Below are 140,918 nucleotides of genomic sequence, written 5' to 3' on the forward strand. Positions count from 1 at the left end.
GTTTTCTTTTAGATGCTCGTCGTCGACAAGTGGATTCTGATGGGAATTCGTCGGTGGCTCACGGGAGTCATGAAAGCGATGTAAATATGTAAGTATATCGAAACTCCTCTCTACCTGCCCCCGTCCATCAAAAAAAAAAGAGAGGAGTTTTTTTTCTTGTAAATAATAGCGGGGATACGCAGGTTTACTGTTTTACTTGACGTATCTTGAAATTTTTGCATTTTGGTACGCAATTAAAATTGGAAACAAGCAAAGTCCGTGCTCAACCCATGGAATATAAGGACCATTCATTCCCAGGAAGGACTTTAGTATTAAAGCAGCTTCCGAATGGAAGGTACCAAACTTTTTGACTACAGATTATCTATCCCATGCAATATTTGTGTAATTGGTAAAAGTAATTGTGGAAATAGCTCAATTTTGAGGACCCTTTGCGAAAAGAGAGACCAAATCTTCAAGTCCAATATAACTCGAGTAATTTTCGTTTACGAGGGACCGCTAGATTTTGCTCGTAATAATCCAGAAATTGAATTTCATAGGGAAATTCCTGAAATTCCCGAAGACTCAACGGATTCAATATTGACAATTCTTGATGACTGTATGACCAGACTCTCACAAAAGGATAACACACTCTTAAATAACCTAGTCACAAGATACACTCACCACATTTTTCGTGGGGTAAGTATTATTTCCTTACAAACAATCAGCCCAAAGAACTTTGGCCTTGCATCGACCCAAACTAATGTTCTCATAATTTTTCCAAATCAGAGATCCTGTTGATCAGTTGACTCAATCTCAATCAACAAATTTTTCCCGACCATAAACATTTTTTAAAAAGTGCACTTCAAGACGTGGCAAGGAAGAAATTTAATTTTTTACTGATTGATGTGGAAAATTTGGAATCTGGAGGCGGTGTTAGGAATTTTATTCTCCCGTCAATCGACGCCAAGGTTTATTACCCAATGAATAATCAATGAATGGATTAAATGTGAACGATAAGGTTCTTCGCAAGTTTACGCTACTTTACGCCAAGGATCGGATTTCGTTTTTAAAATCTAGCTCAGAGGATGTGCTAAAATCTTTTGCCGAGTTGTGCATCAATGCAAAATTGTTGACGACTAAAGTGGACGGTAAAACCAAAAACAATTTTATCCCATTACTTGTGTACTTTAGCAACAAGAAGAAGAGTCAATATATTTCTACCATTTCACTGCGCAAATTCTTTTGTTTAAATTACGTAGCCTTATGTAAATTAGTAACTTATGTACATGCTGCATGATTTGCTACAGCAAGGGATTGACTGTGTTCTCTTACAAAAATGAGCCATTATATGCGTGTAATTCCAAATAAAGTTTACGATGAGTTGATGAGCAGTGGAATTCTCGAGAAATTTTATCCTGAAGAAATCAAGTCTCAAAGTGAAAAACTAATTGAAAAATTAGACCAGGCATTGAGACCTAGAGCATTGGAAATATTACAAAGGCTCGATAGTGATTCGAAATTCCACTGGAATGAAGAGAGTAATGAAATAATTTACGACGGTGCAACCTGGATTTTTCCACCTAATTTGGTGGAATTGTTAAAGAACTATATTTTGGAAAGTAGGTTATTTGACAACGTGGAATTTAGTCATAATTTTGCTGCCTTAATTTCTCCAGGCGAACCAGCAGGAGGTGGAGCCAGTCTTGAACAAGTTGGTGGTGGTGGTAGTAGTAGTATTGTGGTGACACCAGAGCAAGATCCTTTGCAGCCGCCGGGGATATTATCTGAAGAGGAACGACATCTCCAAAGTAGGAGAAAGCAGAAAACGCCAACCAAAAGGGTAGCGAATAATAATATCGAAGGATTTTGTAAGTGGGTAAATTTTGACGGCACGTTTAAATTAGTATGAGTTCCACGATCCCTGATCCACGTTACATTAAACGAAACTACTTGGCTGAACGCAAACCAAGATCACTCGGTGGCGTGGAGGCGTTCATGAAAAATAACACTTACAAGAAACGGTCTACTGTAGTGAATGCACTACGGGACCTCTCCACATTTGTACTTCATCGCCCAACTAAAACCAAGTTTAAACGGAGGTTTTACAAGTGTCCTTACATTGGATATCTCTTTGCAATAGACTTAGCGGATTACCAAAAATATGCCAGAAACAATGATAATATAAGATACCTGCTTATTGCAGTTGAGTGTCTCAGCAGATTTGTAATGGTAGCTAAACTTAAAAATAAAACTAGCGCAGAGACTGCCAAAGGACTTGCACTCATTTTCAAGCAATACAAGCTGACCCCCGAACGGGTAGTCGCGGACGGAGGATTAGAATTTTGGGGCAAGGAGACAAAAGAGTTTTTAAAAAAGAACAATGTTAAGCTCGTGGCGACCTCTAACCCGCTCCACGTAGCACTAATAGAGGTTTACGTGAAAATTGTCAAGACAAAAATTAGTCACTACCAAACAAAGATGAAAAATACAAGATTTGTTGACGCCCTCGACAGTTTAGTCCACTCAATAAATAATAGCTGGAACAATGTAATTGGAGGAATTCCTGCTAAAATGCGTAATACAGTCAAGGACAATGATCAACTTTGGCATAACATTTATCATCGATTCATAATGCAGAAGCCGGAAAAGATACGTTTTTCTTTAGGGGATCTGGTCCTTGTTAGTTCAAAGACGTTGGGACACGAGAAATCCCCCTTTATCAAGGGTTACGTCACTAAATGGGACCCAGTCGTATATAGAATCTCTGAAATTCTAAATCAATTTCCAGTGCCATTTGTGCGTTTGAAGACGACGACAGGACCAGACCCTCCTCAGCAAGTGAGTGGGATGTTTTACCAAGGAGAAATTACAAAAGTCAACAAGGAGAAATTTGAAGACGAATAAGTAAGCAGTATGGACTCGTTGGACCAATTTGTAACTGTACGTTCAACCGATTGCTTGGACCATTTTCCTAATAATAATTCTTCAAATTTTCGAAATTTACTCTACAAAAGCATATCGCTTTGTCCAGCTCAAGCCTTCGAATGTGGGTTAGCTGAGATTACCCTGCAGGCACCCTCATCACTACCTAAACCTCCAGCACCTCGACCACCTACGCCAATTCCAATATCAAAATTCTTTACTACTCCAAGCGATGGAGATATTTACATGACAAGACCAATGGGAGTTTAAACGAGGCGAATCTCTCCTTCTTGAGCTATTACTTACGCGTATTAACGATGCACTTGAGCATGCCAAATTCAATGTCAAGTTTAAAATTATGGTGGTATCAGTTGGCATTGTCAATGTTGAAATTGTTTATAGTGAACCTCGGGAACTATTCTTGTCTCCAACCCTGGCTCAAGTTACTGGTTTTACTAAAACCCACTTTACCAAATCTGGGGCCTACATTGCCGAATCTAATGTCGTTGAATCCTTAAGCAGTATTCCTCCAGAGACAATCTTTCAGTTATCTCTTGGGCTGAGGGAGCCATTTACAGTCACAATGAAGGAACCAGAAACGTATACATTGGCCTCCTTTTTAGATTCCATGGCCCAGGCATTCAGGGAGATTCCCAAATTACGAATTGGAATTACAAAACAAGTTGAAGTTTTAATGGTTCGATTTACAATATTCAGTAAAGGTGTAAATTTTAAATTTTCGCCATTCATTTCAAACTTGTTTGCAATGTCTAGTGATTTCGTATTGGACCAAGTGCAAAACGATCTCTTTATTCCTGCCTACTTGTTTAACCTAGCCCCTCCCGTCCAGCCAAAACCACCCACACCAATCCCTGCAATCGGTCAATTATGGGTGCATTGTGATCTCAGTGGTGAGCATTTAATTGGAGGCCAAACTTACCCAGTAATTCGAATTTTACCCCCCACATATTCACTAGGTCAGACGGTCACAATGACATTTGATCCAGTACGATTTTCGACAGTCTCTCGAACGGAGCTCTCCTCGATGAACTTGAAAATCACGGACGAATACAACCAAATACTCACTGAACAAGTTGGTCAAACCTCGGCAACTCTCCACCTGAGGAGAAAGCTTATCTAAAAATGCTCGATGTACAATTGGCGCAAAATTGTGTACCGAGTCAAAATATGTATATATTTTTTGTGGTTCTTCAGCACTGTCGGTCAAAAGATCAAAATTGGTGTTTAGATGGTTAAAGTAATTTTGTCTGAAATTATGTCAGAATTTGATGTCTAATTTTTTCAATTATTTTGCACTATTGATGATTTGTCCATTGATTTTCTCAATTATTTTACATTAATTTTAAACTATTTTGTATTACAGTTTGGACTCTTTCACACCAACAGTGCAGAAGAACCACACAAAATAGATACATAATTTTACAACTTTGTATTATGTTTGTTGATATAGCTTATAAAATTTTGTCAGAATTTTATGTCTAGTTTTTCCACTTATTCTGCACTATTGATGATTTGTCCATTGTGAGGTCGGTCTCCGCCACGCTGCCGGTGTGTCAGGCCGACGCTGGTGGGTGATGCCACGTAGAAGGAGTAGCGGGGACGACGATCTCACGGTCGTGAAATGAAGGGGTGTGCCGGGGAGGCGATGAGAAACCTGTGCACAGTTAGTAGTGCTCTGCACTCCTCTGCAAAGGCCTATCGCAGGGCTTGGTTAGTGTGAGAAATGAAAGTCATGAAGATGAGCATTCATATATGTAGCTGAGATTTATTGAAGCTAAGTTGCTACTCTCTAGCAACTGGCAGGCAGCTTGGTTGTCGCAACCAGCATCAGAACAAGAATGAGGGAATGTACAGAGATGTTTGGGCTTTTATACTCTCAGCAGTCAATCCTGACTGCTGATTTGCTTAATTGATAATTAGACTGGCGACTGGCTACTCGCTAGCCATCTTAAGGACTATCTCAGTCCTTATACCATTGATGTTCTCAATTATTTTACATCAATTTCTTTCCAATTTTTTTAAATCTTTGAGGCTAAATCGTTGTTGAAAATCAAAACGGGGGAGATTGTTAAGCGCCAATTGGCGGAAAAAACATAAGAACAGACAGAAAGACAGACGGACAGACGGACAGACCGACAAGGCAAGTTCAATAGCTCCCATGCTTCGCAGGGCGAGCTAATAAGTAATTATTTGTCACTTAATATTATAAGCATTAATCATTCAATATGCTTTATTAAGAAAGTTATATATTTAACCAGTTCTGTCAGTCCGTCTGTTGGAACGCATCTGATTTATTTTACACAGAAGGGATAGCAGCGAGGACTGGTTTTAAAACTGAACTCCTCAAAATTCATCAATCTCTTGAATTTCTACCATGGGAGAATAAAAATCGGTTTTTCTTACTTTTTGAAAAACCCACGCATACGAATATTTTGAAACTTGCTCAGAAATAGTGCCAACTATCAGGGAATATAATACAAAAAAACTAGACTTCCGGTTTGAAAATTGAACTCATTATTTTATTCGCATTATTCGCATTATTTTATTCTGAGGATGCGAAAAAATACGGCATTAATTCTATTTTCAATTTAATTATTCCAGATTTGAAAATTCTTGAAGCTGAAGGAATCACAGTCAATGCGTCTAAGTTTTTTGGAACTATTTTACGATAATTTAGGAGGGAATTCAATTTATGGTTTTCATGAATCGTTCAATTCAAATTACTACTGTAGAATTTGTTGTACAAGTAAAGAAGACGCCCAAATTACATTTAAACATTCAGATATGATATTAAGAAGTAAGTCGAATTATATTCAACATCTGCAGTCAAAAAGTTTTGGGGTACAAAACTCGTGTTTGTTAAATGAACTAAAGTATTTTCATTTTTTTAGATTCACCTTCAGTGGATATAATGCACGATTTACTTGAAGGAGTGGTGTCGTATGAACTTAAACTTGTTCTGCAGAATTTAATATCATTGAATTGTTTTAATTTAGAGAAAATCAACCAAAGAATTATTTCGTATGGCTATGGTTATTTAGATTCAAAACATCGTCCAAGTCCAATCAGATTGGACACTATGGTACGGGAATTAAAATTATAGACAATTTTGCCCTTTTCCAAAATCCGTAAGTGGCCGACCTCGCAATGCCTAATAACATTGAAAATTCAAATTTGAAATACTTTTTCATTTTACATCCGATTTCAAAAATCTCGACTGTTTTGAAAACATATGACCTTTATGCAAAATACAAATTCTCAGATTTTGAAATTTCGACCACACCCACTTATAATCAAGGTCACAAGGTCAGAAAAACATCAATTTTTCTGAACCAATTAAAATGATGAAATCTTAATATTTGTCCGGGGATAAGCCTATAACTCTCATAACCGGAACTTAGGTCATTATTATACGCCAAAAGGTTACGAAATCCTCACTAAGGTCTATGTGGGTGTGGTCAGTGGGAGTGGCAAATATTTAATTATAAAAATTTTAACATCATACGTCATACTTTTAAACTAAACTCAACCCATACGTCAAATTGCGCTGTGTGTCGTCTGGCTACTTCGATAAATGGCCACACCCCCAATGGGTGTGGCCCACGGCGCTTTCGCCATGGTTCATCCAAAGCATGGCATGCGATATATCATTCTTCTCAGCTCCACACGGCGAACTCGACAGTGGATCTGAACTTCGAAAATTGACAAACCACACCCCCAGTGGGTGTGGTCACCGGCGCTATTGTGGTTATTTAAGATGACCGTGACATGTGACACATATTTTTATCACAAGAGAAAGGCCGTTAACCCTTTTACTCAGAATTCCGAAAAACCACACCCCCATAATTGTGGGTGTGGTTATCAGCGCTTCTGCTAACACTTAATCTAACCCTATAATGCGACACATATTTTTTATCACAAGAGAAAGGCCGTTATCCCTGTTACCTCCAATTTTCGAAAACCACACCCCCTCTCATAGTGGGTGTGGTTATCAGCGCTTTTGAGTTTATTAAATTAAACCACCACATGCGACACATATTTTTAATCACCGTAAGTAGGCCATTAATTCTGTGTCTCCACACCGCCCATCCTGGTGGGTGTGGTCATTAGATCTTTCAAAGATACTTCATTAAATCATAATATGCTAAACATATTTTTATCACAATAGAAAGTTCTTTAACCCGTTAGCTTCAAATTTCCCATAACCACACCCCCATCATAGTGGGTGTGGTCGTCAGCGCTTCTTGTATTAATAAAGCAAACCATTTCTTGTGTCATAGTTTTGATCACGGTTGAGGGCGGAGCGACCTTTATTCCCCATGGAGAAATACGTCAAAGATATTGAAATGCGTGTCAAGATTTCAATTTTGAGTTTAAATGCAGTCAAACTAAATGTACATTTCATATATGTGCCCCTGCCCAAGTTAAATAAATAGCTACTCAAAAATTTTAATATCGAGGAAAATTGTTTTCCATTGATGAAAGTAACTATGGTAATTTGAAAATCCGTCACGTCAATTTGATTACGTTTGGTTGGATCGTTGCAATAACCTTCTTTCGGTGAAAGACACACCCTCAAATATCCCAGGCTTATTATCCTTCCTCTCGTCATAAAAAATATGTGTAGCATGTTATGATTTCATCAAGCATCTGTGAAAGATCTAATAACCACACCCAGCAGGATGGGAGGTGTGGTTCTCGAAATTTGGAGGCACAGAAATAATGGCCTATATACGGTGATTGAAAATATGTGTCGCATGTGGTGGTTTAATTTAATAAACTCAAAAGCGCTGATAACCACACCCACTATGAGAGGGGGTGTAGTTTTCGAAAATAGGAGGTAACAGGGATAACGGCCTTTCTCTTGTGATAAAAAATAAGTGTCGCATTATAGGGTTAGATTAGGAGTTACTAGAAGCGCTGAAAACCACACCCACTATTATAGGGGCGAGGTTTTTCAAAACTAGAGATTAAGGGGATAACGGCCTTTCTCTTCTGATAAAAATTATGTGTCGCATGACATGGTTAGCTTAAATAACCACAAAAGCGCCGGTGACCACACCCACTGGGGGGTGTGGTTTGTCAATTTTCGAAGTTCAGATCCACTGTCGAGTTCGCCGTGTGGAGCTGAGTAGAATGATATGTCGCATGCCGTGGTTTGTATGAAACGTAACGAAAGCGTCGATGACCACACCCACTGGGGGTGTGGGCCTTCATCGACGTAGCCAGACTACACGCGTGGCAATTTGACGTATAGGTCGAGTTTAATTTAAAAGTTAATGACCTAGGATGTTAAAATTTTTATAATTAAATATTTGCCACTCCCACTGACCACCCCCACAATGACCTGAGTTATGGTTTCGTGACCTGTAATGATGACCTAAGTTCCGGTGATAAAAATTATAGTCTTATCTGCAGACAAATATTATAATTTTATCATTTTAATCGGTTTAGAAGAATGGATGTTTGTCTGACCTTGTGACCTTGATTATTAGTGGGTGTGGCCGAAATTTCAAAATCTGACAATACGTAATTTGCACAAGGCTCATATGTTTCCAAAACAGTAGAGATTTTTAAAATCGATTGTAAAATGAGAAAGTATTTCAAATTTTAATTGTCCATGTTATTAGGCATTGCGAAGTCGGCCACATAACCTTTTAGGAAGAATTGTCTATAATTAAAATGCCCATACCATAGTGGCAACCGGATCGGGCAAAAGGCTGCACAAGCATGGTATCTGATAAGACATTTACCAATCATTATTGGCGATCTCATATGTACAGACGACGCTAAACGTTATTGGGAATTGATTCTTTTGCTGTTAGAAATACTTAGTATCATTTTTTGTAGAAACTTTTCTGAGGCAATTCTTTTTAGATTAGATTAGCTTATTATTTCACACCATTCCAAAAAAGAATTGTTCCCCAATAATCGTTTAATTCCTAAACACCATTTTATGTGCCACTACTCTTATGTAATTAGACAAAGTGGTCCCTTGATTTCTCTTTGGACGATGAGATTCGAGGGAAAACACAATTATTTTGCTCAATGAGCGAATCATGCCAAAAACTTTAGAAACATTTGCTACACGCTTGCCATGCGTCACCAACAATATGCTGCCGTAATGTTAAAAAATATTTCAACAAATGATTTAAAAGCTAAGAATATTTTAAATATGAAATTATCTCAGTTTTTAAATCCATTTGACACAATTGAGCTCTTACGTCAAATAAAAGGTTTCGAAAATTGTGATCCGGAGACTTAAATTTGTACAACCAATCAAATATGGTATAATAATTAGAATTATAAGCAAAATTTTATTGTTTGTTTCGGACAAGGATGTGTATTCCCAAAATTTGGAATCATCTCTGAATTTATTATTACAGATGATAAAACCTCTCAGTACAGCTTTGCATAGCCCGAACCAAGGAAGTTGTCCGATTATATACCGTTTAATTCAGAGATTGTCCGATTAAGTAGTACAACTAGTAGGCATCAATTTTAGATTAATATAATACCACAAATTTTAAAAATCAGTGCGAGTCAACCCAATAGTCACTGCGGTTGAAAAATTTACAAACTTTACATCATATTTTTTCATGGCATGTCAATATCAATCCTCAAACCGAATTTTAACTCAATTGGAGGGTTATGAAAAATCAGTATGGGTGACCCAGCAGGGTATATCAATGTGACAAATTTTCTAATTTCTCCTTATATTCTTTCGTTGGAAGTCATTAGAAGCCTCTGTGTCAAATTTCAGCCTTCTAGGACAATATTTGAAAATCGGTGGGGGTCACCCCATAGGGTTCCTCTAGCTGATTTTTTTTCCAATTTCACTTCATATTCTATCATTTGAAGCCATCAGGGTCCTGTATGCCAAATTTCAAGCTTATAGGACAATATTTCAAAATCGGTGGGGGTCACCCTATAGGGTCCCTTCAGATGAAAATTTTCAAAATTTTAGTTCGTATTCTTTCATTAGATACCATTAATGGCCTCTGTACCGAATTTCAGCTTTCTACGACCATTTTGAAATTTTCGTGCATAATACCCCCACCACCTATATGACCCCCACCGGTCAACCACTCAACCGATTTTGCTCATCTTCGAACTCATCCAAGGCCTTGCCCCAACGGTCATTTTAAGACCATGTTGGTCAAAATCGGTTCAGGGGTTCATCCGCTAGCGTGTCATGGACAGACGGACAGACGGACAGACAGACACGACGGGTACATAAGCCCTTGGTTCGGGCTAAAACTTGTTATTTATTGCTTAATCAATTAAAAGTAGAACAGTTTGACCGACATTATTTTAGTTACAGGGTTAATGTCATTGATAATATTTATAAATTATGTAAAGGATTTAGAAATTCATGAATGTATTGAATTTAGTTACAATTGTAATTCTGATGGAGTATTTTTATCTTTAAGACATCATATTTAACCATTATTTTTATTATAATTTATAAACTAGTTAGTTCTTAACTTATTATTTATTATTCCTAATAAATAATTTAACACTGGAATTTGCTTACATTGTTGTTTCATTTCATACCAGATTGTTGCAATGTTACATAATATGTTAACAGTAATATTTTCAGGCCAGTGGTAATTTGCTACAATATATTAGCAATTGCATCACAAATCTGGATGCAATCCATTATCATGTAATATATTTTTGGAATTATAATTTGATTTTTTATAAATAAATAAGTATAATCTAAACATTATGGGTGTTGGTTACACTTAGCAATAATAACGATTGGCTTTTACCTTGTAGGAATTACTTATTTTTACAAAGTATATACATGCTATTCATTACATAATTCATCCCTCACGTTAATCCAGCGTCCTTCGCCATACTGTAAAACATCGACGTCGTATCCGCCATTAGGTTTTCTGGGGAATTAAACTCAACAATTTGACCCCTGTCCAGTACCACGATTCTAGAAAGCCAATACGTACATTAAAAAAATCTGGGGTGGGCATGACATAATAAAAAAACTGGCCATTACCTTGTAGAATCCATAATAGTATTTAACCGATGCGCAATCGTTATCACTGTCGAATCCGCAAATTCTTGCCGAATTGTTTTCTGAATGAGGTCGTCCGTTTCGACAATGAAGTCGACAGCCGCAGTGGCCTCGTCTAGCACAAGTATTTTTGTTTTCCTTAGCAATGCGCGAGCTAGACAAATAAGTTGCTTCTGACCTACGCTGAAGTTTTGCCCCTCCTCAGCCACCTCATACTGTAGGCCTTGTGGCAAGGTCATAATATAAGATTTTAAATGAGCAGATTCCAAAGAGTCCCAGATTTGTTGGTCAGTATAGGCATCAAAAGGATCTAGGTTTGTCCTTAATATACCTGAGAAAAGTACTGGATCCTGCGGAATGATTGTGATTTTTGACCTTAAATCGTGCAATCCAATCTCCGTGATGTCTTGACCATCAATTATAATCTTGCCGGAGGTAGGCTCAATTAATCTGAATAGTGCCAGTGTTAAAGATGATTTCCCCGCGCCAGTTCGCCCCACTATAAATACATCAAAAACGGTATATACAGTAACGTTAAAGGAATTACTAAAGTTGTAAATTTACTATTTAGCATACCGATTCCAATTTTTTCACCGGGATTAAAAGTACATGAAATCCCTCTCAGCACCAAATCAAGTCCTTCGCGGTATTTAGTCTCGTAATTCACGAACTCAACCCTGCCCTGCGTCGGCCATTCATTCTTAGGTCGGAAACTAGTCTGGCAAGCGGCTTCCTGTGGTGTGTCATTGACCTCACTCATTCTCTCGACAGAGACAATGTTGGACTCCAGATCGGAGGCTTGTCGCACCAAGAAGTTTAAAAGTACGGTTATCTGGAGGGCAGAAGAAATAGACAAACCCGCAATTGCAGGGTCGACATTTGAGGCCACGGCAAATACTGCTGATGCAAATATGATCAAGCTTCCAATTGTCTCCAAGCGGGTAGTAATCCATCTAACGCGGGCATATTTCAGACTCCTGTACTGTGCAGTTTAAATAAATAACAACATAACTTACAAACTAGAAGCTATAAATGGATAACATGCCTTCTGATTATCGTCAATCTTTTGATGGCTTTCAGAAATGAATTCGTCTTGAAGACCAAACGCGCGGATAGTGGTAGATTCAGTGATTACCTCGCCAAATTTTGAGTAGATCGGGGACCTTGAGACGGACTCGAGACGCTTCAATTGACGGGATGTGGCAACGTAAAATCTCTATGGAAATAATAAGCTTTTCTGCATGTGTGAAAATTTCCTATAAAATAAGAATTAAATATAAATTGCTAACTCACCTGTAGGAATAGGTAATAGACCGCCACAGGAGCAATATAGATCAAGAACAATGGCGTAGAATATGCAATGTTGAAAATCGCACTCATCGTATTCAAGAACATGTTCAATCCATTTCGAATACTTTGTGGCAAAGCTGTATCTGCTATATCGACATCCTTTGTAAACTTATTCATCAAACGGCCCAGAGGCGTTGTGTCGAAAAACCACATCGGGGCTCGGATAATCTTGTGCAACATGTTGGCATGAAATCGCTCTGATGCATTCAACGTTGCAATCGCAATACTTGCGGCACCAATCAAGATTGCCACACTTTGAATACCTCCAAGTCCACCGTAACCGCTTAAGTATTTATTGGTCGTATCCCTGTTCTGAATTCCATTCCTTTCCTGCTCATCAATCGTGGCCTGTTTGGACCATGCAGAAAGCCAGATGTTGCCATAAGTGGCCGCGGCGGTTGAGAGGAGGATAAATCCAAATGCTGATAATGACATGAGAAGCCCAGCATTCTTTATGTAGTCGACAAATATCTTGGCTTGAATATTTCCGGATTGTGTTTTCTCCTCTTCAATAAGTTTTGGTTTTTCAGCAATTTCTTGCTTGACCGGGGTAGCATTCTCTTTTCCTAAGCTTTCCTGAGTTGATCGTCTCTTTTTCAGAATGACTTTGGAAGAATTCCTTCTCAACTTCTCCACCCCGACTAGTTCTTCAAGTTCCACGGCAAGTTTTACGTCAATCTCCTCCCCGTCTCCTGTGTTCAAGTGTTGGGCTAAAAAGTCCGCAAAACTGCCTCGATTTCCTATTAGTTATTGGAAAGTCCCCGTCTCGCTGACTCTACCGTCTTTAAGGACTATAATGTTATCAAATTTTGGAAGAAATGAGACGCCGTGGGTCACAAGGACTCTAGTTTTATCGTGAAGCAATCCTTGGGGTCCGATAAGTTTATCGAATATGTGTTTCCCGACATGCGCATCCACGGCGCTTAACGGGTCATCTAGAAGGATAATGTCGCTCTCTTTGTAGGCAGCTCGGGCAAGGGAGACTCTTTGCTTCTGGCCGCCGGATATATTTATTCCTTTCTCTCCTATCTCGGTTAGGTCACCATTATCCAAGAGTTCCAGGTCAGGACCTAGAGCATATGCCTCGATCACGCTTTTATACTTGGCCTCTTTGAAGCCGTCCTTGAACAAGATGTTGTCCCTCAAGCTGGCATTCTGAATCCAGGCAGTTTGTGCGACATAAGACACAGTACCATCAATGTTTACGGAACCCTTGTGTTTCTTCATATCGCCGAGTAATGCCGATAGTAAACTACTTTTGCCCGAACCCACGGTACCAACTGTATAAACAAAATATCAAATTGTGGCCATATCAGTCATCTACTTGAAATCATACCTACAGCGGTTAGGGAACCTTTCTTTACCGCGATGTTGATATCAGTTAACGTTGTACTCTCATCTGTCCATGAGAATGAGCCATCTCTTACAACGATTGGTTCATCTGCAAGAATGTGCTATTTTAAATATGCTTATTATATATTACATAAACTTATATGGACTCACCTCTGTTTGGTTCGTTGGTGACGCAAGTCTCCTCAATCTCTTCAGAATTGAGGTATCGATTTATACGGGTTATGCTGATAAGGGCCTGCACGATAAGAGCAATTACGGTGGGGAACCTACATTAAATAAAAAAGGTTCTAGTATGTTTATGTAAATTAGTTATTTTCAATCCTTACATTGTTATCGGCAATCTTATAATGTTAAACAGCGTTAAGGAGACAAACGTTTTTTCAGCGTTCAAATTATTTGTTTCGTCAGTCAACACGTATACGGCAAAGGTTGATAGCGAAACAAGAAGAGGGGCACAAGTAAAAGAGAACATTGTACTTGTCATGTAATAGGCCGCCCTCCTTAAAAGATGCATCTCACGATCTCTGAGTTTCGTCAATTGATCTGTGTAAGATTGTTCCCATCCGTAGAGTTTGAGTACCTTCATTCCAGTTAAGACTTCATTTATTAGTTTAACTCTGCCGTCCTTCACAACCATCTGTTTCATCTGTAAGGCACGTACTCTGCCCTGAGTAAATCCTGTGGACGTTACAAATTCAAATATGTAACATATCTTAATGTACAGGAATATATAAAGCGCTGTTGTTGTATATGTTAATTTTTGGAGTACACCGCATCAATTTCAACTCGCCCCACATATAGTTTCCCCTTGTCCCACACTAATGCTCTTTAGCACTATACATTGGGTTTATTGTTTTCACACGCACCATTACAGAGCCAACTTAATGGCTTCAAATTATTAGTTTATATAGATTTACCTGTAAGCGGCACAAGGAGGACCATGACCACCAACCCAGCAAAGACTGACCATCCTAACGTATTATAGAGAAAGTACATACAGAGAGGAATCTGCAACGGTGCGGTGAAGCCCATTAGAAAGAAACTTGACAAATCCATCAATCTCTGGGTGTCGACGCTCATCAAGTTAACAATTTCCCCGGCAGTAGTATCCCTCTTTGAGGCTGACGAAACCAGCAAGCTCTTCCGGTATATAACGGAAGAAAGCACTGTTCTGGTCCTCATTCCAATTAACATCATTCGTTTCATACTCTGTACGGATAGTATAGTCTGCAGGACGGAACAAGCTAAAAGTAATGCAGCATAAAGGTAGCCTTTCCAAGATTCTTCGAGGCTGTCAGGGGCAACGTGAGCGACCAGAAGTCTAAAACAGATCAGATCAATTGTACCGAGCAACGATTACGTTAATCTATATGTCCACCTACTTTAGTAACTCGGGGGAAATAAAAGGCAATAAATCCTGGACAATCTTCAAAAATATGGCGACAAACAGAGTTTTCCAAAAACATTTAAAAAGGATGGAAATTATACTAATTTCAAGTTTTTCTTTGCCAGGTTTTAAGGATTTCCTGTAAATAATGGCGTAGTAAATAAATAAATTCGGATTGAGAAAGTACAGTTCTTCATACATTTTAGCCTCCTGGACTGCCGCATCCCAAAATTTGCTAAATCGGAGTACCTGCTCTTCTGCCGTGTCATCTTCATTCAAATTCCACAAGTCGTCAAAGCCAAGTGGTCTCCTGTACCCTTTCCAGACCATAGTATCAAACCAGGAATAAATTAGTTTGGAAAGATATGAAGATTCTTTCTCAGGACACGGGTTCTGGAATCAAGTTAAATTATGTACCGTTGACATTTTAAAAATTTGAAGTAATTCACTTACTCCAACTAGAGCATCATCACTGTTTCGTCCACAACATCTGGTGTTACCGTTATCAGCAAAGGAATGCAAGATAAGCTGAATAGCAATTAGTGGGAAGATCATAAGCCGCGTGAGGTAAACGTGACGTAATTTTGACTGCAATATTAGGGACAGGAATATTACTACAAAATCCCACACGACCAAGCAAAAATAACACAAACTTGTTCCAATGTGTCGTCATATTTTCGAACTGCGGTTCGAAAAAGGATCGCCTCACAGGTCATGGCGAACGCCCAAAATAACCATTGTGTCCCTGAAGCACTAATTCCTTTGTTTTTTGATAACGCTAAGAGAGAAAGGGCTAGAGTCTAGGAAACATTTAGAATTAATTTAATTCATGTTTATAAAACTTGTAATTTATTTTTATAAACATATTTACATAAGAAATCAGCCTCGATGCAATAGCAACATTATCCACGGCTCCAGTCTCGTCATACTTTTGGATTATTATGAGATGAACAATCCCAACAATTAGTAGACATACGGTAACGCAACTTTGTAAAATACTCAATAATTTCCAACGAATTCGTTCTCGTTTCGAATTAATGGAAAAATTGATATCAAATGGAGCAAAGAATATGAGAAAAGCGGTTGGAAGCCAGGTTAAGACGGTAGATTCGAAACATGGTGAAAAGTATGGATCTGTAGTATCCCAGGTGAGATTTCGGATCTATTAAATATTTAACAAAAATTGGGTGGTTTATAGATAAAATATTTTGAATTACATAAATTACTTATGTAAAAATGTAAATAAAACATTTTATATACAAGAATTACCCAAAATTCAGAACCACAAAAGTCTTCCATTTTTTAAGTTTTGCACCAAGTGTTAAATTACGCCTTGTCGCCTCCAAGGTTGGTACGCAATTAATTAAATAGAGTTGACATTATCTACCTTACCAAATATTGCCCAAAATTATAACGCGTGCTTAATTGAAATAGTTATGATTTCACCATGACATGAGGTGATGATGAGGTGATGTGATGAAAAATGTTAAGTAGGTTTGCCGATAAAAACACTTCTTGGTAAGAGTGAAAAATTTCATTGTGCTATGCAATGAGGTGATTAACTGGTGTTTTTATATCTAATCTGACTTTAATTAATTAGAGAGGTACGAACAGCTTATTGTTGCCCATTGTAGATAATGATTAATAATTTATCCGTATATACAGTATTTTCGAGCAAAACTGAACATTGTCTCCAAACTTTATTGTGAATGTAGCTTGAAATTTCTCACTACACTGACCAGCATTCCTTTAGAGTTATAGCAGGGAAAAGGAAGCCTTTTCAAATTTCTCACATTTTTTCCAGTACAGTCATATTAACAATTTACGTAGCAAAAGTACCTCTTAAAATTATCCTAAAGTTTATAGAAATGAATAGCAAAGTGGATATTAGAATACATGATGAATATTAAAATCTTAAATGGCAATCAAGACTTAGGAATATTTCTCTGAGATTAAAAAAATTAAGTGGCAAAATGTTGATTCTTTGTACAACTTGTATAATACAATTTACCATGGCCCCAGTCACCAAGCTATGTATTCAGCTATTTTGTTCTCAAAATAGGCCTGACCGATATATATGTAAAAAAAATTAAGTCTTTTGCCACCAAGTATGATGTGACAGACACATATACAGGATTATTCCATAAGCCACGAGTCGGGATAGTAACCGAGTTTCCCAGAAACCTCATAGAAATAGCGAAGAAATGAGGTCTTTCGACCTCCTCATGCACTTTGGAAAAAATATGATGGAGGTCAAAAGACCACCTTATGTTTAGGAAATTCATAAAATATGAATGTTTTTGCATACAAATTAATCTTACTCTTAACATGAACTGCAGGAAAGTGCAAAACCACTCAACCTCGTGCTTCGCAACGAGTGCATGCTTACATATAAAAACTTTTATCACGCAAAATATTCACAATCTAATCCTCCAAAGGCCGTCAACATTATAGTATAGGAGAGGATAGGGCGTTATTTTTTACGGAGAGATTTCGTGGCGTAAATGTCCCAGCACTTACATTGCATTCAGCAGCCACTGTTCATCCATTGTTTTCTGATACGTAACCTGCATCTCACACATTACCACTGACAAAATAATTTTACCGTATAGTGAAACGTAAATACCCGACCAAAAACCCGAATACGGGAATGTGGGATCTTTTCGCATACCCACTTTACTTTTGATCATCATACATGGTCAATACGTTACTGGATATTGCCAAATTCTACTCAACTAATACTTATGTACACGTTTCTGTACGTTTAAGAGATTCCATCTGAGAAATTACTCACCCACTTTCTCGATGTGATCATCCTTTACAAAGAGTGCAATTATTTTAATTCCTATTTTTCTAATTTATTTTTCGAACTTATTCCTAGCTAATCAAAGATGGGTTGCACAATGTCCATCGAGGAAAAGGCTGCCGTAGCACGGTCCAAGGAGATTGATAAGTATTTGGCAGAAGAAGCTTTGCGGTCAAGCAAAGACTTTACTTTGCTACTTCTCGGTAATTAATTAGATATATATTGAGAATATTGTGATGTTGTTTTGTGCAACCTGAACAAGCAGAAAATTTTCAGGTTGAAATCTGAATTAGGTCAACATATTTATGTATTGATATCAATTCACGTACTTACAATTTCTTAATTTCTCAATCTTATACAAGATTGTAGATATTTCATTTAGCGAAATTATTCTGGAATTAATTGATTACAAATTTACTACCAGGTGGTGACGAATCCGGGAAAAATACGATAATACAACAAATAAATATTTTTACAAAAAACACTCTTAGGTTCGGCAATTGATAACGCATATAAAATAAAATATAACTTGAAAAAGTAAAAAATCTAAGGTGAGGCAAGTGCACTTAAAAGTATAAAACAAGCCCCCCTCACCCCTTAACATTACCTCGCCTGGGCTGATGATCACAAAGAACTCATTATGATCATGGCTATTATTTAGCTGCGCCGTGTTAATTATACTGAATAGTTTCTAATTTATTCAACTTTTAAATAGTTAAATTAAATTGACAATATTTCATTTTAAAACAGATTTCTTGATAGTGTTTCAGAAACTGTCTATTTTTGAAGTTTAACAGAATTTGCTTACTTTCTGTTGCAAGGAATAATTCAATTTCCACACTATGTACATATATCTAATTCAAATAAATATTAATTTTGTAAATAAAGATTATTTTTCACGATGGATGAGAACAGTTCAATTAAAAGTTATCATCAGCCCAGGCGAGGTAATGTTAAGGGGTGAGGGGAGCTTGTTTTATACTTTTAAGTGCACTTGCCTCACCTTAGATTTTTTACTTTTTCAAGTTATATTTTATTTTATTCTTTTTCTCTATAAGAATTAAATCTGGTTTACGAAAACCCATAATTTATCAGGATGCGTGAATATATGGATAAAATTTTGTCTCCCTACTCATTTTAAGAATTTAATTTGTAAATCCCAAATTTTTTTTTTACTAAACGGACATTGGGGGTATTCATGACGAGTTCGCATCTTTAGCAACGATAACAACAAATTAAAGTTCGCAAGTTCGCAAGATATTTCCATCGAAAATTGGCTTGCGAACTTGTGCGCCTCAAGGCTAGTATTTAGTTCGCAAAATTTCATAAAAAATTATGTTGCGATGCGAACTCGTGATGAATACCCTCATTGTATGGCAAATAACAAAATTAGATCCACCAAAAAAACATAACGCACTGTGGGTGTAACCACATGGTTACTATATGGTAACCAATGGGTAATTTTTGTAATAAGGATAACTCGGTGGTTTTTTGACTAATTGGGTCGAAATTTTTTTTCCACTATATAAAGTGGGTGCGGTCTTTCATCAAATCAGCTACCCAGCTATGTAGGTAGTCTCCTTCATAGAGAAATCGCACTTTTGAAAATTCACCACCACTAAAACTTTTTTCTAGGAGGTCGGATCAAAAATCTGGTTCAGATAGCACTAGATCATGTCCGTAATTGATTTTAAGGTCTCTTGACATTTTTCTCTAAAACGCACCCATTTGGCTGTAGAGCGTGCTCAAGGTTTCGAGAGGGGGGGGGTGAATGCATACTAAGGTGTAACTGTAACCATGGACTTTTTACCTCACCTTAGAACTAGAAAACAAGCAATCTTAAACTTACATTTTACTAAATATCACAGTCCAGATTTAATTTCTCGCATTCACCATAACTGTAGTGCAATATTATTTTTATATTGCCTCGCCGTGGCCCTATCAGTGTACATGTTTATTTTATTATGGCAGGAGGAATAAATAAATTAAGAATTTATTATTACGATCTATCCTTGCTGCACAAAATACCATTCGCTTCCTAAATCAAAAATATTTATAAATATAAGCAGAGATTTATGTATCAAGTGTTTTTGCTGAAAAGTAGTTCGCAACAAACGTAAGATAGATTTGATAAAAAATTGGCCTAAGGTGTCACTGAAAAATTACAATGATCCTAAATGTTGAATTAAATCACTGCAATTGCAGACACAATATTTGCTTGCTTATTTTCGAGATAACCCAGGTTATAAATTAACATTTATTTTCATTTCTATCATAGGACTGTCTTTGACTGACATCTAGGAATGGAGGACATCTTTTAGCCATTAGTAAATTTTAATATAACATCGTAGTTATCTGTAACAAATTGAATTAGAGTTTTGTGTAAGATCATTTTAGGATGGAGAAGACTGATCAAAATAATAGGTCTTAAATTTATATACAGGCCCACGGCGAGGCAATATAAAAATAATATTGCACTACAGTTATGGTGAATGCAAGAAATTAAATCTGGACTGTGACATTTAGTAAAATGTAAGTTTAAGATTGCTTGTTTTCTAGTTTTATATGCGTTATCAATTGCCGAACCTAAGATTGTTTTTTGTAAAAATATTTATTTTCTAGTTTTAATATGATTTATTATTTTAATTTAAGTTAAATAAAATACGCTTTAATTTATTGCTTAATAATTTTTAAATTAATTAATTAACTAATTTAATTAATTAATTAAATTAATTAATTTAAAATTAATTAATTAACCAGCTCTAGAGCGTAATAATTAACAAATATATATAGCTGTAGTAGATTAAAGGTTGCAGTCATATAAATGTAAAAATCGCAATCATCTGGCCCCTGTAGCTTAAAAAGTCACAAATACTTCTGAATTTTATACTTTTCCCCGACTTGACCTTGACCAGAATCTGGAGGTTTGTGGTTGCATGGGAAACACCCACGAAGTAACTTAAATTTGTTATTTCAATATTTGGCACCGTTTCTTGACAGAATCTCATCTTGCCCCTAAAGGGGGTGTGACTGGGCACACCCCAAAAATAATTAATAAAAACAATATCGAATTAAATATTGACGTCCTAAGCTCATTGTATATCAATTTTGGTTAAAAATGAGCGACGTATTGAGATTACCACAACTCTCAATATATGGAACTCCTCCCCTCATGGGTGTGGTCAATGACCACTGGTACATAAAATTGATTCGTTGTAAATATGTTTACTTTCTAAACATGTGCCAAGACTCCTGCCCCCATAATTCGAAAAAAATATGTATAAAATGCATCAGGTAATTTTAACCCGTAACCACACCCCTCTCTGGGGGGTGTAACATGATTAGTTGTTACATTAAAAAAGTTTCCCATGTTAATAGAAATACATTAGAATTTGCAAAAACGAGCAAAAAAAATGGAACCTTTCGGGTATCGAACCCGGAACCTACAGGGCCAGAACCCGGAGGCACTAGCCCAGAGCCATGTAGGCTACATTTGATGATCGTGGTGTTATGGTCATGCTTATTGTCATTGATATATGGCTCAATGTATTTAGTTATGTAAGTGGTTCGGAACTCGTTTTCTATAAGAAAAACTAACAAAACTTAATTTTTTCAATCGAAAGAAATTAAGTTAGAGAATTATGTAAAGATTTTGCCTTTTGTCATTTTTTGGTTCGATTCATCGTTTTGGCTGAAACCTTGTGGGACTTTTTGAGCACCCACGCTGAATGCATATCTTATGCTTCGCAGGGCCCAACTTTAGCATATTTACATTTGCTTTTTGAGACGGGGCCCCGCTTTCCGGCTTTGCCTCACCTAAGAAATGAGGTAAGCAGTAGATTACATACGTCTCACTACAATACGAAATTAATTTTCATTTTCCCTATCCTCCGACACTATGGTAATGCATTAGAAGATAGAAAAAATGAAAGTGAATGTCGTAGTATAAATTGGGTGTTGTGCATGAATTTCGTGAAAATCGTGAAAATAGAATCATATACGGCGTAGGATTCATCCGAGAAGATTTAAACACGTATCGCCCTGTCATCTACAACAACACGATTTATTCTTTCATAAGCATTTTGAGAGCTATGCCCAGTCTTGGGATCAGTTTTCACAACAATGAGAGAGAAGTGAGTAGTCAATGTTATATTTTTTTAACATCATACTTATAGTAATGTCAGAAAATATATGCATTCCATAATTGCATATTTTCCAGTTTGATGCAAAACTGATGTTTGATACCGTACAAAGGTTCACTGACACGGAACCATTTTCAGAAGAATTGCTGCTGGCGATGAAAAGACTCCGGGACGATGCCGGTGTGCAAGAGTGCTTTGCAAAATCGAACCAGTTCCAGATTAACGATTCTGCCCAATAGTAAATTTTGTAAATGTATGAACAATAAACTGGGAATTAATTATGATTTCAGTTTTCTAGATTATTTGGATAGAATTGGGATGTCCAACTATGAGCCGACAGAACAAGATATTTTGCGCACCCATGTCAGCATTTGTGGATTTAATGAAATCACCTTTCCCATTGGAAACTTGAACTTTACAATTTATGATATTCCCAATGTGCGTTGCGGAAGTAGGAGAAAATGGAACCACATTTTTAAGACAGCGACAGCCATCATGTTCTGCGTCGCGATGTCGGAATATGATCAGGTATCTATGTATGTATATAAACGGAAGGAATTCACGCGTACTTACAGTAGCAACGTTCACAAATAGTTAAAGTTAGCTAAATTCGCAAAATATTTGGTTGAAAATCGGTTTGCAAACTTGCACAAGTTATTGATGAGCAAAAAATTTGCAAAAATTGGATAATCTCACGCTGCGAAGTACGCTTGAATACCGTCATGGCATATGTGCATTAATCTACATATGTAATCTGTCTGACTAATTGACGTTAAAATAAATGTCAGGTTCTACACGAAGATGAAACCACAAATCGAATGCAGACGACCTTGTCATTGTTTGATTCAATTTGCAACAACAGGTGGTACACAGACACGCCGATCATTCTATTTCTGAACAAGATGGATTTATTCAAAGAGAAAATTAAAAAGTCTCCTCTCACTCTATGCTTCCCAGACTATAAAGGTGAGATTAGTGCAGTTATTTTTGTCAAATTATTTCTACACCTTTATAAAAAAAATATAGATAGGTCGTGGCGACGAAAATTCAGCGGTGGATTATATCATGACCCAATTTGATGTCAAGAATAAGTCGACGACAAAATCAATATATTTCTACAAGATGTGTGCTCTGGATGGATGGACTATAAAAGCAGCGTTTGATGACATTGTTAAGAATCGTTTATACGAGGGTTTCTGCACTTATTAAATGTGAAGGTAAAATTGGGGAAAAATGGTATTCATTAATTCAAGTCAAATTTATATATATTATATTATTGAATTGTACCGCAGAATTTATATAAGGTATGGAAATTACTTAAGTTTGTATTTTTTGCTAATATAGTATTTGAGTTGATTGGGTAAATCTACATAAGTGTAATATTAAATGTGATACATATTTTATTAAATACTATCGGCTTTATAATAAAAAAAGGACCAATACATTTCTAATTTAAGAGCGTATCTTATACCGAGGTATCCAGTCGATAACTTACTGAATAGTACATATTTATAGCAATTCTTTTTTCCATGCTTTTTCAAGTTAGGCCAATCGCTGTAGGAACTACTCCCTTGGAGGACCCATAGAAAAGTCCCTACATTGTAATTGAGTCACAAAAACTTCCACGACTCATACGGAACGGACCTACGCAGCAGAAATCCAAAAACAACAAAATAACATTGAAATAATGAGAATTCAGATTTTTTCATTTTTCTAAACAAAATTTTCCGTTATTGGAACGAGAACTGATTACATATTTATTATGAAGCACTAAACTTGGATGTATGTGCATGCCAAATTTGAAATGTCTAGGGTGAAATTTAAATTTGATGTTAACTGTGGAGTTATCATCATAACGCACATTCGCTTGCACGGCCCCTGTTTACTCCTGCATATGCTGACCACCATCAGTAATAATTCATCACTTGCACTCCAATATAAGCACCTCTATGAAGGAATTATTTTATAAATGAGATAAGCGAATAAATATTAAATGGGGGGGGGGTCAGCGATTTTTGCTGCATATTGTACTCCGTTATGAACTTACTGAAGGAGAATGACTGTTGAAATTTTAAGGTACATCCATTCCATGCTGAAAAATAGTTTCAGACAGCCAGCCAAGTTAGTAATCCCCAGATGTCAATCACATATCTAATCTATAAAGGGGATTATAAATACAATGACAAAATTCCAATGTGTTGCATAAACTGTATGTAATTAAGCTTAACGCAATCAGTTGAGTGTCTAGCCCGAACAGAAGAGAAACATATTTATAGTTTAAAAAACTAGAATAAGTTCATGGAGTAAGATGATGGAATTCTTAAAATTGTTTATTATTTTACTCTTGTTTTTTGACCAAAAGCTTTACGCTGCGGAGTTTGAATATGAAAATTGCCTAGAAAACAATCCTATGGTGGATGAAGAATTTGACTTTATTGTGGGTATGTTTATATCGATATATTTACGTTCGACAATTAGGCGGACGGAGAAAGTCGAAAAATAAGGGGATTAAATTTAAAGTTTCACTTTGCAATAAATTATATTTACTATCGCAGTTGGTGCGGGCGCAACTGGGTCTGTGGTTGCTAATCGGCTTTCAGAAAGTGGTACCTATTCAGGTATGTTCAAGACGGAATGCATAACTTTATCCATCACTAACCTGGAAATATTGATGTAAAGCTGAAAATCATGACATCTTTCACGCAGTTCTTTTGCTTGAAGCTGGAGGTCCACCCCACTGGTCCACTGAAATTCCTCGTCGAGCGGAAGAAACTTGTGACCAGTCGCAATGGGATTGGAATTTCTTGTCAACACCTCAAACTAAGGCTGGATTCGGTTTTCCAAATAATGTAATGTCAGTTATATTCTTAAACATTCGGGAAAATACAAATCTAACCCGATTTTCGATGGGAAAAGCAACATATTGGTGGTCTAAATTCAGTGTAGCTGCGATAGCGCAAGCTTCATTGTTTTTGCCTACCAGGCCAGAGGTCTTCAGTTCGATTCTTGGTGAGTGCAAAAATTATTTTTTGCATTATGTGTTTCGATTTTTTTGGTGCAATTCAACTTTTATTTACTATTAATGTTTGCAAGTTAATGAAATAAGTGAAGCAACCAGGATTCTGAGCAATATAAAATTTAAATCCGACCTCTTCCAATTGACTAAATTATTGCAAAAAAAATCATTATTTATGCAATTTTACACAAAATCCTGATTACTTCACTTATTTCATTGAGGCAATTCACGACCCCCCTTCGTAACCTTCGTAACTTTGTAAACTTTGTAAATTCATTCATAAAAAATAATTTATGAATGAGTTTACAAAGTTTACATAGTTACGAAGGTTACGAAGGGGGGTCGTGAATTGCCTCATTAACTTGCAAACATTAATAGTAAATAAACGTTGAATTGCACCAAAAAAATCGAAATACATAATGCAAAAAATAATTTATGCACTCACCAAGAATCGAACTGAAGACCTCTGGCCTGGTAGACAAAAACAATGTAGCTTGCGCTATCGCAGCTACACTGAATGTAGACCCACCAATATGTTGCTTTTCCCATCGAAAATCGGGTTAGATTTGTATTTTCCCGAATGTTTAAGAATATAACTGACTCTACAGTATATCAGAATATTTTTCGCACCCCTTTAATTCTAAATAAAATTGCTTCGAGGTACGGATCCAGAAATTTACACAGTGAATTCCAAACTATGTAGGGTTTCAGCTGGACAATATTGTCTATCGGACATTGTCCAAAAGTGGTTTTATACATCAAATTCATATAAAAATATTGAAGTCTGAGGTTTTTAAAAGTATTTGAAATTTACAAAATGAGCAAAGATGGTCTTAGGATAAGGACCTACTTGTATTGTTCTTATTCCTTAGCATTCACCAGTGAGGGATACGAATTATACAAGTAGATTATTACCCCAAAACCACTATTATCCATTTGGTATATTTTTGGTTTGAACACGGGGTTGCCGGTGAGATGATTATCTCATATCATGATGAGATGAGACGGGACATAAATGATATGAGACAGCACATGACTCATATGATATGAGTGAGAAAAAATAAACGTGTGATGAGATGAATTTTGGTGAGAAGTACTTATTGCCAAACTTATTACTGCCAATCATGACCAAATTTTGTGAAGCGTTACCTTCACAAAGTATTTTTTGAATATTAAATCACAATTTCAGAAAATTGTTTTAGGTGAAAATTAATCCTGTGTGCTTGCGGACATTTTTAGATTTCAAATTTTATAGGTATCAAAGAATCAAGCGTTGAGTGAAGCCAGGAACAATTCAGGAGCGTATCTGATAAAAGGTTTAATCAAATGGAAGTCAGAAAAAAAATTAAGCAGACATTATTGTTGACAGTTTAAAAAATGTATGGCAACGAGTAGACTAGATTAGATAATATTTTTTACGTTTCTAATCAAATTGATGAATAACTTTTTGATAAATATTTTTTTAGCGCAAAATAATACTTTGCATTGTAAATTATTGCAATTTGAGTAACTTCATATTGAAGTGAGGTGAGATGTATGTAATGAGCCGAGATGACATCTTGATTATCTCATTTAAGGTCCATCTCATCTCGCTAGGTAATGAGATGAGATGAGATGAGATAGTGCTTAGCTCATTGGCAATCCTATAGTGACGGGCTTGTCCAAAAAGTGTTTTGGATGTGCAAAACGAACTGACTACAATCAAAAATGAAAGAAATTTTAGATTTAAAGCCACAAAATCTAGTTCGTCATTCGACAAGAGTCTTCACTTTTCAAAGTTCTGAATCCGTATCTAACCAGTAAGACCGAATCTTTGCGATATGACAGTTTCCTAAATGTGTGTCATCAATATTGTATTGTATATTGCAAATTGGACCTTGTTGAGTTAAGAACGTAATTTTATTAATATTTATTTATATTTTTCTCAAACAATACATAAAATCGCAGAGGATAAAACTTTACCGAGGGAAGATGCTTGGGGGCAGTAGTAGTCATAATGGAATGTATTACATCCGAGGAAACGCCAAGGATTTTAACAAGTGGGCATTACTTGTTGAAGATGACCGGTAGAATTTTACAAACGTCCTGCCGTATCTCAAGAAAATTGAGACGTATTACGGTAACTACGACACAAGTGAGTATTTCTTTTAATAGCACGAAAGTATAAAAGACTATATGTAGCACATTTCCATTTTGCCGTTATGACAATTGTGAATTGTGATTAGTTGAATTTGAAATTGGTGCGCAATTTATTCAACTAAAAAAGTAACTTATGTAATATTAGTTCACATTCTTGCCCCATATTTTGTCGCGCATCATCTTCAAAATTTTAATAGGGTTTCATTGATTATTTGGCTTCTATGTATTCATGTTTTTAAATCTTCCATGTTAAGACACCACATTCTTCACATTTTATATTTGTATCAGGCTCAGAATACCGAGGTGATAGTGGCCCACTGCAAATCACTGACCAAAACTTCCCCCCACTAAACGACGAGTGGTTAGACGCCGGGGCACAATTCGGGTATCCAATTAACCTGGATCAAAATGCGGACCAACTATCTTCATTTTTCCCAAGTCAAGTAAATATTGACCAGCGTGGTCGTCGCAGCTCAGCATACGAAGGCTATATCGTGCCGGCGCGCGATCGACCCAATTTGAAAATTTTGTGTAACGCGTATGTCACCAAGGTACAAAAATATTTAATGTGTTTTTTTTCGTAACTGCATATTTAATTAAATTGATTCGTGGTAAAAAATATTTAGTTAAACTTTGCCGACGGGAACGAGGCTGTGATTGAGGGCGTCACATTCACCCGACATTGGGCCGAGGTGACCATTAAAGCAAGAAAGGAAGTTATTCTGAGTGCCGGTGCTTATCAAACTCCGCAACTACTCATGCTATCCGGCATAGGGGACGCTGCTCATTTGGGAGACGTTGGGGTAATGTGATTCATGGCCATGCATGACCTCATCTTTACCTTAAGTTTCTACTAAATCCCAGATTACTCCCCGTATTGACATTCCTGCCGTTGGGAAAGGTCTCCAGGATCATCCGGGCGTTCTCTTCGGTCCATTTATTCTAAACACGAGTTACATTCCGCCAGTCGTATCTGGTCCTGAGGTAGAAGAGGAATACGCCCAGAATGGAACAGGTCCACTTTCATCCCCCCTATTTTCTGGGGCGGCTATCACTTCCACTCAGGGGGACCCCACCTGGCCCAATGCCCTCTTCCAACTTCTCCCCAGTTTCCGCCCCAACTGGCCAGGATACGATTTGGACGAGGATCCGGCCCTCATTCCGTACTCGGTAACTCTGGTCATCAATCACGCCCTCCCGAAAAGTGAGGGAGCCATCAGGCTGAATTCGTCCAACCCGATCCACCCACCGGAAATTGGTGTCAATTACTTTGATGTAGACGAGGATTTAACAGATATGGTGGACATGCTAAAATTTTCGATAACTTTGCTCGAAGAGAGTGAAAGCTTTGCTAGGTTTGGGACCAAGTTTTGGAGTGGGAAGATGAAGCAATGCGCCATGTTTGAGGATAGGTCGGACGAATATTTCAAGTGCTACTTGAGACACTATGCGAGTAAGTGAAATAATATGGATTTATCAATTTTTTACTGAAAGGTTAGGTGGCGGTGTATGCGTAATTTCTATTCGAGCACCATTTAACCTCTCAGAATAATCAAATAGCAATTTGATATATTAATATTGCCTCAACCATAACGAGTAGATGGTGGAAATACATATTTGTTTTCATGTAGGGACAGGCCATCATCCCTCTTGCACGGCAAGAATGGGGAAGACCGGGGATGTGCAAAATTCCGTGGTGGATTCTAACCTCAAGGTACACAGAGTACTGGGACTAAGGATTGCGGACGCTTCAGTTTTTCCGACAATCACGAATGCAAATATCCACGCGCCATGTTTCATGATTGGAGAAATGTTATCGGATTTTGTTCTTAAAGAGTGGGAAGAAGGGGTGTCACCGAGCGCACGTCCCACCTTCCCAGCCACTTCTACCGTGGCGGCGGAAGGCAGCTCAAATCAGCTCGCGGTATTTGCAAAAGTAGCGGCGGCATTGGTTTATTTTCCCATCCTGTCGCAAAGATTATAAACTTTTAAATAGAAAAGTATGTATAATTTAGTTAACGAATAATAAAGACAGCAATGCAGAAAATACGATTCACTCAATAATGATTTATTTAGCTAGATTATCTAGCTGGGTTTAAATTGTGGGACGAAATATGGGAGATACTGAAAAGCAGGGTTTCGAGTGGCCAAAACTAAATTGGACAGTACAGTGTCCAAAAGTGTCCAAAAGGCATTTTTAGCCGGCCACCAATATAGATGGCAAGTGTCCAAAATGTCCAAAAGTGGCCAAACGTGGCCAATGAGAGACTTTCTCCAACTTTTGGACATTTCTCCCACTTTTGGACATTTCTCCCACTTTTGGACAGCTTTGGACATTTAAAAACGAAACCCTGATAAAAAGACAGGATTATTGACAAGGACGGGTTGAGTTTGAATGTTGATTAGTATTATACGTACCTGCCAAAGAAATCGCGTTAACGCAGGAATGCGGCCGCTCGTTTGTCGCCCGTTTTGCGGGCAATTCTGTTCCCAATTTCATTTATGAGGCAAGACCCTCCTGCCCCAAATACCTGGCGACTCCAAAACAAATAATATGTACATTAGTAGCTATATTAGTAAGTAATATCGTGTAGGATTCCTGGTGTTCAGGATCTAACATAAAATTGTTATCAAATTATACATAGTTTAATGCATATCAGAATTTATCTTAATTGTCGTCTTCGATTCAGTTAATTACACTTTGGTCTTTTCCGACTCCTCCATTATGATTTGGCCGATAAATCATTTCCAATCATTTTTAACCTTCTAAGGAAAATTGGTCTCCAATTATTCGGTATTAAACTAGAAATTAAGAATTAGTCGATAAAACAACGGCAATACGCTTCCTATTTAGACACACTAGATTGCCTCCAGACCTGAAATTGTCAACCATTAGCTTGAAACATGCTACAATAAATTAAATACTGATTTTCATTAATTCGCAACCAGAGCGGCATATGGTACAAGTTTCATAAAACCAGATTCATTCCTGCCCTAACAATGTTCTCAGAAATATTTCGTCAACAATTGCAAAAATATTTGCACTACGTTCACAAAACCGGGTGTATCAGCTACGCATGGGACGCTTCGAGTGGAAAGTTACCTCGACATCGCAAAAAATCAACTATTTTATTAGGCTGCATAATTTCCTGCATTTTGTATCTCTATTTCTCCACTTCCTCACTTATTTCGGGTCAGCATCATACACCCTCCTAGATAAGCTGGAGGGTGGATTGATAACAATAATGGTGGCGGTCACGTTCGCACTTCGCTTCGAGTCGGACGTCGACACAAGTTGTATTCAACTGCTGAACGTTATGTGTTCAAATGAAGGAGGTAATATGTATGCATGATTTAATTTTATCACCGGCGGTGACAAAATGAATATACTGGTTTCTCGATATGTATTGTTACCGGAATACTGGGGATGAGTTGTGGTAGTCGAGACTGTCAGAAAGAGAATTTCTGCTGCAAGTTTGTTTGTTCAATTTGAACTTCCCACAGCGCACAATCTTTCTTCGCCCCAACGAGACTTTCGATGCACTGGACGGGCTTAAAAGTTACCCACTTTTCTATGTACTCACTATAGTTAGGGCCAATTCTGTTAGCTCATAAAAACTAGTACTGTTATAAAATGGCTGACAAATATCACAGTTTGGTAACAATGTTACATGTATGCGGTGCCAAATTATTACTACTCCAGTAGAGTCACCTTATGTATCACAGGGTTGTGATATACAATTTCCACTATTTGTACATACATATCTGTATAGTCAAGCTTATCGTCATATTATGACCTATCACATTATTAAATAATTTACTTATTTTTTTCAGAAATGGAAGAACCCAAAGGAAAAAAATCGAAACTAAAAGTATTAAATCTAATTTACACCGTGATTCCCTCAACGATACTGATGCCTCTGGGAATTGGAACTTTGGCGTTTTTCCGACCGTACAAAATTCCGTTTTTGGGATCTCTAATTCTACCCGTTAGGAGTCATTGCACGAATTTTATCCTCTTGGCTCGCTTTCTCATAGCGATTTACGAATTCACTCTACTCTTTTGCGTCACAATTATTGGAGTATTTTACGCATTTTACGTCATCCTTCCCACAATCTTATTCATTTTTGAGGAGGCAATCCAGCTATTCGAGAAACACGTGTTTTCCCAAGAATATAGAAAACTCCAAGTACTGGCAGCTCTAATAAATCTGTGTTTAAGGAATCGTATACTCCCCCTGGCAGCGTTTACGGCACCAGCGACACAAATTCTGGCATCTTTCCTCCTCATAACGCTCTAAGGGTCGTCGAACGTCTGGAGCATGTCGTTTGCCGCTGTCGCCTTTTCCAACACTGCGCTCATCAACTTGATCTGGTTAAGTGGTGCGGGATTAATTTACGGAAAGAGTTGCAAATGGTTGATCGATGGGCGAAAATTTCAAAATGGTGGACGACAAAGTGTTAGATTGGCGAGGAAAATGTTAAAATCAATGATGCCACTGAAATTGTGGTTTGGGTCGAAATTTGTCGACTGCATGACGCCACTTGCCATTTTGCATTTTTGCAATAGCCAGACAGCAAATTTACTCCTGTTGTCGTTCAAATGATTGGTATCGATCAGATCTGAAATGCTGATTCGGAAGGAATAATTTAATACACCTGCTATGAACAGGTACATTTATCTTTAATTGTGATTGAAGGGCAATAAGGAGCAATTTATTCAGTAATAATAATTTACTTGGGAAATAAATTTTGTGCGTTCATAATAAAATCATAGATAGGTATATAACTAACTATATATCACATTTAATATTACAATTAGTATAGATTTACTAAAATCAACCCAAATACTTATATTATCAAAAAATACAAACTTAAATGATTTCCATACCTTAAATAAATTCTGCGGTACAATTCAGTAACATAAAATATGCAAATTTGACTTGAAATAATGAATACCATTTTTCCCCAATTTTACCTTCACATTTAATAAGTGCAGAAACCCTCGTATAAACGATTCTTAACAATGTCATCAAACGCAGTTTTTATAGTCCATCCATCCAGTGCACATGTCTTGTAGAAATATATTGATTTTGTCGTCGACTTATTCTTGACATCAAATTGGGTCATGATATAATCCACCGCTGAATTTTCGTCGCCACGACCTATCTATATTTTTTTTATAAAGGTGTAGAAATAATTTGACAAAAATAACTGCACTAATCTCACCTTTATAGTCTGGGAAGCATAGAGTGAGAGGAGACTTTTTAATTTTCTCTTTGAATAAATCCATCTTCTTCAGAAATAGAATGATCGGCGTGTCTGTGAACCACTTGTTGTTGCAAATTGAATCAAACAATGACAAGCTCATCTGCATGCGATTTGTGGTTTCATCTTCGTATAAAACCTGACATTTAATTTAACGTCGATTAATCAGACAGATTAGATTAATCAGATTAAGGCACATATGCCATGACGGTATTCACGTGTACTTCGCAGCGTAAGATTATCTAATTTTTGCAAAATTTTTTGCTCACCAATAACTTGGGCAAGTTTGCAAACCTGCCCAAGTTTGCAAACCAAGATTTTCAACTAAATATTTTGCGAATTTTAAAAACTTGCTACAACGATCCAACAGTAAGTACATACGCGTGAATTCCTTCCATTTATTTACATAGATACCTGATAATATTCCGACATCGCGACGCAGAACATGATGGCTGTCGCTGTCTCAAAAATGTGGTTCCATTTTCTCCTACTTCCGCAACGCACATTGGGAATATCATAAATTGTAAAGTTCAAGTTTCCAATGGGAAAGGTGATTTCATTAAATCCACAAATGCTGACATGGGTGCGCAAAATATCTTGTTCTGTCGGCTCATAGTTGGACATCCCAATTCTATCCAAATAATCTAGAAAACTGAAATTCACAATTAATTACCAGTTTAATCTTCATATATTTATAAAATTTACTATTGGGCAGAATCGTTTATCTGAAACTGGTTCGATTTTGAAAAACATTCCTGCACCCCCGCATCGTCCCTGAGTTTTTTCATGGCGAGAAGCAATTCTTCTGAAAATGGTTCCGTGTCATGGAACCTTTGTGCGGTATCAAACACCAGCTTTGCATCAAACTGGAAAATATTGAATTAAGGAATGGACATAAATATTTTATGACATTATGTACCATAGTTTGATGTTAGAAAAAAATATAATATCCACTACCCACTTCTCTCTCATTGTTGCGAAAACTTATCCCAAGACTGGGCATAGCTCTTAAAATGCTTATGAATGAATAAATCGTGTTGTTGTAGATGAGAGGGCGATACGTGTTTAAATCTTCTTGGGTGAATCCTACCCCGTATATGATTCTATTTCAAAATGTGTAAGAATTTTATTTGTACGATAAAATTCATGAAGAACTCCCCATTTATAATACGAAATTCATTTTCATTTTTCCTATCTTCTAATGCATTTCCATCTTGTTGGAGGATATGGAAAAGGAAAATTAATGCCGTACTATAATAAGACGTATGTAATCTACTGCTTACCTCATTTGCTGTATTATCGTATTTTTCCCTGATTCTGCACCACCTGGCAATAAATTTGTAATCAAATTAATTACAGAATAATTTCGCCAAATGAAATATCGACAATCTTGTATAAGTTTGAGAAATTAAGAAATTGTACGTGAATTGATATCAATACATAAATATGTTGACCTTGAATTCAGATTTCAACCTGAAAATTTTGTATCTGTACATGCAGTTTGCACAAAACTAGATAAACATATTTTCAATATATTTGTGATTAACAAATGTATATCCAATTAATTACCGAGAAGTAGCAAAGTAAAATCTCTGCTTGACCGTAAAGCTTCTTCTGCCAAATACTTATCAATCTCGTTGGACCGTGCAACGGCAGCCTTCTCCTCGATGGACATTGTGCAGCCCATCTTTGATTAAGATAAGTAAGGAATAAGTTAGAAAATAAGTTAGAAAAATAGGAATTAAAATATTTCCACTCTATGTAAAGTATGATCACATGGAGAAAGTTGGTGCGTAATTTGTCAGACGGAATCTCTCAACGTGTACATAAGTATTAGTTAAGTAGAGTTTGGCAATATTCAGAAACGTATTGACCGTGCATGATGATGAAAAGTGAAGTGGGTATGCGAAAAGATCCCACATTCCCGGATTCGGGTTTTTGGTCGGGTATTTACGTTTCACTGTACGGTAAAATTATTTTGTCAGTGCTAATGTGTGAGATGCAGGTTACGTGTCAGAAAATAAAGGATGACCAGTGGCAGCTGAATGCAATGTGGAGGCAACGGGACAATGTCGCCACGAAATCTCCCCGTATAAAATAACACTATACCTCCTCCCATCCTACAATGTTGACGGCCTTTGGAGGATTAGATTGTGAATAGTTTGCATGATAAAAGTTGATGTATGTAAGCATGCATTCGTTGCGAAGCACGAGGTTGAGTGGTTTTACGCTTTCCTGCAGTTCTTATCAATGGTGAGAATAATTAATAAAATAATATGTTTGCAAAAAATTCATATTTTATGAATTTCCTTACAGTATTCGGCAAGATAAAGTATTAGGGTCAAATTGTGTGTATTGCAGTTAATGGTACCATTAAATTTGGAATTAAACCAATTATCCTGACGTACATTTATGTATCTGCTTGTCAAGATAAGAGTGCTGAAATCACAGGGAAAAATTGTTTTGAACTGGAAGTATGCAACACCTCTTAAATCGTGTACCAAGTGGGGAACATGCAATGGGGAGATACAAATCTATCGGACTGTAACTGTAAAATTATTCAATCATTTATTGCAGCTCTTGAGGTACTCAAATTTTACTAAGATTGTACCGAAAAAAAACGTGAGGAATTTGAAAAGACTTCTCTTCCTTTTCCCTACTATAATTCTAATGAAATGATGACCAGTGTAGTGAAAAATTTTAAGCTACTGTCACAATCGGAGACAATCGGAGTTCGGAGACAATATTCAGTTTTGCTCGAAAATACTGTATAAATGGATGAACGATGAATCATTATTTGCAATGGGAAACAGTAACGGGTTCGTACCTCTAATTAATTAAAGTCAGATTAGATAAAAAAACACGACGTTTATCACCTCAGTGCATAGCACAACGAAATTTCCTACTCCACTCACGAGGTTTTTTTATCGGCAAACCTACGTGACATATTTCCTCATCACATGGTGAAATCATCACAACTACATTTCAATTAATCACGGGTTGTAATTTCGGGCAATATTTGATAAGGTAGATGAGGTCCACCGTATTTAATTAATTGCGTAGCAGCCGTGGAATTGACAAGCCGTAATTTAGCACTCTGTGCAAAATTTAAAAAATGGAAGACTTTTGTGGTTCTGAATTTCGGGTAATTCTTTTATTTAAAATTTATTATTTACATTTTTACATATCTGCATTACTCGGCGATATGAGGAAACACAAGGGTTCCGTAAACATTGATGGTTCGGTGTCTTATGTCGCACAAATCGCATGGATTCAAAATGCCAGCTTGAGGGACAACATCTTGTTCAAGGACGGCTTCAAAGAGGACAAGTATAAAAGCGTGATCGACGCATGTGCTCTCGGTCCTGACCTGGAACTCTTGGATAATGGTGACCTAACCGAGATAGGAGAGAAAGGAATAAATATCTCTGGCGGCCAGAAGCAAAGGGTCTCCCTTGCTAGAGCTGCCTACAAAGAGAGCGACATTATCCTTCTAGATGACCCGCTAAGCGCCGTTGATGCGCACGTAGGGAAGCACATATTCGATAAACTTATCGGACCCCAAGGTCTACTTCACTATAGGACTAGAGTCCTTGTGACCCACGGCGTCTCATTTCTTCCAAAAGTTGATAACATTATAGTCCTTAAAGACGGGAGAGTTAGCGAGACGGGGACTTTCAAAGAACTAATACGAAATCGAGGCAGTTTTGCCGAATTTTTAGCTCAACATTTGAACACAGGAGAGGGGAGGAGGTCGACGAAAAATTTGTCGAGGAACTTGAAGAAATAGTCGGGGTGGAGGCCTTGAGAAGGAATTCTTCCAAAGTCATTCTGAAAAAGAGGCGGTCAACGCAGGAAAGTTTAGGAAAGCGGAGTGCTACCCAAGTCAAACAAGAAATTGCTGAAACTTATTCAAGTCGAGAAAGCACAATCTGGAAATATTCAAGCCAAGGTATTGGTCGACTACATAAAGAATGCTGGGCTTCTCATGTCATTATCAGCATTTGGATTTATCCTCCTCTCAACCGCCGCGGCCACTTATGGCAACATCTGGCTTTCTGCATGGTCCAAACAGGCCACGATTGATGAGCAGGAAAGGAATGGAATTCAGAACAGGGATACGACCAATAAATACTTAAGCGGTTACGGTGGACTTGGAGGTATTCAAAGTGTGGCAATCTTGATTGGTGCCGCAAGTATTGCGATTGCAACGTTGAATGCATCAGAGAGATTTCATTCCAACATGTTGTACAAGATTATCGGAGCCCCGATGTGGTTTTTCGACACCACGCCTCTAGGCCGTTTGATGAATAAATTTACGAAGGATGTCGACACCGCAGATATTACTTTACCACAAAATATTCGAAGTGGATTGAACATATTCTTGAATACATTAAGTGCGATTTTCAACATTGCTTATTCCACGCCATTGTTCTTGATTTTTATTGCTCCTGTGACGGTCTTTTACCTGTTCCTACAGGTGAGTTAGCAATTTATATTTAATTCTTATTTTGTAAGGAATTTTCGCACATACAGAAAAACTTATTATTATTTCCATAGAGATTTTACGTTGCCACTTCCAATTGAAAGCCATCGTTGCCAATTGAAACGTCTCGAGTCCGTCTCAAGGTCTCCGATCTACTCAAAATTTGGCGAGGTAATAACTGGATCTACCACTATCCGCGCATTTGGTCTTCAAGACGAATTCATTTCTGAAAGCCATCAAAAAATTAACGATAATCAGAAGGCATATTATCCATTTATATCTTCAAGTTTGTAAGTTATATCATTTATTTATTTAATCTGCACAGTGCAAAAGTCTAAAATACGTCCGCGTTAGATGGATCACTACCCGCTTGGAGACAATTGGAAGCTTTATCATATTTGCATCAGCAGTATTTGCGGTGGCCTCAAACGTCGACCCTGCAATTGCGGGTTTGTGTATTTCTTCTGCCCTCCAGATAACTGTACTTTTAAACTTCTTGGTGCGACAAGCCTCCGATCTAGAATCCAACATAGTCTCTGTCGAGAGAATGAGTGAGGTCAATGAAACACCACAAGAAGCCGCTTGGCAGACTACTTTGCGACCTACGAAAGAATGGCCGACACAGGGCAGGGTTGAGTTCGTGAATTACGAGACTAGATATCGCGAAGGACTTGACTTGGTGCTGAGAGGGATTTCGTGTACTTTTAATCCCGGTGAACAAATTGGAATCGGTATGATAAATAGTAAATTTACAACTTTATTAAATCCCTAAATGTGACTGAATATGCCGTTGTTCGATGTATTTATAGTGGGGCGAACTGGCGCGGGGAAATCATCTTTAACACTGGCACTATTCAGATTAATTGAGCCTACCTCCGGCAAGATAATAATTGATGGTCAAGACATCACGGAGATTGGATTGCACGACTTAAGGTCAAAAATCACAATCATTCCGCAGGATCCAGTACTTTTCTCAGGTATATTAAGAACAAACCTAGACCCTTTTGATGCCCATACTGACCAACAAATCTGGGACTCTTTGGAATCTGCCCATTTAAAATCTTATGTAATGAGCTTGCCACAAGGCCTGCAGTATGAGGTGGCTGAGGAGGGGCAAAACTTCAGCGTAGGCCAGAAGCAACTCATTTGCCTGGCTCGAGCATTGCTAAGGAAAACGAAAATACTTGTGCTAGACGAGGCCACTGCGGCTGTCGACTTCATTGTCGAAACGGACGACCTCATTCAGAAAACAATTCGGCAAGAATTTGCGGATTCGACAGTGATAACGATTGCGCATCGGTTAAATACAATTATGGATTCGACAAGGTAATTGCACAGTTTTTCTTATCCCATACCAATCCCAGATTTTTGTAATGTCGTACATACGTATTGGCTTTCTAGAATCGTGGTACTCGACAAAGGTCAAATTGTTGAGTTTGATTCACCAGAAAATCTAATGGCGCATACGACGTCGATGTTTTACAGTATGGCGAAGGACGCTGGATTAACGTGAGGGATGAATTAGTTATATGATGTACATTACGTATATAATTTGTGCAAATAAGTAATTCCTACAAGGTATACGAATAAAATGAGATTCATATGACTTTTATAGTTTTTAAAGTCATATTAAACCTAATTTTTAATTTTATGAACTTTTATGCATTTTTGTGCATTATGCGTGCATAAAAATAATTTTAGGCGCATAAAAAGAAACGCTATTAAAAAACCTAACTTTTGCGTAACTTTATCTCCGAATTACAGAGTTTATTGTTTTATGTATGTATGTATATATGTATGTTTTATTCTTCCTTTTTCACGACCTCTCCGGGCCCATAAAAGAGCGATTGTACAAAGTCAGTAAATTAGCTACTTAAAAATTAACAATAAAAGTTGACTATAAAGAAGTTGACATTCAATAAAAAATGAGTTCGGTTTAAAATTATACAATATAAATCGTGTTACATATTTTGCTCACGGAGAAATAAGTTGAAGTAATAATACTTGTGCAAGATTAAATGCATTGGAGTCACTGAAGAATCTAATTGATTGCTGAGTGGGGATTTATTATTTTATACGAATCTTATAAAAGTCAATTTATGTAAGACAATTTCTGTAAAAAGGCACTTTGGCTTTAGTTTTTGGTTACTCAGCATTACAATCGTTTCAGATTTTTTGTATCCATAACTATAGCGACAAATATAATGAGAACCGCCCTTGGCTTTACATACGTCATTCTGACCGCGTTTATTGTAGAGGTAATATTTTAGTTGCAGAAGCTACATATTATGACAAGGTTTACTGATTTGATAATAATACAGGGTTTTCATCAACATCCTTCTTGCAAATATGTAAGGACACGCGCCATTTTTTTTAAATTATTAAGGTTTTACCTTTATTTGTTATTAGCGGCGTTGTGAGCCGAAGCAGGAACAAAATGGACCAACTAGAGTTGCTACATCCCGTTCAAAACCTAAATGTGTGGACGATATTGGTGGCAAGTGCAATCCCGATGTGGGGTTAGACTGTTGTCCATTTTATAGTCAATTTTGGTTCTCCTATTGCTTGTCCGATTGGAACGATAACTGTAAAGGTTGTGGAACTTGCGTGTTGTTGGACACTAGAAAGTCAAACCCTGAACAAAATAATTTCAGAAAGCATCAACTTTGAAATTTGTGGAAATTAAAAATTATATTTGGGGAAATTGCTCAATTTAATACCACTGTCATTAATCCCTGCAATCTGTTTCCCACAAATCAATTGGCTACCTCTGCGAAATAATTAAAGTTCCAGCAAAGACAAATTTGCCTTATTAGATAATCAATAATTTCAGTATTTAAATAACATTTACATAGTTCATGCAAATTTGAATCGTGTGCGTAAATTTGGTCATGCGAGTATCCATTTTTGATATATTTTATCATCTCGGACCCACAACTTTCGTCACGTATTCATTCATCGGAATCAAGTATTAAGGATGGACCTCTACGGAAAGTACCTGAACATAAATTAAAAACCTGAAATATTGTTCAGTTAATTTACAAATGTTACCGTTTTTGTCCATTAACTTATATATTTTCCAAATTCTGTCAGTGACGCATCCCTTCTATGTATGTATTATTCTCAGCCTATCTCACAATGCATTACCGAGTTCGGGGTCACATGTGGCCTGCAACGTTGACGTCGACCATACCTCGAGCAGATTATTCGTTTATGGACGCATGTATGGTCAGGATGGTAGCGTGTATGGTTGCATGTGGACTACGACAAGCTTCTAAACTTATAGCCCATCCTACTACATATTATAAGCTACCGTGGTGCCACGGGCACCACCAAATCGCCTAGTACTTTTATAAGTACCTTGTCCCACGGGACAGCTTCTGTATTGGGTACACCATCTCCCACGGCTAAAATTTTTCTATTCAATGATACGTGGACCCCGTTATATTTTTTAACTAGATTAGACAATTTAGTCCTTACATCAGTAGATGCTTGTCTTTAAGTCAATCCGCTGGGTGGCATTCCATATTTCCCAATTTCTCAGTGGGAAAAACCACCCTTTCCCACTCTCCTGAGAAAAATTGTGTTGGACAGGTAAAAATATGAAACTCTAATCCTTTGCCGTCCCATTGCCTCCGACCAACCTAAACTTAACACTATTTTTAGGAAATTGATTATATTCCCCAACTATTCAGTGAGAAGGTATAACGTTAATAAAAATTTGAGTTCTAAATATTTAAACTGCGAAATGAATCTCAGATTTAATATACTACCCTGCTTGTAATAAAATATTTTTGTATTAAATATTTCTGCGGACCAGGAAATAAACAAATTTGGCCTTCTGTTCGGCCTGTCTTTGGGCACTATTGTTCTACTCTATTGAATAAATAAATTAGACAATAGAACAATTATTAAGTTACAATATGTACATAAATATAATTTTTACTGACACATGTAAACCAGGTGGTTCACCATCGCTAAAGTCAGTCCAACTTAAAATGCGAAATTATTTCCTAGTTGTTCTGTTCTTCCTTATTTCGGCGAAATCCACCTATTCGAGTCGTATAGAACTGTTCGATAGGAAGTATGCCGCCAATCAGACAATACATTTTAATGTTTTGAAAACGTAAGTTGAAAATAAATATTTATAGATAATGTTTGTCACAATTATTTAAATCGATTAAAAACATAGTGGAATATTACATTACACAATTCCTGATCAGGGTTAACAACAAGGTCTCATCAGATCACAGTATTCAGGGAAAGAACAACTTTTCCGCTTACATATGATATTCATTTCCTTCCAGAGATCCGTTTCCAGCCCTTCACAAAAATCGGGCCATGAATAATTTATCCAGTCAGATGTCCCAGTCAGAACTGTATTTGCCATTGACATCTGTTCATTCACGAAGTAAAGAAAAGTTTCCCAAGTGTAAAGTAGTGTACGAATTTGCACTAGTGGTCGACGCCACTATGACCTTTGTTGGTAAAATAAATATTTCAAACGAGTATTTTAGGCCAGTATTTTGAATATTCCAACGTTCATAAATAGTTCTAAAAACGCTTATCTAATTTGAATTAATTGCAGACAACTTCAACACGGGTTATAGGGGAAACGAGTCATTCCTTGATAAATTGGTACGAATTACGAAATCAATCGTCCTCCAATTGTATCTTGAAAACAAGAATTCCAAATTCTCATTAACAACATTCGGCGATTACCCCACGAAAGAAAATGATAATTTAGAGGACGGATTCTGCTACAAATATGTCATGACGACTTCGGACGTCTGGGCTTTCTTAGAGGCGGTAAGATCCATCAACAGCACGTATGGAGGGAAGGACAATAATGAATCTAGCCTCACCGCTCTACTCTATACGATGACCGAACCTGCCATTAAGTGGACATTAGGGTCAAATAATGTTATCAAAATAATTGCCCTGGCCACGGACACTTACCTTAAGTCGCACGACGAAATACCAAAAGATGCCGGCCCTGAGTATAATTACCCAGTCCCGGACGGTTATGCCGATTGTCCACCAAAAATGAGTACCGTCTTAGACTTGCAAAAGAATAGGGATTTTTTTCTCATACCGACACTATTTATGAGTTATGGGTTATGGAGTAAAGAAAGAAAACCATGGGAAGTCAATTTGATTAACAAAATATTCAGTGATCAATGTCACTGGTCATCCGATGTGTTTCGTGAAGACGAGTATGCAAAGGAGGGGTTGACTGCCATATTGCAGTTTGCGGATTACATGTGTAATCCAAAACATAACTGTAGGGAATTCGATTATTATGATGATTAATAATTTTAATAAAATAAGATTTGAACAGTAAAAAAATTGATAAATGTTAGAAGACCGTTCTTTTTTATTCAGAAAATTGGCATGAGTATTTATATGTTGGAAAATTCATCATCGGCCACAATGACTCTGCGCAGTTTTACATGGTTGTTGCTCTAAAACGAATTAAGATAATAATTTACACTTTTTCACAGTAACAGCCAAGCGCATTCGTGGTTGAGTCACAGTAATATTTGGGAAAAAAATGTTAAAGGTCAGAGGTCAGAATTTATTGACCACATAAGTACGTTGGATGTCTCCTTGACGATTAGAATGCATAGATACAACGATTTAGATATTTAACAATTATTTAAAATATATGTATAACAGGAAATTTGAAATAATTAACCATATTACAATGCATGAATTTATTAAGATTAACTTATATGAATAATTTCAGAATTTAATAAATTACATAATTTTAAATTCAGCCTATATTTCATTGCTTCAACCTTTTAATAAACAAATAATCAGCTGCTCATAGATGGAAGTTCCCAGTTTTGTTTCAATTGTCTTCAAACTTACGACAGGCCCAAATACAAGATTTTTATGCACCAAGATATATTGAAGTGTTCGCCGTTTTAAATTCTTTACGTATAAAAATCATAAATATTTGTAAAAATTGTAAATACTGAAATATATCCTTACATCGATTTCGTTAATATGTCCAATTTTGTACAAGTCGAGGGCATTATGCTGTGTAATATGCGTATCCTGCAGAATATTCTTGCAGTGCTCTTTTATTCCAAATTCGCAATAAGAATCAGCCAAGATCATCACGTCTGCAATAATTATAAATTGTTGACAATCTTTTTCAATCGTAGTAATTCTAAATGAAGATTACCAGATATGTTTTTATAGCTTGTTCTCGGGCAATTCAATTTGTCATGGTACAAAAAATAAAGGAGAGATGTAAATGTCTGAAAATTTGTTCCAGTGATCAAGATTGAGCTGGAACCATAACCATGTAGTATTGAGTGAATTATGTGAAATTATTAATACACTTTGAGGTACATATTATTATTTTATAGTTTACCTCAAACGGCAAAAAAAGTATTAAAAACTTACCCTTCATTTCCATCTTTCCAATCGCCGCTAAACATCTTTTCAAAGTATTCGCTCCGAATAGTGAGAAATGCTTTGTTCGCAACTATGACCTTTTCCTCAACGGAGAAGCTGATGTCGTTTTTCATCTGCGATAGTAATAAATAAATACTTTCTGTATATATGCATTTAAACTGGTTAAGACTGTCCAGAACTGGTTCCCTGATTGTTCAACTATAAGTACTTAATCCCTGTTCGGTATATAAATATATGTTTCGAAGCTTATAATGCGACACCATAACATTTAAAATTGTACTGGCAGATTAACATTAGGAACAGCCAAGTGTTCGTGCACTTTGAGATATCGGTTGAATGCAATATTTTTTTTTCTTACTTTTTCTCTCATTATTTTAACATAAGGGTTGTCTTCCGCAAGATTTTCCATTGATTAAAAAAAATTCAGGTAAACTTACAATGCAGGTTTTTCTCATGTAATGCTCAGATCTTGATGGGACTAATTTTAATTTGTTCACCATCAAAAATAAGCGGACCCGTATTTTTTTTTTCCAATGGTCGCATTTGAGCGCGTAGCGGGATTTTCAAATATTTTTCCAGCCAAAATCTCAAATTTTGAAATCGCTGTAACTTTTTGAATGTTGGCGCGAATTAAAAAAACCAAAAACATGTATGCTTAGAATTACTTCCTTTACAATATAAAAATTCAATTTCGAAAAATTTCGAAAATTCGTGTTTTTTCGGGATTTTGCATATTTCGAAATTCAAGAAAATGACTAAAAATACGAATTTTCGAAATTTTTCGAAATTGAATTTTTATATTATAGAGGAAAGAATTCTAAGCATACATGTTTTTGGTTTTTTGAATTGTTAGTTAAAATTTTTTTAACTAAGTTAAACAACTAAGTTTAACAATTTGTTAACCTGAGAGTGATGTATCTAGTCACCCCGACCGACCTTATTTCTCTTTATGCCACTTTATGCCAGTGTCCGGCATAAATATCCAAAGTGCGGCAAACACGTAACCACGGGAACGGCTCTGAATGTCTATTTTTATAGAGAATTGTAAACAACCGAATAAAATATAATCTAGACGACGTATAGGAAATCACATATAAAATAGAGTCTAGTAAACCTCAAACTGTAATGTATAAATTCGTTGGACAAAATAATTCGAGTAGTCCGTTCTTGCGTATTTATAAATTTAAACCACCTATCCGTAGCTGGGTATTCTATTTAGGATAGTCATCGTTACTAATTATCATGCCTACAATACTGAAACTGTATCTAATAAGTTACCGGATCCTGCCACATTGCTTCGATTGTATCCTTAACAGTAGGTGTCTCAGGAATGTCGGCATCTTGAAGTTTTCCCTTCATAGTTTTCAAAGTCGCTGGACAATAGCTTTGAAAGGCTTGTGCTGTTGATAAGTAGTTTCTATATCGAAGTAATCCCCCTCGTGCTCCCCCGAATTCACCATAAATTCCCATTTTTGAAACAAATTGAAACACGCATAACTCAAACTTTGGATCAGCAGCAATATCGATGACCACATTTATTTTTTCAAATGGAATCCATGGATCAGCGTCTACCATTTTGTACACGATTCCATCCTTGCTAAGGCAAAAAATGGAGTCACTCGAGGATACGATCTATCATTGATTGAGAGTATCAAAGTTTCACCAATAAAATTTCTGTAAAATATTCTAATAAGTAAATAAAACATCTGAATTAACCTTTTTAAAAGTTGTTGACACTAGTGCCCTTTGAGGATTACAGGAACTCGAATCCCATCGGTACAGCTAAGTAATAACAAATTATAGTTTTATGATAATTGCAAAAAAAAACTTATTTATTTATTTCAGTTATTAGCTATTATACCTCCCCCAATTCACAGATTGCAGCACATAGGCCTGTTCCTGCTGCTCCTACTTGCAAAATTTGTCTGTTTTTGAACATATCTTTTGAAATAAGTTGAGGCGCTCCGGCTCGGCGCGCAGACATTGTTGTTGAATTATTTTTCTGTCTTACAATAATAACATGTCCCCCTTCCATTAATACAAGTACGTGTGTACTACAAGGAGCTACTTGTATGATTTGTTTTCTTTGCAATTCTGACATGCCAAAAGGGAATGTCTCCTCAGAAAAAAGTGCCGGCTGTACAGATATATCTCCCACGGGGTACATGCCTGTCTTCATTCGACCCCAACTGTATATTTTGCATGTCTTTGTTATCGCAAAACATTGATGATTTGTCCCTGCTGTAAATTCTAGATCAAATTAAATATCTTAATTTAGTTCCATGATAATTTAATTAAAGGCAACAGTTTTTAAAATAAGTATGTGTGCCCAATATGTAAATACCTTCAACTTCCACACCACACAGTTCTTCGACTTTTTCCAAATTTACGGTCATATCCTTCGTGCCACCTGCTTCTCCAATGGAGTAAACCTCGTCCGTCGTTGTCACGATTAATCCCGTGTTCCCGAACACGTATGCCAACTTGACGTTAGTAAGGAGAGGTTCGTCTTGAAGAAGACGAAATACTGCAAAATTATTTAGTTCAGGTAGAGGAATTGCGGAAAATATCTCTTCCAACGGTTCCGCAGATTCTACAGGTTGAGGTTCAGAAAGACTCATTTCGATTTATTTAATTAAACCTTCACAGCGCTACGAAAACTAAGAAAAATATTTTCCGAATAATACGACACAACTACGTTTGTATATGAGTCTCTATCAAAAATACGTGGCACCACTCGCAGCAGTAACATGGGTAGGATAAGCTGGTAATGTCTCACAAAAATTGTGACACGTAATAAATATCCAGACTTGTTGCATCGATATGACCTTATCTACAAGTATCCTGTAAATTGCCAGTGGTTTATGTATACCTTGCCATTATTAAACACTCTTACACAATATTCTATCGTGGTATTACCATATACAATTACCCTGTTTTGTCTCCTTCAATACAATCCATATTTTACGCTGCAGGGATGGCGAAAGCGTATTAAGATAAGGATTTGCAATTTTGCACTGTGACAGCTAACGGCATTTGTGGTAGACTCACAGTCAAATTTGGGAAAAAAAGGGTCAAATGTCAAAATTTATAGACCAACATCCCAAAAAAAATCCCTCACTAAATTTCAAAATTGCAGTTTGAAATATTTATAACATTACGCTTATGGGAAAAAATTTTGAAAAACCTCAAATTTGCATTACTGTATACACAACTCAAAATGCTATCTGGTATATGGAAATTTATTATTAGCTCGGTAACTAAAGCAGTGTTTTTAAATGATGAATGAAGACGAGGTGTGCCATTCGAATTGGTCGGGGGACTGCTAAATTTTGCTGTCAATATTGAAGGAGCCGTAAGTGGAAAAACGAAATGCTCAGGACGAAAGGCATTATGATCAGATACGCTATTGTGGTGGTAGATATTGTTGCATATTTGTGTATGTCTTTTCAAATGATTATGCATTTCTAGACATAATTTAGCTATCATTGGACTTCATCCGAAACTCTTGTACTTTTACATACATATGTATATACATCCCTAATTACTGCCAAAGGTTAAATTTTGTGCCTTTAAATTTAATTTTGTGTGAAATAATTTTATTTAAATTAATATAATAACAGCCAAATAAATTGCAAACTGGATTTTGGAAGTCACAGTAACAAAAAAATGCATTTTATTGCCACCACATGAGTCAGTGTAGCATTTTTGTTCTACTCATTCTTCAATTAAGTATTGCTATGTACATACGCTTATGGAAAGTTCATAAATAATAATACAAATATATGACTTACGAGGATTACTACTTGTTGGTAGTATTTGGAAATGAATAATAAACGAGAGCAAAATTGAGTATTTAGCATGTTGTGGGTTTAGCATATTTAATGCGATCTGGTCTCAATGACGTTATCATGATAAGTGATGACTGATATATCTAACTAGGTAAAATAACTAGGTAAAATAATCATGGGATGAGGAAGATATGGAATAAACCTAACACTGGATTAAATTAAGTAATACAGATATAAATGATGTTTGCATTATAAGGGGAGTTATTTTGACACAATTATTTTTGCTGGGATGCGTACTGATATATAGACATTTCTAAAAAAATCTAGAGGTACAATTCACTCTCTGGCTGCCGTTCATTCCCAATGTGACCTTCATAGAGAGATTTTCAATAGGAGTATATAGTAAATAAGAAATCCTTGTTATTATAAAAATAAAAATACAAAATAACTTTCCTCCAACATGGAGGAAATTCTTCTTAGCGTGATAAACACAGGAATCGACGCACTTTTGCACGAATATTGTCAGACGACTAAGTTTATACGATCAGAAGCTAGGTGGAGGAAGTCTGGGAAAGCTGCTAATTACAGCGGAAATTCCCATAAACCGGATAGATTAGTTGAAGTAAGTATTTCAAATACGTTTGTACTGTATGGTTGAGACATATATGGTTGCACAAAAAAATGTTAAATATTTTTAGGGGAAAACCCAGGGATTTGTGGACAAGGAAAATCCAGTACTTCAAGGATCATCAAATCTTCGCATCGAGCAAGTGACCGCGGAGTATAGATTCTTTGAATTTTGGTTCCTCTGCCTGTCAAGAACTGAAAGATTCAACGAAGTTTTTGATGCGGCCTCGAGGACATTTAGAAATTTTGCAAAAACTAACAAATCAAGAATATTTTCACACGCCGAGTTGTCCCAATGCTTTGCTGGGATTGGAAATTACACCGAGGTAACAAAATTTGCGATGTGCTTGCTGACCAAGGCCGTAGTCCTAAAGGATGAGGGCAGACAAAGTGTGTCATTGGAATCGGTCGCGAAATTGCTGAATTTAGCTGTCAAGGTGGTGAACGTTAGGAAGGAGCAGTATGCACGGGCGAAGAAATTGAAGACTGAGAATGAACAGCATCAGTTTCAGATCAGGAATTGGGGCAGTATTGTCGCATATTTGGGTATGTTGTTGCAAATGATGACTCGTTTGGATGAATGATTTAGTGAGACTTCAACAGTTTAAATATGATTTACTTAAATTTGCATTCTGATGATTTCCAATTACTTGTTGCATGAAATAAATTTATATATATTCGTGTCACCAAATTAGTAAGTCTAAATTAATAACTAAATCTTGATTTATTTATATGACCTGATAATAAATAAGTTCAATTCATAATAATGATATCACATTAATTCCATAGTTTTATTTGGCAACAGTAAAAAAGTATTTTCCCAGCAGACGGTACATATGCAGTTTGTGTGTCGATAAATATAGCAAGCTGAATGGTAGTACGTAGGTACTGAGCATTTTAGATATATTTATGTATGTACGAATTTGCTGACTCAATGAGGTGTTTGATGGTTTGACCCACTTTATTTTATTTTTGTCTAATAAATATTAAAGTTACTGCAGTTCCGTGCCGGATTACCCAAACTGGAAATTGCAGACTGTAGAGTTTAATAAAGTCGTAAAGTCAAATGAGAAATATCCCAGTTTAAAAATATAAAACTGCAAAATAATGCTTCCTTCGATTTAATAAGTAGATCACTCTTCACTCAGCATTTTAAGTTAAACATTGCTCGAAATAGTGGATATTAATTTCAGTTTACAGTTGAGATCGAACCAGTACTGTTTCAGTCGCACCAATCAAAACCTTAACCGCATAATTTTGTTAAAATTTAAACCCACGTTATAACAAAACTCGAAAAAATGGACAAGTTTCCAGTACGTTAAAAAAAATTCTTTTCATTTATTTATCCAAATGTAGAATACAGTAATAAATATCTAATTGTTAAAGCGAGCCTTTCAATGGGTCCTAGCATCCGTTCTTCTCCTTGCAGTGGCAAGTAGAATGGAAAAGATAAACCCATTATCGCGTCTTGTTCCTGATGTGCTTTGTAATGGATCATTGTAAATTTAATGATTTGTATGAAATGCATGAAAAAAAGTCCGTTTTGCTAGACCTACTCCCACCACGCAAGATAATCGGTGAGTACGAGGGTGGGATACGGATAGATTTCGGACATCTCATAACGCCCCTTCAAGCTAACGACACTCCCACATCCTTCCGTTGGAGAGAAAATTTTCCAGATCGATTATACGTGTTGATGATGCTGGGTAGGTTGTGTTTATTTATTTATAATTTACTCCCAATTAAGGATAATTAATGAAGGAACGCAATTCATAGACATGGATGGGCCGTCGCGAACAGATCCCGTAAACGGCCCCGTGAATCACTGGCTGGTTGGAAATATTGACGGTGGGCAGGATAATTCCTGGCGTAATGGAACCGTTTTGGCCGAATATTCCAGACCGCGTCCACAGACTGGTGAATAATATTTAAATATTTGAGCGGAAATTTGAAAAATGAAATGAAATTAAAATTCCAGGAACTGGTCTCCATCGATACGTGTTCCTCGTGTATATGCAACCACGGGGAGGAAATATCTCATTTACGGAGACCGTGATACCAGCAGGACCGAGTGTGGCGAGGCGAAATTTTGATTATCGCCAATTTGCGATAAAATATGGTCTTGGGCAACCGTATGCTGTAAACTATTTTCAGTCCATGTTTGTCCCCGGGGAATTTGATGATTAGACAATTCGATGGGATGATTTGAATTTATTTGTTAAACAATAATATGAAGGTTTATTTTGAATAAAGGCAAATACATGAAGTTGTAATTTTTTGTATTAATTGGCGATATCATAGTTCTCGCCTCCGTCCACAGCGTCCTGCCCCATAGAGAACTCCTCCTTCCTGGCCACCTTCACGACAATGACACCGCCATCGCTTAGGGAGAAGTACGCTGCTGGCTCATCTAGTGTAATACAATTAGTTGAGAAATTTCTAAATGTTTTGGAAAGTGGTGAAGCGATCTACAATTCCAGTCAAAATTTTTATCAAATTTGTGCAGAAATAATGTTTAGCAGCGAGCAATACTCAATTATGTAATAACTGATCAAATTTACAAGCTTCTTGTGAGTAATTGCATTCCATGAATATTCATTACGAAATGGGGTTGATAGCATTTTCAGAACATTATAAAACAAAAACTGAAATACCTTGCATTTTACATATAATTTTAGTTGTACACTATGATAATTCAAAAAGCATATGTAGGAAAGCAAAGTTGTATGCGATTAAATTCATAACATGAAAAAAAGATGAGAAGAATGACACAAAATTTTGGACAATACGCTGCATATAAGAAACAACGTTGTAGATACATAAAGTTCTTTATTTCACAAACTACAATGCATAAAAGAATAAGCAGAATTATGAAAAGTTCGCATGCATTTTTAAATTGAACAGGTTATCTATAATACAAGTTTATCATTGTGATAAGGGTAAATATGATGACAAATAATACCTTATACATTTCACTAGTAAATATGAAATTCGCCTTGTTATGGAAATAAGGATATGGTACTATATAAAGACCCCGCATGGTTTTAGCCTGTAAAAAATGTATTACCGAATTAAATTTAATTCTTTTTATATATGATGTTCATCACACTCTTACCTAATTATTTTAATCCATTACGGGACCAAAAACTCCGTCTCTACCCCCTGACCGTAGCTTTTGCCGCACGCTCGCCATGAGAGCCGCGCCACTGTTTTCCGTTACCTTCTTTATTAAATTCATGATGACTATTCGAAATCTTTTCAATCCTTTGGGTGGTTTTGTCCTTTTGGAGTATTCCCTCTTGAGTAATGCCCAAAACCGTTCATGGGACGAGCTTGAGGGACATTTGTAGCGTTGTCTTTATTTTCGACAAAATCCACTTTTTTCTCTCGGAGTTGGTCAGTCACAATTCTCGCATAATGGCTTGTTGCCATATCGGGCCAGTGCAAAATCATTTTATTTTCGATAAAGGGCATCAACCTCTTCATGATACACTTCTTTAGGAAAACTTGAGAGCTCAAATTTTTCGAAATAATTAGTGGTTTCGACACATGACCATTTTCATCGATCGCCAGCCAGATTAGGTATTTCTTAGGGAATTTTTCCTTCCCTTTGTATTTATATATGGCAGGTATATTTTTTTTGTCTCTACATGAGTAATACTTAACCCCAATGACACTTTCAGGATCCAAGATACAGAACGTTTCGTCATCCATGACCATCAAGTTGGTGAAAGTTTCCTTGCAAAGTTTTTCTTAAATCTTCCGGCAGTTGGTTTTGGCTCTACGTTTCTGATCCTCATTATATTTTGGGGAAATTTTGGCTTTGTAAGTTTTGAAGCCCAGCTTCTTGGCTTTAATTTGACATACATATGATATGCTCAATTTCAATTTTGTTGCGACAGCCTTACCCGAAATGTCGGGGTTGTGTGTAAATACTTTCTCCACCATATTGACCGCTTTCTTCATCCCTACGAAAACCGGCTGGCTACTTGGTTATTTGAAATCTATGTTTTCATGTAAATTATACCTTTCCAAGATACGATGAATTGATTTCCGTAGCATCCCCCCATGAACAAAGTGGTCAAGCGTTTGTTCATTTGTTTTGTGATCTCGAAAAAACGCATTTTAGGGCGAGTGGCAAACTAGCGTCGCGACTTGCTGCGAATCTTTTGCTCTCATTTTTAAACGAAAAGAGATAATCCAATTCGGTTTTCAGAATTAGGTAGCCAATTAAATTCTCTACATAATTTCGAAAAATTTGAAGTCTAAATTCTACCCGCCTGGTATTGGCATTACTGAGAATCTCGGGGTCTTTATATAGTACCATATCCTTATATACATTTTCTGCGACTATAATTAACTATGAATAATTTAGTTGCCATTATATGTAGAATTGAACGATGATATCCCACACAATTCTGGATCTTTACATCACGGACTTATATTACTTCTAAGGTTTTCATAATTGTCAAGTATGTATGACATGATACTTCATGAAATACCTTATTTTGTTGAATGTTAAGCAAACTATCACAATAGATCAGGATATGTAAAGTATATTTGAAAAGATATTTAATTCGTGAGGAAAATATATTATTTAGCCCACGCTGTTTTCCACGCTTTCTTTATGTTGCTTCCTGTTAAGGCTGATACTTGTTAACTGCACTCTTCGTTATCAAAGGGTATTTATGATAATCACATAATTGCCAAATGATTATTACATGAATTATATATAAACTCAGAGTCTCAGACTAGATATTTAAATTTCCCAGCTCATTTTAAAATTACTTGAGGAAAAACTGGAGTTTTAAGAAGACGGTTAGACGAAGTTTTATTGCGTTAAGGAGCTCAATTGAAGTATAGGAAGTTCTTACCTACTTTATCAGCCTTCATAGATACAGTTAGTGTAGACAATTACTAGACCCGTAGTTTGATGAAAACCTAAAGCTAACAATCTTTACAGTCTTCACAATATTTTAAAATTACAGAATTACAGATTTAGACATAAACGCATATTAGTATATATTAAACACAAAGAATGGAATCAAAACATTTAATCCTTGTTCAAATTCTTCAACAAATTTTTGGCACCGTATTTAGTTTTCATGCATCCGTTGAGAAAAGAATATCGAGTGACCAGCCTACACAAGACTTAATTAGCTCCAGGCTTGCCGATTACCTTTCCCCTTTTGAAAACTGTACCACAATGATCTTTACCGGAAAAACCTTCGCTTAGAGATCTCTTAAGCACCCCGCCATCGGACCAATTGTTGTTCTTGATTACGACAGGAATATACGTTCGCACACAAAGAATTTGATTTCTGATAAAATATCCCTCCACAGAAGAAGGAATCCGGCGCGGCATTGTTGGGCAAGTTTTGTCATCCTCCCCGAAAAATGGGGCACATTTCGTCATAACAATAAGGAATTTCTTCAACACCACGGTTTCGTTGACCATAACTATCCATCACAGTATTTCCTATTTTTCACGACAATAACACACGAAGTTCAAGAATACTTTAGATTTTCGCACGTTCAGTACAATTATGTTGGTTTGAGAGAAATTTTGATAGTGGATGTGACCAGACTGGGGGAAAGTGAAATAGGTTTGAGGATGATTTATTATAACATCTATTACACCAAGGGACCACCGATTGACCCGGAATCCTTGGAAGAGTGGCATGAAGTTTAATGTTTACCATCGAATTGTTTCAGTAATTTGGTTGAATTAGGAGAAAAGGTATCCAAAATCAACAAATACTTTTGGGCACCTGGAGATTCTCATGGTAGTGACGTAGCCATGATTCGCAGCCTAATAAGTCAAAATAATGTTGAAGGTGTTCATCCGTCATACTATTGGTATCGTCGGGTAGCGAATTTTACCACGATTAGCGGTTTCTTGGCTTACTGGATTTTACAAGATGTATTGACCTATAATTTTTTTAATATCACGCCAATCCACTTCATTAGAGGCATTCGTCGCTTTACTTGGTGGCTTGATGAGAGAGGATTGCAATATTACATTTACGATGCGCAGATTTTTAGCTTTGTTTCGTGTTATAAGACAAGATCAACGACTGCCATGCTATCAGCGTTGACTAGCCCGTTCGACGATACAATTTGGACATGTTTAGGAATAGGCTTTGCTATGGTAGTTTTAATTTTAAGAATAGTGTGGAAAAAAGTTATTTCTGATAGCGTATATCTGGTAATTGGGATAACCGTAGAAAACTCTGTTCTGGCGTCCAATTCAATTAATAAAAGCAGACTTAGAGAGAAGCGACATTTATCGATCGGACCTTACACCATTGTCGCAGTTTGGATTCTTTTAGTGGGAACGATTTTGACGAATTGGTACAAGACTATCTTCACCATGGAAATGATTGTCCCCACGATTTACAAGTCCCCTTAGAAAACCGCTGTTGACGTAGAGGGTATCCGAATTCTGATGCCGTTCAATCTTCTCGATGTCGAAGATGCCCATTCTCTACCGAATTCAGACTTTTGGCGATACGGATCTTTCTATATGCAAATTGTTATGCGATGTCGTAAAATTGTAGGAGAAGTTGCAGACGCTAAATACAAGAATACGGCTTTGAATTTGCTTACCAAGATAAATCCTTATTTTGGATGGCGTCAAAATTTTACAGATCTTGGGAATGGTTCCTTTGTTTTTAATGATCCTGCTACTTTCAATGACAGTGTGCTGAAAGACTTGCCGATTCAACCTGTCGATTATGATGAGAGGGACAGTTACGGAATAGCAAAATCTTTATCGAGCTGTGGAAAAGTGGCGTTGATGGACACAAAGGAGAATATCGTGGAGATGACAAGTTTTCTGAATGACAATCGAGAAAGGAAAATATACGTCAGTGGACATGGTGATTCATTCTTCCCGACAATTAGAGGTTGGAAGTTGCGTCCGGTTAGGAATAGTTATGCTGAAAAACGTCTCAAAGTGATGATATCTTCAGGAATTTTGAAACATTTGGAATTTTTGTATAAATTGTGGAAACCACAAAAGTTACTGAATCACTATGCGAAATGGAGACATCCAAAAATAGAGGCTGTTTCGCGATTAGATTTTAATTCAAAGATCACGCCAGGGTTTTATATTTGTGGAATTTTATTGATTGTTTGTGCATCGGTATTGTTCGCTGAGATATGCAGTGGTGCATTTAGTTTGAGATTTAGCGGTTGGATTCGTAATTTGATAACGAACTTGCAGGGAAAAGGGTTAAGAGAGTTTTGCAAAGTTAGCATTTCATCGTCCAGATAAAGATGAAATTTCGATATTTTTACATATATTTGTAATTTCAACATTAGTTGCAAATATCGACATAATATGTAAATATGTTAAGTAAAGAGATTTTTTTCATATCCCCGAGGTCCTCATCATAGCATATTAATACATACTAATACATGTGCTGATAATGAAAGGAAAGATAATTTTAGGTATACCTGCACGCTGTACGTAAGCCATAATAATTGTGTAAACGTGTCATGAGAAAAGTAAAGACAAATAGATTTTCCTTTCTACAATTAAGTACTTTGTACTCTGTAATTGATATTTTGGTATAAGAGTTGGTCTTTCTGGATGTAATTTGGAAGTGCTTACCAGAAAAAATTGACTGTAAATCATTATAAAATACATGTAAATAGCGATGGATGTATATAAATCATGCAACATAATTTATTGTGTATTAACTAAAAATGTTGTTTAATCTGCTAATTCCATGTTTAGATTTGTCTATAACGATAAGCATTTTTTAGTTAAGCTGAATCTTATGGAGAATGTATGCACATTTTCCAAAATAATGTCTTTCTTACTATTCTTAGTAGTTTAAAGTGGGAAATCGACACTTGTATGTACTTATGTATTTTATTCGACTTGAATTCTTGTAGGCTTCAGCCCATACAAATATCTTTAGAGCATAAGTTACTGATTGATTGTTTAAATTACAAATGCGGTGATCCAAAGACTTGCATAATTAGTAGCATATGCGGCCGGTTCGAGCTAAATAAATTTGCAACTCGCTCGCAATTTATTTTTGTGGCTATGTTAATTCAGTGAATCATGTTCTTCATTTGTGTATGTGTGTTCCAATCTGGAAATAAACATGCCAACCGTACAATTAACATCTGGACAATTTATTGGGGAACACAAATTTCTACTTAAATTACTTTGGTGAAGGACTGAACATAACAAAACAGTATAAAATATTAAATTATGATATTTGTCATAGAAATTTGCATTATATATTTTATTTTGAATACAAATTTATTCAATAACATCGTCAATACATTATTGTATGCATGGAATTATAATCTTGGAAATTTTAAATATAAAACTAATCTTTAAGTAAATTTACATATTAAAAGACACCTTGAATAAATTACATTCATAATTTTCCTGAATATGATCAACACATAAAGTTTATAACACATAAAACATAAAGTTTACATAATTATCGTAACTTATGAAAATTCATAACTTGTAATATATACTTCCATGCTATGAATTATTACTTCATAGTATGGGAATCTAATGCTTTATTATGGCCTGAAATTTACTTATGCAAACGAATCAAATAAACATGTGAACATATGTTTGGCACGATATTGTAGTTGCAAACAAGCAGTATATTTAACTCATTGATTTCTCGGATTTACAACGTCCTCATTTCAAAAACTTAACTACTTCCATAAATTGGAAAATTTCTAAGGACATTTCTCATAGAAATATGTAGCACTATTGTGCTTGATACTATACAAACATTTGAAGAATTAAGTAAATAAACTTCGCGTTACAGTTCTTCAGAATTTGTTGGTTAACATAGCCTTGGACATTTTACAATTTTATCCTAGCTTTTGCTAAATTTGAGTCTTTCAATTCTATTGCTTAGTATACCCTAGTTAAGTGGGAATAACAGGTATTTCGGCATTGCAGAAAATGTGGACCAAGTCTTGAACCTGGGATACGCAGCCTATTACATATATCTAAATCTTACAATTAGTCTTATCGATCAGGAAATTATTTATGTACTGACCAATCGAATGAAGTATCCATATTTATATATAACTCATCATCTTATTTTTATTTCTTAGTTGCCTACAGTGTCTCCATACCAGCCTGTTGTGTGCTAGACAACGCTTTACAACTTATACAGGAAATTGGGCCGAATGAGGCTTACATCACCTACGTTTGGCTTTTACAAACAATCCCACAGGATGGAGTGCATTAAAGAACGATATTGTTAATACCAGTATCCATTACAATATCTTTACTGAAAATTCAATGCTGGTGCAAAATTGAATCCTACTGTGACACAAACTGAGGATCTTCTTATTTTGACTAGAAGCCGTAAGCTAAAAATTATATATATTAAGTATTAACCTGAGTTGAACTAGAGTTGGAAAATATTGGAAAATCAATTTCTGGACGACCTTTGATTGGATATTAAATACAGCTAAATATCCAATTCGTTTCGAGAATTACAAAATAAATAACTCGGTAAAATTAATAAAATTATTCGTTTGGAAGGTATTTTGATGCACTCTGTACCGTACGTGCATTATTGTTGAAGGGGGGCTTATTGTGCCCCGTATCACTGCTGGTGATCAATCAGCAGGGGTACGGTTACAACCCACCAATAGCCTCTAGAAATAGTTATTATGAGTAAATAAAAAGAAAACCTGAACTATACACTATAAAGAGACAGTCTGGTTGCAGCTCTTTATATCAGTTGTGATAACCCCTTATGAAACAAAGGAACAATAAGTAAATGATAGAAAACATAAATTCCAATGCTACAGAACACAATTCTCCACATGTCCTATTACATGTGTAAAGATACCATTCTTTACGAATCGCAAATAAGAGTTACCATCCATGGTCTTATCATTAATTTTGCGTTTTTGCATGCAAATATAACATTACCAATTCCTCAACAAAATAGTTAAACAGCATGACACCTTCTACCTTCTTATTCCTTCATTCGTCCTGGCGTGCGAGTTGGACGATAAAAATAATGTTTAAATATATTTCCCTTGAAGCATATTGATTAAACTGCATTAGTCGTAATAATATTCGTAGAACAAGCTATTTTAGTTAACTGATATGGTACGCTAAAAAATTTGAATGCAGACTCATTGAAACATTTGTCAGATCAGGTCTGTAGATTTCATAAATAAAAACTTGCTTACAAGAAAATAACATTTCATTGTATATTGTACCAATATTAGGAATTGGGTACCCAGTTATTGATTATGAAAATATTTCAACTAGTGGACGATGCTAATTAATTATGTGACAGCACTTGACAAACGCACTAAATTACGTGCAAGAAATTAGGTCATGCTTTAGATTTAGCTTTTGTATAGGATCTGATCACTTTGCAAACGAATACGTGAACCATAAGGTCAACATGTCTATTTAATGAATGTGAATTTAAGTTCACAATAAATTAGGAAAATTGACTCTGAAATTAAATTGTACATGTTATATTAAAAATGGTTCTTAAGGTACTCAATGCACACAAATGCAGAGTATGAATTATGAATTGAGGGCCTTCAAGTCATGCATCAAATGAAGCTATTATAACGAGAATTAAATCTTAATAAATAAATACAGTCTTGAAGAAGCCTTTAGAAAATACCTTCACTGAGATTCAAGGCGAAGCTGACACTACACAATCAATTATTTTATTCTTATATTTTTCATTAAAATTGTGATCCGAAGATAAAACCTGTTCTTCACATGAAGACACGCTGAACAAGACACTCTAATTTGTTTTTATTTAGAAAGTCTTGTTAATTGTGACGTAAAAAACATGTTGGATGCAGCGCTCATTCCGATTATTGGGAACATATCTAGCCTCCGGGACAACGGAACGAAATTTCAAACGGCAATTATTACTTCGGCAATTAGCCTTTAAGGTGCTACCGCCGCTGGTTGGGCTATCTCTATTTATGAGTAGCTCGGCCACCGCACAGAGTGCATACTTATGGCTGTGGTAATGTACGGTAAGACAAAAATCAATAACCTCTAGGGGCAATTCTAAAGCTTCGCAACCGCTAATCCGATGTCATGAATTTACAAGACTTGTGTACAAACTTTAAGAAAGTTATGCCATTTATGAAACAGAGGAGAAACAAATTAAAGATAAAATTAAAAGTTAAATTCAAAGGTTAATTAAATTGCAGAAAATTGATAGAATATTTCGCAGAACCAAATGTACCAACAATATCAAATGAACTATATCACTAATTTCATCCCACTATCGAGATAAAATGCTTAAATCATGAAGAAAATACCTAGAAAGCAATTTGAGCATGGACTTGTTCTGGTTAAAAATATTGTCCAATACGGACATATTTTCTAAGCACTGAATAATGTTCTTCATTATTTCTACACTATTGTTAGCCACAATTTTTTAAGTATATGACTTGCTGATATGGAGTAATAGGATGTGTAATTATTAATAATTAATAATATTGGTTCAAATTTGAACAACTATTAAGTGCAACATCAACCATAGTAAAATTATTTCCATTCAATGATACTTGAACACCGCTGTATTTTTTTACTAGAGGAGGCTATTCAGTTCTAACAAAAGATGAAGCTGCCGTACATTTAACAAATTCCTCTTAAACGTTAATTTCAGGAAAGGAGAGAGCCATATTGAAACAATTTAAAACGGTACATTTTCTACGCTAATCAGTATAGGTATAAATATATTAAATTAATCTTGAAATATGATATTTACTTCGAATATAATATAGGTAGCGTAACCTCACAAAATTATTTGTCGTCAATCCAACCGAAGGAAAAAGTTTGAAGTCGTATTGTTGAAAAAAATTGTAAATATATTAAATTTGCACGAGTTGTTTTTGACAATTTGATTTTCAACTGGACAAATTGTCATTGAAAATTCTTTGTAAATTACAATACATACAAGATTAAATCCGGAAGTATCTCAATACCTTAATCAACTAGGTCCAGACTTGAATTGGTAAGTTATAGTCGTCCAGTGTAGGTAGAACTTAATATCTGATTTTTCCAACAGCTCTTCTTGAATCTATGGCTAGTTGAGTCAACAAACTTCCAAGTAATTCCATCTATTGCGGATCTGAATATTCAGTTTTTAATAAAATCAAGAATCAGATAAAACGGACTATTAAATTAAACTTGATCTTTTTCTACACTAATTTATAAATATTTTCAACAAACATTTACCTTAACGAAATTTAATCCTTATAATTTTCTCAGTTAGCATTTTGCGAATTTGGACGTGAACTTTATTCCTTAGATTCATTGTTACTGTTGCTGTTGTTCTAAGAGTCAGAAAAACCTCCGTCCTTTAAACAATCCCCCATAACTTTGGATCCAGAGGTCACACCCTAATGCATGAGGGCTCGTTGGAAAGCTGAGGATATTTGGGGGCCACCCCTTTGTAATTCAGTGACCTAAGCCACACCCACCCGGGACCACACCCCCTCAAATCCAAACTTTGCGCCTGTAAGCTTTATATAGTCATGTGGGGTGTCAATCGAAAGCTCCTGAGATAAGCCAACCAACCCCACAGTAATTTAACCTGATAACCACACCCACCGACAACCACACCCTCCATGTCGAAATTTTTATTTTCTTTATACCACATCGAGTGGGGTATCGTTGGAAAGGTCTTGGTTGTGGCAGCAATTCTGCGACACCAATACCACTATTCTGAGCCACACCCATCTTGGACCACACCCCCTGGTCGAAAAGTTTTATTTTCATTTAAACATATCAAATGGGGTATCGTTGGAAAGGCGTGGGTCTCACCAACCCAACGATAACGAACGTATAACTCTGAACCACACCCACTGTGAACCACACCCCCCATATATCGAAAGTTTTATTTTCGACAAAACCTATCGAGTGGGGTATCGTTGGAAAGGCCTTTGTCGCAGCAACTCTATGATGCTATTACCACCTCTCTGAACTACACCCATCATGAACCACACCCAGTGGGAACCACACCCCCAATGTCGAAATTTTTATTTACGTCGTTACTCATCGAGTGAGCTATCGTTGGAATGGTCTGGATCGCGCATCTCTGCGAATACAAAATTACCATCCTGCACCACACCCATCCTGAACCACACCCCCAGGTCGAAAGTTTTTATCTAAATTGTAATATATTGAGTTGGGTATCGTTGGAAAGGTCTTGGTCTCAACAATTCTGCAAAACCAAAATTTTTTACTTCGAGATGCACCTACTAAAATTCGCCGATGACATGGTCATCGTAGCCCCATCACAACGAGCCCTTCAACTAAAAATCAACCAATTAGAGAAGTTTTGTCGAGAAAATTGCCTCATCGTGAATCTGACCAAGACTCAAGTCGTGGTATTTCGAAGGGGGGGAAGATTGCCAAAAGATATAATCTTTACATATAAAGGATTACCAATCAAAATCGTGAATGAATATACATACCTTGGAGTCACATTTTCATCTTCCTGTCTTTTTCGGAAAGCAGCAGAAAAGTTCAAGACGAAGGGAATGAGTGCACTTGGATCGCTCTGGCCCATCTTATTTAAAGGAAAAGTAGAAAATTGGGACTCCCACTATCAACTATTCTCAAGTATTGCAATGTCGACAGTGCTCTACGCAAGCCATATATGGGGTTACCCTTACGCAGACATCATCGAGCAAGTACAGACACGCTTCTTAAAGAGAATCTTCCATTTGGACAACAGAGTAGCCAACTACGCCATTCGTATGGAAACTAGTTGCACCAAACTACTGTCTAAAATTGCCAAACAAATGATAAACTTCTACATCAAAGTCCAATTAATGGATGAATCACGCATCGCTTATAAATGTATGAAAGCACTCCTCGTTCACTTAAAACCAGGCCAAGAACTGAACAAATATAACTGGACCTCCTACATCCGAGATATTCTGGCCTTTCCAGACCTTTCCAACGATACCCCACTCGATGTGGTATAAAGAAAATAAAAATTTCGACATGGAGGGTGTGGTTGTCGGTGGGTGTGGTTATCAGGTTAAATTACTGTGGGGTTGGTTGGCTTATCTCAGGAGCTTTCGATTGACACCCCACATGACTATATAAAGCTTACAGGCGCAAAGTTTGGATTTGAGGGGGTGTGGTCCCGGGTGGGTGTGGCTTAGGTCACTGAATTACAAAGGGGTGGCCCCCAAATATCCTCAGCTTTCCAACGAGCCCTCATGCATTAGGGTGTGACCTCTGGATCCAAAGTTATGGGGGATTGTTTAAAGGACGGAGGTTTTTCTGACTCTTAGAACAACAGCAACAGTACAGGTTACCGAAAAATATTAGTAAGAGAACCTTAATATTTTGGACTAACATCGGAAAATCAGAACAAGTAAAATGTTAGATTTTAATTCTACTTTTAAATGAGTAAGAAATTAATATATTAACCTGATAGTGATAATATTTGCTTTTTAAATGGTCTCTCGTTGTGTTGCCTGGCAACACAAAATACGTTTATTAATCTCCCCCAGCTGTAGTGGAGGAGATGGGGGCTAGCTGATGAATGAAGTTTGCGATACTTACTTGTCCATTTAATGCAGAAATGTATATCTGCAAAAGTAAGGCTGCTCAGTTAAAAGTAAGGGAAAGCTAATAATATACATTTCTGAGGAGAACAGATGCATGTATTCAACTTGTGGCTGAATTTGCAAAGCCATAATGGGCACGAGGTTTTGTGCAGAAGATTATACACAGCTCTCATTCCAGGTCAGAGGATATGAACTGTAAGTAAAGATTAAGATTATGTAACTATACACGATCAATGGTGCTAGAAATACAATCCATTCCTGCGTATTTCATGTTAAATAATTAATTCACCTATGCATAGATAATTTTTAGCCCGAGTCAGGGCTTATGTAAGCGTCATGTCTGTCCGTCCGTCCGTCCGTATATCGATAACTCTCTTTAAACTTATTAGATCGGGTTGAAATTTTCAGCATATGTATATTGGGCAAAGTTAGGAATCAAGTTCGAAGATAAGCCAAATCTGTCCAGTGGTTGACCGGTGGGGGTCAATTAGGTGGTGGGGGTATGGTGCACCGAAATTTCAAAATGGTGGTAGAAAGCTGAAATTTGGTACAGAGGTCATAAATGGCTTCTAGTGAAAGAAAGTGAAGTTAAATTTGGAAAATTTTCACCCGAAGGTACCCTATGGGGTGACCCTCACCGATTTTGAAATATTGTCCTACACGCTTGAAATTTGGCATATTGGTCCATGATGGCTACTAATGAAAGAATATGAAGTAGAATTTGAAAAAAATTAACCCGGAGATACCCTATAGGGTGATCCCCACCGATTTTCCAAAATGATCGTAGAAGCTTTAAATTTGGTACATAGGTCTCTGATGGCTTCTAATGAAATAATGTGCAGTGGATTTGGAAAAATTTTCATCGAAACGTACCTCGTCTGGTGACCCCCACCGATTTTCAAATTTTGTCATAGAAAATTGAAATTTGGCTCATAGGTCTCTGATGGCTCCTGATGAAATAATATAGAGTGACATTGAAAAAAATTTCATCCGGAGGTACCCTATGGGGTCATCCATACTGATTTTTCAGTATCCTCCAATTGAGCTGAAATTTGGTTTGGAGATTGCTAATGACTGCAGATAAATAGGGTAATGTCAAAAACAAAATCAATCCCTGTTGTTTACTGTGTAACCCAGTGTGACACCAGTTTGGAGAAGGCTAAGTTTTGCATGTTGCTAGGGACGAACTATGTAATGTATGCCAAATCCACTGGTCTCAATAACTTTGAAATTAAACAAAACAGGACAAGCTTCGATGATTTCATTTGAATTCCAACTCATCTCATCTAGTCACGAGATAATTCGGAGCAAACGTTATCTCTTCCCCTCTAGTTGGAAACTGTATTACACCTTCTAAGAATCACAGTTGAACTTTGTAATATTTTTCTGGACTATATCAGATAGTCGCTGGGTCAGCGTAGCTACGGGACTGCTAAGTAGTTTCTTGCATGTGTATTAATGGCATAATCTGGAATTTCCATCAGAGTTTCAAGTAAGTTAAGCGTAAAAAAACCTGTTTGACGATGTACCCGAACCGTCTGACAACTTAGGAATTAAACTTTGTAGTAAATTAGCATTAAAATATCGTAATCCAAATACCAAATAACAGGTATTTAACTTAGACACTTACAATGTTAGTGCAGTGATGTAAATCTTTAGGTGTTGTGGTACTCAAGAGGCTGTGTTGCATAAACAAGTCAAGGAAGATTTACAAACTTGTAAATGTATTGACTTTGACCCGTAAAAAATCAAGTTTTGTTTGATAACCTTAACAGATAATTCAACAGTAAGTTATTATCACTCTATTGACATAATAGCCATAGAATATAGAGGACAGTACCACCTTAAAAATTTTAAATCTACTGTAATATCAATATGGACAACTTTTTTCTTCTAAAGTTCGTCAATGTTTATGCGATAACTTCTTTCGCCGACAGGGGTCTAGCAGACAATGTTTATTACGAAAGAAAAAGAATAAAATAAATCTCTTCTAATTTTTTTTTGCGCAGAGGTTCACTTCGTCGTGAACTTCAACGAAACCTGCTAAACTTTCTTATCAAATTCAACATTAAATATGCGACATTGGAAATTGTTTACGGTAAGTAAGCTTAGTAATTTATGATGATTGTTATAAATGAAAGAGGTTTGTATTCAATATAAAATATTTTTATTTAATAGAATACTAATTAATTAAATTAACTTAACACACGTTCATTAATCACATTTACTCGAATATTATAGAATGTTTCATTTTCTTATATCCTCACAGTGCCTGGTTTCAATAATTCATTTAACCAATCCTGCATCTTTGAGAAAAGTCGATGTTGGAACTTTAGCTAAAGTCACTTCCGAAAAATTTCCAATCAACCCCACTAAAGTTACACTGGAGGAAATTATCCCTCCGGAGAATACACAGAAGGTCATATTTAGTCTGAAAAAGAAACGAAAATCGCGTCAAGCCTCTCCTTTTGTGATTTATGGTGGATGGTAAGTAAATAGAACAATTAGAACACTTGAGATAAAAACTTTTTTTAATTTATAATTTTTTTAGCCAACAACAAGGTGGCGGCTGGGGATCAAGTCGCCCTGCATGGTTCTCAGGTGGTTAGGGGTCAGTGAATGGCTGGTACAACACACAGGCTTGGTGGTCTTTTACCAATCGAGAATATTTGTTAAGGTCTTTTGAGGAACCATCAGGACCTGTACTTCAAGATCAGATTGCAATGCCTGGACAGATTAATTACAACGGTGGCCTTGCAGGTCAAACAGTAGCTAGTCTACCTGGAGTTAACATGGCAGAAACTCAACAAGGGTTATTTACTGATGACTCGCCTTTGCAGGCTATACTTAATGCTGTATTCGGTAGTAGACAAAATAAAAATATTGGATAAAGTTATATTGTGCATTTATTACTTTGAGACAAGTCTGCTTAAATCTAAGGACTAATCTACTTATCTATGTAAATTATTTACTTACTGATAACTATCTCAATTATGATTATGTATGAACAACTAAAAAAAGTTATTTAGGATGAACTAATAAAGGTGTACTTAAATAATTATTTGGAATGTATTTAACAAGTTGATAGAAATGCCTGTAAAAACTTTACGATATTTGAAACACATTGCATATTGCATAAATATTATGAAACAGGTACCTTTTTACTTTAATTAACAGATAAAGAATCTATGTCTCTATTAGCGACCTGTGCAATTTTTTGGAAATTTCTTGCCAATTTTTTTTATTTGTTTCCCTTCTTCCTGGTTGATTTTATTTATCCAATTTTCGATAACAATCTGGCTTTCTGGTAGCCTGGAAAAAATTATTTCGATAATGTCCAATTTTTTTATCCATCGAAGTTATGAAATCATTATGAGACACAGGATAGATATTTCATTTTTATGTAAGTAATTGAATTTTTGATTTTGAGTTAATCGGCCACTTTCTTGAATAATGAGAAGATTCAACTAAAACAAAATTTTACCGTTTTTATGAAACTTATCTATGAATGCTTCCAGCCAGTATTTCCCGTCCAAAACACTTTTTAATCTACCCGGGGCTATCTACCGTAAGAAAAATAATTTAATACCGACCAGTAATTCGTAAAACCATTCCACGATTTGTTGAATTTATGATCCGTTGTCTGCTTGAACCCAAATGTTTAAAATTGGTATGGGAAGCTCTTAATTACATAATCATGCTGATTGCCTATCAGTGATACATTAGGTCGACCCTCCACGGTAAAAGGCGGCGGCAAAAATCTAAATTGATAATTTAAATATCATCGAGGTACTGTGTTTGTATCCTCTTTACGGTCATCATACGCTCCCGCATCCGCACTAGGAGCGAAATGCAGGACCCTTATGTAAAAAAATTCACGTAAACCTGACCGAAATCCTGTCATGGATAATTTAGTATTAAAATATTGCCTGGTTATTGCCAGTGGATTATTGTATAATAAGTACAAGCAAATTTAGACTGAATTCCACACTACACGCTTGCATGTAGATACCATATAAAGAAAAGTCCTTCAATTTAATCATGAGGGATTACTCCCATATATCCATATTTGATGATTTTACAACCTTAATTGTATACGTAGAATACAATCCTTGTGATACAATAATGTAATTTTTTAACAAGGGGCTTGCGTGCATACTTAGATGATGACGTCCCAAATAAGTTGGTACAATTCGCAATAATTTCCTTAATTGGAACGCCTTTGTGCATACCGAAAGATTTATTAGAATTTACAACCACCTTCAATAAGCCATGGTTAATCGTCGGCAAATTGAGTTCTTAGAGAAGAACTAATCCATTTTCCAAGAATTGGAAATAATCGGATAGAGATTTCGTAATTAATTACTTTATCGGCAAATTCTGCATAGCTTTGTTGTAAGTTAATTGTTTTGTGGCGAGGTCTAACCGTATAAATAAAAAAGTTCCGTAGCAATGATTATCAGTCGACAAGTTGTAAATCACCAGAAAATAATGCACCCCAAGGTAGTTGCCGTGGTCTTCGTGTGTTTTGTAGCCCTAGTGGATTCTTCTCCATATGGTATTTTTTTTAAATATCGAAATTTTAAGTAAGACCTTATTAGTAATTTGAAGTTGTGCTTCATTTGTCTAGATTTGGGACAAGATGGGCACTATAATCCTAATCATCTCCCCATCCTTGTGAATGACGGTCTACGTAAGAAATCCGCTAAATACGTCAGTCGTGCTTATGCTAATGTAATTTCACTTTCTTTACACAGGAGACCATGACAACATAGAGTTTGAGAGTAGGAACAAAATAAGCTCAGCTACAAACGACGGTGTCCCCGTAATTGTGGAAATTCTTGTCGTAGTAGACAAAGAATTAGCTGACGTATTTAATCAAGACGAAAAAAAGATTTACGAGTATTTGGACGGCTACTTGCGGGATATAAATATGCGCTATATGTCTCTAAAACTTTCAACCGTATCGGTTAAAATCAGTTCGGTATTGATAATGAAGGTATTGTACCGATATAATTAAAAAGTAATCAAAAGTAATCAAAAGCTGATGCATGTTTTTCTCAATTTACCTATAAGGATTACGATTCACAACCATTCATCGAGCAAGCCAGGGCGGAAGATGGAAGAGTACATCTGAGCCGAATCTTAAATTTATTTACTCCGTGGTTGCACAAAAATCGGGATAATCTCCCACCCTTTGACATCGGAACACTAATGACAAACGCTAAACAAGAAGTCTGCTGTGGTGTGGCATACCGTCAGTCAGCATGCGGAGTTGGTCCTGCCATCTGGATTGATGATGGACGTTATAAAACAGCTGAAGTTGCGGCGCATGAAATTGCTCACACGTAAACTTATACACAGTTTATAAACATTTATGGGAATTAAGATTATAGACAATTTTTACGCCCCTGTCCCTAAGAATACTAGCGCAGGGGCCTAAAAATTGTCTATAATTTTAATTCCCATACAATAATCCTTTCCAAATTTCAAATATTGGAATAACTATTTAATATAGTAAATTATTTATCATACGTAATTACAGATTGGGTGCATCTCATGATGAAACGGATTGGTGTTCGGGATTCATTATGGGTCCAAGTGGCGGAAATAATGAGAAGCAACATTTCTTTTCAGATTGTACAGATTCTGCCATCAGAGATTTCCTTAGGTAATTAAAGGATTGTCAGCTGCTAATTAACTGTTTTGAGATATAAGGAATGTGTGAACAATTGTAATTTTCTCATTCTTGAAATCAAATTCAGATTGGATGGATCAAATTGTCTACGTACATTAGAAGGGAACTTGACATGGCCATTTGGGCCTGCCATACCTGGTTCGGGTTGGTCAGGAATGGAACCAATTGACGTATTGCCAGAATGCAAAGCGATTTTTAATAGTAATGAAGCTTATTTAGGAGAGGTACTAATTGCTACTGTTTAATAACTATTTAATTCTAAAATATGCCTGAGGTTTGTTATAAAATAGGAAGTACTTTCAAGTTGCACTACACAATGCAAAGTGCCTATCCCAGGAGGAACCCGTTTCACCTACATTCCTGGGATTGAAAATGGACCATGCGGTAATGGCGAAGGGGTGAGTTATTTTAAATAAGTTCACTTGAAGTCATAATTTTTTTAGTAAATAGGTCATGCACCATTAGCATAAGAAGGTGGATCTATGAATGTAATTATGTACAGCACCCGATGCCTAGAGAACCAAGTTCACTTCTAAATGCTCAATTTAAATTAATAAATACCTTTACAAATTCGGATAGCTTATGTAGAAGTGATCATTGTAGATATCTCCTAAAAAATAATACAAATATATCCTCGCGATGATGAAAAGTTCTACATACTTCAGAAATTTTGTTTAAATAATTTTCATTGTATTTGATTTTTATTTATTTTTAATGTACGAATTGTACCGATATAAGCAGAATATTCTTATTTAAATATTACTGTCAAGGTGATTTTATTATTAACGTTTTAGAGATGCTTCCGCGGCCGCTGCAGAAACCCAACGTCGACTATTCATCACAAGGCTTCAAATCTTTGTATGACTAGATCAAACCGATTTACGTTTCAAGATAACCCAGTTCTAATGCCATGTCCAAGGTAAATTTACCTAAATATTCCGCCAGTAAATTTATATCTGCCAAAATTTGTTACCCTAGATCAATCATGGTTAAGACCCCTTTGGATGGATACCTTCTAACGACCACCTCGGATGGAATTATTTTCTCGAGCCCGTACACATACGACAATTTTAATGAAAACAGTGAGAAATGTTTGCAATCTGGGCCACAAGGGTCGATACTGGAAACGGCTAGATGTGAATTGTCGAGTACAAGTCAGTTATGGGAAATACGGAAATCCAGCCCACCATGTAAAGTTTTCGACTTAATAGTAAATAAAGCTACGGGGTTGTGCCTGGCACCTATTTCAAATGAAATTGGCAGCCAGATCGTGCATCGGCCGTGTGACGAAGGCAGCAACGAAATCCTATGGTGGGTCGAACCAGGGGAGGATTGGGGCACTGGCTCTTTCTTTGCTAATCTGCCACCTATGTGCAGCACAGGGTAATGTAAAGTAATTTATGTATCGGTTTCCAGGTTTTGTTTACGTCTGTCGTAAATTATTAAATGTGAACTAAACGGTGCAATAATAATAAAGTAATAAAGATATCCTGAAGTCAAGACATGTATATTACGCAATTTATTAATACCTTCACACATACATACAATAGTGGATTAATATTGATTTTTAGAACACAACAGGAATTTTTGTATGTACGTATGCATGTATCAGAGGGATACTGTCTACCTGACATCTACAGTTTCAGACTTTACTCCATTTTCGTACAACTATCGATTTTAGAGATCTTTTGCATTGTAAGCCTCCTCGTGAAGAAATACGGAAATAGACCTAACCCAACCTTTCAGCGTTTTGAGAGACCATTGTGTGTTTCAACCTTCAAGTGCTGTTAAGTGATTATAACTCATGCCGTGTGGAGCGGTGCTGGTAACAGAAATGGTTTTAGTGATGGAGGTACCATCCTAAATTGACAGAGTTTTCTTTTTAGATGCCCAAATGCCTGCCTTTGTATGTTTTAAATAGCGTTGATATGTATTTTTGTGAAGCCTAGTGCAAAGCAAAGGGAGGAAGAGAGAATCGACATTGTATATGACCCGCATGTCGGCTTTTCTGAGAAGAGTAATTTCATCAAGGGTGAGTAACCCTTGGTATCAGTTTATCTTTACGTACAATTGTGTGTATTCTATCCAGTTGTTGTTATCTTGGGAGGGCGAGTAGTAGTAGATTGCAATAATGCTCAACGATTCTTCATCTGCATAGGTGACGTTTTGACAGGTTTATTTAATTAATTAATAATAGTAAATAAATAAGTTCGATACACTTTCGTAATCTCAATCAATAATAAATGTAAAGTACGCACATTTTTTGTAATATTTGGTTGTATTCCAGGAAAAGTTCTATCCTTATTATCCCATTGGGATAATCTCAATCTTACAAATCAACGTTTTCTGATGAGACGAAAATTGCCAGAAATAGTTTACTTCGGAGTGTAAAATGAAACGTCACGACCCCCAAAAAGATTTGATTTGCGTAAAATGCGTGAAAATCTTCCCCACCTTGAAGACGTTGCAAAGACATGGGATAATTAAGCATGGAACGCGGCACAAGTGCGAATATGATAAGTGCAGCATGGATTTTTATAATCTGCCTGGCCTCCTAAGACATCAGAAGACTCACGTGGCCCGATTTGAGTGCTATTTTTGCGCTAAACTCTTCAAGACCAATCAGACTAGGGATATGCATCTCCGAATTCACACTTTAGAGCGGCCTTTCTGCTGCCAGACAGCAAACTGCGGGTATACCAGCAATCAAAGCGGAACCTTGCAAAATCACGAAATTACTCATGACAGGACCCGAGCTAAATTCCGATGTGACTCGTGCCCAAATGAATTTACGGCGATGGGATCCTTAACCCGACATAACAACAGGGTACACCTTAAGTTAAAACCGTTTCGTTGCACTTTCTGCAGTAAAGAATTTTCCAACCGGAAAGTGTTGGAGGTTCACATTTCTGGCTTCCACCTACGGGAGAGACCTCACAAATGTGGCGTTTGTGGGGCGGAATTCACAAAGAAGTGCAATCTGGACAGCCATTTGGATTCCCCACATGCCGTCAATCGTAATGTGTATGAGTGCGTTTCATGCGAAAAGACGTATTTGACAAGGATCTCACTAAAAGAGCACAAAGAAGCACGGTGGTGGGGATGGGTTCAAATGTGGGTTTGCTGGGTGCGATAAGGTGGCGAAGACTTTGAAACAATTAAAACGACATGAAGAAACGCATGATGGGAGAGTTATTTCGTGTTCGTAGTGCTTGGAACGAGTGTAGCTTTGTTAGCTGAACAAGTTTAGTAAGTGCACGTGCATGTGGGTGAGACAACGTGTTTGGCAGGCAACAAAGTGTCTCCTTTAAAAAAAAGTCTGCTGAAGAACTTTTTTAACGGGGTGGAGGTTCCAGGGTAAAAAAAATTAATGTGGAAATACATTAAATAATTATTAGCTCGCCCCGCGAAGCATGGTAGCTATTGAACTTGTCGTGTCCGTCCGTCTGTTCCTATGTTTTCTCCGCTAATTGGCGCTTTAAAATCTCCCCCGTTTTGATTTTCAACAACTATTTAGCCTAAATGATTTAAAAAAATTGGAAAGAAATTGATGTAAAATAATTGAGAACATCAATGCACAAATCATCAATAGTGCAGAATAAGTGGAAAAACTAGACATAAAATTCTGACATAATTTTATAAGCTAAATCAACAAACATAATACAAAATTGTAAAATTATGTATCTATTTTGTATGGTTCTTCTGCACTGTTGGTGCGAAAGAGTCCAAACTATAATACAAAGTAATTTAAAATTGATGTAAAATAATTGAGAAAATCAATGGACAAATCATCAATAGTGCAAAATAATTGAAAAAAGTAGACATTAAATTTTGACATAATTTCAGATTTTAACCATTTAAACAGCAATTTTGATCGTTTTACACCGACAGTGCTGAAGAACCACAAAAAATATATACATAATTTTGACTCGGTACACAATTTTGCGCCAATGTGCATAACTGGACTGGACCAGCGATTTACATAATTGTAATTCATTTGCACCAACGGTGCAGCATACTAGCACCATAACACTATAGCTAAACAATATTGACCTTCTTGCACCTATAGTGCACAAAAATTGAATTTTGTTATAAGCGACTATAGGGCGAGCTATTTCTAACGCATGCTACGGTTTATTATTGTTTAAAACCGTATTTACGTTTATCAATCAATCAATCAATGGTTTTATTTACGAAATGGCCGCGGCCCTCATCGTTACATGTTTACATACTGGACAGATTAATACGGAACATCGTAAAGTATACATACATATATAGTCAAGTCATAAAATATAGTAAAGTCATAGTACATAGCAAAAGAATTATTGTATTCATTAGTGTTGTTGTATTAGGTACGGAGTATGGTGCTTCCGATTTCATTCTTCTTATTTCAATCTTCTTATTTCAATCTTCTGATTTCAATCTTCTGATTTCGTTCTTCTTATTTCAATCTTCTTATTTCAATCTTCTGATTTCAATCTTCTGATTTCGTTCTTCTTATTTCAATCTTCTTATTTCAATCTTCTGATTTCAATCTTCTGATTTCGTTCTTCTTATTTCATTCTTCTTATTTCGTTAAATACTCGTTAAATAAAGAGCATTCTAGGAAGAAGTAGAAAATATTCTTAAAGAAAAGAGGACATTGCTTATTAGAGTTATACAATTCTACATAGGTTGAAATATTACATAGTGAGTTATCATTTATGAAAGCATTTAGATATTTCACACGTGGCAGGTGTATTTGGTCACATTCAAATATGTAGTGATTCGAACTTCCGTCTCCTCGCGTGCACCATGGACAATTAAGTTTGTTTTGTAGGGGGATGACCTTATCTTTGATTTTAAGGGAGAACAGGTTCACTCTCAACTGGGAGGTTGTTTGTACTGTTGGGAGGGGAAGGTTTATTTGGAGGTAGTCCTCGGTGGTGATGTGGGTCTTAATTTTTGCATAGCTTGGAGTCCAGGTCGAAATTACCAGGCGAGCAGTGTCTCGATTTACTAAATTAATTTTGGTTGTGGCCAAGATTTCAGGGAGTTTCTTCTTGAGCGTATTTACGTTTAAGTGAGATTAAATAGATTGTCGATTTTGAGAAGTTTGCCTCAGGGTCAACTGGTTTAGCTGTAATTTATTGTACGTTTATTTGTAATATATACTTCTAATTCAATTATTTTGAAATATATTTATTTATAACTCCAAAGTGCTAATTGTTTTTGTTTCTTAGAATAATAAATTAGATTTAATTTTGTTTTCTTGTTCGTTTGTTTTATCAAATTCTATATGGTACCACGTAAATATGCTCTTAAAATTCCTTATTATTATTTTTCGTATTGTTACTTACTAAATAAAAATTTTCGTCCTAATTTTTCCTATAACCTGAAACATGCAACCATAAGCATTTGTGACAGCGCATCACAAATGCTCATGGCATGATTTGACCCTCACCTTGCTATAGATAAGTATTAATTTTATTTAGCATAGATAATAAAATTAATTAAGGATGAGACGGGGCATTGTAACGCCCACAATTCCACGAGAATCAAAGTCTTCCACGCCACGTCTCATTCCTCCATAAGTTAAGTTTAGCTTTAGCTCTCTTCCCGATCGGAATTAAATTCTCTTCTCTCCTTAGGAAATAAATTTCCTAAAGTTTCCATTTTTCAGTCTATATTAAGTCTCTCCCACAAAGCTATTTCTATATCATATATAATTGTCTCTATAAATGAGAATATATTCAAGTATCAAATCGCCAAAAGTCTAGTTTTTCATGATTTATTCTATTCGAAAGCATAAAAAGGACGAAATATTAATAGATATTTCGAAGGATTAGGGCACACCCTCTCATATTAGTGAGCAGAGTGTTACAAAATGGATACCGAAACCCAGTTTTCTAATAATTAAAATATAAACTTTGAAGTGAAAAAAAGAACTAGAGGGAGTGAAAAACGCCCCCTTTGTCGTTCATCCTCCTCAGCATGGATTACGCCCACGTCTTCCACGAATTGATCGCCGTCTTCTTCAAGCCGCCGACCGATTCAACCACAATTGGTAACCCCAAGGGAAATTTCACCTCGGAAAGTGGAAAAACGCCCCCCAAACCTTTCTCTTTTGGAATTTATTGGACCTGGGAAACTATCGCCATCGCTCTCTTATCTTCTTTGTTGGATATGAGGTTTTTCGTATTTTCCATTTAATCACCAGTCGTGTAAGTAATAAAACTCCTAAAGAAATAAAGATAAAGAATTAAAGATAATAATAATAATAAAGGTAATAAAGATTCCTAAAGAACTGGGTAAGAAAATTGATTTTTTTGAGAAAACCGTAACTAAAATTCGTACGGATTTGACAAAACTTTTTCGAATGAATCACACTCTTCACAATTCAATTGTAACGGTACGAACGGATATCGAAAGCATTGTCGACGAAACTGTTCAACTTATTAATGAAGTTGCAACTGATTTCTCTCGTAAATTAAAATTGTTCAAAGTTTCTTATTACGATTCAGTTAATGAAAAGCTTATTAAAATGGAAGAAAATGTAGCTCGTATTAATTCGGAACGAACTAATGACCACGTCAATTTTTCACAGGAATTGGACGAGATGAGGATTCGGTTGGATGAGTTAGACGACAAAGTGAACCCTGACACCGACCCTGTCCTGGAATCTATCCTCGGTCCCCAATTCCCTATTAATCGACCAGCAGCACATTCGGTGAAGGACTACGTTGACACTCACATTGGAAAAATGAAGACAACGTTATTCCATCATCAGAAGAATCTCGCCAAACAGCAAGATGTCGACGCGTTACGCAAAGAGATGTCGGAATTTATGAATTACGTATCAAGTGAGTACACCAAAACCTTTGCACAAATTTATAAAGAAACTAAGCAGCAAAACTCGCCACACATGCGTATTCCTCCCACTCTCCATAATTCTGTTATGAGAGAACCACACCTTCCCGACGATCCAAATCCATTTCATGATGTTTCTACAATTTCACCGATAACGCCCCATAAAAATGAAACTAATCCATTCATGACATCGGATGTTATCCTCCTACTCACGGCTCCTGCAGACAATCCTGCTTATCAACCAATAATCACGATTCCACCACAATTCAACTCCACATTGCCTGCCACTGCTCCAAACACCGTAATTTACCAATCAGTGGGAAACATTCCTATCCCAAAATTCCGCCCATATTTGGAGACACCAGAAAACTTTCTAAAAGAAGTTGAACTCTACATGAAGAGAAAGCGTGTCATGCCAGAGGATTGGATTTTGATGTTACCATCAGTCTTCAAACAAGATAAACATCAGAGTTTATGGTGGCAGAGCACCAAACTCGTTGTCAATTCCTGGGACGACTTCAAATCAGAATTCTTGCAAATGTACGGATCTGAGATGGATAAACACCAGTCCGTCGAACGACTTCTCAACCGACGCCAGAAGAAAAATGAGCCATTTAACAAGTTTGCATTAGAAATGAACATGATTTATAGAAAAATTTTCAAGATTGACCAATCGTCTCATGATACCCAAATCATTCAGTTCGTCGCGGAGCGAGCTCTTCCGCACATTCAAACTGCTCTTCTCTCCTGCCGTGCAAAGAATCTGGTGGAACTTATTAACTTTGGTAAGATTTTTGAAAAGTCCACACCTCCAGAACAGACCACCAAGCTAGCCTCCTCCCACACAAATCAAGCTACTGTGCGTGATGGAAATAGGAATCCTCCTCCTCCACCACCACCAAGGCAGAATTATAATAATAATAATAATCCTGCTCCTCGCCCACCACAACGACAAAATAATAATAATACGCCCCCTCGTCCTCCTCCAAGACAAAACAACAACAACAGGCCGAGGTGTGCAAATTGTCCACATCTCAACAATCACAATATCCAGAATTGTTTCAGAAATGTGCATAGAGAAGCAGCTCAAGTCAATGTTGCACAACATGATGGTCAAGGGTCGGGAAACGGGACAATAGAGTAGCCGCTCGAGGGTTCGTCGCTACCTCCTCCAAACCGAATCCTCACCGTCTAATTCCACAAATTCCAATTAAACTTTCCACTGGTACATACGATTGTCTAAACGATACAGGTAGTACAATTTCAATTTGTTCTGATTCATTAATTCTACCTAATGTGAAACTTGGTAAATGGGTACATGGCCCAATCCTCACTCTTGATGGTACAGAAGTAATACCATCAGGTGTTATAAATTTAAATTTAAAAATTTCTAATCGTAGTTTCAAGCATGAATTTGCTGTCATGCCTTGCTCACATCCTCTCCTCCTGGGGATGGATTTTCTACATAAATGTGGTTTATTATTTGACATGAAAGATTTACTATGGGGTTTTTCAGATACTTGGCCAGTTGAGTCTCATCCCCTCAAAGTTGTCATGTCAAATAACACCGTCACCCACACCTTGACTCTTCTTGAAGATTCACAGCGCGATGACATCAAGGACCTGCTCTCTAAGTTCCCGGATGTCATCGACGCCCCTCGTATTGGAAGAATCAAGGGAGTGGAACATAATAATAAATAATAGTAATAAATGTGATTAGGAGCAGCCGAAAAGGCAACGCCCATATCCTACTTCCCAATCCAAGATGGAGGAAATAAGTAAGCAGGTTGATTACATGCTAAAACATGACATCATCCGTAAGTCTAATTCTCCTTATGCTTCCCCCGTATTATTAAAAGAGAAAAGTGATGGGTCATGGCGTTTTTGTGTAGATTATCGCCACATAAACCGCCTACATCCTAACGACAGTTTCCCAATTCCACGTGTGCAAGATTTATTGCGAAAATTTGCAAATTGCAAATTAATTAGCACGATGGATGCGGAGAAAGGCTACTGGCAAATTCCAATGGAAGCCAATAGCAAAAAGTACACTGCATTCGCCACTCACCGAGGCTTATATGAATATAATTGCATGGCGTTTGGGTTAAAAAATGCAGCTGCTACTTATCAAAGAATGATTAATGAACTGTTAGAAGGCTTAGAAGATTTCTGCGCTAGTTACCAGGATGATATCTTAGTCTTTAGTAATTCTTTTGAAGAGCATCTTAGACATTTGTCAATAATTCTTGAACGCTTCCGTAAAGCGGGTCTCACTTTAAAGAGTACCAAATGTCACTTTGGTAAAACTGAGGTCAAATTTTTAGGCCATAGAGTTTCCAGCGCAGGGATAGGGATGGACCCGGATAAGAACGCGTTTATCCAGCAATTTGCAGAACCACCCACCCGCAAAAAGCTCAGAGAATTTCTTGGCATGATTGGTTGGTATCGTAATTTTATTCAGCGCTTTGCACACATTGCAGCGCCATTATTTGCACTAACCTCTGCCAAAAGAAAATATATATTTACGCCAGCTGCCAGGACTGCATTTCAGGAAATAAAACAAGCTTTCCTTGAAAATGTAGTTTTAGCTCATCCAATGCATGATAAGCCATTTATAGTAAGAACTGACGCCAGCATTGTCGGATGTGGAGCATCACTTTCACAACTTGACGACGCTGGTGATGAAAGAGTAATAACTTTTGCTAGCCATGCATTTACTGGTGCACAACTTAACTATAGCACGCCCGATCAGGAGTGTTATGGTATAATTTTTGCATTAGAAAAGTTTAAAGAATACTTAGATGGGCATGAGTTTATCCTTCAGACGGATAACCAAGCTCTTATATACTTAGAAACCATGAAAAATTCCAATAAACGCCTTATGCGATGGTCTTGGAAGTTGCAAGAATGGTCCCCATACATACAGTATATAAAAGGTAAAGATAATGTTGTTGCAGATTTTTTGTCTAGAAATCCCACAGCAGATACCACCGTGATAGACAAGGATGAGGACTATATGTTTCCTCCTTACCACCGATGCAATCTTGTCCTGACATGCAATTTGGACAGGAACAAGATTAGACGTCACCAGAAGCAATCCAAGGAGGAGATGAGAGAATACGCAGGACCAGACTTTGTCACCATAAATCACATTGTCTACAAATCCGTTGCCGGCAAAGTCCTCCCAGTCATCCCAAAATCTCTCATCTCCGACGTCCTCCATCAACTCCATGACACGCCTCATTCTGGTCATCTTGGCGTGGACAAGACGAAAGCACGAGTCGCCTCCCGTGCATATTTTCGTGACATGCAATCCGCCATTGTGGACTATATCAAGACTTGCGACATGTGTCAGCGAAATAAATACGATAACAGGAAACCGGCTGGTCTCATGGTCTCATCTCCCGTCGAAGCGCCGTGGACAACCATTTATATGGACTTAATGGGCCCCTACACAAAATCCTCGCCCGGCGGATATTCCTACATCTTGGTAGTCATTGATGGGTACAGTAAGTGGACTGAGATTTTTCCTATAAGAACTTCCTCAGCTCCAGTAATAGGCAAAATTTTAGAAACACAACTTTTCTGTCGATATGGCATGCCAAAATGTATAGTTAGTGACAATGCAACCTATTTTTCCTCAAATGTTCTTGCTTATCTGTGCAAAAATTGGCACATTTCTCAAAAATTCACTTCTCCTTATCATCCGCAGTCAAACTTAACTGAGCGAGCCAACCGTACCATATAAACTATGATTAGATGTTTATTTAAACTAAATTTCCGAAATTACTGGGATATTTTATTGTTATAATTTATTAATTAACTTGTATAGGCAAATGATCTTGAAAGAATAAATAATATATGTCTATCTATGTAAAGGTAATTCTTCAAATAGTTGTACAATCTCTATACAGTTAATAAATTCCCAATTTATTTCAACCTCAGTTAGAATCTACCCCGTAATCACTTATACATACGCTTTCATGTTAGGTGATATCCAGAATGTTTTCAAAATTTATGATCGCACTGTTTAGTTTTGTGGTTCTTCAAAGATCCGAAGTTTCTCGCAGCCAATTTTCCACATAGATTTAACTCCACCCCGTCTCTTCCGTGTGGGTCCCGATGTGTTCATATAATTTTTCCTTTGCTGCAAATAGTTTGCCACAAAAGTAGCAAATTAATCCACACCCGCCGACATGATAATGTATCACGTGATCCCTCAGTGCGGGTTCTGTAAAAGCTGAAAATGGACACTGCTTTACGTGACATTTGTAAGGCTTCTCGTTCGTATGAATTTTCCTAATGTGTAAGTGAAGCACGTATTCGCTCGAAAAATCCCTACCGCACATCGTGCAATGGTAATTCCTTTCCGAGAAGTGCACCTGTCTCACGTGGTAGTTGATGTACGTCTGCGAGAGGAAAGATTTGCCACAGATTGGACACTTGTACGTTCTCCGAGGTTCCGTCGGGTGTAGAAATTTCTGCACAATAAATTTCAAAATACTTACTAGGACATTATAATTACCGCTCTTGGCGTTAGCAGCAATACTTTTTAATTACCTGGTGGTTATTTAGAACTTGTTTATTGCTAAACGAACTATAGCATTTGGTGCAGTTGAACGGTTTCTCGGTCGTGTGCATCCTCACATGATCGTGATAGTGGCTATTCGTTGTTCTATGAAACATGAACGGGCAGAAGTAACATTGCTTCGTTTTCTTACTATTATTCCTTAATTTCAGGTGAACTTTCAACAGTATTTTATTCTTAGAAGTCGCACCACACCCCGAAATTGGACAAGGGAGACGCGGATTGTTCTGATTGTTGTGCTTCTCGGCAATGTGTTGGATTAAGCTGGCCCTCCAACGGTATTGCGCGGGGCATTGGGGACATTTGAATTCTTTCCGGGTGGAATGCGACCTCTCGTGTTGGGCAAGGTTTGCCTTTTGATTAAACGATTTCCCGCAGGTGGAGCATTTGAAGAGAAATTTATTTGAATGCTTCCGTGCGACATGTTTCGCCAAGGTGTCTTTTCTTTTGAAGGTGGTGTCGCAATGGGCACAAGGAAAGGGACGTACGGTACCGTGGATCGTTTTGTAATGGAAGGAGGCGACCTGGTCGGTGGAAAATTTTTTTCCGCATCCTGGAAACACACAGGGAAATCCTTTCTGTTGATGGGTTAGTTCAATGTGAGATGAGAGGCGTTTGTCGCCAATGAATATTCGGTGACAGTGGGGGCAGGGGAGACGATCCCGGTTAGCTTGGTGGACCTTGAAATGGTTCGTCAGGTCGATCCTCTTCGCAAAGTCTGTGGAATATGTATTATAATTTTTACGTTTAGAGGACGTGCAGTTGGTTGGTAGATACAAAGAAGTAAATTCATGAAATTGTGGAGAAAATAAATAATTTCAGATTTCTCAGGTAATATTTATACCTTTTCCACACTCCCGGCAGCGGTATTGTTTCTCCTTCAGATGAACTCGTTGAAGATGCGCAGCACGATAATAGTCGACCTTAAACGCTTTTCCACAAAATTCACAGATGAACGGTTTCATAGTCGTGTGAACATTTCTGATGTGATTTTTTAAAGTGTGTTTTTGGTGGAACGAATTTTGACAATTGTCGCAGCGAAAGGGTCGCTCTCTTTGGGAATCGTCTAGATGTATTTCCTCATGCGTGGCACAATTTTTCGCACTGTAAAATTTTTTGTGACACACTTTGCACGAACAGGTTTTCACAGCCATGTGTATTCTACGGATGTGCTGGCGTCGGGCACTCGATGTCGTGAAGCACTTGTCGCAGTGGGGGCATATGTGAGACATTTTGATACTTTGAGAGAAACGAATTATTATGTGGTGAATTGTGTCATAAATGTGAACGAAACTGGACTGAAGGGGAAGTTATTACTTTATACCTGTGTGGAGTAAGAATTGAGGACAGACTGAAGGGCAATCAGCATTCTGGGAAATAAATTTTTATGGCATGGTCAGATACAAAATTGGAACAATATATACCCAATGTGGGTATATATCGCACTGTTGGTACCACAACTTGTGGTACCACTTGTGGTTGGTACCACAACTATAGGATATAAGAGTTACAGAGAAGGCCGAGCAAACAAGACATTCCGTGGATTCATAAGGGTCGAAAAAAGCCTAGTCTGCAACTTTGTTAAGTATGGTAGTAGTTAACCTTTCTATTTTTAGCAGAGGCTAATTTGGATAGATTGCAATATTTCGTTGCCGACAACTTGTTGTTGGTAATAAGATTATATAGTGGTCCTGAAAAAGGAACCTATTTTGTAGTATGGAAAATGCGAACCTTTCGGGCATTATATCCGATGAAATATAAATTTTAAGAAGTTAGAACCAAATGCTTTGTATTTACCATGCCGTGTCGAACGGTGCTGGTAACAAATGGTTAAGTGATGTATATAAGTCCCATCCTAAATTGACAGAGTTTTCTTTTTACATAGATGCCCAACTACATACCTTTATATGTTTTCAATAGCGTTGACATGTATCTGGCTATTTTTGTGAAGCCTTGTGCGAAGTGAAGGGTGGAAAAGAGAATGGAAATTGGAAATGACCCTTTAGTCGGTTTTTCTCAGAAGGGTATTTTCACCAAGGGTGAGAAACCCTTGAACAGTTTCAGCTCATCCTTACGTGCAATAGTGTGTATTTTATCCAGTTGTAGTTATCTTGGGAGGGCGAGTAGTAGTAGACTGCAATAGTGTTAAATGATTTTTCGTCTGCAAAGGTGATGTTTTGACTGGTTTAATTAATTAATTAATAATAGAAAATAAAAAAGTTCAATACACTTTAATAATCTCAATCAGTAATAAATGTAAAGTATGGATGCAAATTTGTCTATATTCCAGGGCAAAATCTTCCAGTAAAAGATCTATCCAATTGGGATAAGCAATCTCAATCAATCTCAATCTTACAAATCAACGTTTTCTGGTGAGACGTAAATTTTCCAATAAGTCATTATGATTTCATAAATTCTTAAAAAATTGTATTGGTCTAGTAACTGTCAAGAAACCGGAGGTACAGATATTTCTTCCTCCAGCGCATACTTTGTTGTGAAAAGTCCAAATTGGAAAATGAGACCATACCACTGCGAATATCGCACTTGTGGGAAGTCATTTATGAGAAAAGACCACTTGGACCCACATTCCACGACCCACTCTTCCCTTCGCCCTTTACCGTGCACCAAATGCCCAAAAAATTTCAAAAACAAATCAGCTCTTGCAACCAACATTAAAACCCACGATCAAGAGCGTTCATACCAATGCGATTTCCCCCACTGTGGAAAGTCTTTCCGGTCAATGGGAAATCTTCGCTTGCATCAAACAACTCACGAAGACCGCGAAAAGTTTAAAATATTTGAATGCCCCTCCTGTCCGAGACGGTTTGCGAAACCTGCTCATTTAAAATCTCATGAGGAAGCGGTTCACCTAAAGCTTAAACCGTTCGGGTGCCCCTTGTGTTCGAGAACTTTCTATAATAAAGAAAATATGAATAATCACCTGCGCTTTGTACACCTTAGGGAGAAACCACTAAAATGTGACGAGTGTGGGAAGGAATATAGAACCAAGATTACGCTACACGCTCACCGCGAAACTCATAAAAGTCTCAGCGACCGGACCTCTTATCCTTGTCGAGTTTCCGGATGCGGGAAAATATTTCGGCAACAGTTGACTTTAAAAGGGCACCACAATAAGCACCATGCAGGAGGAGGATTTACCTGCGGAGTGGCGAATTGTCTGAAAAAGTTTACTTTGAAGGGAAACATGAGACGTCACGAGGCTCTTCACGGCCGCCAAACAGATTTTAGTTGTGTAAAATGCGCGAAAATCTTCTCCAACTTAAAGTTATTGGAAAAACATGGGAAAATTATGCATGGAAAGCGGCACAAGTGCGAACATGATAAGTGTGTCATGGATTTTTATGATCTGACCAGCCTGTTCAGACACCAGAAGACTCATCTGGCCCGACTGAAGTGCTATTTTTGTCCCAAACTTTCTAAAACCCATCAGGAGAGAGATAATCATCTCCGAATTCATATTATGGAGCGCCCATACTCCTGCCAGATTTTAAACTGTGGGTATACCAGCGGGCAAAGCAGCAATTTGCGAAATCACGAAAAGACCCATTGCAAGGCTCGGGCTAGGTTTCAGTGTGACTTGTGCCCAAAGGAATTTTTGACGAAGGGATCCTTAAACAAACATAACAACAGGGTACATCTTAAATTAAAACCTTTTCCTTGCACTTTCTGCGGAAGAGGATTTTATAACCGGGACGGGTTGAAGGTTCACATTTCTGGCTTCCACTTGCAGGAAAGACCTTACAAGTGTGGCGCTTGTGGGGCGGAATTCACAATGAAGTGCACTTTGCAAAGCCATTGGGACTCGCATCATGCCGTCAATCGTAAGTTGTACGAGTGCGTTTCATGCGGAAAGACGTTTTTGAGAAGGATATCACTACAACAGCACACAGAATCGGAGCACAGTGGTGGGGAAGGGTTCAGATGTAGGTTTGAGGGGTGCGATAAAGTGGCGAAAACTTTGAAGCAATTAAAACGACACGAAGGAACGCATGTTAGGAGAGGAATTTCGTGTTCGTAGTTTTCGAAATGATATTAGTTTTTTCAGACGAAAGGGTTAAGCAAGTACATTTGAATTTGGGTTTGAGACATTGTATTTAGCATGCAGCAGGGTGTTTCATTTAAAAAAAGCCTGCTGAAAAACACAGTAAACGCCGTGATTGTTAAAGCGTCAAAAAATTAATTCGGAAATAAGTACGTTAAATACAAATAATTGTTACTATTTAAAAGAGTATTTAAGTTTCAAATTGGCCCATTGTACTCACAACTTGGACTTTCAATGAGACCACCAAGATGTCACCTAATTTTATTCCAATTTCGTCTCATCTCAGGTCACCTTATCTAACTTTAATATTAAGTGACTCGTATAAAAGTTATGAAACTTTTTCATTTAACTTTTTATTTCTTTTGTTGAACGCTATTAAAATTATTTATAATTTTTATTGTGAATTTAAATTTATATTATGTCACCTATAGTATATTTATTACCACATAATTTTTCTGACACCGTCGACACCGTCAATTAGAAATGTTCAAATATTGTAATTCTGATCTTATTAACTTTTGCATAGAAAACTCCTGCATTTTTTGGCTTCATTAATTTCAATCAAGTTTAATGTACATAAACACTTTGTATGCACATATACAGTAAATAAGATTGTTCAATATAAAATTTTATGGAATGTTAATAAAATAATCACAAAGTCGCCCATTTTTATAAAAAACTGTGTCCTCAAACCAAAATGTGTCAGGAATTTTAATTACAACCAATACCCGCCATCAATTTAGGGGACAAAATCGCGCAACCTTGAAAGAACACGTGCTCCGCGATCTGGCCGATGCTGATGGCAAGTATGCCAAGTTTTATGCCCGTTTCCAAGACGAAGCTCGGTTTCTGGCAGGCGCTGCGTATGATGTAGTGATGAACATCAGTCAGGGCAAACCTGTTAATACGGACAGCGGGTTGATTACGATGCCCCAGGTATTTTCTTGTCTTACAATGCAATGCCGTGAACTGTTTATCTCCAATCTTAATGGGACTAATTTTAATTTGTTCACATCCAAAAATAAGCGGACCCGTATTTTTGCTCTAGCGGTAATGCGCGCATTTGAGCGCCTGGCGGGAGATTCAAATAATTTTTCAGCCAAATTTTCGGATTTTAAAATCGCTGTAACTTTTTGAATTTTGGCGCAAATTTAAAAATTTAAGAACATGTATGCTTAGAATTGCCTGTTTTAGTTTTTAAAAATCCATTTTCAAAATTTTTTGAAAACTCGAATTTTTATCAAGTTTTGGGAATTTTAAAACTCTTGGAAAATTGCAAAATCTATAAAATTTGAAATTTTTAGAAATTCCAAAAACTATTATTTTTACTAAATATAGGAGATAATTCTAAGAATACATATTTTTAATTTTTTAAAAATTCAAAATTCAAAAAGTTATAGCGATTTTAAAATCCGAAAATTTGGCTGAAAAATTATTTGAATCTCCCGCCTGGCGCTCAAATGCGCGCATTATCGCTAGAGCAAAAATACGGGTCCGCTTATTTTTGGATGTGAACAAATTAAAACTTGTCCCATTAAGATTGGAGATAAACAGTTCACGGCATTGCATTGTTAGTGTGAAAAGGGATACCGTTAGGATGAAGCTTTTGATGAGTCGGTATACGAAATATGTCATCCAAGAGAAGAAACTCGGGCAGAACCCCTTAGTTACGAGGTATCCTTGGTACATGGATAACAGCGAGTACACCAGGCTTATTAAGAAGGGCCTCGCGAAGTTGTGGGAGAGCGGGATTTATAAAAATTGGGATACAAATTTTGATTACTTTCGAGCCATATTTCTCTTGAGGGAGAGTGACAAAAGAAATAACAAGTGCAGTATGAATTACTATGGCATATTTGTAATGAGTGGGGCTGGCATGGTAACTGGGAACGAGTATGAGAGCGAGTTTAGTCCGGTGAAGACGGATAATTTAAAACTTTGTTTTATCTTGTTTTTTGTGGGGGTTTTTTGTGGGGTTGTTTGCCACTTTGTTGAGTACTGTAACCATGTGTTTCCTAGATGGATGGAATTAATGGCGTTCAAGTTTGTTTATTTACCATAATTATTAGATATATTAGGAATCACTTCTGTGAATGTGTCTCTTTCATACAGCTCCGTCATAAACAAAGTTAAAATAATTAACAAATGTTCAAGCGATTCTAGTTAATATGAACGAAAAAACTCGTTATGTAATTATCAACTAAGTTACATAATTTGAAATTTACCCGTAAAGGTAACAATCCAACTGTAAAGAAGCACATAAGGAAATACATTATTCTATTAGCTAAATCGACAGGGCCAAACTTACATTGCGCCAATTTTAACTTGATTCTATCAAATTTACTTATTTTCCAAGAACTGATCTAGTACCTAAAATGGAACTAAATCAGTTCTTGGATTTAGTACCTTGGTACTTAAAATACTGGATATGTCCCAGGGACGAATCTGGTTGATTGGCATATTGTATCTTAAATTCCTTGGGCATCCTTTCCTCTTGTAACAAAAAATTTTAAAAAATTTCCATATCTTTAGAATAACAAAATGGAATCCTTCCCCAATTTATGTACATATGCTAGGAAATAATTATGAATAAGCGCTTATTAAGAAGTGGATACCCTGTGAATTCAAATAAGTAGTAACGAGATCGTGCTGTCGACAGTTTCCATAGCCATCGTTAGTGTATTACTTTTTTTGGCTGTGAAGAATGTATAGTTTTCTAACCCTATCGGTATTTCATAAGGCTTCATCGCCTTCAATATTTTAAAATGTATCTTCCTCTCTCTAGCTGTTACAATTTTTCTGATCACATCAAACTTAGCAAGACCACGAAGACAACATTTAGTACCGCTGTGAACCATCGCAAACATTTCCCAACTTATTTTGATTGCAATTAGAATGTCTAAAAATCCAATCGTAGCAACGACAAGCATGCCTGCGGACAATTGATGGTTTAACCTAATCAATAAAAAAGCGATACAGATTAACGCTAAATTCATACCAAGTACACCGACAAGTATGCAATTTCTCATTATGGGTTCTACAATATTGAACGCGATATGGCCGCATTTCAACCATGCAACTAAAATGTTCAAGTCGTACGATTTACGAATTTGCGTTACAAATAAGGGACCCAAATTTAGCAGAGTGCTTGAGCAGTGAAGAATATAAATGACGGAGGCAACCCCAAAGCTCATCATTCGGGCGTTATGGTAGGAGCCTATTGCGTTCATTATGTAGCATGTCAACAATACCTGAAGGTTGGTGGCAGGCATTACGCCACGTAGTTCGACTTGAGAAGATACGTGTCGAAAAATGTAAGAGATAGGATCCAGCTCAAAGAACATTAGGAAAAGGACGATAACGTGGAGAAATAGGTGAGTTGTTACAACAAATAAAGACATCAACACGGATAAAATGGCCAAGTCGGTATTTTTAAGGAACTTCGATGAAGCATTTCCATATTGAGTTTTGAACTCTGTAAATTTAAGAAAACTTGGAAATAAATATGCGATATTTTGTAATTAATTGTTTTGCAAACCAATCAAACCAAGGTAAGTATTACTTAAAACAGAAATGAAAATGATACCTTTTCGTAAATGCCAGTAAGCGCTTACAGTCCGTTCCCAGATTTGAAGACAAAGCGGATTCAGCGTGACTGTGCAATATCCATAGATTGACAAGGCACCGATGGCGATAAAAAGAATCCAAGTCCAGAAACGCACATCTGTCCAGAAATGGTCATCCTCTCCGCTTAGACAATAAATTCCTGCTGTGCTCACTGTTGCCATAATTAAACTTAATAACACCGGGATAAATTTTGAAATAGCGTATTTCATTTTGACAGGCTGTAAGTGAATTGTCCCCCTTCGTCGGACAAATTGATATGGGAGTTTGTAAGGAAGAGGGTAGTGGTCCGTGTAAAAGTATTGGACAAGGAGACACAAGCCAGCGGGTGTGTTCCCTTGTAAGATTAGATCCATGGAGAAGTTCTGTTGGATATTTTGTTATGTAAGTACATAGGCTTGACAGCAAAAATATTAAGTTTGGGTTCATACAACTATTTAGGTCAATTTTAGAGTAAGAATTCTTCGAGACTTTGGTGGAAGATGTTAAGCACTTTTGGCCATGTTCCTTCCGAATTGAAACTTTGGTTAGATTTCCAGAAAGGTTTTTGGGCGAATTGGGTACCTGCTTATACTTGGCAGCTAATATGCTTGTGGACGGCCTTTGGCTAATAGTTTTGACGGTCTATCTCTACGATTTACTTATTGATGGAATGTATTTTTAAGCTATTAAACATAATTAATTCGACCAAAGAGTTTAGGAAACCTCCAAACGAATAAATAAGAAAGGTTCTAGTCAAGCCGATTGCCTAATACAAATTAAAAGATAATGCGTTCAAGTTATAAAATATTACTTCTATATAAATATTACTTGTAGAACAATGTATTTAATATGGGGTTCAGCTGGAAGCTTCAATTGAATAATGGTTTTAGTAAATCTTGCTCAACTTTCGTCGAGAAAAGAAATTAATATTTTACTGCGAAGGAAAATATGGAGAAGGAATATGGATTAAAATTGTTGTGTTATCGTAGCTTCTCTAGAATTGGAAGTATAAATTTTAAATTTATCTGAAGCAGTTGAGCCTACAAATAAAAATTGGTTAAAGTATGTCTGATTGCTTATGTCGATAAATAGTTTAACATTAAATAGAAATAAATTTCTGAAATAAATAAAATTAATAAATATTTAGAAATAGTTTATATTCATTTTTATTAAGTTTTAATCTCTAGACGAATTGAATTAAATAGATAGTTTTATCTTGCATTTTTTCAGGACGTTTAAATTGTATGTATGAGTACCGATTTTCAAATTCACAGTAAATTGAAAGAAAAAAGTCTTTTTAAATATCCCATTTTCCCATTTCAGTTTTATCTGTCTGAAAATGAATTATTTTCCTGTAGAACACATTACAGGGATTGGTGGGTCGACAAATTTGTTCAATCTAGCGCTGCTGGTAATATGAGAGAATCAAATCAAATCTCATAATGAGATGAATTTGAGATGACATGGAAAATAAATGAGATGAAGTACTGATTTAGTCGATTGAGATTAGTTGAGGTGACGGTTCCATGAGATGATATCATTTTATAACAAATGTACTAATCTAATCATCTTCTCCTAACATAAACTCACAAAATGAATCATAACGATTGATGAAATCCGTGTTTATTTTGATTTTTCTATTTTTTCCCATTTACTTTCATGGTGCATGGACGTATATGTGAAACATATAGTATGTTGTTACCCAAGCTATTGTTAAATTCTGAGTGTCCGTGTGGCGAGACGTTTTGAGATACGAGGATGCGGTAAAAAGAATCGTGACCACCAGCAAAAAGCAGGGATAGGGGACGCAAACGGTTTTCCAAAATTTCGAATATGTTTTGACCTATTGACCTTTATATGTCAAATGGTCACTGGGACACTAATTTCTATTTCAAATGATTTCGGTAAATGATAGAGGAAAATAGACAACAGGGTTACATCCACGACTAAAATAGCTACGACTTTTGGTCGAAACTTTTTTTCATACAGTGTCTCTCTAAGGCGCGAAAATTCGAAACGTCTATTTTGGGGTCATTTCATTGTGCATCAGAGCAGCATGTCGAAATTTTGATTTTTCTTCCATTTTCTTGATGGAATCGTAATCCTGGAGGTTATGCGGAGTGCCCTCGTCAGGACCTATTTTTCGAAATAAGGCTTCCCTGCGGCGCCAGGTTCGAATCTTTGAAAAGTTTCGAAATGTAAGATGCTGATTTCTAATCAATGCTACATGCAAGCCGTTATATTTTAGGCAACTAAAATAAAACTGAACTGCCTTAGGGACAATCTGGCTTAGATTTCTCTCCTGAACAACCTTTTCGAAATTGACCTGCTTTTCACCTACGCCGGGATATTTCAAATTCGAGTGTGCACAATCTAACATGGTGTTAAAAAATAGATTATTTCGCGGTTTTACCGCATAGCTTGTATAAGTATCCAAATACCTACATTTATGAACCATGGATTATCTAAGTACTTCCAATACCCAATTTATTCAAAAATCTAAATCCATAAAATTCCTTAATAACTAATAACCTCCTTGTTAAGCTTTCATATTACCTGGTGAAATCTATACACACACATTCATCACAATGACAACTAAATAATTATGCAATGACTAACTACTCAATACTTTACTTCCGGTTTAAATCAGTAGTAATGATATCGTGTTATCAACAACATACATGGCCATCTTCAGTTCATTACTTATTTTCGCTCGGAAGAAAGTACAGTTTCCCAAACCTATCACAATCTCATACGGCTTCATCGCTTTGACAATTTTTAGATGGATCCTTCTCGCTCTTGTTGTTCTAAGTAATTTTATCTAGCACGTTTAGCTTAACAAGACAATTTATACAGCATCTTGTATCACTGTTTACCGTTGCAAGAATTCCCCAAACGATTTTAACCAAGCATACGATGCTAAAAAATCCAATTAAGGCCGCAAAAGACATAACTGTGGACAACTGATGGTTCAATCTGATCAATATAATAGTGATACAGATCAACCCCAAGTTCATACCAAGTACGCCCAGCAGTATAGAATTTCTCATTATTTGCTCTATGATATTGTAACCAATTTGACCGCATTTCAACCAAGCAATTAAAATGTTCAGGTCGTACAATTTTATAATTTTCGTGAGAAATAGGGGCCCCAGTTTAAGTAATGTGTTTATACAATGAAGATTATAAATGACATGGGCAACCGTGTAGCAAATCATTCTTGCATTATGGTATGTGCCAATTACATTAGTTATTTATGTAGCATGCTAAAAATACCAGAAAGCGGGTACAAGTACTGAGTATAGGTATTTCTAATTGAACCGATACGTATTGAAAAATGTATGTTGTTGGTTCCAGCTCCAAGAACATTAGAAAAAGTACACCAAGAGGAATATAGACGTATGTCGTCAACACGAATAACGAGCTCAGAATGGATAAAATCTTCAGGTCGGTACTTTTGAGGAAGGAGTAGGGTCCATTTGGGGTGTTTTTCGGCCACCGACTTTTATTTTTTATTTTTGTAGGGTATGATGTGAGAAGTCTAAATAAATATGATAGAGTTGGAAAAAATCATCCCAAACCACTTTTCTGGCACCAAAACCATGATTTTCGACGAGTCCCTTTTTTTGACGTTTGGCGAGCCATATCTCTGAACTGACGCAGATTTCGATATAACTGTTAATATGAAAAATGTAGGTACCTACCTTAGGCACCTAAAAAATATTATACTAACATTTGGAAATCAAATGACGAGAAGTTGCAAAATTAAATGTATAAATTTTCGTGAAAAAATCTCAGATTTTCTTAACTTGTTCATTTTCTATCATATCCTGGCCATCGATTACAATCAAACTAATGACTTAATTAATTGCCTATAGCATGTGACTATAATGTAAAAAAAATCTGGCGCTGAAAGAGCCACCCTTCCTTAGTTAAAAATTGCCGAAGTTGAAAAAAAACGTATGTAAATTTCTGTACCAAGGTAACATAGTAATGCTTATCGACATTATTAAAGCCCGGAATCTTTATTTAACAGTACCAAAAATGCAGTTACGCATATTCTAGAAATATGCAAGACCAAGGACTGGTACTATGCTGCAGTATTGCTTTGATAAAAATCGACGAAAGTGAAAATATAAGATTATAGCGATAAAATCGACAAAAAATTGAGTTATTGATTTTTTATGGCAATTTAGAAACTTGCCTGCTACCTTAGACGATGTTTACAATATAGACTCACTGATACTGAATGTTACTTAAGTGATTACGCTGTAAGATATTTGTGAAAAGATGACACAAAATTAGAAGCAAAACTTTTCTCGAAAAATTGGAGACTTTTGAAGGTTATAAGTATTTTTGTAGCCTCTCAGTGATCGAGTGTACCCCAACTAATGATTTTATGAAATGCCTATGATATGCGTGCATAACATATCAAACAAGTCAAGTTTGAAAGTGTCACCGGTTCTCTAATAAAAATCCTTTATGTTGACTTACCGCTAATTTCACGAACAATTATAATTTCAGTTCCTCAAGATACCATACCAGATATGAATCCTGATAAAGTCATAATGCACGTGTAGCGATATCCTTAATTAATTTTTACAAAATGGATTATAGATCAGGAGCATCGCGGATTTCTAAACTTGATCAAACTCAATTTTTTGTCGATTTTATCGCTATAATCTTATATTTTCACTTTCGTCGATTTTTATCAAAGCAATACTGCAGCATAGTACCAGTCCTTGGTCTTGCATATTTCTAGAATATGCGTAACTGCATTTTTGGTACTGTTAAATAAAGATTCCGGGCTTTAATAATGTCGATAAGCATTACTATGTTACCTTGGTACAGAAATTTACATACGTTTTTTTCAACTTCGGCAATTTTTAACTAAGGAAGGGTGGCTCTTTCAGCGCCAGATTTTTTTTTACATTATAGTCACATGCTATAGGCAATTAATTAAGTCATTAGTTTGATTGTAATCGATGGCCAGGATATGAAAATGAACAAGTTAAGAAAATCTGAGATTTTTTCACGAAAATTTATACATTTAATTTTGCAACTTCTCGTCATTTGATTTCCAAATGTTAGTATAATATTTTTTAGGTGCCTAAGGTAGGTACCTACATTTTTCATATTAACAGTTATATCGAAATCTGCGTCAGTTCAGAGATATGGCTCGCCAAACGTCAAAAAAAGGGACTCGTCGAAAATCATGGTTTTGGTGCCAGAAAAGTGGTTTGGGATGATTTTTTCCAACTCTATCATATTTATTTAGACTTCTCACATCATACCCTACAAAAATAAAAAATAAAAGTCGGTGGCCGAAAAACACCCCAAATGGACCCTACTCCTTCAGACGAATCGTGTCCAGATTGAATTTTGAACTCTGTAAGTGCAAGGAAACAATGAAGTAATTAAAGAATTTTTTTAAACAAACCTATTGTCAAGTATTCATGATATCTAAAGGAAGGTCTATAAATATTAGTTTCACGTGAAATAGTTCTTAATGATTAAGATAATTCTGTAAGATTTATAAAACAATGGAACAAATACAGGGATTGTTAAAAATAGAATAAATTATCAAGTACTATATCTGAATTGGGCTTCATTCTTAATGTTCCGTAAATATTAGTGTTAATTTTAACAAGTGTATCCTCTAAACTACAAATAATTTAATTTTAATATCGATATCCTGCACCCAAGTTTAAATACTAAATTGATTGCCCAGCTAATTTTACAAAAGTTTATTCATTCAAATGACATTGTTACCTTTCCTCATATGGCAGTAAAGGCCAACAGTTAGTTCCAATACTTGAAGCGACACCGAATCTAGTGTGACTATGAAATATCCAAATATAGACAAGGCACCAATAGCACTAAAAAAATCCATGTCCAAAAACGTACATCCGTCCAGAAATGGTCATATTCCTTGCTAATATGTACAATAAATACCTGCTGTACAGACAATCATTAAACCTAAACTAATAAACGGTGAGACAAACTTTGAAACGGCGGATTTCATTGGGACAATTTCAACGTGAAGGATTCTATTCCAACGAAAAAATGTATACGGGAGTTGGTACGGAATTGGGAAATGATCCCCGTAAAAGTATTGGACAAGGAGACAGAAACCAATTGGGGAGTCCCCGTGTAGGATGAGATCCGCTGAGAACTTCTGTTGATCATTTTAGTGCAGGATTGTACTTAAATATTTTCATGAATTAGGTGATCTTACCGATTTGCGGGACTCTTTCGTAATTTGTTTTCCCTGTAAATTTCTCTTCGTTAATAAATTAGTTGCAGCCATATTTAACACATGGATAAAATAGCTTGGGTTATCAAACTGTTTATGTGTTTTTTTCTAGATGGATTTTTGGTGAATGTTTCTTCTTGTTAAATAATAGTTTTGGTGCAACCTCAGAAGCGATTTTTTGCTCAAATGGTATTAATCGGAGGGCTAGACCTGTATCTAAAATTAAATTCTGAGTACGTATTTGGATTCAAAAGTCAAACTAGATTTATATTCCAAATCATAATTATACTGTGATACAAGAAAAGTTATAGTCGACCAAAAAATGCTACAAAAGGTATGTCGCTTGTCTACGTATGTAATACGCAGAAGGTTTTCATGTTATAAAACACAATTTAACTTAGCAAATAGCAGAATAAATAAATAATGAAGTTAGCAATAACCTAAGCTTGGCTGCTTGACCTCAAATAAATCAAATTATCTGGTAAAGCTTTTAAGCTATGAAATACAATTTCTGATACGGCAACCAATATAAATCTTAAGAATGGTATTTATTATAAGTATGTATGCTTTCTGTAAAACTATTTAATAATTCATTACTAAGGATAATACGGTAAAGGTTGAACTATGTATAAGATTAAAATTATTTATTATTAACCGACGAAACCGTCGATTTTGCTGGTATTAATTTAAAATTAATCTGAAGCGTCTCCACCTAAGAATAGAAAATTAGTTTAAGTAACTCTTATTTCTTAAGTTGCTGAATTTAGTAGCATATTTTTAATGAAATCGGAAGTTCAGTTTGTCAAATATTTAAGGAAAATGGGAGAAATACCTTCAATTATTATTTTAATATCAGGACGGATAAATCAGACAGAATTAATGAGAAATTAAATAAGTTTTTATTCATTAAAATTAATCATGTTTACATATAACGTTAATTTGCATTTAATTTATAAAATACATTTAATCTATTCGTATCGACAGCAAACAAGTAATAGTGTGTTCCACAATTACTTCATAAATTTCTACCTTCCCTTCCATCGTGCACTCTTTAAATGCAAAATGACCCATGCCGATTCGAAGTCCTATCGGGTACAAAGATTTAACACGTTTTCTAAGAATTTTATACTTGAAACTGTCTCCACCATTTCCATTATTACTGCACATATAAAATCTAATTCTTTCCTTCAATTCCAATAATAATTTCCCCTCAGCCTCCCCACAATCCAGCACTATTGAAATCAGTTTAGGAATTACCGTAAAAATTCCGGTCGAAATTGATGCAAAACACAGGTAGAATATCGTATTAAAAATCCCATGCATCTTAATCGTTGCAAAATTACTTAAAATGGCTAACCCAACCAATGTTATGCTACTCAAACACAAGATATTCATCGTCTCGATTCTACAATGTTGTAAAATTATTCGAAAAATATTTAAATGATGGCAGCATTTTTCTATCTCTGAAAAATATTGTGGCCCAGGATACACTTTTTGCAAGGATGATGTTAGTTTGCGGAATACTGTGGAAAATCCGCAAGTCCGCAATAAAATGTATAATATGCAGAACGCAAACATTCTCGCACCTTCAAGTGTACAGATAAAAATGTAAATTACTCGAATTAGAAATACCAAATTTGTTACAAATAGAGATTCAACCTCCACCTCTAACGAGATTAATACTAATTTATAAAAAATGTAGGGAGGATCTACTTCTAAAATTATGAAGAATGGAGCAAAAACAAAGGGAAGAATTACATAATATATCATTCCCAGTTGAAAAAATTTTAATATACAAGCGTCTTCTTTGAACTTGAAAACTTTGGTCTGTTTTGGACGTAAATGTTTTTCCTTAGGTTTGGTGGAAATTTTTCCTGAAAATTTTAGCAACAATTAAATATTTGGGTATATTTTGGTACTATTATTTGTATCTAAATCTGGAAATACTTACCCTTTTCGAAACAGGTGGTAAACATGGCACAAAATTGATTCGTAACGGTTGTGGTATCTTCAAGTAAAACGCACAACCAGATAAACATACTGAACGCAAATATTCCTAAAATTAAGACAAAGAAACAAACGAAGATTTTCACCATTGTAACATAATCTGTCCCATTTGGGACAAAATTTAGCCATAGGAGGCAAAGCAATGTTCCCACGAGTGCTAAAGAGATTGAAATTCCGATAAAAAACGCCCAAATCTTAAAACCGAGCTGGTTCCGGGGTATATGAAATGCTCGCTTATTTTCAAAATCAAAACATATAGGATTCCCACAAGTGGGGATATCCTTTGGAATGTATTTTCAGGCCGAGCCAAATGCCTTTGTAATCCATTATCAGGATTTAAATGTCAAAACGTGATTAATAAGTTTTTATGATGAATTGTGTACTCGAAAATTGTTATCTGGATTTTCTTTGAGCGATTAATGCAAGACAAAGTAATAAACTGAACAAAACTTTGTTCCACGAGGAATATTGATCGTATTTGTCTAAATTTTTTAATAATCTTCCTTTGGCAGCAAATTCTGGACAGTGTTCGCCATTATATAAGTATAAAAGCAGCGCTTGTTATATGTTTTTTTGCTGTGTTCATGCTTTTCCTCTAAATTGCATAGTTACTCCCTCTACCCAATATCAGACGAGTGCAAACCTGTGCAAAACGGATATGCACCTTTGAAACGGATTCAATTAAAACATCAGAAATTATTGCGAATTTCAATTCCTGTTACCTATATGTGTATAATAAGATATTGACATTTAGTTGAAGGTCATTAACGCAAAATTTGAATGGATGATGGTGGTTAGTGGCAGACTCATTCCTAGACTGGAGTTATTCGAATGTATGCAGGTTTTGATGGTATTATCCTAAATTGGGACTAAAACTTTCACAACGTTACTGTGGTGAAGCGAAAAAGAATGAAAGGAAATTTTCCGAAGAACTTTATATTTTAACATGTAGAATTTGTAGCATTTTGCCCAGCTCATGGAAAACAACAAAAAAAGCATGCATTTTACTGTACATAAGCAAAAAAACTGTTTTTTTTCAACAAAACGACAAAACAGCAAACTACCAAATTTTTTGCTCGGGCGAACACTAATTCTTGACATTTATGGTTTTGTGTAATAAAAGTCGGTTATTCTAAGGAAAGCTATAAAATAACTTGGAATATTTGACGATTAATTATATTATAAAATTCGTATGGCAACCTCGAATATCCTCTATTATAATTGAGGATATTAGATGTTTATCATAACTTATATAAGTTAGGATAACTGATAACTTTTATTGCGATGTTTGTTCAGTTGTATATACTTTTTTGATGATTGCAATATTTTTAGCATTTTATAACATTTAATATTACTAATCATGAAGTAAATTGTTTTTAATGGTGAAAGAAAGTATTGATATGAACATAGAACTAAACAATAAAGAATACGTGTTTCTGCTCACATAAATTTAGTTCTAAAAGTATTACAAATATTTGTATATCGTCGTTCTAATTCTTCAATGAGCTATGTGCCGCCTGTGCTTAATTTTACAATGAGCTAAGTGCACGTAAATACAATGTTAAATGGCTGTACTTAGCTCATTGTAAAACTAAGCACAGGCGGCACATAGCTCATTGAAGAATTAGAACGACGATATGATTTAACAATTTAATTAAAAACAATGAGAAAACTTGCATAAATAAGTCCTGCTTCATAATGGGAAACAGTGTTCGGCAAACAGCAAAGAAGCATGGATCGCTTAATAAACTTTTGCTTATTACATAGTTTTTTGCTGTTTTGCTGTTTTGCTCATGCTTTTTTTGCTGTGTTGTTTTAACAGTCGCCATTTAGCGGCGTACTATATAACTACCATGTTATAAGTTTCAATACAGAAAAATAAGTATTCGATTTTGAAAAGCAAAAAGTGCTTTTTTGCTAGGGCGAACACTGATGGGAAATAAAGGCAATATTTTAAAACTTAAATAGTTAAGCCGGCTCCATACTCACGTATTTTATGTCACGTAGCCAATCCTGGTTAACTTAACCTAACGTAACCTAACTTGACATTGGATAGTGAACATGACATGAAAATATGTGAATATAGAGCCTGCTTTAGTAACAAATAAAATATTCAATTTAAAAAGCCCTCGTTCAAATAGGTATTTAACATTTAAATTTTTAACTGTCTCTGACCTAAGAGATTTAATTAACAGACTTGCTAGTGAATTATATATCAAGCTATAAATAGATATATCGTATTCAACGGTATATTAATTAATTGCCATCAATAGGCGATGGTAACCTGTGTATGAGAAGGTTTGAGAGATAAAGTATTAAAAAATTTGACTTTTAAGGGTTTTCAGAAAGAGAAAGCTTTAAGCAGTCCGAAATTCCTGGGAAAAATAACCATTTGGTGTAATTGGATGGGTTTGTTGACTGGTACATGAAAAGCTGCTGTAAGAGGAGGGTTAAATAATAACTTATTGTTAGGAATGGGTGCCATATACCAGCAAACTCGCAGAATATGTATAGGATTCTATAAAACCTGGGCTACGTAAATGCATGTCTCAGCACGAAAGAAATTTTGACATTTATTTATTACGAGTTCCTTGTGTGATACATATTGAAGAATTATGTACATGGAATTTTCGTAAATTCATCATATAATTTTATTTTGATAATAAATTAAATCCAAGAAAACTTGTTTTGATTATAAATACACTTTTGAATAACTGCATTATTCTTCCATCTTCTGTTTTTGAATTTCTGACAAATTCTACTGTAATTTAGCTGGCATAAAACAGTTCCTGATTTTCATCAAGGACTTCGCGTACTTATGAATCCCGCCCTCGCCTATAGTTCCAGAGCTTCCTGTCAGCTTGTACCAAATCCTGAGCGGTGCGAATGCCGCGTGGGCAAGGTGAAAGTTATCCGTATCGGCGTAACAAGTCACAAGGACGCCATCTGCCAACAAAGTCCCGTCGGTTGTGAGTGGACAGTAAACGCCACTGCAGATTTCCTCACCAATTTTGATAATATTTACGAATCCATTTTGACAAAAGAGTACATCTCCTGCGATAATATTGTGCTATATATAATTTATTATTTATAAAATATTTCCCAGTTATTTGTACCTTCCTTGATATATCTTGCAGTCTTATACTTCAAGACGTCGACTTCATTGCAAATAATCATCAAATGATCTTCAGTAACGGTTAAGGTGTACCCATTGGACAGACGTAATTTCAAAAACTTTGATACACGATTTGAATCATGATGCGCAAATCCGTAGCACTGACTCCATCGTTGTCCCCCATTGTGCGTCATGGTGATCAAATGTTCACCGACTTGCAGCTCATGCATAAATTTAGGGCCAGTTTTGGTGACGATTCTTGTCCATGAAGGGAAACAACTGGATTCATTGGTCGGGGTTTGTTTAGCAGTAGTGATACCGGCCGAGGACATACCAATACGGGTGGTTGGTTGTATTATTGCGATGGTTGCTGTAGGCGAAGCTGCTGTTGTGGGGCTCTGAGCTTTTGTATCTTTCACCTCGGTCGCTGCTTTCACAGTCTGGGTGCCGCGGTGTGTTTCATCTTGTACGGTTTCTGACGGAATTGGTTTAACCTAATTTTCAAAGTGACAATTATTCAACCTGAAAATTAGTTCATGTTATAAGTAATATAAAATCAAATAAATATATTTACTCCAATATTTAAATCCATCATGAGTTGATTTATCTCCTTCAACTGTTCTGCAGCCTCAACGCCCAGCTCAATTGATTCATTTTCAGTGTCGACTTCCGGATCGTCATCCCTGTCTGGGCAGGTCGGACTGAAATACCAAGACACTAGCAGACGACACAAGGTATCGTTTGTTTTCGTGAATAAATTGAACATTTCCTGCAGCAAATTGGCATGATTTAAGGAATCATCCGGTAAAAGGAAGAAATCTCCAGGCTTGTCCAAATTAAAATCTTCCGGTAAATTTTCAACAAAGACGACGGGAACGTCATTAATTCCGACGTTCTCCAGGACCAATTCTTTGACAAGTTTCTGAATACGATTTGTGTTTTGGATGTATTTCTCCGGTTTCAGTCCCAGCCCGGCGGCATGAGTCCCAACCAGGATAAGATTGGGGTGTTTGTTGTCAACCAGATTTTGCTTTTTTAGGATTTGAAGCGATTTCACGAAACCTGTATCCTTTCCCTTCATTCGAGTATTGGGTGCATTGAAGGTGAAGAGCACAGTATTTGAGAATACCTACAAGAAAATAAAATCAAAATAGTTTATGATGGTTAAAGTGCGCATTTCCGTTCACAAACGTGACGTTCAAAGCTGAACCCAGTAATGTATTAAGTAGATACATAGATTCCAGACAGAAGGCTAGCCCAAATTGTCGGTTAGGGCACTAAATTTTTTGTGAAAGGGATCAGAAGGGGAAGGGTATTCCCGTGTGTGTTATGCTTTAAGAGGACAAACCGACGAAATCCGACAATAACGAGTCAATATAAGTACAGGTTAATTAAAAAATATTGAAATTATTGAAATTTACCTCATCCCGCAGTCCTATCGACCTCATATAAATGGGAAGCCCTCGTTTTTTTAATGATTTATACCCATTCCGGAATTGCAGAATTTTTGCAAAATTTCCAGTCTCATTTGTCCTGTCACTGTCCAGCGAGCCAGGAACATCAACAAAAACCAAGTCCGCGGAGATTTGAGGTGGACCAACGTCCGTCACTAGCAGCTTTTTTATATACTTTGTGACTTCCGTCGTCTGGGATGACTCGTCAGACACGGCACACAAGTTGTCATCTTCAAAGAGCTTGTTGATCGTCATGGACTTCCCCGATCCAGATTCTCCAGCCACTACAATAATCCCACAATCCAGGGGCCGCCCGTTGGTTAACCCGTTAAATGAGTATTGTTGAATAAGCTTGGATTCTGGGTGTTCAAAACCCATGTTGGGTTTGAATATTCCGTCAACAATGAAATTCCTGAGTGTCTTCTGTTCTTTATCTTGTAAAATGGCAGACAGTGTTGCCAGATCGGGCGGTAATTTCATCTAATAATTAGACACATAATGTTTATCAGACATGTAATTAATTATTTTACGCATTAGCAGCCTTACCGATTGAGCTACAATATCCTCCCCCTGCGTCCCTGCAGTTTCCACTGGATTTTCGGAGTGTTCCACATATGTCGGATTATTTTCCATTTCTTAAATAAAAATTCAACTGGAAAACAGATAATTGTATTTCTCAACGGACAAAAGTCAAGCCAGACACGGCTCAATGCAAACAACGAATGCAATTAGATTGGAGAATGGAGGCTGTTGCATCTTTATCGTTGTACATATACCTACAAACATAACTCTATGCGATATGTGGTATCCACCAAATGATAAGAATGGAGAAGCAGCCAGCCACCCACAATCACTATCCCTGGCATGGTTTCGCTTTATTAGGACAAGGGAAAGCTGTATGTCAGGGGAGCATGGCAAGAGGCCTCATTGTAATTCCTCCCTACCATAGAATATATACTATGGAACTTGTAAATATCTATTTACAGTCGTATTCAGCTGCGACTTTGTTCATGGGAATTGGTTGGCCCAGGACTGATGGGTAAATTTTTTTTCTTATTATGATCTTTTTCCCGACGTCAGTGTCTCGTTGATCAAACATGTTATTCTACAAATGTATGTATATAGAATTAAAAACGCGATTTCATGCGGACTCTTCGAATTGCATTCTCTAGCCGGGGAATGTTTCCTAACTATTTTTATTCCACTCGATCATCATGCATGCAGGGGCAAAATTCACTTTTGCTATGATTACAGAATCTGGAGAAAATTAATTTAGTAGAAATGCAAATCAGTTTGACCACACACTGAAGTGGATGGGCTTGAATCACAAATTGACCTATGTATAATCCTTCTTGTAAGAATATTGATCACAATCTCAGGATGCCCGCATCGGGTTTGACATGTTCACCCACCTTCAATAAAGTCATATCGATGTCTGGTTATTTTGACGGCATACGTACATTGTGGACCAATTTTGATTAGAAATTTAGGAATTATTAAGATCACCGTAAAAATGGAACTCAGTAAAATCGGTTCCACAGGGCTGTCTCGGTTTAAGAGCGTGAGTCTGGCATTCACCTGGCGCATATATGTATTATATAGGATATAAAATCATAGTGAACTGGTTTGTGAGTGCCCCCATTTAATGTCCCTTTAGTGCAAAATTTTAACAAAGAAAAGCATTGAAGGGATCAGTTCCAGACAGACTGAAGCTATGTAAATGTTTAAGTTAATTATTACATTTTTTTTTAAATTAAACATATCAACTCATATATTCATCCAGTCACGTGCGTCACGAATCCCTGCAATGCTTTACGCAGATTACAATTAAAGGGATTGGAATTTACGTGAAGGCTTCAGTGGAATGGAAGGTCGACAGTGGACGTCGATCAGGCTATCGAGAAAAAAATCTGAAGGGAACAGACACCGCAGAATAACTTAATTCTAGATCGACAGGGGAAATTTCTTCAATCAAGTTCCTAACAGTTAGGCAATACAACAAACAAGACCATCTCGTGAATATTTTACTAATGTAATTTCTATATTTAATACAAGTCTGCCAAAATTCATGAATACAAAATTTGTTGGATTGTAATATCCATTAAATCAGTAAGTAGATCAATATATCAATCAATCAATCAATCAATCAATCAATAATTATAAATTAAATTTCGTCTCCAATTCTAAATGGAAACATAAAACTTGTAAATTAGATAGCATTGACGAAAACGATTTCATTTGGACTCGCTTGCAGAAAAAAACAGTGGACGAATGCGACATTGTAAATTTTAAATAGTCTTTAATATAAATCTTTCGAAAGAAACCGATTCTTTCATCAGGATGGGTGCTATATAAATCTGTAATAAATCGTATCTGTTAAGTTAAAACTTAGCTAGCAAGTATAATTTTGATGAGCTGATTTTTCAACACACCTATCAAAAGTGCATTACTCTACTTGTAATTAATTCTTAATCGTGAAATACTTAAGTATCCAAAAACGAAAGTCATTTTTTACATTAATTATTTTAGCCTGTGGTTTGGAGACATAGGGCGAAACAAGTACAATTTTCATACACAAATCAATATATGTAAATACACATATTTCTCCAGATTTTTCTTAAGTGTCTTATTACAACTTACTTATTACACCGTTAGTTTTAACATTGATATATTTTACTATTCCCAAGTCATGAGGGCACTAACTATATTATTCTGCACTGTGTAAAAGTAATCTGCTAAATTGCATCTGTTACATTTGAATAATTTTTCCCCCAAAAACACCCCGTGTATCGAAATCTCCCGCATAGAACGTAACCTTCGTACCACATAATTCTTTTCGTTACTATCTTTCGCGTAAAATTTGCATGTAGCCAACATTTCTATACTCGTCTGATTAACACATATTAATACCGTAACGAGAAAATATACAGAAATCAGGGCAGTAATAAAGTAAAAGGGGAAGATCAAATACAACGGCATTGGAATTTGGTTCCGCATCCGTACCGTGATGAACCCACATAAAACTGACGAAATTGATATCGAAGTCATCGAAATCAACGCAAAAATCCCCCATGGTTTCGGTAAATAATTTTATGGAAACTTCGATATCTCTGTAATCTCTGAGATACTTATCGACACGACTACGAATATGACTTCCAACGCGGAAACACCTTTCATTAAGTTGTTTGATGCAGTGCAGATCGAGGTAGACTAATCCGATTGCAAAAAGAAGAATAAAACTTATTGTACGACAGATTTGTGTAAACAGTAAAACTAACAATGGACTACAAATAAAGTATAAGCGGCGAAATCCTGACTGAATGTGTGAGGTTGTACAGTGTTTCACGATTAGAATGTAGGGGTCCAACTCAATTTTGTGCCAGATGAGGAAGAATACCTGAAACCAAGGAATTGTTACAGCGGCTATACACACGAAGAAGAAGAAGAATCCTAAGATGTCACTTGAACGGTGTTTTCGGCTATCTAAGACAGGTTAAGAAATACAAGTTACAAATTTGTTAATAAATTAGAAATCCTTATTCTAGGCAAGATTCCTAGAATCAAGGTGAAAACACGTAAATTCTTTGTTGTCTCAGTACACATGGGCAAAAGCTAAGTATTGGTTTCTGGCATCGAGCTCAATCCTTTCACATTCTTCAACCTGCTCCTGCTCATTCCTAAAAATAATTAATTCCCCTCCAAACTAACTTTGGTTAGGAATTTTGATTCCCCTCATATCCCGAAATACCAATGGGTAGCTTGGCCACCCCACAAAGTACATACAACTGATGGTGCTACCCCTTTAGTGTTTAATAAAACATTATAGGAGTGCTGCCTTCAAAAAAAGATAACAAGGAATTGGCTAAGTAGATTGTTGGGGGGGGTACCACGCTCATCGATCCACTCATCGCCAACGTCGTCGCCAACGACGATAAGCGTGATGGGGAAGTTGAGACGAGCTACGCATGTACATATATGTGCAACACACAGGCTACATCCCTGTATGAACATTAAATTTAATTAATTACATTGAACTAAGAAGGTAGTGCAAAATTGTAACACGATTATATGCACGATTATATGCATGCTCTCTCTTGAATGATCCCCTTGTAAGGGGGTTGTATACGTGTCAGGTGCATTGGGGCGGAAATGGGGCACTCTTTTGCAACATTTCTGGAAATTGCATCATGTTCAATATACACATTGCAAGTCTCAATCGTGAGTTATATGCAACATTGCATCATGTTTTTTATAGAAATTGCAAACAGTCCATAAATTCATCATTAAAGATGCAACATTGCAGAAAATTGCATCATGTTTTTAAACTTAGTGAGCAGGGCCACTGTGATACTTGTCTCACACGTTATACGCAATATTGAAGAAAATTGCATCACATTTGTTTAATTTGCAACGCAAGTCAGCACATCAACTACAACTGGATTATATGTGTTGCACATGTGTAACACGTGCTATCAAACCACTATGAAATGGGGCATTTGTGGCCACACCATGTAGGCACATTAGAATTATAACGATCTTTGTGTAACACATTCTCCACATGTGCTAGCACATTTACATTTAAAACACATATCCCTTTAATGTGCATCGAACGAACATTGATCCATCAACTCTTGCGGACAGGGATTGAAAGAAAACTTGATTGACGATATTAATATTATTACGTACATTGTACCCACCTACGTGAGTCATTGCCCAGGGAGAGCAAAGGGAGAAAAGCGAGAAAAATCCCTGGGAATTGAACTCAGAGTCCACGCAGACAAAGGTCCCCTGTGCTTCGTCACCCTCCTCTATGTGGTGATATGTGGTTTTGTTATAAAAGGGACCCCTTAAATGTGGTCATGAGTCAAATGTACGATATATTCAATTGGGTTCGAAAGTTAGAGTTACTATGACTGTGTGTCAAGCTGTTCATATTTATAAGCCCGTGTATGCAAAATGCTTGCGGCTTGTCGAATATCCTTAAATTCTGTTCACCAGTTCTTCTATACGAATGGGAATTTTTAGTGTCCGCCAATTTAATAAGTCCGCAGAGGAATACAAATATCTTTTCCAGTGGTGGGAGTTGGTCGGGGATTGAAAATATCATGGAGGCACGCTATTATACTATTTTTCCCATTTGCTCTAAAAGCCTTCTAGGCAACCTTCCACAACGTATATTAGAGCTACTAATGGTTTTGGAAGTTGGAAATCCGTGCCACTCAGTCAGTTCTTCCAATGTCTCCAACGAATACCTCTGGGTATAAAATTTTTCCAGACGACGCTTATTATTTAATATTTGGTGACAATTATGCCCTAGAGTATAAGGCTAATTAAGGTTGACATCAAGTATTTGAATTGATGTGTTGACTAACACTATTTTAAATATTGAAAATAGGTATGTAAACAAGTTTGATGAAATGAGAGAAGCTTACTTGTGTGCTGGACCAACTGGTGTATTGTGTAGCACATGTGCACACATGTGTAACACATGTGTCGACGAAATTAGGCATTCAGAATTGCGGTAAGAAACTACGAAAAGTGGGTGTGGCTGGTGCTTCTGGGGGGCGTGGTCATACTTATTAGTAATGTCCGCATTTAATGGAACAATGCACACCAGATGGTTCGAATTTCGCAACTATGTGTCGGGATTTCCGACACATTATGCACATGTGCAACACATTCTGCACATGTTATATAAATGTGTAAGCACATTTTAATCTCAGTCTTCATCCAACACTCAAACAGTGCACATCTCCCACACAATTTAAGGTGCAAGCACACAGAAATATCCAAAGTGTAAGCAATACCCTGCAAGATGGCGTTGATTAATCAAAGCCCCGATTATCTTATTCCCTTGCCAGCGGGCAGGGAATCAAAACAATTCAATCGAGTACTTATTGGAGGTGGAGACGACACACCTGACGAAGATGGGTTCGAATGCCCGGTTTGTGGAAAACACTTTGTTAGAAAATGGACTCTAGCTCGACACATGAAAGCCAAGCATAACAAAAGACTCTGTGAGGATTCAGACAGCGATGATAGTAAAAGATACAAAATTTGCTCTGAAGACGGCAGTAATCAATCTTCTGCTGACGAGTCTGAGGAAGAGGAAGGCGAAGAAGAGGACGGGAGTGATGCGGAAAGTAGCGAAGACAGTGAAGTAGAAGAAGAAGGTAGTGAGAAAGCAGATGATTCAGAAGATGAAAGTTCTGAAAAAGAAGACCAGGAGGCTATTTCAGAGAAAAATATTGACTGCCTCTTACACCTAATCGGAGCTGGAGAGCTGGGCAAACTTGAGGTTACTACTGAATCCTTACAGTGTTTTATTAAACCTGAGAAATGTCCAAAAGATGAAGATGTAAATTCGATTGTAGTATCTAGTCTCGTGTTGTCGTTGCTAAAGAAATTGTTGATTGCTGCTAAAAGAAATGATGTTTTTCTCACAGACACGCTATATATGGATATTATTAATGCTATTGAAATAGCGCTAGCATAATTTGGATTACATTCTTCTTGGCAAAAAATTGATCACATATTACGTTAATGATTTATGCGCATTCAAAAATTAAATAAATATGATTTTACATTATTTGTGTACACTTATAGTTTAATATACACTTTGTACCACCCTTACAGTATCAGAACTAAATTACACACAATACGTCCCTTTAGAACATGAAGAAAATCACAATTCTTATAACAAAGTCCTAATACAGTCCTATGTAAGTCCTACAAAACTCCTCAAACAGTCCTGCACTTGTATTCGGACCGCCTCTCTACCACGTAACAACCCTAGGTCATTCCAAAAGATACAAGTGTCGTGGCGGAGGGGTAGAGGTAAACAATTGACATATGTTATTAGCAGTGTCTTTTGCTTACGTCAATTCGGAATGTCTAATTTCGTCGACACATGTGTTACACATGTGTGCACATGTGCTACACAATACACCAGTTGGTCCAGCACACAAGTAAGCTTCTCTCATTTCATCAAACTTGTTTACATACCTATTTTCAATATTTAAAATAGTGTTAGTCAACACATCAATTCAAATACTTGATGTCAACCTTAATTAGCCTTATACTCTAGGGCATAATTGTCACCAAATATTAAATAATAAGCGTCGTCTGGAAAAATTTTATACCCAGAGGTATTCGTTGGAGACATTGGAAGAACTGACTGAGTGGCACGGATTTCCAACTTCCAAAACCATTAGTAGCTCTAATATACGTTGTGGAAGGTTGCCTAGAAGGCTTTTAGAGCAAATGGGAAAAATAGTATAATAGCGTGCCTCCATGATATTTTCAATCCCCGACCAACTCCCACCACTGGAAAAGATATTTGTATTCCTCTGCGGACTTATTAAATTGGCGGACACTAAAAATTCCCATTCGTATAGAAGAACTGGTGAACAGAATTTAAGGATATTCGACAAGCCGCAAGCATTTTGCATACACGGGCTTATAAATATGAACAGCTTGACACACAGTCATAGTAACTCTAACTTTCGAACCCAATTGAATATATCGTACATTTGACTCATGACCACATTTAAGGGGTCCCTTTTATAACAAAACCACATATCACCACATAGAGGAGGGTGACGAAGCACAGGGGACCTTTGTCTGCGTGGACTCTGAGTTCAATTCCCAGGGATTTTTCTCGCTTTTCTCCCTTTGCTCTCCCTGGGCAATGACTCACGTAGGTGGGTACAATGTACGTAATAATATTAATATCGTCAATCAAGTTTTCTTTCAATCCCTGTCCGCAAGAGTTGATGGATCAATGTTCGTTCGATGCACATTAAAGGGATATGTGTTTTAAATGTAAATGTGCTAGCACATGTGGAGAATGTGTTACACAAAGATCGTTATAATTCTAATGTGCCTACATGGTGTGGCCACAAATGCCCCATTTCATAGTGGTTTGATAGCACGTGTTACACATGTGCAACACATATAATCCAGTTGTAGTTGATGTGCTGACTTGCGTTGCAAATTAAACAAATGTGATGCAATTTTCTTCAATATTGCGTATAACGTGTGAGACAAGTATCACAGTGGCCCTGCTCACTAAGTTTAAAAACATGATGCAATTTTCTGCAATGTTGCATCTTTAATGATGAATTTATGGACTGTTTGCAATTTCTATAAAAAACATGATGCAATGTTGCATATAACTCACGATTGAGACTTGCAATGTGTATATTGAACATGATGCAATTTCCAGAAATGTTGCAAAAGAGTGCCCCATTTCCGCCCCAATGCACCTGACACGTATACAACCCCCTTACAAGGGGATCATTCAAGAGAGAGCATGCATATAATCGTGCATATAATCGTGTTACAATTTTGCACTACCTTCTTAGTTCAATGTAATTAATTAAATTTAATGTTCATACAGGGATGTAGCCTGTGTGTTGCACATATATGTACATGCGTAGCTCGTCTCAACTTCTCCATCACGCTTATCGTCGTTGGCGACGACGTTGGCGATGAGTGGATCGATGAGCGTGGTACCCCCCAACAATCTACTGGGCTAATATATAAGCTAATCGCTGTAGCCTTAATATATGACAGAATACGCAGGATACTACGTATACTCCTCGTTCTGTGCATAGTACCATGCTGTGTCCAATGAATACTTTATAAGTGTGTTGTTATCTTGATCTGATTGCGATCAAATCTAATCATCCTACCCCATCCGGTTAAGGTTGATTTGATTTGTCTTCGATCAAATCAAGCCATTCCTGCATCCTATCTGGTCAACGTATCAAATAAATGGTATCTGGTATTCGGGTAGACCTTACCTTACCTGACCCGTCATGGCCGTCCACAGAAGTTGGTCCGACAAATTAAACTACACAAATTTTGACGGATCCCGTAGATAAACGACGTAGTATGTGAATGATCCCCCCATCATATCCCACTAATGCTGCTAAGCTTAACGTGAAGATGCTTTATCCAGACAGACAGAACTGGGTGAATGTATAAGCTAATTAATGATATAAAATTGTGAAGTCTTACGAAATCCAAGTGAAGCCTCCTTCTTTATTATGTAATTCCGACCTTTGCTCCACTGCTCGGCGTGGATAAAAAATATATAAATTCCATAATAAAAATTACCCCAAAAGTGAGTAAAAGAAAACTCGTAACGAGCCCTTCGATTAAAGGAAGTTGAATTTGGCCAAGGGCGTGAGCAGCTATTAGAAAAATGCAGGCCAAGGTGGTCAGTAATGTAGCCCCTATTGCAAGAAAGTATGCCGACAACCTCCGTGATGTCGCCATGACGACGAATTCCCTACGAGTCGGATTCCATTCCACAAGTGGGAGTAGTGTTTTGAAAATAATCATAATGACGACCACATCCAAGGGGTGACGGACATTTTGATAAATTTCAGTGAAGTATAGTTCAAGCTAGAGCAAAAGTTTTTATGACACTGTGTGATAAAAAGTCTTCTGCATATATAGGCATATAGTCGTGGACATGGAACTAATCCAATTATTTTGTTATTTGCGAATATTTTTTGAGAGGAGGGATGAGTTTTAATAATTTCTTCTAGCAAGAAAGGAATCAATTTAATTTGGCTCACTCTAAATAGATGGTAAAATTAGAATTGAAACCTTGTATAAGTTTCGAATATGTTGAAAGTAATATCCAAGCCGACATATTATCTTTCTAGACGGATTATTTCATTTATTAAATAGATAAGTATTTTTCACCGGGAGGTCTTACCACATTTTATTACGAAGGGCATAGTTAGGTCTTCTGGAATTATTGAAAAAGGCTTACACGTAATTTTACATAAATTTATTATTTATTGCAATATTTCAATCGGGTCAGAAGCAATAGTACATTATTATTGTATGCCAGAACAAAATCGTAAATACAGATTACGAATGATTGAATAAAATAAAATATTGGAGTTCTCTAATACGGTTGGAATTACTTATATTATCAAATTTACGACATCAAACGAAGCCAATTACATATATTGGACCTGTGGACTTTGTCGGCCTATGATGGTTTTAGAAAAGTCGGGCAGCAGTTCGGGCTTGATAGTGGAAATGTTTACCTAATTATCTGTCGTTGTATCGACGGAATCTAATACAAATATACGCAAATGCACAGTCAAATAGGTGCAGACTTAACAATTTAAATATGCATGACAAGATAAGTTATAAATATAGTGAATGCAAAATACATGATGTAAAATGATACAAAATAATATAATGAATTTAAATTTTCCCAACACTGCAATTTTTAGTTAATGCAAGTTTAAATATATTATTTTAAAATTGAATCGTGGCCATACAATGTTCCTATATTTAAAGCCATTCAAAATCGAAACCTGTCCGCGCAACGCTATAATCAGAGACAAAAGTGACCAAACCCAAACCCGATTGCAGCGTTGTCGTTGGCGGTATGGATGTTCCGCACTGTCTGCAATATATGATTTCAATTAGTTTCATATTTTCATATTTGCCTCTAAATTATTTACCTGGTGACTTGGGTGTACTGATTGTCAAACCAGTTGTAAACTGTGACAGCGTCAAATCGGCAATAGGGGTGGTTTTCAACGTCCATTCTTGTGAACATGACGGTCCTCATGGCAGGCACGATGGGATTGATGACAAAGAGAGCATTTTCATTATTTCTGTATGACCCTCCACCCATGGGGTATGAACAGTTTCCACTATTCGAATTGAGACTTGCGAAACCGGTGATATCTCGGGTAGCATCATAAAACCCGGAAGAGAAGAATTCTAGCCGGAACCCGCGAGTAGGTGCGTGCCCAACGCTCAAAGTGACGAGGACGTAGCCAGAGGAGACGGTGTAGTTTTGTCCGACGGATGTCCTAAATAGCCGAAACATTTTAGTTTTGGTATTAAATATGAATTATATTTAAATATACTAATTTACATTCGCTGGTGTGTGACAGGTCCAGAACTGTTAAAATTGGTCAAATAAAGTCCATCCTTTTTGCTTAGGCCTGAAAGCCGGAATCGGACTGACTCATATGTAGCCTTGACCACCCAGACACATTTCTGATTAGCACGAATGGACGCGCCAAGTTGGAATTTGATTTCGCCGGACGATGCGTCGATGCGGCCACCACAGGTAGTAACTACAAAAGACAATTATGTCATGATACTTTGTATTTAATTTTTAAACTTTAAAATGGATTTATGTACATAACTTACTCGACACCACTGGGCTTGGGTTTTCATCAACTGGGGCAATTGTTCCACGAATCCATTCACCGAAATATGAGGGCTCGACGTAAACGCCGGGGTAATTTAGTTGTGCGAAACCATGTCTCCAAGACGCTATACCGCACAAAGTTTGGTTATCACCACAAAGGATGGGGCCACCTAAATCTATTGGAAATATGAAATAGATATTCAAAAGAAAATTTAGAAATTTTAGAAATTTTTATTCAATGTACCTCCAAACCAAGTATCTCTAACATCTTCGCCATAGCAAATCATCGATGGGACTATGGTGTTGTTGTAAATGGTGTTGCAGGTGTCGTCATCTACGCGAGGGACATCGATCTTCATCAAATTAGATGAAGGTGCACCAACCTCGGATAGACCCCCCCAACCAGTAACGGTGGCAAAAGCTGTAGGAGGCATTAGCAGGAAATATTTTTAAACTTCATCCCTATTTTATTTAAAAAATTATGGCTCACAAGTTGGTGCAAAGTTTGTGTCTGGAATAGCGATGGCCTGGACATATTCATTAAATTCGAATGGAGGTGACACCTTTCTCAATGCGATATCATTTTGGAGAAACTTCCCACTAATAATTAATTTTAAATAAATATACTTATTTAAAATATCGATTTAAGGAATAAACTTACGATACATAACCATAATTTGGATGAATTACAATCTTCGTAACTTGGCTAGTTTGTTCGTTTCCTTCAACCTCATTAATATTGTGATCCCCAGCGACGAGTGTGTAGCCGGCCCATATATTTTGAGAACAGTGGGCTGCCGTAACGACCCATTCTGGACTAACGATTGAGCCTGCGCATTTGTGATCGACTTGGCGTATGTCGACCAAAAATTTAAACTCGTGCCTATCAGCCTCCACACCACCGACAATCTTTCCAGTATTTCGTCCAGGAAATACGTACGAGATGGTTTTTGGGTTTGGATTTGGCGCGCCTGTTTAAAATTCAAATTTGAAAAGTTTATAAATATTTAGAAGTTTTTTATCTGTATTTTTTACCATAGGTCGCCACGACCAAAGCGCAGAGCAGATTGAATACAGTTTCCGTCCTCATGATGCAGATGTTGCAGACTATATGTCAAAAGTTGTCAGCGAGTTTACTTTTATATGCTTCGTAGGAAGTAAGGTGTCGTGTGCAAAAATTGACGGATGATGGAATTAAATAATTAACTTAAAAGTTAACTTGTTACGATACATACAATGGTGCGGACTTATTTCAAAGTTCAGCCCTCGTTCGATGTCGGTTCAATATATTAATGATGGCGTGATAGCTATTGATAATTCGCAAACATGATTGCATAATAGGGGATGGACTTCCCATTATCGCAATTAATAACCTACAAAACAATTCCGTTAAGCTTAACGTAGTTGTACAAACAACATGGCATATTGCTTGTACAAAGGTGAGGATCAATTGATGGCATCAATCAAAAAGCTGGGAAACTTGTGATCGGCTCCATACTTTAATTCCGTCGATCACAGCACTTGATCAGAATTGACTTTATATTTTACCATTGCATTACGTAATTTATTTACCGTGTTACGAGTAGTAAGGACTCACGAATCACCAATAAAACTCGCATTTATCGCTATGCCGAACCTAACAATCCTTATTTTTGTAAAATAATTAATTGAACATTTGTCTTTAATAATTAAGCAACAGCAATTACATATTTCTTATGCTCCAAATTGTCGTCCTTAAGTTTCGAGCCCCGAGGAGGCAACTTCAGGGACAGTAATAACTTTGGTTGATGGAAATTATGAGGGTAAATTTGTCATCGTTGTTAAAAAATAAAACAATTATTGGTTAAGGGGATAAAAGAGTTTTAAGGATTATTACAAGATCTTCTGCACTCACGGTTTCCGGATCATATAATACTGTCTCAAATTTGAAAACTCTTTATAATTAAAAAATTCCTTTGATAAATATATATGATACATAACAATTGCTTAGAAGTGTCAGGGAATCGAAGGAAAGTAAATTCCTTATATAACGTCAGCTTATCTGGCTGACGTTGAAATTATTGCGTTAATATAAAAGGCAGCTAATGTGTTTAACAAAATTAGTATGTTTGATTAATATAATGGAATGCATATTGTGTAGTCGTGCACTATTTCGGGCAGAACGGGCATTGCGAAAATAAATTTTGACGGGATTCTGGTTGGTTAATGGTCAAATTTTAACAAATTTTCAACGATACAGGAACTAAAGAACGAACACTAAAGAGTCGAAATAATTACTAGAATTACCAATACCACAACAAATAATTTACGAAATTTGAAACATTTCGCATATGCATATTGGCAAGGACGTACCTTTCTAATTTACTTACAGCTAAAGATTCCACGCCCCCATTAGCGATTTGTGCAATTTTTTTCTGGGATTTCTCATAAAAATTTTTTAACCAGTGTTTCAACTTTTCGCGCTAATTTTATTAAATATACCTCTGTATTTTCTAGGGATATTGAGTGAATCGATAATGCTAGAGTATGGTGACTTAAAAAATATAAAGCAGTTTTAAATCGGACGAAGTTGAGGTACATTGGATCTAATGACATCTATAATCAGTGCCTACTAAAGGGTGTTAATAAAGTCCGATCCCATGCATTTTTTGGAGCGTGGTTGTTACAAATTCAGCTGGAACTTTTGAACCAGTGAAGTTATTTATTTCAAATTTTTACCATGAGAGGAACAACTAAACGTGTAAGTCATGAGCATCTTAGAGTTGAGATACAAACATTGCATCAGCAGGGGCTTAAACCTACAGAAATTGTGCAAAAATTGGGCTGCAGCCGCAGAACTGTTTGGAAATGGAAGAATAAAAATTTTGTCCACGACAAAAAGCGACCAGGGCGACCCAGAAAGGTGTCACCTACCACAAAAAGAATGATTAAAAACAGACTTTGCAAGAAAACCGGTAGTTCATTACGTAATTGAGCAAGGGAGTTAAATGACTCAAAACGCTATAAAGAGAAGAAGAAGCAAATTAACTGTGTGACCGTGCAAAAATTTGTGAAAACTACGAAGTGGGGTCACACAGCTTACAAACTAACCAAAAAAACCTCTCATGTCACAAAAATATATCGATGACCGTCTGAAATTTGAAGAACTCCTTCAGAAAAGTGCCCATTTGAGTGAAAAAAGACTTGGTGAAGAATTGCGCAGTCACATCCTTTGGACTGACGAATCTATTATTGAACTATATCCAAAATTGAACCAACAAAATGTTCGTTACAGGACAGAAAACAAATCGGATGTACCATCAAGAGCGATCCCAAAATTCGGGCTTAAAGTTATGGTAGCGCGTGGATTTTGTGCACGTTGCGTGACCCCTCTACATATCATACCAAAAGGCAAATCAGTCAATGCAAAGCATTATATGGAAAAAATATTACCTATCTATTTCGATAGCATGGGGAACAAGGAAATATTTCTGAATGAAAGAAAAATAGTTTTCATGCAGGATGGTGCTATAGCCCATACAGCAAAAGCGAGTTTGAGTCTCATCAAGACGCAAGTTTCAACGGTCTGGAGCAAGGGGGTGTGGGCCGCTAACGGCCCAGATTTGAATCCCCTGAAGAACCAGTGGTCCATACTTAAGGAAAATGTATACAAAGAGCCACAACCCCGGACGAGGGAAGAGCTAGTAAAAAAAAGTTCAAGATGTATGGAATTCGATTTCCAGAGGCACATTGGAAAAATTAGCACAGAGCCTTAAACAAAGAGTTGAGGGCATGGTTAAAGTAAATGGTAACAAGACCAAATACTAAGGTAAATATGTCGAACATTTTTTGTAAGTATCACGGGTAGTTTTTTTTTATACTAGCCTTCACTTTTTTACAGGAAAAATGGGATCGGACTTTATTAACACCCTGTAGGAACCAATGTGATATTTTTAATTTTGAGGTTTCCTGGCGTAGTAACTAATTGTAAGGTCCGGGGAAACAAAATTTTGTTATTTTTATGAACCTTGTTTATAAACGCTTCCAATCCAGGATTTTTACAACTTGTGAGAAAAATGGGTCGCCTAAAATTACATTCGAGAGTGACAGGATTTGAAATGCCGACGCGACTGAATGTACATGCTCAATGCAATTTTTTTCTAATTATTTTTTTTTCTGGGTTTTTCTTCATATGGAACTTTAGTAGGGTAGGACCTTTCATAAAAATGGTATCCAGGAAGAATTTGTTGGTTGACCGTGATTAACCGTACAATTGGTTCCCACGATCACCAGTATTCCACACATTTTCTTCAAAAATTCTGGATGGCCATTACGAATTTTCCCTTTTTGTCTTTCCCTGTAATTTGATGGTGGAATAACGTTTCTGGTAAAGTAGAAAATATATTCTATTTACATACAAATCAATGGATTTGTATTTGATGCTGTCAATTTTTATGTATGATGATAATTACCATTAAATGGTATGAATAAGAAATTCGTGAGCATATAAATTCGTAGGCTTATCTTTAAAGTATAGGGTTAATTATGTGCATCCAACACCGTATAAATAGAAATCAGCGGTTTTACATAATACTCAAAAGAAAAAATTGTTTTCTTTTAGATAATTGGTAAAGCACTTCCATTAAATGTACTTGCCGGGGAAGTGGGGTTTAGAATATTTTATTTTATATATATGCAATTAAAATTGTTATTTAAGAGATTAAATAATCTAATTGCTGATTAAATAAACTAATTGTTATCATGTACCTTGATATTAATTATAGCTAATTATTACTCCGTTAATATTTAATGTTTCCAAAGAGCTGGTTTAAATTTTGAAAAAGGATTCTTTTACATGTAGTTGATCTTAAGAATGATAAATAGTACATAAAAGCCCCATATCTTACACAATTTGGTAATGGCATACGTATTAAGATTTAAATTTTAAATTTTTCCTTCTCAGAAGCTAGTGTAGATAAAACCAAAATAAAATCTTTTGATAAGTTTATCACAAAATTAGTTAGATTTTTCCGCTTGGAATATATCATAGCCCAACATCATTTTCAACACCTCGGCCGTGCTTGGTGCGATAGTCTGCATCACCCCCACCGACCCATATCCATTGATCAAATCCTGGCGCAATTTCTGAATCCATACCCCTTCCATTCCCGTCTTCATGCGGATATGACAAATTAAATTATTCATAGAGGCGGACACAGCAATGTCCACAAATGCCGTGGCAGCCGAGGCGAAGTGAATCTTCTCCATCAATTTAGATGCGTTTTCATAATTTCCTTGTTTAAAAAGTGCGCTGGCAAGGAGCATTACTTTCGATTGACAAAGACTGCGGTTAAGTCGTGGAATCTGGGCGCACAGATTGTCCAAATCTTGCACGATTTTCATAACCTTGCTGATGTTCACGGCGCCACCATTTGGCAATTCTTTGTCAATCCTGGTGAAGATGTTTTCTCGCTCCAACCTAACTTCTGAGCTTTCCACTGATTCCAAGGCGCACAGGGAGCATTTGCAGATAAATTCGTGTGAGTGGAATACATTTAGTCGTTCTTGATAAGGTAAGCCAGGGAAAGTGTAATTTATCAGGATTTCCTCACCCTCTCGGATATCCTTGAAGGCCCGGACTACAATAACGTCTCCAAATATTCCCCAATGAGCGTTGTCTACTGCGCAGGTGTGGTTAATGTACGAAGGTAAAATCCAAATTCCGGTAGATTTCTCTTTCCCGGCGCCGCTAAAGAGTAGACGCTCAGTGTATCCATTACCCGCTAATTTTGAAAATGCGTTGAAAGTTGTGATTAAGTCAATCCGGTTCATATCGACTTCTGCGTCGTCTTTGGCTCCGGAAATGAAGCCAAGTTCCGGTCCGGCGAACAAATTGTAGAATTCGGATCGACATTCTGGCTCCATGGTTAGCTTTTGTCCAATCAATCCAACGAGAGCATCATGACCTGGAATTTAAATTATTGTGCTAAAATGTTTGACTAAAAATGAGAAAATGAATTGTATTCACCTTCACTTTTCATGATTTTGTCTACAAAATTAATGCTGCATGTCGGCATCTCATCAGTCGAGGCGTAAAAGGCAAACGCCTTACTACAAATCAAAAGCTGCCCAGCGGTAATATTCGCGGTCGCAATTACCCCCCTCGTCCCATGACTTGGTTCCACCGTCTCAGAGATTTTTACAGGTCCTGTAAAATCTCCGATTTGAATGTCATCGTTACCCTCCTTGTCCAACTTCATGAGTTCGATTAAATCAATACCCCCGGATTTTGATTGTTTCAAAAGTTTGACAATTTCAGCCTTCACATGCAAAATTTCCAGATTTTTTCTAAGAGTCTTTTTTTTCTCCAGTTTTGACTGCATCAACTGATCCACTGCCTCATACCTTTTCAAGCCAATAAGGCTCCTTGCCATGAGTATGATACCTTTTGCGTTAAACGGGAAAATACTTAACATCTTAGAGGAATCGCAAAAACTTTGTTGGTAACAACGAAGCTTGAGGTATGCTTGGCCCCTCTTTTCCAAGATGTCGACTTGACCCTTGTCAATCTTCAAGGCTTTCGTGTAGGCTGCGATGGCGTCCGCGTACTTTTTCTCTTTGACGTATTCATCTGCCAACTTAGAGTGCCCGATTAATGTGTCTTTTTTTACAGTTTTCTCATCGTGACCACTCGTTATGGCCAGCTTTCTATATTCTCGCGGGATCATGCCTTCCCATACGATGCCCGGAAATATTTGGGACATTTGTTCTTCGTCAAGCATGACGACATCGGTAGGACTGTCAGATCTCACGGTAAGCCCGCCGTCCATCGTATTTTTAAACCAGGGGTTCTTAATCGCCAAAATTGAGCCGACCGGAAGGACTCGTTCCAGGTTGGTTGTAGCGTTGGTGAAGTTGTAGAGGGCGATTCGAACGCCCTTGATTCCCGAGGGGTCATCCACGACGGTCATGATTGACTTCATTTTGTGTGGTGGCATGATGCATCGGCAGAGGAAGTATTTTCCAACGATAGGTGAGTCGATATTTTCAATAAGGTCGTTAATAGAGACCCGATTTTGAGGGAGTAAGTCAACATTTCCAGAATGAGAACGATACCCGGTAAATCTATCGGTTGATTGTATCATGACAATGGAACTATAATTGCTAGGCAGGTCAGGGAAAGGGTTTTGCAATTTTGATAAAAATTTCTTGTCTTCTGCAACCAAGCGCTCCTTGTTTGTGTAATGATCAACTTTGCTACCAAAGTTCATCCCTCTCATCATATCCAAAAGCAGCTGATTCATCATTATGATGGAGTAGCTAATATCTATTTGGACGGACTATGTAGAACAATATTAATAAATCAGAAAATAGATCATTTCATTGTATCATTGTACAAAAGAAATACTTCATAATTTGGATCGTACCAGATTGTGTTTTATATCCGAGTAACTTTTCCAAAAGTAAAATCCAAATCAATTAGCCAGGCGAACTCTGAGAGGTGGAAACTGCAACTGGACTCCTGGGCGTTTGATACTTTATGTTAGTTGTGACTTGATCACCCTTTTATCAAGTTAAGTGATTTTGAGTATCAGTATAACACTGAAATGAGTAATGCTCTCTCTGTAAATAAGTATGGTGTAATGAACCATGCATTCTGCTGAAGTATTTTATTAATGATTGGCAGACAGAAGTGTCAATTACCATCTACTCAACTGATGTCGACAATATTCGTTTATCCGTGTTAACTTAAATCTAACGAAATATAATCACCGTATTTGGTTATTGAATAAATGTCTGATAATTTTATTTGACTGATAACATTCTTTCTGGTGGAGATGTATTTAGTTTTGTAATCATAAATAATTTGGACGATTTGACAAAAACTTAAAAATGCGCCTGGAGAGTGTACCGTCCTTGTAAATTTTGCGTAAGATTGTTATAAATATATTTTGAATTTGAATATTGTCTATTATTTAGCGCAAAACTGGTAATTCCATCGTTAATTTAGTCATATGGTTAACAGTAGTAAATCATTTACATCATGCAATATCTAAAGTCAAGTTCCCCTCCCGTTAATAAGAACAGAACAAGGATACAAGGGGTGGTCATACTATTTGGAAATGCGCATCGTTGATAACAATTCGATATATACGCATAAGAGAAATATGTCGTCCTTTGTTAGATCATGTACATTCATAAACCATTGAAATGGAGGATATTTAGGTCTCGCCTAGTTTATAGTCCAAAATTAATTTCATTTTCATTTCATTTTCCCTATCCTTCAACACTATAGAAATACATTACAGGATAGGGACAATGAAATGAAGATGAAATTCATTTTCTAAACATTCATAAACTAGGTGTGTAGCACTATCACTTTATTCGCCATGATTAAAATAAATTATATAAACTGAAATTATAAAGGATTATCTACCCAAATGATGCAAATTTATTAGAATCTTTCAAATGCAACAGAAATATCGTATGCCAAATGAAAATGCATAACCTTTATTTCAAACATCATTTTCGGCGAATACTAAATCACACCTAATTCCAAGCTGGACAAAGACTATATCGTCCAGTTACGGTACATGATTGCTGTGCGCAACTCATATCGTTGCATCCCAGGTTTAAGCACCTGTCGGAGAATGCAGTCTGCGGGTCTTTACACATCTGTGGAGTGCTGCCATCGTCACACGTTGGTAAATCTGTTTGTAGTGCGGCCGTCCCGCAGAAAGCGTTGTTGGAGCATTGAAAGTGGCAACATTCTATCGTTGGGCAAACGGGAGGTGGGGCTGTGGTAGTAGTTGTTGTAGTTGTGGTGGTTGTGGTGGTGGTCGGAGAAGTTGTTGAGGAAGAAGGACGCACAGTAGATACAGCAGCTATTAATTAAAAGATTAACAAATTATTTTTCCTTGTACACTAGGTAACTTTATCTTCGTAATAATTCTAAAAGGAACAAAGCGAGCATCTGGTTAGTTTACAATAAGTACATACAAACAAAAATTATGTTAACTAGTGGAATTTGTTAATTTTAATGATATGATTTTGTTCTTTTTGGAATTAATGGACAGTATGTGTGTCATAAGGAATTAATACCGCATGGATTTGTGGTTGGGCAAACTCTCAAAATCCATGATTCCACGGTGCTACGGTACAGTTGGCTTCCAATACAATGCCAAGCCTGAAAATTGAATATTGTTAAATTCCTGATTCCATATTGCTATGAATCTTACATTTGCGCCTGAAATAACCAACGTGGCAACTAGTGCGATTTCCAAGGCAATAAATCTTGCCATCTCGGATGAATTTATGTTTGGGGAGATTGGTGCTAAAATTGATTCTCTAACGCTTCCACCGACTACTTTGTAGGTTTACTTTATATTTGTAGCATTCCGTCAGAGGATCTGAATTATTTGTTCAGCTGTTTAATTTTCATTGTAATCTTCTTTATGATTTTTTTAAATAAATGATTTATGCGAGGACAAATTCAAATGGAAAATAGAGGTAAAATCAGCTAAGGAAACATTTGTTTATGGTGTGGTTTTCATTCATTTTTAAACACTTGGGCAAACCCTGATATAGTTTATGAAAGAAAACGTAATGTAGAAATGCAAGATGCTCCATTATCTGTAAAGGTTGTTAGTTAAACGTTCAATGTCATAGAGTATGCAGAGCATGCTGGTGACGCAGTTTTTGTGCTTGCACGGATTGTCAAAAAATACATAATCAATTGTGTTTACATAAGTCTCATGATATTTTCAGTTGTCATGTCAAGTTATATTTATGTAGGAGGCAAGAAGTAGCATGTATCGTTGTATGTATTATGATAACAAAATTGACTCTTATAACCTGCATCCAGAATTTGTACCCAAGTATAAACAATATGCACAGATACTGTTGGTTGAATTAAAGAAATAAAGGATTATTTACATACACCGTCTGAAGTTCAACAGAAAACTATTTTATACATTTTATTTCAACCTGATAAGTTATCAAGCTTAAAAACTTGCCTCAGTTGCAGATATAGCTTTAGGATGGACAAATTACAATCAAAATGGATTATGAAGGCAGGAAGATGAAAATCAAGGAGAAATGTGTAGTAAATATTAACTATTTATTTTTATATCATCAAAAACTACGAACAGTATATTTAATTAAGTAAATTTCTGACAATAATTTTACTTAAACAGCAGTTAGCAATATTTTGTAAATTGCAGATAGATACATATGTGGATTCCGAAGAGGTTAGAGCTACATAATTATATTTTAAGAAGTAACAACATGAGAAAAATTGTGGACACCTTGTTACTAAAACCTTTTGCATAACACCATAATACGTATTCACAAATTTAAGACTTATCTATCGTTGACATGACTTATAACGTGACTAATAATTACAATTATAATTGGTAGCAAATAATCGGAGATTTATAATTATCAACTTAAATCCACCGTAGATTTCAAATTACGCTTAAATCATTAATACATAGTTACTCTAGATTGTCAAAAATTTTAAATTTTAGACAATGTAAAAAATAATTTGCATATAAAAAATATGAAGTTTATTGCGTAAATGCGGTTCATTGTATTACCTAATAACAATAGAACATTTGAATCGTTTCCGTCGTCATTAATCTGTACATTCAAAATTGACTCCAATCCGTCATTGGCCTTATTTTCTAAAATTTCATTTGAAGTATATAAATCGCTATCCATTGAGTACTATTAAACAAATAATATAAACTTACACCATTTCATACCATATCTCCAGGATATTTTTTCGGCATGGTGATCATCACTAATTTCCTGATCCAAATCCATGCGGACTGCTGTGGTTCATATTTGCGATGGGATTGTCTCCAAGGAAATGGGGAACGCTATCCAATGAAGGACAATTATTGTGGGGATTGTGCTTCACCATCGTTAGGATTTGGCTGTTGTGGTAGTGAAGGGGCGCCCGGAGGTGGCCACTACGGATGCAACATATTCTGCTGCAATTGCGAGTGTAGACCTTGGTGTTCCAATTGTACTCATATTCGACCCCCGGTCCCCAAAGCGGTAACTCATCCGATTAAAATAAATAAATGCGTAGACTATGGATTATTGCCGCACATTTTAATAATGACAGAAACCAGGACGAAACACCGCACATAAACCGAAGGGGATGGAAGAATACTCGTTAAAGGAAAAAGTGGACAGAATAATTGAATTGTACGACACAGACAAGGATGGAAAGCTTGATTTTGGCGAGTTCCCCATGAACGTGCGGGTAGGCAGAGGGCACAATGTGGAAGGAATGTATGCTGCTTACCAATTTGAAATAATGGACAAGAATAAGGACGGGTTCATTGAGCCTAAGGAAATAGATAGGAAGTATGAATGAAATATTTTTCAGGATAATAAATCAAACAAATATATCGGGAAAGTAATAGTTTGTCTGCATATGCCATATATATGCCATGGGCTTACTGTTGCTGTTGTTCTAAGAGTCAGAAAAACCTCCGTCCTTTAAACAATCCCCCATAACTTTGGATCCAGAGGTCACACCCTAATGCATGAGGGCTCGTTGGAAAGCTGAGGATATTTGGGGGCCACCCCTTTGTAATTCAGTGACCTAAGCCACACCCACCCGGGACCACACCCCCTCAAATCCAAACTTTGCGCCTGTAAGCTTTATATAGTCATGTGGGGTGTCAATCGAAAGCTCCTGAGATAAGCCAACCAACCCCACAGTAATTTAACCTGATAACCACACCCACCGACAACCACACCCTCCATGTCGAAATTTTTATTTTCTTTATACCACATCGAGTGGGGTATCGTTGGAAAGGTCTTGGTTGTGGCAGCAATTCTGCGACACGAATACCACTATTCTGAGCCACACCCATCTTGGACCACACCCCCTGGTCGAAAAGTTTTATTTTCATTTAAACATATCAAATGGGGTATCGTTGGAAAGGCGTGGGTCTCACCAACCCAACGATAACGAACGTATAACTCTGAACCACACCCACTGTGAACCACACCCCCCATATATCGAAAGTTTTATTTTCGACAAAACCTATCGAGTGGGGTATCGTTGGAAAGGCCTTTGTCGCAGCAACTCTATGATGCTATTACCACCTCTCTGAACTACACCCATCATGAACCACACCCAGTGGGAACCACACCCCCAATGTCGAAATTTTTATTTACGTCGTTACTCATCGAGTGAGCTATCGTTGGAATGGTCTGGATCGCGCATCTCTGCGAATACAAAATTACCATCCTGCACCACACCCATCCTGAACCACACCCCCAGGTCGAAAGTTTTTATCTAAATTGTAATATATTGAGTTGGGTATCGTTGGAAAGGTCTTGGTCTCAACAATTCTGCAAAACCAAAATTTTTTACTTCGAGATGCACCTACTAAAATTCGCCGATGACATGGTCATCGTAGCCCCATCACAACGAGCCCTTCAACTAAAAATCAACCAATTAGAGAAGTTTTGTCGAGAAAATTGCCTCATCGTGAATCTGACCAAGACTCAAGTCGTGGTATTTCGAAGGGGGGGAAGATTGCCAAAAGATATAATCTTTACATATAAAGGATTACCAATCAAAATCGTGAATGAATATACATACCTTGGAGTCACATTTTCATCTTCCTGTCTTTTTCGGAAAGCAGCAGAAAAGTTCAAGACGAAGGGAATGAGTGCACTTGGATCGCTCTGGCCCATCTTATTTAAAGGAAAAGTAGAAAATTGGGACTCCCACTATCAACTATTCTCAAGTATTGCAATGTCGACAGTGCTCTACGCAAGCCATATATGGGGTTACCCTTACGCAGACATCATCGAGCAAGTACAGACACGCTTCTTAAAGAGAATCTTCCATTTGGACAACAGAGTAGCCAACTACGCCATTCGTATGGAAACTAGTTGCACCAAACTACTGTCTAAAATTGCCAAACAAATGATAAACTTCTACATCAAAGTCCAATTAATGGATGAATCACGCATCGCTTATAAATGTATGAAAGCACTCCTCGTTCACTTAAAACCAGGCCAAGAACTGAACAAATATAACTGGACCTCCTACATCCGAGATATTCTGGCCGTGAGTAACTCACAGGACTTGATGATGAAGCCCGGGGCAATCCTCAGCGAAAAACAACGCATTTTACTGGACTTCACCGACTTCCTCAGAAACAACGACACGATGCGAGCCCAATCGTCCCTCAAACACCACTATTGCCACTCATTGCAAGAAGAAAACCGCCTAATTAACCTTGTCAACATGCCACTTGCAAAGCTTAGATTAGTCGCCCAAACTCGACTGAACAACGGCAGATTCTACTTTCGACGCCACCAAACAATCCTAGGGGCAAGCGTAAGGTGTACAATATGCGACCATGATTCTTATGAAGACACCTTTCATTTCCTATTTGAATGTAAAATCCACTCCGGTTCAAGAAAATTACTATTAGATCCATTATTTTGTCAATTAATAATTTCTAGAGACAATTTCAAGGTTTGTATTGCAAATTTAGATGAGAAGGGAAATATTATGTTAGCAAATTATCTCACAGCTTGCCTGCTCAGAAGGAAATTGTTTATGAATCTTGTGGGAGAGTAACGAGAGGATAGAACTAAACTTACGAAATTTGCCTTATATTCCAATAATTTATAGAACTCTACTTAACTAATTATATACATATGTATGTGCTCTATGGGTGTACCTTTTGCGAGCTAATAAATATCTTTCAAATTCAAAAAATTCAAAAAATTCAATATGAATTTTTTCAATATAACTTCATTTTCCGAGTTTTGACTCCGATTGGTGCCGATTTAATTATTTTACGTTTATTCCGCAGTAAAACTAAAAAACCCAAAGGCTCCCATTTTGGTTATGAAAGTCCACACCACCAAGATGACCTCCACCGGTCCAAATCTTTTTGGACAAAAAAGGAATCAAATCCATCTTCGAACTCTATCGTTGCATTGTCTAAATACACCTTTCTACAAAATTTCATCCAAATCGGTAAACGCGTTCTTGAGTTATCGTCAGACAGACAGACGGACAGACAGACATGATGATTTCATAAATTCTGATTCAGGCTAAAAATTGGAATTTAGTGGCAATTTTGGTTTTGCAGAATTGTTGAGACCAAGACCTTTCCAACGATACCCAACTCAATATATTACAATTTAGATAAAAACTTTCGACCTGGGGGTGTGGTTCAGGATGGGTGTGGTGCAGGATGGTAATTTTGTATTCGCAGAGATGCGCGATCCAGACCATTCCAACGATAGCTCACTCGATGAGTAACGACGTAAATAAAAATTTCGACATTGGGGGTGTGGTTCCCACTGGGTGTGGTTCATGATGGGTGTAGTTCAGAGAGGTGGTAATAGCATCATAGAGTTGCTGCGACAAAGGCCTTTCCAACGATACCCCACTCGATAGGTTTTGTCGAAAATAAAACTTTCGATATATGGGGGGTGTGGTTCACAGTGGGTGTGGTTCAGAGTTATACGTTCGTTATCGTTGGGTTGGTGAGACCCACGCCTTTCCAACGATACCCCATTTGATATGTTTAAATGAAAATAAAACTTTTCGACCAGGGGGTGTGGTCCAAGATGGGTGTGGCTCAGAATAGTGGTATTGGTGTCGCAGAATTGCTGCCACAACCAAGACCTTTCCAACGATACCCCACTCGATGTGGTATAAAGAAAATAAAAATTTCGACATGGAGGGTGTGGTTGTCGGTGGGTGTGGTTATCAGGTTAAATTACTGTGGGGTTGGTTGGCTTATCTCAGGAGCTTTCGATTGACACCCCACATGACTATATAAAGCTTACAGGCGCAAAGTTTGGATTTGAGGGGGTGTGGTCCCGGGTGGGTGTGGCTTAGGTCACTGAATTACAAAGGGGTGGCCCCCAAATATCCTCAGCTTTCCAACGAGCCCTCATGCATTAGGGTGTGACCTCTGGATCCAAAGTTATGGGGGATTGTTTAAAGGACGGAGGTTTTTCTGACTCTTAGAACAACAGCAACATTACACATGACATTTACTGTCATATTCCTGCCTATCAAATTCTAGCTGTGGGGTGTTCTTTTCTAACTAGTGATGAATCGGGTTCTACGTGACCCAGGGGGCTGTAATAGATGCCCGGAGTTTTGGGAATATTCCCAGAGAGTTTATTTTAGCATTGGGCTTACGGGGTAGTAAATTTAAATTCACGGAGCTTTAGGAGTTTTGGGAGTTTCAAAACTGCCAAAACTCCCTCCGGGAGCGGGACAAGCCTAGTGATGAATACACTGTTCGTTAATAAAGCGAATGCACAACAACATAGCTGAAAGGAATATGTGTCCAAATTTGCTATATTTCCATTATTAACTTATATATTTACCCATTTCTGTCTGTCTGTCTGTTGGTTACAGACCTCTTCCATGCTTTATTTGACATTAAAGGGATTGTAAAGTGGGGCACTCACATACTATGTCGGTATGCGGCCTGTGTAGTTGACACGCTCTAAACAAATAGGGTCAACCTATGAGGTGAACGTGAACGTGACGCCATAGTGTTCACGTCCACCTCAAAGGGCAGCCTACCGTAAATATAAGGATTCGTCAATTATGTTAGATACTGGGATGAAATTCTTATCTGTGCATTAGAAGAATTATTTGCAGACAGGGGAAGTTTCCAAAATACTAATATAACTGGTGCCACGGGCACCACAGAATCGCCTAGTTGCAAAATAATGGATTGCTTCTAGCAGACATATCATATTTTACAGTCTATGATTCACAGATGGATAGACAAAGCTGGGAAAATATACGAAGAATACTAGGGAATCAGGAATATTCTGTTCAAACCTCACGATTAATATCATTATCTAATTAGCCTTTGCAAAAGAATCGAGTCATATATAATCTACGTTCACGGTCTTGCAAAGTATAAAATATCTAGACAACACAAATACTAGCAACCTCTTGAGCTATTTAAAATTTCTCCATTAAGAAGGCAATTCTACGCAGTCATGCCTATTAAAACCAATTTACCAGTATTTCACCAAAAAACAAGTTTCCAAAAGATTGTAAAATTCCGCAAACTTTTCAAATTTCCAAATTCAATCTCCCCTACGGAAAACGACCTCGTTTCTTCGCGATTATGGGACATCTTGGCCACATACCAATTCCTATTTCAGTATATGCACCCCTTCGGAATTCTTGTGTTCAAAAGAAAAATATATGTTCGGAATTGCTCATTTCTCAAACGGGTATTCCTCAAGTTTTCTTTCCTTCTCCTTATTTCCTTCACTATAGTGACTTCTCTTCTACTCCTTAATCGCTTGCTTTCCAGCCGGACAAAGGCTACAAGTAGTCTGATTGAGATCTCGAGAACCCTGGTCATGTTATATGTTACATTTCTCTTCCCATCATTTATCCCGACGAGCGTAACCATCAACTTCGGTCCAGGTTTAGTGTGCCAAATAGTGAATCCCATTGTTGATTTTGGTCCCAGGATTAGAGGTAAATTAAAATATATTAAAAGACTAGTCTGACTAACTTTCTCTTTATTTTTACTGCATAGCCCTTGGAAATATCCAGTACAAAATTCTGACGAATCAAGTTTTGGAGACGATCGTTCAAACATTTGTTAAAACTTGTCCACTATTTCCATTATTTATCGCCCCACTAGCGGTCTGGCTGAATGTAGACCCATTGTACGTACTAAATCAAGTCAAATTGTTTCAAGAGTTCAATTTAATTTTGGCTATGCTGAGAATCTTAATCTTGATATGGATTATCGGAGAATTGATGGCTTCAATATGCGGCCTATTCTCGGTGGCGCTAATACTTCTGCCTACCGCAGTTCAAATAATTGCGCGTTGCAGGAAAGTTGTAGAGAGGTTGGACACTTCGCCAACCAGGGTGCTGAAGGTGTATAAGGAAGTCCAAATATGGACTCGCTACTGCAATCAAAACTACATGTATCTATCCGCCCCGCCGATAATATTTTTTGGCATGTGCACACTTATTTTTACTAATTATATGACCATCAAATTTCCGGGAAAACTTCCCCTTCCTCTTTATTTGCTAGGTCCTGGCACTAGTTTGGCAGGATTTATTGTGTTGTTGACTCTCCTGCCTCAGGCGACATTGGTTTGGGAAAGCTCAAAAGATTTTCTGGGAGTTCTGAAGGTAAAATGCTTTTCCAAGTATGAGTTGAGGCTTTTCAGATCGGTGAGTAAAGTGGGGGTTGCGATTGGGCCATTCGGTTATGCTACAAAATCATGGATGGTTGCTATCTTGTGGAACATTGTGAATTACTCTATAAATTTTTTATTGACATTTTAGCTTGTGAGATAATATTAATTCAATAAGCTGTTTAAAATTTTTTAGAAACTTGAAAAATAAAATTTGCTAGAATCAATTATGAACAAGGGACGAGCAGGAATTACACCGTGGCGCAAAAGTTTCTGAAAAGAAATACAGCACAAATTTCCCGAGGTCACAATTTTTTCTGCCTTCATAAAACGCAAGTATTTTTTGCATAGTTATGCATCAATATGTAGTGTGTCAATTAGAAACATTAAACATTTCCTCCGCTTGTGTTTTGATTACATGGAAAATATTTTGTAAAATGTTACGCGAAATTTTTCCTCGCTCGAAGTGGAATTTTATAAATAATTCTTCTTGTACGATAGGATAGAGACCGTTTTGGGCCTAATCTGTTAGAATGGACCATAAATTGTTAATGAGGTTTAAATCCGATGAATTTTTAAGTCAACCACTTTTTTTCTAGGCTGTGCAAGAAAGGTCATCAAAAACGGTACTGAAGATTTTTGCAGTGTGTGGTATCGCTTCGACTTCTTGAAAATTAATTTTTCTTTTATCGGAAAATAATCGTTGATTATCGAGGAATTGAATGTAAATTTGTAGGATTTTTCCCTAAAAATGTTGGGCTTTAACTGTTTCTTCTTCTGAAAAGTCAGGTTTTGTTGCTAATACATCAGAAAGCCAACAACATACCTTAATTTTGAGACCATGGTTTTCAGGCATTTCTGGGGGGATTTTCTTCGGGTTTTCGGCGATGCAATCCCCATATTGTGTGCAATCCAATAAAAAAAATTACACCGAAAGTTCATGGGCGGAAAAAATATTGGAGCGTTTCCTTTGGCCGAACTTTCGCATCCTAAAATGCCTTGTTTTCAGGAATATTTCTCGAAATTTTGGATGCTCTTGAATAGTTTTTCACTGGTTGAAGCGGTTGAGTATTGAAAATTTGAGTATTGTTCAGTTGTATGGGGTCCAAATTTTCCGTCTAAGTTGTCTAATAAGTTGGAACGTTCTCAAAAAATAGCTTTGTCAATAATTTTCAGAAAAAAAGTGGACAGAAATAATTATGATGATGTGCTAAATATGTGCTAAATATCAAATATGTGTCAGTTTGATAGTTTAAGCAGGAGAAGAGAAATAGCTTTAGAAAAGTTCGCAAAAAAGTTGTTATTTAATCAAAGATTTAGATATTTTTACCCTGTTTTAACACGAATATTTTAAATAATGTAACCAGAAGTAAAAAGGACATAATGTGCGAACAATTGTGCAAAACTAACCGTTATAAAAAATCTAGCATTCCAACCTTTGTCAGAATAATTAATGATAATTTTAAGCAAGATAATTTACTATTTAGAGTAAAATATGACGATTTAATCAAGTATTATGATATTAAATAAGGTGTTAACTCTTGAAATCTCTTTATAGTGTTATTTTATCTGATCATTGTTTACTATGAATGAGTTAAATGAGTATAATAAATTATTATTATTATTATTATCTCCTCCTTCGCTCACTTTCCAATATTTGTGACCTCCCGCACGCTGAAAATCGTGCATTTTTTAAAATTTTGATCGCTCACAACTTATTTAAATCGTAACATTCAACCAAGTACGAAACTAAACGTTAGTTCCGTTGACTTGGACGACAAAATTTACGTGGTTGCATTAAAATCTGAGCTTAGCCGCTGACACCTTCGCATTGTTAGCTCATTGCAGAATTAAGACGACGTTATTTATAATCAAAGTCTGGACTTGAGACACTAACATATCTTTTCTGAATTCTTACAACCTGAATTATTTAATTCCTATTTTTGGTGGAAGTTTACCGCAACCAAATTTGGAAAACTGGCTGTTTGAAGGGGCTTGTGGCTTTTTTAATTTTTTCACAATTTTTGTATAATTTTTGCATTTAGCTACAGACAGATCATCATGGACAAATAAGTAATTACAAATAACACAGACCACGAATCCACACTGTTTGCCAAAATTTAGTGGAACATGCATGGAAGTCGTGGGGCAGTTTATCCCATTACATGACATGCATTCCAATATTTTTCATCTCTCATAATATTATTTTTGTACACACGCCAGGTTTTAAGGAGACATGGAGATTTTGTATCAAGCAACGAATTTTGTCAAGGAATATTTAGAAGTCAGAGCCAACCAGGAAAGGGGATGGCGATAAGTTGAGACAAATAGTTTGCCCAGTATGGTCCCCATCTTATATTTAGTCGATCTCCGTCCCTCATTGGGAACGGAAGTGCTCGATGCAAGATTACATATAAAATTCACTAGCAAGCAATATCCCGTATCTCCCGACTTAATTAATAATTCTGACAGAATCCTGGTAAGTTATTGAAATCATCTCAATGTGCAATTTTGAAGCAGCAAAGAAATAAGGGATAATATTTTTACAGTTACTCAAAAGATGCTGAAGTGGTTTGCCACATGTACAGGGAATAATAGTGAAATTCGGTGAACAAAATATGGATATCAAGGTAAGAAATTTGTTTGGCCAATTGGTAATTATGTATTTGTCATAATTAAATATTTTTATTGTATCGTGAAAATAATCCATAAATATTTTCAAGTATTACGTATGAATGGGGGCGGGATAAGAAATTTAGAGATAATAGCGGAATCGCAAATTATATTAAGTAATTGGGGTAATTTTGCATTTAAATGGCTTAATTACTCCAACCATTACATTTTCTTTGCTAAGCTGAAAAATTGTTTTACCAATTTACGAATCCTTTAAATTTACGAAATTGTTAAATTTTTCAAGTTGAATATCGCATACTGCAACCCTACCCAACTGATTACAGTAATACATCCGTTTGGTCTTTTAAGCGTATCCACCAATTCCTAATTATTTAAAAATTAAGGTTCTCAAGATTTACCTTTGTAAGTATGTACCAAATTGCTCTGCGATTTCTACAGTGTTACAACTAAAATCTCCCAGTATTCAAATATTTCTTTAAATAGCAAACAAACTTTTCTTTCTTTAATTGTTCCATGTTTTATAATTTTTCGTGTCAATCAATTATATTGTCGTATTGACAAATTGCAATTTTTCCACAATGTCTTTTCTGAAATCCATTTGCATATTCTTTCCTTCTTAAACTGGGGGCATACATAATGCTACATTTATTTATCAGCGTTTAATATCTGCATTTTTAACTTGTGACATGCATTTCATTTCTTGAGGAAAAAGTAGTGACCCATTTTAATCTTGAAAGATAAGGCCCACACATATCGCATTAGTCATCATGTATTCCAGTGGAGAATTTATTGTTCAAGTAACGGTCGGTGTCATAAATCCAGAGTGAGGATGTGAAGGCCACCGTAATTTAGGATACGATACATTCACTTTTACGACTGTGTTTTTGTCCTCTTACTTAATAGTGAGTCACGCATGAAAACACGACCCTTTCTATTTAAAAGGAAAACGTTTGGTCATTCCTTCTCGAATTCAAGTACAATACTATTAAAATCTTTGTACATAAATGAGTGCTGTGCTGGTGTATGTACATATTTTCCTTGCAACAGTTTGAACCTCACATATTTAAATTGAAATTGATATGATTCCAATCTGTAATGATGAAAGATTTGCAAATCTATGGAAAAATGTGTAAGATTTAGTTTTGATAAAATTCTTCTCTCGATTTCCAGATGAAAATTTATTCCAACTTGACGACATCGTTTCTGGAACCTAGGCCATTATCTGGATATAACGTAAGACAAAAATTGAAATGTATAAAGCAATCATAAATTTTGGGCTGCCGTCTTATCTCAGAGATTATATTTTATTATCAGAAGCTCATATCTTGAGTAAAGTAACCTCAAATCTCACTCTGTGCATACATTAAGAAAATTTAATGGGTTCAATTTCTTATCAGTATTGAGCCAGAATGATGTACGACTTCTCTGTATCGTCATTTTCTGAGAAGTATTTTGCCCTATTTATTATGCTGGCTGGCCGGAAATCTGTCACGGTCAACTTCTGGAGTAGAAAGCTGCAAAAGTGGTTATTTCATGAAAACAAAGATAACTATACATAATCTCTACACTTGAAATTCAATACGAATGCCTGTACGTTTTGAAATGTGAGTTGTCGTCATCCCAGATTGGTATATGCCTAGGTTTATTACTTCGTGCTAAAAGCATATGTAGAAGGGCAAGTTATTGACTGTGATTAGTTAGTGGGTTGTCTAATGCGTCAAACTTTTTCAGGATAAGAACTATTATTCTGTATGAAAGGATCGAAAATTGTGTCAGGTTTCATTTCCAAGGAGCAAGGTCGTTAAATAAAATGGTCCTGGTCAAATTTCAAGTTTCAAGTATGGGTGGTAGGATACCAATTTTATGCTAAAAGTAAAAATGACCGCCTCCTTAATGAAAAAGTCATGGGTATGAATTTTTGGGACGATTTTAGAATTATATAAATTATGTACTGAGTTGAGATGCAAATTATAATTATAATTATGTTTCCATTTAAATTTTAATATTTTGCAGATTTTGTTCTCATGGGGAAGTAAATTCTAACGAATGCTTGAACAAACGAATATCTTTGTAATTTTAGAATCTTCTGGGGTCCGAAATCACGGCCCGTCGGCCCGTTGATAGTTCATGCCTTCATCCACCCTTATCGGCATCCTGGAAACTGGAACACATGATCGGAAATTCTGACCTGTTGGATGAAATGTGAGTGAAAAAAATGTATAACTTTAACTAAAATAAATTATTTACAGATAAAATTAAGATAAGAAATCAGATGAAATTTAACCAGGAAATTATTTTGATCTAAAACTTTCAGTATTTTCTTATAAATTTAGTTCAAAGTTAAAATTTATTTAATAAAATTAATTATGTATGTAGGTAAACATGATATTATCACTGGTTTCATAGTGTATACTGATTTTTCAATTCAATAATTTCTATACACATCCTCATTTTGTTACGACATAAATTGTGATATTTAGAATCTAATTAATTCATTATCTTAAATCTTGCGACGGCACGACAGGTCATGAGCCCGAGTTTTATATCTCGCTAATTTCTGAATTTATTTATACCAATATTTATTTAAAAGTCCTCTACATACAAAGTATAAAGTTTTATAAAAATTAGCAAGTCGTAATTAATCAAGATTATAATCAATTTCTACAGGATGAGAATGGACTACATTTTCCATTTGCAATAATATCATATCTCTCAGGACAACTTGAAATTAAGTTTTGTTTAAATACATCCTCAATTCAACTAAAATTAAAAAGTGCTTCAGATAAACAGAGGTAAGATTTATCAGGAGTATTCTTAAATTTAAAAAAATAAATGTAATTTATGACCGAAATAATTCCAAATTTTCAGCAAACCCGAGCAACACTGTGAACAATAATACATCCTCTCCTTCTCATCCACCCATCCTACAAGGAGATGTGTCAACGGAAAACTCATCCCCGAAAAATCCAGGTCAACAACAAAATATTTATAATCTAGTTGATTTATTTAGAAATTAAGTAATTGGGAAAATTTACAAGTCTAATAAGTTTATGGTTACCTGTCATTTGGAAAGATTTTAAGAATTTCTTGTCCATCAAAGGCAGGACAAACTTAAACACTTTGAGCAATTTCAGAGAGCTTAATCTTATGAAGTTTCTTATAATCTCAAATTCGGTCTTGAAAAGTAGCATTGAATACTCATGATTTCAATAATAAGATCAATATTTAAGATAGTTTTGATTATATAAAGTTTGGTTAATCTTTTGATTAACCAAAAACCAAACGGAGTTAACCAAACGGAGTTATTTGTATGGTTCATTTGATAGCGATGGAAACTTTTTCAAACAATTTAGATTTCTTATGAAAATATGGGAGGAATAATAGCTTAAATATTACTCATATGAGCAAATGAAGAATTGTTTGTTTAAATGATTTTGAAAGTTAACCTGGCTCATTGACAATGATTAGTTTTGCCGATCTTGCACTTAGGTTGTTCAACTTCAGTTATATATTGGTTGCGGAAACTACTGTGCATTCAAATTTAGCCAAATAATTTAATGCACAATGTGGATTCCACATACAAAATTCACCTATTTAGTTTTGGTTGGAGTTTAAATTGGATGGACTGCATTAAATGTCCTACATAGGTTAAAAATTTCAATTGAGAATTGTAATAATTAAATTTGACATTTCGAGTGCTATTGATAATTGTAAGAGATCCAGGTTGCGGATATATTTACAGCACCGTTTTATTTTATCTGCCAATTCCATTCTATTTTAATAGAAAATCTTACTTCACTTATAAATAGTATAATTTTGTTTACGTTTTCTATTTTTTACTTTAGCTTTTCTAAAACAAAGTATGCAAAATCAACTTGTACAGTAGACATAAAATTCCTAAGATATTAAAATCCATAATTAGCAATGTACATTTAATTATGTACTTGCTTCGTAAGTATGTCCATAATTTTTAAGCTACAATTGACGCAAATGAATCGTGAGAGTTTTGTGTAAGTAATTCAATTCCTATTACTTATATGCAAATATGATTTAAATTTTCTTCAGTAATTTCAAAAGAGTATAGTTTTACAATATTTTTATGGCTTGCTTACGTGATTGCATACAAGGAATGTAATCGAGAGATTTTTTTAAGTCAGTGCTTTATACTAAGCTCATTACCGGTTGTTTGTCTTACCATAATTTCAATCTCTATTTGACTTTAGTAAACTGAATTGATACGTCAACCTAACGCAGCCTAGCATAAGATTAAACTACTTATATAAATATGAATTTCTTAAATCTGATGCCTACATACATGGTAAGATGAGGCATCTTGCTTGAAATTTGTTGATTGAGCGATGCCGAGTCGGATAACTCATGATTAAGTGATTTTCATCTATAATTCTACTATTCGGCCTGGACGACATATTATTAATTTGATATCGCATGCATTTTTGATAAGGTCAGAGACATCATTCAATTCCATGTTCCACTTTTCTGTGAATAGTTAGTGTCATCGTTTCTAGTGCCTCCAATAAGACGTAGCTTCGAATTCGCATCTACCATTACGTGTGTGATGATAAATTGATAAAATTAAAATTAACGTGCTACTGGGTTTATCGGTCGATTACAAAATTATAATGTGATTGCCCAACACACCGTTTGCACCTTGTCGCTGAACTTCTGTGTTTCATCTGTCACCAAATTCTACTGTATTTGTACACAAAAGTTTGAAAATACGGCTACAAGGTATGGAGCGGTGTTTATTTTCCGATTAACTGATTTGATACACACAAATGACGTATCTACAGAAATGTGACCTTCTTTTACAAAATCTGCTATCTCTAGTACTGCAACTTCAGATCATACAGATCATGCATGATTATTTTTGAGGAATGATATCTACGAAACAAGGTAACGTTGTCGTTCATCTGTTCTTGTCTTTGAGGTTGTCTATCTTCAATTCCAGATTGATCTTACTGCTTCAAATTACGATGCCCACCTCTCCCAAATCCTTTATACGTTTACTAAAACGTTTAGACTAGAACGTCTAAACTTTTTAGTAAGATGGTAGGGCTTATAAGGATACATCTTATGAGTTTTAAGATAGTCAAAAACGTAGATGCAAAAATGGTAATTTTAATATAAAAAAATACGCCGAATGCACGGTATTAAGGGAATGATATACCATTTGTTTACGATATTATATACAGGGTTAGTACTTATGATTTACTCAAGCTTATCTAAATTTTGTCTGTAGTATTTTCGGTTGGTGAATTTTATTGAACGACTCAATGTGTTGCCAATTAGCTATGCTAACCAGGCCAAGTCGTTTTTTCCACTCGGTCACTCTTTTCTAATATTTTCAGGGGTTAGTTTCTCCCACTCGGTCTTCAGAATAGTCCAAACTCCTTTTTTTGGTCGCCCTCCGAAGAAATAATGCTTGTTTTAACGCACCAAATCCATAAAAATCAATCGGACTGATATCAGCGGACTTGCCTAGAATGTCTTCATTGAGAATAATTGTAATTGCTAATATTTGTTTTAAATTGGCTGCATAAGCCATGGTCTTCCGGGACGTATGCGAGGAAGCATTTTCAGGACGAAATACAACTTTGTCAATATCGTGCACATCCAATTTTGCAACTATAATTTCCAACAATGTTGGAAAATCTTCTCAATATAGTAGTCAAGTGAATCCTTACTTTTCGGGGGACTCGGATAAGTGGAAGGGTTCCTCTTTCGCACATTCCTCCAACAACCATTAACTTTGACTAAAAACTTTCGCGACGTTGCATGACCCAGTTTGATGGAATACTTTTACCTCTTTTTCGGTAGCAAATCTGTCTTATTCCGTTATAGTTGGCTAGATAGAACCAGTTTTCGTCAAAAGTGACAAGAAATTCACACCTTTTACCGGAAACATATTTTTCGTAGAGCTTGCGCGGCGTGATCTTCGTATTTTTGACATGGCTCGACTTTAGTACATGCACCTTTGATTTTATTCGGAAAATTTTGTCCAAATCGGTGTGAATTATTCAGCCTATGGTTCTTTGGTGTACTTTCAAAGATTCTGCCCAGAAATTTTGGGAGTGTGAGTTTTCTTTGCTCGCCATTGCTTCAACTTTCCTAATCACTGCTTTTATCTTGCCCGGCGTCGTCGAAGAAATAGTGGCGCAGATTCGCCGGTTGATATTTCATGTTGAATTTTTCGACGGCTTTTTATCACATGGGATATACTCTTCTGACTAATTTCATTTCCAGGAGTTTTCAGCTTGGAAACAATGCCCCACTGAGGAGGAAAGCTTCCGGACCTGCCAACAACAGATCTTGACGCCCTTGACATATGTTGAAGCTCTAGGTGAGTGTAGCATAACCTTAAAACGGTTTGATGCCATAGCCCCATTTGCGCCCGCCACACCCCCTCAAAGATGTGAAAAACACGAAAAAAGCCCTGTTTTCACATGTTTAAAGTGTTGCCAAAAATCCAAATTTGCTCGGATTTTCATAATTTTTACATATTTCTGATCCCAGATAGTTGCTTTATCATATCCGATATCAAACTCAACTTTTTTGAAAATTTCAATATTTTTGAAAGTTTTCTGAGCAAGGGGGTCGGTCGGAAAAATTGAAATTTTCAAAAACGTTGAGTTTGATATCGGATTAAAAAAAATAGAAATCGGAGTTTCATAGGACAATGTTGGTGAGTAAATTGACACTAATTTGGATTCCCTAGCGCTGAAATATCGGAAGATATAGGCTCCTGAACTTGAGTAAATCATAAGTACTAACCCTTCTGTAGTACTGCTTCCTATATAATGTGCATTTGATAATATTATTTAGGTTCTCAGATGCGTGGTAATTGCATTGATGGTTACCTTTAAAATGATAAATTAATGAAATAAGAAGCATTTATCCCTTACATATCCCTTACATTTATCCCATGTGTCGTTGAAACGTCCACCGTTCACCTGTGTAACCTCATCACCAAAAAAGTTACACTGACAATCACGTAATTTTTATAGTTGTTTAGATTGCATACACAAATTCCGCATCACAATGGTAGGAATCTCCGTTGTTTTCGTTGTCTTTCAGAAAGTCAAATATTTCTGGACAGAAGCCATCCAAGTAAGGTTAAATGTGGCGAACTAGTTTCTAAGGAATGACATCGGCGAAATGAAGGTAACGTCGTCATTCATTTGGTTGTGTCTCTGACGTTGTATAAATAATAATCGAAATAATTACCGATTTCGTTGTAATTTTCGATAATTGACATCGCTTCTGCATCGGATGGGTAGATAGTTTTCGTATTTATCCTGACATCAGGATAATGCAGAATTATGTTGGCCAGGATAAACTATCCTAAAAACAAACATAAATGTATGTATGGTTCAAGTAAATTATTTAATACATCAATGAAATTATGTGTTTAATTCGGTTAATTATCTCACTATCATGAACAGAAATATTGTCAACCTAATAGTCTTGATTCTGGAAAGGATATTTTTCCATTTTTTGCTGTTCTACTGCATCAAAATTAAGAAAATATTTTTAGTATACAAAAAAAATATTGGTTAGATACAATAGAATATTTTCCTAAGTATGAAATATCTGCCATCGTTATCTTCTGTTTTCGATCTGTATTTGCTTCTTATCGTATATAATTTACACAAGAATTTCTACTTTCTAGGGCTTGGGGATGAGAAATTCTTTGCTGCTAAATATCTTCCAATTGCTCATCTAATCTTATCTGGAATTGGTGGTGCATTAATACTTATGTGTCTTCTTCTTGAAATAGGGTATAATATTGAAGAGATCTCATATTCCCCATATTTATTGAATGTAGCGCTGTAATGTGATCTCGTCATATTATTGGTTGTGGAGATTTTGTCGGTTAGTTGAGTTTGAGAAGAGAGAGAAGAAAGTTGTTGTTAAAAAGTATGTGAAAAAGGGAGAACAAATTATTAATTGTTTCTTCAATTTTATGTAAATTAAAAGTGCCTCGTGCAATAAATAGAAGTAAAACCCAGTATTGCAGTCTATAGTGGGGGTTTATTTGCTATCTTAGTTGTCACGAGTATTTAGTGTCACAATAATTCACCAAGTACCAACGGTCATCTCTAGCTCTCACAGGAGAAACGCTCGCGACGGGTAGTTGCAAGGACCGCTCTCAACAAATATTCTGGGATTCATAGATTTTTGAGATTCTCTGGGTATCTGTGCTTAATGTCTCAGATGAATGGTAATAGCATTGATGATGACCTTTAAATGATAAGTTAAGTGAATAAAATACCCTTACCCGCTATGGTAGTCCAAATTTAAATTAGTTTTCAAAATCTGAAAAGGTAACTCATAGAACATTTACTATATTTTAAATAAATCTATATTCAAAAATGCCGCCATCACACCAAGTTGAAGTAGAGGTAAAAGTGAAGGACTTCTCCAGCCGAGGTCTCTCGGAAAAATCCATAGAAATAAAAGCTTAAAATACGTGGATATGGTATGTATTAGTTTGGGATTAGTTCACAAAATACATAGTTTATTGTGAAGGTGTTAGAAGACAAGCCAAAAATTGGGGAAAATTTGGGATGTCCTTGGGTACTCTAGTAATATATGAAAACAGCAATACGATAACGGGGATTTACAAAGTTAATTATTACGATATAACAATTTGCCGAATCGCATGTAAATGCCTTGCAACATGATACATTGAGTTATTTCTTCAGTTACCTCTGTCGTTTGGAATATTGCCACATGGTATGGGGCGGTATTTATGGTAACCTTCACTGAGTTTATATACACAGGTGACGTATGATAGGCAGCCTATCATCGGCCACACATCCACAGAAAAATCGTATGTGTTCACTTACAAAAGCTGCTGCGAAAATCCTGTAATTCCAGATAGTGTTCTTCCATAATTTTGTTATTGAATCTGAAGGAGGAAAACACTACCGCCAGTTTAAGTTTTCCGCAAAAAGAGGTCCTTATTCTTTAGTTAAAAGTTAATACTGATGGTTGTGGACCCCTACATATAATCACAATTGATAAATTATTTGGATTATATATTTCTTGATATACTAGTCTGATCAATATGAATTTCCCTCCAGCATAAAGAGGAACTGACCTGTTGTCATTTCCTTCATTATCCACTAGAAGCTCATATGTAGATAAGTAATCCGACTCGGACTACCTATCCTAATTGTCAATGTAAAATTGCCTTACTACTAAATTCTTCCTTTGAACACTTATACTAGATTAGGCAGCCCAGGCAAACTCGGAAAAAATATTAGGCTGTATCGCTTTTAGTGAAAGGAATTTTTACGGTTTTTAATTTTTTAATTTATTTTACACTTTGAAGGATGTATCCACTTGTTTTTTTGTAGGTTTGCTAGTCTATTATCAACAGGATTTATACTCCCGTGAATTGGGATCAGAAATTCTTTGCTGCGGCATATCCTCTAATCGCCTGTGTAAGCCTGGAAGTTCTCTAGCGTTAATACTTACTTGTCTTCTTCTGGCTAGAAATATATATTCTGGAATTCAATGATTTTGTTTGTAGAGTTTTTAGGGTTTGTTTAGTGTCTCAGATGCATGGTAATAGCATTGATGATTACCTTTTAAATTATAAACTAACGAGATAAGGAGCCTCGTCATATTCTTCTGCTTCAAGAAAGCCAACGGTGGATGTATTGGACTGGAACGACATTTTCTTGATACTGTGAAAGAAATATAATAATCGAAATGAAGTTAATCATTAAGAATGTCTTCATAATTTAATAGGAAGAGTGTGTGATATTTGGAATGTTGGGGGAGTCAAGCGTCAAATGTGAGGTGAAGAATTTTTCGAATCTTCTGTAAAGTATTTAATTAGATGCTATCAGAGACCTGTGTGTCAAATTTGAAGCTTACAGTATAATATTTCAA

General features: G+C 36.5%; 17 protein-coding genes and 2 long non-coding RNA genes across 25 annotated transcripts; 8 read left to right on the forward strand and 11 right to left on the reverse strand.

The window, feature by feature from the left end:
* Nucleotides 1-10,758: 10,758 nt before the first annotated feature.
* LOC110859502 (canalicular multispecific organic anion transporter 2-like) lies at nucleotides 10,759-16,346 on the reverse strand. Its single transcript, XM_035859496.1, is given in 14 exon segments — nucleotides 10,759-10,870; nucleotides 10,940-11,456; nucleotides 11,534-11,910; nucleotides 11,974-12,173; nucleotides 12,251-13,587; nucleotides 13,644-13,748; nucleotides 13,811-13,926; nucleotides 13,987-14,338; nucleotides 14,578-14,981; nucleotides 15,235-15,440; nucleotides 15,501-15,635; nucleotides 15,701-15,847; nucleotides 15,919-16,209; nucleotides 16,317-16,346. Coding segments are annotated over 14 exon segments (4,329 nt in total).
* A 4,299-nt stretch (nucleotides 16,347-20,645) lies between these two features.
* Nucleotides 20,646-23,642, forward strand: LOC110859512 (guanine nucleotide-binding protein G(o) subunit alpha). Of its 3 annotated transcripts, none has more exons than XM_035859589.1 (5): nucleotides 20,646-21,986; nucleotides 22,073-22,233; nucleotides 22,294-22,523; nucleotides 22,784-22,961; nucleotides 23,026-23,642. In XM_035859589.1, exons 2-5 carry the CDS (start codon nucleotides 22,170-22,172, stop codon nucleotides 23,202-23,204), a joined length of 651 nt encoding a protein of 216 aa, XP_035715482.1. In that variant the 5' UTR covers nucleotides 20,646-21,986; nucleotides 22,073-22,169; the 3' UTR covers nucleotides 23,205-23,642. The 3 variants fall into 3 exon arrangements, with proteins under 3 accessions (XP_035715482.1, XP_035715480.1, XP_035715481.1); XM_035859587.1 differs by having other exon boundaries at nucleotides 20,647-21,986; nucleotides 22,286-22,523; nucleotides 23,026-23,640; XM_035859588.1 differs by having other exon boundaries at nucleotides 20,652-21,986; nucleotides 22,286-22,523; nucleotides 23,022-23,195.
* Nucleotides 23,643-23,793: 151 nt separating this feature from the next.
* Nucleotides 23,794-29,191, forward strand: LOC110859503 (oxygen-dependent choline dehydrogenase). Its single transcript, XM_035859497.1, is given in 8 exon segments — nucleotides 23,794-24,436; nucleotides 24,551-24,613; nucleotides 24,702-24,844; nucleotides 26,959-27,145; nucleotides 27,439-27,701; nucleotides 27,777-27,953; nucleotides 28,015-28,603; nucleotides 28,782-29,191. Coding segments are annotated over 8 exon segments (1,908 nt in total). The 5' UTR covers nucleotides 23,794-24,303; the 3' UTR covers nucleotides 29,135-29,191.
* A 2,653-nt stretch (nucleotides 29,192-31,844) lies between these two features.
* On the reverse strand, nucleotides 31,845-34,464 carry LOC110859511 (guanine nucleotide-binding protein G(o) subunit alpha). Of its 3 annotated transcripts, XM_035859580.1 has the most exons (8): nucleotides 34,195-34,464; nucleotides 33,988-34,105; nucleotides 33,702-33,744; nucleotides 33,380-33,521; nucleotides 33,124-33,284; nucleotides 32,833-33,070; nucleotides 32,380-32,557; nucleotides 31,845-32,315 (listed from the first exon to the last, which is right to left on the reverse strand). In XM_035859580.1, the coding sequence occupies exons 2-8, from the start codon at nucleotides 34,103-34,105 to the stop codon at nucleotides 32,137-32,139; spliced, it is 1,059 nt and encodes a 352-aa protein (XP_035715473.1). In that variant the 5' UTR covers nucleotides 34,195-34,464; the 3' UTR covers nucleotides 31,845-32,136. The 3 variants fall into 3 exon arrangements, with proteins under 3 accessions (XP_035715473.1, XP_035715472.1, XP_021964159.1); XM_035859579.1 differs by having other exon boundaries at nucleotides 33,988-34,463; XM_022108467.2 differs by having other exon boundaries at nucleotides 31,846-32,319; nucleotides 33,988-34,445.
* Nucleotides 34,465-35,533: 1,069 nt separating this feature from the next.
* LOC110859504 (multidrug resistance-associated protein 1-like) lies at nucleotides 35,534-38,417 on the forward strand. The gene is given in 8 exon segments (XM_035859498.1): nucleotides 35,534-36,155; nucleotides 36,158-36,243; nucleotides 36,305-36,898; nucleotides 36,979-37,002; nucleotides 37,004-37,194; nucleotides 37,259-37,635; nucleotides 37,714-38,230; nucleotides 38,306-38,417. Coding segments are annotated over 8 exon segments (2,523 nt in total).
* A 3,852-nt stretch (nucleotides 38,418-42,269) lies between these two features.
* Nucleotides 42,270-46,057, reverse strand: LOC110859506 (RCC1 and BTB domain-containing protein 1). Of its 2 annotated transcripts, none has more exons than XM_022108461.2 (8): nucleotides 45,678-46,057; nucleotides 45,195-45,583; nucleotides 45,050-45,115; nucleotides 44,612-44,965; nucleotides 43,322-43,446; nucleotides 43,098-43,204; nucleotides 42,902-43,035; nucleotides 42,270-42,369 (listed from the first exon to the last, which is right to left on the reverse strand). In XM_022108461.2, exons 1-8 carry the CDS (start codon nucleotides 45,952-45,954, stop codon nucleotides 42,307-42,309), a joined length of 1,515 nt encoding a protein of 504 aa, XP_021964153.2. In that variant the 5' UTR covers nucleotides 45,955-46,057; the 3' UTR covers nucleotides 42,270-42,306. The 2 variants fall into 2 exon arrangements, with proteins under 2 accessions (XP_021964153.2, XP_035715499.1); XM_035859606.1 differs by lacking the exon at nucleotides 42,270-42,369 and adding an exon at nucleotides 42,466-42,841.
* A 1,387-nt stretch (nucleotides 46,058-47,444) lies between these two features.
* Nucleotides 47,445-48,519, forward strand: LOC110859554. Its single transcript, XM_022108519.2, has 2 exons — nucleotides 47,445-47,746; nucleotides 47,823-48,519. The coding sequence occupies exons 1-2, from the start codon at nucleotides 47,585-47,587 to the stop codon at nucleotides 48,333-48,335; spliced, it is 675 nt and encodes a 224-aa protein (XP_021964211.1). The 5' UTR covers nucleotides 47,445-47,584; the 3' UTR covers nucleotides 48,336-48,519.
* Nucleotides 48,520-48,890: 371 nt separating this feature from the next.
* LOC110859555 (protein D2) lies at nucleotides 48,891-50,024 on the forward strand. The gene is made up of 5 exons (XM_022108521.2): nucleotides 48,891-49,064; nucleotides 49,138-49,237; nucleotides 49,302-49,457; nucleotides 49,528-49,668; nucleotides 49,730-50,024. Exons 1-5 carry the CDS (start codon nucleotides 49,050-49,052, stop codon nucleotides 49,936-49,938), a joined length of 621 nt encoding a protein of 206 aa, XP_021964213.1. The 5' UTR covers nucleotides 48,891-49,049; the 3' UTR covers nucleotides 49,939-50,024.
* A 5,733-nt stretch (nucleotides 50,025-55,757) lies between these two features.
* On the reverse strand, nucleotides 55,758-60,099 carry LOC118438750. Its single transcript, XR_004837046.1, has 3 exons — nucleotides 59,990-60,099; nucleotides 59,737-59,882; nucleotides 55,758-55,859 (listed from the first exon to the last, which is right to left on the reverse strand). It is a non-coding gene; the product is annotated as an uncharacterized LOC118438750 (long non-coding RNA).
* Nucleotides 60,100-66,792: 6,693 nt separating this feature from the next.
* LOC118438768 lies at nucleotides 66,793-67,692 on the forward strand. Its single transcript, XM_035859499.1, has 4 exons — nucleotides 66,793-66,898; nucleotides 66,971-67,033; nucleotides 67,098-67,339; nucleotides 67,417-67,692. Exons 1-4 carry the CDS (start codon nucleotides 66,793-66,795, stop codon nucleotides 67,690-67,692), a joined length of 687 nt encoding a protein of 228 aa, XP_035715392.1.
* Nucleotides 67,693-67,887: 195 nt separating this feature from the next.
* LOC118438806 lies at nucleotides 67,888-69,492 on the forward strand. The gene is made up of 5 exons (XM_035859564.1): nucleotides 67,888-68,011; nucleotides 68,106-68,262; nucleotides 68,329-68,436; nucleotides 68,833-68,957; nucleotides 69,017-69,492. Exons 1-5 carry the CDS (start codon nucleotides 67,932-67,934, stop codon nucleotides 69,423-69,425), a joined length of 879 nt encoding a protein of 292 aa, XP_035715457.1. The 5' UTR covers nucleotides 67,888-67,931; the 3' UTR covers nucleotides 69,426-69,492.
* Nucleotides 69,493-78,794: 9,302 nt separating this feature from the next.
* LOC118438769 (gastrula zinc finger protein XlCGF26.1-like) lies at nucleotides 78,795-80,440 on the reverse strand. Its single transcript, XM_035859500.1, has 3 exons — nucleotides 80,320-80,440; nucleotides 79,448-80,193; nucleotides 78,795-79,368 (listed from the first exon to the last, which is right to left on the reverse strand). Exons 1-3 carry the CDS (start codon nucleotides 80,438-80,440, stop codon nucleotides 78,976-78,978), a joined length of 1,260 nt encoding a protein of 419 aa, XP_035715393.1. The 3' UTR covers nucleotides 78,795-78,975.
* Nucleotides 80,441-97,967: 17,527 nt separating this feature from the next.
* On the reverse strand, nucleotides 97,968-99,643 carry LOC118438786 (protein hedgehog-like). Its single transcript, XM_035859537.1, has 3 exons — nucleotides 99,097-99,643; nucleotides 98,524-99,016; nucleotides 97,968-98,461 (listed from the first exon to the last, which is right to left on the reverse strand). Exons 1-3 carry the CDS (start codon nucleotides 99,601-99,603, stop codon nucleotides 98,166-98,168), a joined length of 1,296 nt encoding a protein of 431 aa, XP_035715430.1. The 5' UTR covers nucleotides 99,604-99,643; the 3' UTR covers nucleotides 97,968-98,165.
* A 270-nt stretch (nucleotides 99,644-99,913) lies between these two features.
* Nucleotides 99,914-100,676, reverse strand: LOC118438770. Its single transcript, XM_035859501.1, has 2 exons — nucleotides 100,523-100,676; nucleotides 99,914-100,456 (listed from the first exon to the last, which is right to left on the reverse strand). The coding sequence occupies exons 1-2, from the start codon at nucleotides 100,607-100,609 to the stop codon at nucleotides 99,914-99,916; spliced, it is 630 nt and encodes a 209-aa protein (XP_035715394.1). The 5' UTR covers nucleotides 100,610-100,676.
* A 9,328-nt stretch (nucleotides 100,677-110,004) lies between these two features.
* LOC118432876 (blastula protease 10-like) lies at nucleotides 110,005-111,567 on the reverse strand. Its single transcript, XM_035859539.1, has 2 exons — nucleotides 110,476-111,567; nucleotides 110,005-110,417 (listed from the first exon to the last, which is right to left on the reverse strand). The coding sequence occupies exons 1-2, from the start codon at nucleotides 110,847-110,849 to the stop codon at nucleotides 110,303-110,305; spliced, it is 489 nt and encodes a 162-aa protein (XP_035715432.1). The 5' UTR covers nucleotides 110,850-111,567; the 3' UTR covers nucleotides 110,005-110,302.
* On the reverse strand, nucleotides 110,894-112,269 carry LOC110859507 (trypsin). Its single transcript, XM_035859502.1, has 6 exons — nucleotides 112,215-112,269; nucleotides 111,841-112,150; nucleotides 111,670-111,779; nucleotides 111,424-111,600; nucleotides 111,179-111,355; nucleotides 110,894-111,102 (listed from the first exon to the last, which is right to left on the reverse strand). The coding sequence occupies exons 1-6, from the start codon at nucleotides 112,267-112,269 to the stop codon at nucleotides 110,894-110,896; spliced, it is 1,038 nt and encodes a 345-aa protein (XP_035715395.1).
* Nucleotides 112,270-116,174: 3,905 nt separating this feature from the next.
* On the reverse strand, nucleotides 116,175-118,465 carry LOC110859508. The gene is made up of 2 exons (XM_022108463.1): nucleotides 117,187-118,465; nucleotides 116,175-117,124 (listed from the first exon to the last, which is right to left on the reverse strand). The coding sequence occupies exons 1-2, from the start codon at nucleotides 118,463-118,465 to the stop codon at nucleotides 116,175-116,177; spliced, it is 2,229 nt and encodes a 742-aa protein (XP_021964155.1).
* A 1,112-nt stretch (nucleotides 118,466-119,577) lies between these two features.
* Nucleotides 119,578-120,536, reverse strand: LOC110859519 (salivary glue protein Sgs-3). The gene is made up of 3 exons (XM_022108478.2): nucleotides 120,398-120,536; nucleotides 120,261-120,345; nucleotides 119,578-120,043 (listed from the first exon to the last, which is right to left on the reverse strand). The coding sequence occupies exons 1-3, from the start codon at nucleotides 120,458-120,460 to the stop codon at nucleotides 119,709-119,711; spliced, it is 483 nt and encodes a 160-aa protein (XP_021964170.1). The 5' UTR covers nucleotides 120,461-120,536; the 3' UTR covers nucleotides 119,578-119,708.
* A 10,196-nt stretch (nucleotides 120,537-130,732) lies between these two features.
* Nucleotides 130,733-139,026, forward strand: LOC118438788. Of its 2 annotated transcripts, none has more exons than XR_004837062.1 (7): nucleotides 130,733-130,839; nucleotides 130,910-130,990; nucleotides 132,165-132,227; nucleotides 133,075-133,196; nucleotides 133,662-133,786; nucleotides 133,863-133,964; nucleotides 138,685-139,026. It is a non-coding gene; the product is annotated as an uncharacterized LOC118438788 (long non-coding RNA). The 2 variants fall into 2 exon arrangements; XR_004837063.1 differs by lacking the exon at nucleotides 138,685-139,026 and adding an exon at nucleotides 137,259-137,410.
* Nucleotides 139,027-140,918: the final 1,892 nt, after the last annotated feature.

Source organism: Folsomia candida, unplaced genomic scaffold (genome assembly GCF_002217175.1).
Source record: "Folsomia candida strain VU population unplaced genomic scaffold, ASM221717v1 Fcan01_Sc026, whole genome shotgun sequence".
NCBI lineage: Eukaryota > Metazoa > Arthropoda > Collembola > Entomobryomorpha > Isotomidae > Folsomia > Folsomia candida.

Bases quoted from the DNA above. Each gene is read 5' to 3' on its own strand.
- LOC110859512 (XM_035859587.1), top strand. From the start codon at position 21,945: ATGCCCAGTCTTGGGATCAGTTTTCACAACAATGAGAGAGAA. The intron at 22,234-22,285 runs GTAAATTTTGTA...TTATGATTTCAG, and splicing joins ATTAACGATTCTGCCCAATA to TTTTCTAGATTATTTGGATA. The intron at 22,524-22,783 runs GTATCTATGTAT...AATAAATGTCAG, and splicing joins CGATGTCGGAATATGATCAG to GTTCTACACGAAGATGAAAC.
- LOC110859511 (XM_035859580.1), bottom strand. From the start codon at position 34,105: ATGGGCTGCACAATGTCCATCGAGGAGAAGGCTGCCGTTGCACGGTCC. The intron at 33,745-33,987 runs GTAATTAATTGG...ATTTATTGCCAG, and splicing joins TTTTACTTTGCTACTTCTCG to GTGGTGCAGAATCAGGGAAA. The intron at 33,522-33,701 runs GTAAGCAGTAGA...ATTTTGAAATAG, and splicing joins ACGATAATACAGCAAATGAG to AATCATATACGGGGTAGGAT.
- LOC110859506 (XM_035859606.1), bottom strand. From the start codon at position 45,954: ATGAGTCTTTCTGAACCTCAACCTGTAGAATCTGCGGAACCGTTGGAA. The intron at 45,116-45,194 runs GTATAATAGCTA...GTTATTACTTAG, and splicing joins CAATCTGTGAATTGGGGGAG to CTGTACCGATGGGATTCGAG. The intron at 42,842-42,901 runs GTAAGGATATAT...TTATACGTAAAG, and splicing joins GACATATTAACGAAATCGAT to AATTTAAAACGGCGAACACT.
- LOC110859554 (XM_022108519.2), top strand. From the start codon at position 47,585: ATGGAGGAAATTCTTCTTAGCGTGATAAACACAGGAATCGACGCACTT. The intron at 47,747-47,822 runs GTAAGTATTTCA...AAATATTTTTAG, and splicing joins AACCGGATAGATTAGTTGAA to GGGAAAACCCAGGGATTTGT.
- LOC110859555 (XM_022108521.2), top strand. The intron at 49,458-49,527 runs GTAGGTTGTGTT...CGCAATTCATAG, and splicing joins ATACGTGTTGATGATGCTGG to ACATGGATGGGCCGTCGCGA. The intron at 49,669-49,729 runs GTGAATAATATT...TTAAAATTCCAG, and splicing joins CAGACCGCGTCCACAGACTG to GAACTGGTCTCCATCGATAC.
- LOC118438768 (XM_035859499.1), top strand. From the start codon at position 66,793: ATGATTATCAGTCGACAAGTTGTAAATCACCAGAAAATAATGCACCCC. The intron at 66,899-66,970 runs GTATTTTTTTTA...TCATTTGTCTAG, and splicing joins AGTGGATTCTTCTCCATATG to ATTTGGGACAAGATGGGCAC. The intron at 67,340-67,416 runs GTATTGTACCGA...TTTACCTATAAG, and splicing joins GTTCGGTATTGATAATGAAG to GATTACGATTCACAACCATT.
- LOC118438806 (XM_035859564.1), top strand. From the start codon at position 67,932: ATGGGTCCAAGTGGCGGAAATAATGAGAAGCAACATTTCTTTTCAGAT. The intron at 68,263-68,328 runs GTACTAATTGCT...GTTATAAAATAG, and splicing joins ATGAAGCTTATTTAGGAGAG to GAAGTACTTTCAAGTTGCAC. The intron at 68,958-69,016 runs GTAAATTTACCT...TTGTTACCCTAG, and splicing joins GTTCTAATGCCATGTCCAAG to ATCAATCATGGTTAAGACCC.
- LOC118438769 (XM_035859500.1), bottom strand. From the start codon at position 80,440: ATGAAACCGTTCATCTGTGAATTTTGTGGAAAAGCGTTTAAGGTCGAC. The intron at 80,194-80,319 runs GTATAAATATTA...CATATTCCACAG, and splicing joins CTGCCGGGAGTGTGGAAAAG to ACTTTGCGAAGAGGATCGAC. The intron at 79,369-79,447 runs GTAATTAAAAAG...TTTATTGTGCAG, and splicing joins AAGTTCTAAATAACCACCAG to AAATTTCTACACCCGACGGA.
- LOC118438786 (XM_035859537.1), bottom strand. From the start codon at position 99,603: ATGAAGGGAAAGGATACAGGTTTCGTGAAATCGCTTCAAATCCTAAAA. The intron at 99,017-99,096 runs GTAAATATATTT...TTTGAAAATTAG, and splicing joins TGATGGATTTAAATATTGGA to GTTAAACCAATTCCGTCAGA. The intron at 98,462-98,523 runs GTACAAATAACT...ATATTATCGCAG, and splicing joins TGCAAGATATATCAAGGAAG to GAGATGTACTCTTTTGTCAA.
- LOC118438770 (XM_035859501.1), bottom strand. From the start codon at position 100,609: ATGGAAAATAATCCGACATATGTGGAACACTCCGAAAATCCAGTGGAA. The intron at 100,457-100,522 runs GTAAGGCTGCTA...TCTAATTATTAG, and splicing joins AGGATATTGTAGCTCAATCG to ATGAAATTACCGCCCGATCT.
- LOC118432876 (XM_035859539.1), bottom strand. From the start codon at position 110,849: ATGTTTCGGCTATTTAGGACATCCGTCGGACAAAACTACACCGTCTCC. The intron at 110,418-110,475 runs GTAAATAATTTA...CATATATTGCAG, and splicing joins CAGTACACCCAAGTCACCAG to ACAGTGCGGAACATCCATAC.
- LOC110859507 (XM_035859502.1), bottom strand. From the start codon at position 112,269: ATGAGGACGGAAACTGTATTCAATCTGCTCTGCGCTTTGGTCGTGGCG. The intron at 112,151-112,214 runs GTAAAAAATACA...AATTTTAAACAG, and splicing joins TTTGGTCGTGGCGACCTATG to GCGCGCCAAATCCAAACCCA. The intron at 111,356-111,423 runs GTACATTGAATA...TATTTCCAATAG, and splicing joins TAGAGATACTTGGTTTGGAG to ATTTAGGTGGCCCCATCCTT.
- LOC110859508 (XM_022108463.1), bottom strand. From the start codon at position 118,465: ATGATGAATCAGCTGCTTTTGGATATGATGAGAGGGATGAACTTTGGT. The intron at 117,125-117,186 runs GTGAATACAATT...TTTAAATTCCAG, and splicing joins CAAAATCATGAAAAGTGAAG to GTCATGATGCTCTCGTTGGA.
- LOC110859519 (XM_022108478.2), bottom strand. From the start codon at position 120,460: ATGGCAAGATTTATTGCCTTGGAAATCGCACTAGTTGCCACGTTGGTT. The intron at 120,346-120,397 runs GTAAGATTCATA...TTCAATTTTCAG, and splicing joins TGGTTATTTCAGGCGCAAAT to GCTTGGCATTGTATTGGAAG. The intron at 120,044-120,260 runs GTATTAATTCCT...TTTAATTAATAG, and splicing joins CCCAACCACAAATCCATGCG to CTGCTGTATCTACTGTGCGT.